General features: G+C 37.5%; 1 protein-coding gene across 1 annotated transcript; it reads right to left on the bottom strand.

Moving 5' to 3' along the window:
- Positions 1-3,013: 3,013 nt before the first annotated feature.
- On the bottom strand, positions 3,014-100,939 carry LOC102226844 (peroxisome proliferator-activated receptor gamma coactivator 1-beta). Its single transcript, XM_005808626.3, has 12 exons — positions 100,842-100,939; positions 36,786-36,971; positions 30,854-31,054; positions 22,182-22,307; positions 18,543-19,593; positions 17,965-18,010; positions 15,392-15,456; positions 12,868-13,513; positions 11,269-11,326; positions 10,939-11,057; positions 10,350-10,477; positions 3,014-9,371 (listed from the first exon to the last, which is right to left on the bottom strand). Exons 1-12 carry the CDS (start codon positions 100,920-100,922, stop codon positions 9,280-9,282), a joined length of 2,799 nt encoding a protein of 932 aa, XP_005808683.1. The 5' UTR covers positions 100,923-100,939; the 3' UTR covers positions 3,014-9,279.
- Between the last annotated feature and the right edge of the window lie 20,957 nt (positions 100,940-121,896).

Genomic DNA, 121,896 nt, shown 5'->3' with positions numbered 1-121,896 from the left:
TATGTTGCGGAACAAAACCCCTCTAACTCATTTATTAGTATTTGGAAAGATATTACTCATGCAGTGGCAGGTGCTGAAGCACCTCTCTAGAGAAATATATGAGTGAAGCATATTATTGCTCAGATGAGCAACAGTGCTGGGTATAGTGTATCTTGATGTTTCTGTTATCAAACATAATGTTGCACATGTCATTAGGGCAAATTTGCACATGATGTACTCAGTTTTTGCCAGATGTAAAGCTAATAACATTAACAATGAATCTGGGAATATAATATAGAAAGAGCAAGAACTGAATTAACCACAGCCTCATGAACGGCAAAGGTAAATACAATGGACACTGAAGAAAACTTAAATAGTCGAGCAATAACTAACTTACATGGCCAAAAATTTATTTGTCCTGAACAGATTTCTTTTTTTTTCCTTTTCAGCTATTGTTAAACCTTCTAGTTCACAAGACAAATAAAAACAAAACGAGTAAATACAAGACAATGTTTTTAAATTATGATTTTGTTTACTAAGGGTAAAAAAAACCCTACTAACTACTCACTATAACCTAATATCTGCTCAACCTATGAAACCATTTAAATAGAACCTTGTCTGACATCTGGAAGTAGGCTAATGGCTCTAAAAAAAAATTTTTCCTCCAGCTAATGAAATTCAAGAACCCTTTCAAATGATCCTTTAGCTCCTTGATCCACACGTTTAAGTTTCACCTTGCCTTCAAATGAAAGGTCCCGACATGTAAGGGGGGATTAAAGTCAATCCATATTAATCTGATGCAAAATATGCTGGCACTCATCACTCTTGCCTTTGTTTAAAGTACTGACTGCATTAAAATCACAGGCCTGTATGAGGATCGTGACACAGCGGTCAAATCAAATCACAACTCAAATCTGATTCAAAAGGTGAGTCATGACCTTAAATGGACTGTTGAAGCTAAAATCGCATTGCTAGTTATTTTACAACATCTTTGTTGATAAAATCGGTTTGATAATCTGAATCACAAAAATGCGACAAAAACATTAATATTCTAAGGTGGCAAGTACTTTTTCACAGCAGTATAAGTCCGACTGCCATTCGATTCTATTTTTAAAGGACTTTCAAATTTGTTTACAAAATAACATGGGAGTCCATGACAGGCAAAATTATGAGGTTTGGATTTCGAGGTAATGTCCTCCTCCTGATGTTTCTGTCCGTTACTTCGAACCTCATGGGGGATAAAGCTGTGTGTCTGATATCTCTGCAGTGCAGAGCTCCTTTTTTTGCTGCAGTCACGACTACCCCACAGTAACAGCTGTACAGAGGATAGCAGGACAGGAAATGGCTGACAGGATGATTTCTAATCTCCTCTGCCTTTGGCTTTACAGTCACCAGATTTAAAGGTTAATACTTCTGCAAATAGCTGTTTTAACACGACTTTTAATATATCATGAATTACTGTTATATTTATGTGAATGCATTAAGAAATTTAAAAGAGATTATAAACAAGTAAGTAAAAGACACACTGCTGAAATTTAGCGGTAGTTTGCCTTGCTGTGACTCAAAAAAGTTGAAAGGGTCACATTTGTTTGGCACCTAAAGTTACAACAAATTTCACATTATAAATCTGTATTCCAGTTTCTGGTAATGTTAGTTGGACAAGAAATAAGAAACCATCCATGCAGCATTGCTGGTGTAGGGATCTTCTGTGCACTCACTTCATTGGTGAGGTCACTGACATGTGAATCACTGTCTATCCAGGCGGAAAATTGCCAGCGGCCTGTTAATAGGGTGTTGTTAACCAAAGGAGGACTGGAATTAGTGAATGTCTGTTAGCGTGCCATTGCGTGTGCTTGAACACCAGAGAATGCAGATTTGTGAAGACAAACCACAGACATTGTGAAGTTGATTCTTCATCAAGTTGTTCTTGCAGTGTGAAGAGCATCTGTAAACAAACAAGCTAAAACTGCTAGCATTTAAACTGTAGAAACTGTTAATGTGACATTTAACCTCTTCAAATTCTATCAGGTTTGCAGTTTAATAAACTTCTTTGCTGCTTATGTGCTGTTATCCATCTATTACCCCTTCTGAGACAGTGTCTTGCCCACAGCTAAAATGAAATGGATTAAAGATTAACCTAAAAAGAGCAAATCATAAAAATCTCACAAAAAATAAGGCTCCAACTGAAGAGGATTACGTTCATAAAAATGGTTCAACTCCTTCTAATTATTTAAATTTTTACATTCCTCGAAGGACTGGGCAAGGAGGCATAGCAATCTTTTTTTCATTCATATTTATTAATTAATCCCTGACCAATTAATAACTACAGTTCTTCTGAATATCTAAGCCTTAGGTTTTCTTATCCAAATTGCAAAGCACATGAGCCACTGCAGGTTTTTGTTTTGCATTACAAGGCCCTCTCAATTTATAGATCAGATCTCAAATTTTTTAACTGACTTAGTGTTAAACAGTGTTAACTGTTTTTTGAAGTGGACGTACTTAGCAAAATCCACATTTTATAAATTTTTGTACTTCCATTTGGGTCTCTAATGCTTCTAAAAACACACAGCCACTTTTTGACAATGAATACATTAATGGATTTTTGTTGTGTGCAAAATGAGCCATTTCAAAAACCTTCAGAATGTAATGTCACAAATCAGCAGGTACTGCCTAACACCTAGCAACCCCAATGAAATACAGCCAATCACATAGCGAGCCAAACTGAGCTTCAGAATGTTTGGTCAGGTGGTTTTATCTCTCTATGTGCTGTAAAATGAGTGCTAGAAAAGACCAGTGTTTCGTTGTTCAATTACCACCCAGAAGCCAATTATTACAGCCTTGATGGTTGTGCAGGAGACTCTACTTCTGCTTTTCAAAGATGTCTGGTTGTATGAATTTGTTTGCAGCAAAGTTGTTTGCAGTCATTTTCATGTGCGAGTGTAAACATTGAGTTGGGGGACCAGCAGCAGTGTATTTAGGCAGAATATATTTATTTATTGTGTTTCTTGATAAATAAACAAAAGCAAAGCCAGAATGTTGTTCATTAGGATTTTATTTTTGGAGGCAAATCAATGAATATATGTACTTTATACAGTATATGAGGAGCACATCTCTACAGTTTCATAATGTAAACAATCTCTGAAGAGAAATGTATTCAGTTTAAAAGGAAGCCATAGTTGTCTGTTTTAAACTATTTACATGAATTAAAATATAATTTATAACATCAGATACTTTAGCTTCTATGAAACTAGATTTTAACAATTCAAAAATACTGAAATGCCTTTGTCTCCACATTCTCAAGAAATATGAAATTACACAACAGAGAGAAAAAAAACACCCTTTGAAGACATCAAAACTAAGTGGCATATAAATAAAAAAGAAAAAGAAAACATGAAATAAAACAAACATATGTAAAAATATAAAATCTCACTAGCAGTATTTACTTTTTTGTTTTACCAAAAAAAAAAAACTAGGTTAAAAAAAAGAAGAAAAAAATCATTTTTGAATTTGATAGTCATTAGATGTAAAGAGACAGTGAAATGAACAGTAATGAAAAACAACATAAACATATGCCCTTTTATATCCACCCCCAAAAAACATAAAGAAAAGAACACTCACTCATATTAAGCAGATTTGACAGTTTGCAGTCCCAAATAAGTATCTGTTTGACATCAGTGTCACCTTTTAATTTGTCAGATTAGCCATTAAGTTCTTTGAACACTTCATTTTAACTCGGCCCATATTGCAAGCACTCCTGTCGTGGTCGGGGATAATTTCATGGCTTAAAACAAACAGTGAGTGACGCAAAGTTTTACTGAGCCATGGCATTAAAAACGTAACATCTAGAACTGAATCTCAGGACGTTTTTATATTTGTTCGCAATCCCTGGTGAATCATTGCTCTTCATTTTAACTTTTTTTTTGGTCAGCTTGCCTAGTAAGAAGTTTTTCTCACCATTTTCCATTTTTTTATGAAATGAAGAGTGGAAAGAAAGATATTGCATTCTTATGAGGGTAATTCCCTTTGGAAGTTTTTTTTTTGTTTAAATAAGTTTTTTTTATTTATTTGGATTCGCTGCCTATTGACCTAGCACCTAGACCAAATAGACAGCAGTTATTAATGTTGAAATGTGTCAACGTGTTCTCAAAACACTGCGAAGAATGACCCACATCAAAGTTTTCTATAAGAAAGTATATAATAATCTAGATATCTACACAAACACACAAATATATATATATATATTCATATATATGTATATACCTTTTTTATAGTATGGCTATTGAAAAAATTACGTCAGTAATTATTTAATAATAAACCACGTTGGATTGGAAAGAAGTTTAAATAGTAATATTAAAAGCTAATGATAGCTTAGTTTCCCCCAAACTGATTTTTAAGGCTTGCCATGTTAGACATGGGATTAATCCGATTCCATTTAACCCTTGAAAAGCCTCACAGGCACAGAGGCAGTCACTGTAGAAACCATAGCAGTACTGCAGGCTCAAGGTTGAACTTTAATTTACATGAAAAGACAGTATATCTCTCCTTTACATTATCGACTGGTCATCTGCAAGGAAAACCTGAACTGGATAATTGCCTGAATGTTTTTTAAGAAGAATGTATCCTCCCATGTCCTCCTTTGTTGATCCAAAGTAAGGTGCAGCAGTGAAACTAGGATTTCTACAGTGCCAACATCGGCTGTTGGAAAATATTCACCAGTTTTTCTTCAGCACCTCCCTGCCACATTCCTTTACCAGAGATATACATGAACTGTATAGTTATTGGCTGTAAAGTAAGCGCTTTAAGCAACTCTGATTAAAACCAAATCTGTGCACCATCAAAAGGTGGTAATAATATAGTTACAACAGCTTACAAGAAGAAAATACAGTGAAGGTAGTTCACCAATTAGGACGATTTGTGCAGTGAGAACGTTAGAACAGCGTGTTCCGTTTATCTGCTTTTCTGACCACATTCTTCCTGTAGATTATTTTTAAAATGGCAGTCTACGTACAGTACAGCAGCCTATTTAATCCGCAGCTTAACAGTTGCCCATGTAATAGCTCAACAATCAACCACACACTGTACATTATTACCTCCGTTTTTCACAAAGGCTGTCTTGAGATTATTACGTATTGCATTGGAAAATTGCTTTTTAAGAAAACAAGAAAAACAAAATCCATATTAAGATACAAAATACAGCCTCCTAGCGTGATTATCTACGGTGACACCTTTTCATTTGTTGTTTTTTTTTCCCTTTTTGCTACAGTGTTGTGTTGGACTTTGTGTGAAGTTGTGATTTTCCCTTCATTTCCTCCCTGTATACTGAACAAAATTAACATACTGAAACAAAATAGACCTGAAATCTCCTGTCTTATTAGTAATCAAGTGTGACCCACCACCAAAAAATAAAATAAGAACACACAATAAATTTCATGTTTACAATGAGGCATAGTGCTATATACACATTATATATTCATATATTATCTTTTTAACATGTAAACCAGCACATTCTCTCACTTTTTAGTAGTATACATACTAAGCACAAAACCTTACTCAGTTCACAAGTTGTTGTTTTTTGTCCTTTTTAACAGACGACACCTTGTTTTCAATCAGTATGTATAGCACTAAAGTGTTAGTTTTGGACATCTGTGAGCCTGGAGAGGAAGGCATCCACTCCAGAATCTTGTCTTGCTGTTATTTCATTTTTAAGCACTGAATAAGGCGCCTTTGTACTTAGTGTGCGTTCCTAATAAAGTCAAAGGAGAAACAAGTGATGTAAACATTCAATTTTTTTGTGTATGTGTGTGTGTTACCAAGATGTGGTTTAGATAGAAAAGACAAGAACCAGGATGGGGAGATTATCGGGTAAAAAGTGGGAACTCTGTGAGGGGAGACCTGGAGAAGATGAGGTCTTGAACCCACAAAGAGAGAGAAGTTAGGGATGGAGAAAGAGTTAGGCTGCGTTTTTACTGGATGTCCTAGGCAAGGAGAGGGTGAGCAGATACAAACAGGGGGAGTGGCACTTCCTTGATGACAACATGAAAACAAGTGCAGTCGGAGAAGATTTTGAATCTTCACCAATGAAGTACACACAAGGAACAACCAGTCCACCAGATTGCTGTTCGACCTCTCACTGACCCGTAAGCTTCAGCAGTGTCCAACTCAAACACGAGACAAAGACAAAACATTCAATTACAGAAGGATACAACGTTGAGACTCCAACAAACGGACACCGTTATGAGGCAAGCGGAGGACAGACTACAAAAAGAGATCATCTCTGTCACAAGAAGCTTAGAAAACTAAACCTATACCCCTTATAGGTTCTGTCCATGAGTCGGGTTTCAATCCTACACCCTCATCAGCTGTGAAAGCTTTAATCTTCAAGAAAACAAACTTTTGATGCTGTGATAATAGAGGAGGAGGGAGAGCGTTCAGGAGAACAGCTAAACAAAAAGACGGTCAGGACCTGGATGAAGGGATGTGAGGTAGAGACGCTCATCTGACCCAGTAGATGACGAGAAATTGAATTCTCAGCCGGTTACTTTCTTTGTTCTTAATCAGCCGATCCCTTGCCAGCTACCTGGCTGCATTATTGGTGGGGAGTTGATGCCACCAGATTGGCAGGATTCAGAGACTCTCTTTAAGTTTTTCAAGGCATGCTGCTGCTGGCTGCTGCTGGAATGTAAGCTAGCTGCTAACCAGATCCAGTCTGAAACTATCAAACAAACCCATCTTTTCAAGCACCACATCGCTCCACAATCGTTGTGTGGGGACAACACGATGATTACATTCAGCTTCTTAAAATACATTCCTACTCCATCTGTGGCCATAGTGTATTAATGGGTAATGCATTTTGTGCTTATAAAACCAAACAGTTCACTAACCCTAAATAAACACAATATATTTAAAGACCACTACTTTATGTTGTATTCAGTATTAACTCAATTGAGTGCGATAGATGATTGGATTGAAATGGACTGGGATAGAGAACAACTTGCATGGCTATAACATGCAAGCAGGCTGTGAGGAAGGAGGTTTTACAGAATTTTATTTGTATTTTTCCTATTTATCTATAAATTTTTGTCAGGTTTATTTGCAAATAGATTTTTTTTATATATTAATATTGACCCAAATTTTCATATTGGTACCTAATTAAAACCTTTTCCTATGTTTGAACTCATTACAAAAATCTCAGAAATGACAAACTACCTTATGTTGCTATAAAATAAATTCCTATTGTGCTTGATGCACTGGTTTCTTTTGCATGTTAAACTACATGTAATTGAAGTGATGCACATTCCAGGGAACAAAACGTTTTACTCACAAATAACACCATTATTTGTCTTTACCTTTAGAAGAAATAACAGACATGTAAGGATATCATTACAGTTGAAAAGATTTATGAAGGATTTGTCAAAATTTTGTCTAATGTAAGCCTATGTAAACAAGCTTAATGTGTCTAAAGGATTTTAAAAAATATCTTTAGACTCATAGTCAAATAAGGGAGTTTTGTTTTACTACCTAAAAATAGATATGTGATCCATAACTCAGCTTTCCTTTAGTTTAGTTCTGTCCATGAGTCAGATTTCAACTTGCGATAAACTCATAACTCCAAATGGGTTATTTTCCAGTAAAAGGTAAGCCAATATCAGCTGTTTCTATAGTGTTAAGTATTATTATTGAGATTCCAGAGAAAGTGCCCACACTGATTGTCAGCTGACGGAAAAAAAAGCTACTACGATTCTCCCATGTACAACAAAGACAAATTTAGCTGTAAAGATTTCCGATCTTGAAAACCAATGACAAGAATGACATGGCAACTAAATGAGTCCAAGCTATCTCTATTATTATAGTAGTTCTGCTTTAAACTAAAGTTGGCACGCTAAGACAGATGGCAACAGATGGCAGGATAGCTACCTCAGCAGACAACCCAACTAATCATTAATCAGCTCATATGAGATTTTTATACTTGGGGTACCCTACGAAGAGCAAAACATTGAAAAGGGATAATATTCTTTACTTTTAATCTAGAGCTAAATTTATTGGGTGTTAAAATTATGTCAAACATTTTGTTTTAATGTTTAGTTAGTACTATGAATGGTGGTCTTTTTACTCACACTGTTCTAAATCCTAAAATTATTTCAGGTTATGAAATTACTTGACATTTAGTTGCAGTCAAATCCAGTTTTTTCACATTTCTGTCTTTAAACATAAATCAGAGAATCCTATTTTTTTCCAAATCAATGGTCATCTTAATCTATTTGTAAATCTATTCAAAGGTAAGGTTTTAACCCAATGTCGTTTTTTTTAGAGAAAACTCCTTCCTCAGTCTAAATTGGTTGTAAAAATATGAACAATGTTTAAATAATAAATAGTTTAAATAGGGTCTTTGTGTGTAAAGCATTCACCAAACAAAGCCTACAGCAGCCAGTAGCAGAAGCTAAATATTTAGCATGGCAGAGATAGACACAGAAGGGGGACAGAGGAGACATTTACCTCTGTTACAGTGCATAGATCAAATCAAGGAAGCACTACAGTTACAAAAAAGAAAACATGACTTTTTTTTTTCATTTTAGGTTTGTAAACTTTTATCAGTCATCCGTTGATTACATTAAATGTGTTTGTTATATACTTTGTCCATGAGACACACACAAACACACGCCCTCACGCCAACACGCACTCACACAGAGTAAGTTTAAAAATTTATAACATACACAATTATTTGCTAAAACAAAACAGACTATTTTTTCACATCCTGGTTATATGACCAGACAAGCAAACACAGCCTGCAGGTTCACCATTTGTGACCAGAAAAAAGGGAGGTTTTCTCTTTTCTTTTTTTTTTTTGCTTACAAAACAAACAGAGTGAAGGACACGCACACACAACGACACACACTACAACGACCAACACAACGCAGGGATAGCAAGGATTTGCTACAGGTTTTTTATGCCTGTTCTTCCAAGGCAGGGCAAAGACGACACCAGTACAGACAGGAAGCAGCTTTGTTGTTACCTTTGTTCAGAGAACTGTATCATTGTTTTTAGCTGTTGTACCATTGCTGTTTAAAGTCCCTTTTTCTCCCTCCTGTCTCTTTACTCCTCGCAGTGACTTCCTTGTTTTTTAGCAGAATGCTCCGGTGAAAGAGACTTACAAAAATCAAGGTCCTTGTTACGTTATTCCAACAGTAAAAATGTAAACATTTTGCGAGGTTGCCTTGCACGGAGGTACTGTGGGCAGACCCTTGTTGTCAGAGGGGTTCTGCTGCAGTTTACTAAGGCTGGCCAGCCAGCAATGCTGGACTGTCAACGGTGCAGGGACTTCTGGGCCTCCTTCAGCAGAGTGTCAAAGTCCAGTGCATCATACTTACTCTTGACAGGGCCAGGGCCAGCCTCATCTGAAACACAGAAACACATTGAGGTCACAAAAGGTCCTTGTAGAAATCAAGCCTGAAACATTTACAGCCTCAATAAGGTCACAGAGCTAATGTAAAAATCTGCATCATCAGTCAAAGTCATTCTGCCAACTTCTGATAAATTAATTATTTGATGAGCAAAATGTACCACACATTACAACAAGTCTATTTTATTGTCTAATTGCTTCATTAGCTGACACAAATATGTTATTAAGGTAGTAGGATGAATGTATAGATGCTTTCTAGTATGAATAGACTGTACGTAAAACTGTATGCAAGAAGAGCAGGAAGCAGTTAGGAGTTCCTGGACACAGGCTTTCCCAGATATTAGCAGTTTGCTAATATACTGCTCAAACTCAGGCATATCAACATTTTTCAGTTTTAGCTGTTTGAAATGGCCAAAAACAGCAGACATGTCATAGCTCTGAAGATTTGTTCACTTTTCCAATAACTCAAGTCAAGCTGCAATGAGACATGAAATTTGTCTGAGTTTTTTTTAAAGCTAAATTTAAAAAAAAAATCAAAGTACTCCTTTGAATTTAGTTTCTATTTAGTTTTTTTCAAAAAAACCTTAAGAAAATATTTTATGCTTTGTACTTGACTTGTGACTATACTCTCTACTCAGTTTACAGTCTTGTTAGCTTTGTGTTCAATTATCATCAATATTCATATTATGAAAATTATTATTTTCCAAATAAAAAAGTGGGTAATGCATTAGGAAAGGGCTTCTTATTGATTCACATACAGTTTTTTTCTTAATATGTAGCTGTTATTCACATACACCACTCAATAGTTCAGTTACTTCAGGACAAATTCTGGTCCAATGGTCCATTTCTCAGTTTAATACAAGTTGAAATAACAACCTCAATGAAAAAAAACATGATGTAAAGAAGATATGTACAAATATCTTCCAGTGCTAGGATTGGTTATAATATATTTGAGTGTTTATATTTTGGTTACCAAGGTCTATGTAGCGTTTCCTTGTTAGCCTCCTAAGGCCTGGAGGTGCATTCTGGAAAACAATCTCTCGTTCTTTGCGATGTCTCTGAGGCCCCGACTGACGCATCTTTATCACTCCACAGCGCTCCCTTCAGCCACACAGAAAAAAATACAGATGAAAGATATTTCAATAAATCCTATTACTAAAGAGTGTGAACATTGTGAACTGAAAGTTCATTGAATTGTAATGTCTAATGGTGTATTAGCTTTAAGTGAGCATTTTATCTTGAATATGTACAAGAACAAATTCTAGACTACAAAAGTTTGGGGTTTTCTTTAGCAGTGTTTTTAAATTTGTGTTTGTATTTAACAAACCCTTAAAGAAAATGCCACACTATGTCGGTTGTTAAGAAGCAGTATCTGACAACCATCTCTAGCTCTGAGGTCCCACTCTGAGTCAAGGACAGCAATGTGAACAGAACCTCTAATATAGACTAAATCAATTGCTTTTTTTATTTTGTGCAGAATCTTCTTCATCTGCCATAACTAGCACCATTGCAAAATCTGTTGTGTCTCTTCAGAAAAAGTTGATCCAGATTGGGACACTTACTCGTTGCAGATGATGACTTTGCAGTCCTCTGCATTGCCAAAAACTTGGAAGCGCCTCCTTAGCATGTTCTCGGTCACCCTGCTTGGTAGGTTATGGATGTAAAACACCTGGCAGTTTTCCTGGCAATAAGGAAACCACAGCAATAATAAGAACAAATGACAGGTTTGCAAGCAGTTTAGATCCACTGACAATATGTTTGTTGTTCTTTTGAGGAAGTAAACCGTTGACTAGCAATAGGCTGGGCCTTCGTCAAACCCAAGCAGACTTTAATTAGACTTTCAAAGGTATTTTTTAGTTTGAATGAGGCTGCAGAATGTGAAGGGTGTGTACCTCGTCAGACTTGTCCTTGTTCTCCTGGTTGTCGTCCGTACAGCTCTCAGAATTCTCACTGAAGGAGAACAAAGAAGACAGGGAGGAAGACAGTGAGTTGGTGGAAAACCGTAATGTGAGACATGTAGGAACAGGTGAACCACATCCAACAAAAGTCTCTAACTGGTGGCAAAAAAGTATCTTTCTGTTTTATGTCTCTTACCGTTACATTCCCTGTCATAATGTATAAGACATAACATGACTGCTGACCTCATTCTGTGAAAGGCCACCTATTCAAACAGTTCTGCCTGAAATCTGAGTGATGCTCCAGCATTTGCCTGGTTATATCTTCACATTCAGCAGAAACAAACATGACTTTTGACCTTATTAACTTGGACAGTACAGCTTCTGTTTGAGTGTTTTTTTTTCTTATATGCTACAAATCACAACGCATTTACCGACTGAATTCCTCTGCTTCACAATGCACAGGGCTAAATGCAGAGACTGAAGGGTAAAAACATCAAATGTCAAGTGGTTATATGTTAAATTATGAATCAGAATGACAGAATGAGGGGCTGGACAATCCAAAAGAAGTTAGTGTGAATATAATTGGAATCATCTGTCAAAGAGCATTTTTACTTATAACAACAGGAAGGCACCACCATATATGGATGATGATTCACAGTCAAACAACATAGTCTGCAGCAGCTTTTTTCCCCCTCTGTGACAGTCAAGTGAAGAACTGGATATTTAGGTGCAAATGATATCTGACTATTTTATCTTCCACTCCATCTGTCATGTATGCAGCATTTATAGTGAAACCCAAATTGTTATGAGAAATTAGTTTATTAGCTTTTTGAAATAACATTGACAGCTACAATATTGTAGTGCAATAAAACATGAAACTTAAACTTGCACACAAAGTGCATGTATTCCAAATTTAAAGCATTCTGGTGACACAGTTGTTGGCAAAAAAAGAAGGGCTGATGTCAGAGTAAAAATGCATGATCAGAACCAGAGCAGAAGTTGTTACCTCTGCCTGAATGTTTTAAAATATATGGTTTGTAATAGTTTTGGATTAAAGTTTTTTCACTTTAAAAGATTTATCACTTTAATCCAACCATTCTGTAGTGAATTACAAGCAGAACTTGTAAGTTCCTCCACTGGTTTGTTAGGTCTCCAAGCTATGGCTTTTAGGTAGAAGTTCTCCTGACTTTATTTTCCTCCATCAATAAATCACATTATAAATGTGCATTCTATGAATTCAAATTGAAGCTGGGGATTATGTTGTCACCACTAGCCATTGTATTTTGCATAGATACACAAGTAACTTCATTAGTCTTTGGCAATTCTCCTCTGTGTTTCCAGGTAATGTGTGGTTGGTTTTTTAAAAAAAGATGAATATAGCTATTGTCCAGAAATAATTGGAAAGGATTATTTAGAAAAAAACAATACATGCCACTTAAAATGTTTGTGTATGTTGGGTTTGGTGATAGTGGTGTACTGCATATAATAATCAAAATACCCTAATAACCTTTGCGTCTGTGCAAAAAAGTGTAGATTTTGTTTTTTGAATCTAGTCCCTTGAAATGTTTCTCTTTATTCTGAAGTCTGTCTCACCTGGAGTCTGTCTTGCTGGAGGGAGAGTCAGGACACATGTGAAGGATGGGTGAGGGAGAGCGAGACGCCGACGAGCGCTCCGCCTCTTCCTCAGAAACTGGAGGCGTTGCAGCAATTGACTGGCAGTCTGATGGCGGTGATGATAATAACACCATTGTCGTCTGCTGCTCCTGTGTTTCTACCACTTCTGTCATCACAAGACGCTCCTCTTCGCACTCTTGGACCTTTTCATCTAAAACCTGATTATCCACCACACTGGATGATTGGGTGCCATCTCCCTCACTGCCCCCCTGGGTCTGGAGTATGGCGCCAAGCATGGCAGCGCTACGCTTGCGGCTCTCCCCGAGACTAAGCGCGCAGTAGTCGTGGTCACCGAAGGTGCGCTGGGTGTCACCCTCTCCCGCCTGACCCATGCGCCGCAGCTGGGCATAAAGCTCTGTCTGCTCTGGAAGCTTCCTCTGGTGGTGGGAGCGACTCAGCCAGGTTGAGCCCTTTGCGGTAACGTTGGTGTTAGTATTTGAAGCTGGGTGGACAGACTCACTGCCACTTCCACCATCACTGCTGCTGCAGCACTTTCCTCCGTCTGTCGGTTTAAAGAGCTCATCCTCCACAGATTTATGAGGCGGAGTGGTTGGAGGGGTGAGACCTGAGTGAAAAGGAAAGATATACAGTTTAAATGTTGGATGGTTCCTCTAAGATATTGACTTGCACATAACGCAAATCGTTTTATATTTACAAAATACTTAATGGCGCATTTGGCAAAAATGCATGAAAAATGTTTAAAATAAATATCTCTGATTGCAACATTATAATGTCATAATGAAACTTTTTTGGAAAAAAATCAACAATTTATTATTTTAATCAATTCAGAAAGTAAAAATCCTACTGGTAACCCTAACAATTTCTAAAAACTAAATGTGTCTGAAGTTTTGTAATTAATATTTATGGGTCGCTAATTCACTGGGCTCTGAATTAGTTCACCCATTATTTGCTGTTTCCATTTGATTTTATAGAGAAGGCCTATTTTTCTTAGCTACTCTTCAACATCGGAAAGAGAAGAGAATATGCCGTTCTCAGCAAGTACTGTAGATATGTGGTGGCTTGTGTTGTTACCACACAGTGAGAAGGGATGTGAAACAACTCTCCAAAGATCACAGTAGATCTGTGCTGGCAGTTTTACTTTTGTTTGGGGAACCTTGTCTCCATAATAATCATTCAAAACCCATTTCACAAAATGCTTCAATGCAGGACTTAGGAAACAATTATCAATGAGAAATGTACGATGGTGAGTTATGCACTTTAAATTCAAAGAACTGACTCAGTCAACAACCATATTGCTGCACTAAGTTACTCTGCTATTACTGTTATTCCCGTATGTTAATAAATAACATACGGGAAGACAGAGATGGAGTGTTGATCTTGATCCCGCATTTTGTTCAGTAGTTCTGTGCTGGTAGTTTTACTTTTTGAAAAACCAACATTATATGTTGCTGCTTGGTCTTGGCTCCAGATTTATGATGGGGATGTTTTCTAACAGAGGTTACTATCTACAGTACATGCCAAGTGAGAAGCATGCCAGCAAACAAATACTTGTTTTTTCTTCCTTTCATCACAAATGATAACTTGTGGAATTTGCTCAATACTACTGAGTGCATTGGTCAGATGAGACTAAGATTATACTTTTATCAGGGCAGATTTAGCCTGAAACATCCCTGAATGATGAACATGTTGTCCACTGTAAAGTATGGTTGATGCTCAGTGGTGCTGTTGGGCTGTTTTTCTTCTCAAAGGCTCCATCAGCTCAGTAGTTCCCAAAATGTTCAGCTTCCACTCCTTCACCCAAATAAAAGTAGGAACGACTAATAACCCTGAATATTGGTTGCTTACACAAGACAATTAAATAAGAGCATAATGAGAATGCAAACACCACAAACAAACACAATACTGGATTTACCTGTCGTGTAATCTCTTCTTACTTCTACAGTAAAAATATGCTTTTTACCATTAGAATTTTTGTGAATTAGTTTAATTATTAAAGAATCTCAAGACCCTAAAATTGCTGATTCATGACCCAACATGGGAGCCTGATCCAACTTTGGGAACCCCTAATATCACATTGAATCTTGGACTCTTATTTTGAGTATTTCAGCAGGTCCTTAGACTTAAATCCTAACTTGTGACTCTGGATGGACAAGAAATTGTTCAAAGAGGAATATGTGGTCCAGTCTTAGAAGAATAAGTGTTGCCTTTTTAGCAAAGGGGGTTGTAGCATTATCAGCCAGGGTGCCAGAAAATACAGTACGTGCATAAGTCACGTGGATTATTTGATCAAGTATATTCAAGTAAATGCTTCATTATTCTCTCAGATCCATTGAAGCATGCAAACCTCTAGAAACAACCCCTCTGTGACTCACAGTCACCTATTAGCTCCATCACAAACCATTTTGTTTTAGATCTGTAACCAGCCGACAGCGACATGAGTAGTTGGACAACAAATAAGCCATTGAGGCTGAGATGAGATTACCTGCTGTTCCACACAGATCCACACTGAGCGTCTGCTCATAAGGCCTGGTGCTGAACTGGGGCTCTCTGGTGAAGAGACAGATCAAAGCAGAGAATTTTCAGCTCGCTCTGTCATGTCGGAATATGTTGCAGGCTTAAAACAGAAAACACCAATCCCTCAATAGGTTCCGAGTCTCAGCTTTTTGCCTCTTTAAATATAACAGAACAGTTTAGGCTGATGTCTGCTGAATTTGAATTATTTGCCTTTGTGTGAACAGTACTGGCACTTTGCTGCGCATCTCATTTCTTATCAACACAGCCATATGTGCTCTACTGTCCCCACTGTTTTTCTTCCTCCTGCTGTTGGTGGCTGTCAGTTTCTGTTGCTCTGGTTGCAATGAAAGGAAGTGGGTGTGAAGACTGGATTGGCTACAGGCAGGGAGATCAATTACCCTCCACAGAAAACACCAAATATAGAAAAAAGTTTTTTTTTCTTCTCTTTTGATGTCCTTTCGAGTGATTTGTTTAGAAGATGGATGGATTCTTGCTGGGGAAAAGGTTCAGGGTTTAAGACCAAAAGTGTAAATAAAATGTATAGTTTCTGATGTAAATTTTGTATCAAATAGCAAATCAGAAAGAACTGCTTAGATCAAAGTGAATGACTATATTAGGGTTGAGGATTTTATTAAATCTGAGCTGAATCTGTGACTTAATTTTCTTTTAGCCCTGTGAGAATAATAGAACGACAAGGACAGAGATAGCAGTGACTTACTGCATATAGATAAATGGCATCACACAAACAAAAATAAGGACATGCCTGCAAACCATGCAAACAGATATTAATGAAAAAAATCCTCATTACTCTAAGTTAGCAACAAGCTTGGAGCTGTCTTTGATTTGAGTCCTGTTTCAACTCAGAACTGATGACGTGAAGCACATCTAAGGACAGTGCTTCCAGTTTTGTTTGTTATGCCCCTAGTCCTGCGTTATGCTAATTACTCATTTATGAAGAGCCTTTCTCAACAATACCCGATAATTAAGCGTTGCATTATATTTCTGAGGCTGTTTAAGGAATGGGATTTAACACTGTAATTTATGTTAGAAAGCTTAATATAATTTCAGGATCAGTGGAACCTGCTCCATATTCCACTAAATATGTGGAATATATTCAGTGGAATATATTCCACTGAATAATAATCTAATAATAGAGTATTCGATTAAATTTACTCCATTCGTTGGTTCCAGTTTTCAGTAAATAAGATATCAGGAAGAAAAACCACATAGGAAAAGATCCTCAAAAGTCTCAAGACTACATGAGACCAGAAAGTGCTTTGATTTTTTTTCCTCCTTTTTGCAAAATTTGAAAAGTCAATCTTTGAAAACCAGTGTAGATAGGTCAGTTTTGTTTGATTTTGTACAAAATTTACCTTTATAGTCAAATCTAGGAAGAAACCCGGAATTTCAACTTGATTATAAAGCAAGCATATTGCTTACCACTCTCATGGGACACCAAGGTTTTAAGAATTGACACTTTCATTACACCATTAAACTTTTGAGTGCTGAAAGAAGTCTTGGTAATGAGATTCTAGTACTGCAACTCCATCAACTGTGGCTGTGCACTGCCAGCCTGCTGAGTGAAACAAGGCTTCCACACTTTTCCCTTGGTTACAAAATAGAAAAATTAGCTGTTCGGAAGTAAAATGGGTTGCAAAAAACAGCCAATATGTGAGAACTAAAATAGCTAGCAAGCTATGTTAGCAAGCTAATAGCGGCAGTACAGCAGCTAATTGTGGGCTGAAGAGTAAATTGAAAACTACTACTAAATTAATATTTGTTTATATTTTTGCTGAAGTGTATATTAGAATTAACAATCAATATCCTATATAACGTTGGCACTTATAGAGAAATTTTCACCTTTAAAAATTCAATGAAGAATACTGGCAGGAATATTAGTCAATATTTCACTAGGTTTGGAAATTATTTGCATCTAATACACAACACAGGTTCCAGTGAATTTTTTTTACTGGAAATCCATATTTTGAAGGGGTGTACTTTTTTTTTACTCTGACTGTATGCTGTGTTTGTGTCTATGCAAGAGAAAGTTCTTATTCTTCCACCAAACTACACATAAAACACCCCTGAAAGATAAAGCTATACAATATATTCTAGAAGTATAATTTTAATATCAATGTGTGTAATATTACAACTGCAAAGGACTGGTTGGATTTTATGTTTCAAGTATCATGCATGCAAATTCTGCATGCATGTTTATTTGGTCTTTAGTCCTTCACTGTTCTTGACGTCTACACTTGACGTGTAAGATGCTTCACAGAGTGAAGACCAACATGATAGTCAAGAATAAGATTTTTTTTTTTACAGAAATTAATATCTTCATCACAATATTCTGCAATAACAAATTAATTACACGTTTTCCTGATAGCTCCAAACTGGGATTTTATCTTTCAACCCAGGTACTTTCTAGAATGTGGACCATTTACTGTTTGTGGACTATTTAGCAAGCCTGTAGCACTGTCTGGACGAAAAGCACCTCAAGTCAAGGATGCGAAACAGCAGGTACTTTTCACAGATACTTACCCTGTGGACTTTGGGTTGAGAGGCAGACAGAGACAGGCTCGCTTTTCTGAAATTAGAATAAGACCTCAGTTAGAACAGGGTGACAGTTACTACTGCTCACCTGTAAATATAAGGAGAAATACTTTTAGTCACTATTTTAAGCGGGAATGACCGAATAAATGGTCCACAGTATAAATAATAGCAAACGACAGCAATTTAGCAACATCAATAAATAGTGAGATACTTTTTAAATTTGTAACAAGTAAAGCAAAATGTTTGTAAAAAAGTTAAAATTCAACAACATAAATTCAATCATTTTTGTAGGGTCACTGCTCTCTGCCTACTATGAAAGTTGACAATAGCTGGTTGACTTCAGCTCAGGTTTTCAATGTTATCATGAATGCACCAAGAGAAGGAAAATCTCATCAGAAAATCTTATTTTATTAATCAAAATATTATTTTTTCATCTCAAAGCATCAAATAAGAAAATATTTTTCCCTTTAAAAAATTATTGCTCCAAATTTAATATTGCTTAGAGTGAACTTGACTATAAAGTGAGTGGTGCAGGCGCAGCCATTGTGTGTGTTTGGTGATCTAACCATGGCAGCAGGATTTGGTCAGCTCAGAGGGATTGCTGCCATCATTAGATGTCAGTTTTTCTGGCTGCGCCTCCGTCGTCGTTCCCCCTCCAGCCTGGGTGGGCAGGAGTCTGTCCATGTGATTCTCATCCTTTTCCTTCCCTTCTTCCTCCTTCGCTCGTGTAGGCCGCAACCTTTTGGCAAAGCGGCTGGGAAAGGACGCCAGGCGTCTGGAGCGGCGAACAGAGAAGGAACCGCTGGTTTCTGCTGGCTCTTCCAGGTTCTGCTGCAGCTCGGAGGAAGAGTTTCTCCTCTCCAGTGAGGAAGAGTCTTTCCAAAACTCTGGGTTAGGGTGAATGGAGCTGAAGGACTGGGCTTGGGGGTATTTATTAGCTGGGGCAGAAGGAGCAGAGGCCGTGCCCCTGCTGGGACTGTGTGAGTGAGCGTAAGGTGGGCTGTGCAGTCTGTAAGGCTTGCTCACATCAAAGGAGCTGCTCTGCTGCAAGAGCTCACGGAGAAGGGAGTTGACCTTCATCTCCCTCCGTCTGGCGAAGGGAAGCCTTCTGGGGGCGCTGCTGCTCGTCCCATTCAAGCTCCCGCTAGTAACTGGAGCACTAACTAGTACAACTCTGCTGTGAGAGTTTGTGTTGGCTGGGCGGGGGACGTCGGGTTTGGTCCGCTGCCTCGAAAGGTCCCTGTCTTTGCGGTCCCAACCCTGCTGCTTGCGCATGGGCAGGCAGTATGTGTGCATGTACGTGATCAGCTCAACAACGGACTGCAGTTCTTTCTCCGAGCTGAACTGAGGTGCAGCAGGCTCTGCAGGGCCAGCGGCCGTTGCCACTGCGCCCTCGACCTCGCTACTGGAAGACTCCTCTTCTTCCTCCTCCCCTTCCTCTTCTTCATCCTCCTCCGACTCACTGTCCTCGTCCTCCTCTTCATCCTCGCCCTCGTCAGTGTCGTGAACCGGAGCGTCCTCAGTGTCCTGCGCCGTGGTGAGGTGGCGGTGGAGTTCGGTGCACAGGCGACTCGTGGGACGCACTGCTCGGGGCTTCCGCTCTAAAGGGATTTCGCTCTGGGGGAGACAAAGAGAATATTAATGAACCAAACATGAAAATGCCTTGGGCAATTATTTAAATATAAAATGACAAGATATTTCTATCTCAAGTAAATAACATTAGATTTGTCATCAAACAGACAATAACCATTGTATGACATTATGCTAAATATATGTGAGTTATATTGTACTGTGGAGTTTGCTTTGAAATACTTAATTTTGACATGAAGTTTGGTTTTTTTTATTTTAAATGTGTTTTGGTTGTATTTTCCCAGGAAGCCTTGGGCTATAGTCCACTTCCTGCTTTGTGAGTAGTCTCTGGTCTACTTGGTTTGCATTTTGATTTATCTTCAACCAAACCGAGACCTAAGTTTTTAGATGGAACATAGTTCACTTTTTCAGTCTGCATCAGAGTCCGATTGCACATTCACATCACCCCAGGCAAACCGAACTTTCTGTGCAAACGCAATGTAGTTCAATTAAAGCAGAACAAAACGCTTAAAGAAAAACAGAAAAAAAGAACTGCATTTTCAATTTCCTGCCTTGGATACATGATCATGGAGCACACAGCAGTAAATTTTCCTTCCGACTTCGGGATGATTCAGTCTGCAGCTGCAATAAAATGGCTGATCTGTATTACTCAGACAGATAAAGAATAGAGTGAGCGAATGTGATTCACTGTTGCCCTTCTGCCCTGTCAGTCAATACTTCCACCATCTGCCATCAACGGTGACTTTAAGAAGACCATGTGACAGACACAGGCCAGGCTCTTCCCGAGCTTCCTCCTACAGCTGTTCTGCATGCTCCTTACTTAGGCAACAACCTGCACGAAGGCTTCCCATTCCCTATGCTTGTACATGATAAATGACCAGTGTTGAAATCAATGACCACTTGAAGCACAATGCTAGCAGCCATCCAATTACTGCTAAGTCATACAGCAGTAGCCATTGTAGATGTCCTCTCATCCCCAACACTACATTTATCACAAGCAGCAGCTGAAGGTCTCTGCAAGCTTGACGGCTCAGGGTTTTTATTCTAAAATGAAATATCTATCACTGGGAAAATAAAAACTGTCACCATACGGGACGTACTGCTGCTGCATTCTGGACAGCTTTGATATTGTTTCCCATTTTTGTAAACATAATGGAGTATCTGAGAGCTGTCAGGAGACGCATTAAAGCCTCCATGTATGCTGACGAGACCGGATTGTCCTGAAGCCTCTTTTTATTTACAGTCTGGCTGGATTTATTTGATCATTTCTTTTTCCATGTTTGTGTTGCTTAAACTCTCCAGTAGAAGCCAATTTAAGAAACGATGTTCGGTTCTGTTGATGTTAAAAAAAAACACACTACTCACCATATTTTTCAAGACAGATACTAAACTGCTAGGAAGTTCTGTAAATACTTCAGGAAAAGTCCGATTTTTCCAGCCTGATTTTAATGATGCTTCTAAAGCTAATTACCAAACTAAAACACTAACTTCTGTTTATACAAAGTGACATACAAACAAGAAACAAACGTAATGAATCCATGGTGGCAAAAACAGAACAGCCACTTTGGACTGAGGTTCTCAAGATTTGCTATAACTGCTCCAAGTCTAAAACACAGCTATGCAGGAAATTTGCGCAGCCTAACAATTATTTTGATACATACATTCCTTTAATATTTATATGTACAAGACAGAGAGAGATACATTGTTATCAGATTGCATGGTTAATAGTAGTTTGCACTTCAGTTGGAAATGGTCAAAGTGGGTGAGGTGTTTTCATTACTGAGTCAAATAGAACGCAGCATGAAAACACTTAAGCAATAAAACGTAACATATAAAGCAGCATCACTAACAAGCATCTGTTTTGTTTGTATGACTCTACACTTCATTGTGAAACTTTTGTTTCAAAGCACAAACAAAAACATTTGCTGGGTCTTTATCCTTACTGACTAACTCATAAAGAAGTGGAGAAAATGTAGTTAAATTCATCAGGCTGCCAGAGATCGTACAATAAAATCTGTTTCTGGATGCTACTCAGCACACAAAATCCTGAAAATTGTTCCATCTGTTTCCGCTGACTGTCATGCACGAGAAACTTTTATTTCTGAAATTTGTGTCTGGTTTTATATCTTAGCAAGTGATGACACAAGTAGTTTTCCATCTCTAACCCTCATTGAGCAATGTTTTTGCTAGAAATATTTAAGCCTCACAAATGACCAAAAACAATCCAATACAGATTTAAGTTCAGAATCATTTCTGTGCATTAAAGACTAGGCAAAACAAATTAATGCAGACACATGTAAAAACACAACTCCTGCAGTTGCAGTGATGCTGACTGCAAACACTACATATAGCTGTAAATTACTTTGGCCTCAACTCGCCACCCTGAGAGGAAGTGATTGGAAAAATCCAATTTCGTTATCTCACCAGCTTTAAGAGAACACAGAATGAGGCATCATGCAGCAAATAGTGAAATGTGCGTCTGTGTTTTTGCTTCTGTTCTACTTCAGACTCCTGGAAAGTGGGCATTTTTACTAAAGTATATACTAATGATAGAGTTTTTTATATGTATGAGATCATATTGTCCTGTCACTTAATCACAGTAATTCGCACCTCACCTTAGTCAGAGGTCTGACTGTCCGTAGGCGCAGACTTCTGTTGCTGTAGCGATGGCTTTGGACTCCATCTTTATGCACATCGATGCCAGTTGGAACATTGGGAGGAGTCAACAACAACTTCTTCAGCTGCATAAAAAAATACATATGGTATCAGGACATTCTCTTGGTATTTAGTAAGTAGAATACCTTTAATAGTTATTAATTTAGTTCATGTGGTAAAACTCAGATGTTATAAAGATTCATTACACACAGGAATATGTACTAGGCATGGTAAATTAGATGATTATGGTTGATGGCTAGAGTCATTGCTTTATCAATATGTGACGTGCCACAACTGCAAAGCACTGCGTAGAAGCAATATTTTGTAGTATGCTATATAATAACAGACTTTGATTTCCCTAGATGCCCACACTAAATGTATATTTTTACTAGGCAAGGTGGTAAAGCTTGCAAAAAATGGATAGGAACCTTTTGAAGAAAGAAAATATGTGGCGTAATCATATTGTCATTGTGATATTCAGCAATAGTGTCACATATACAAAATTTCCCTGATATTGTGAAGCCCTTCTGTCCAGTAGTTTTTTTTTTCCTTTGGCCAAGATGTGCTGCTTTTGCTAATGCTTCATGCCAGTTCAACTGTACAAATATACAGCAAACTCTTAAATCCCACTGCTGCTTGTTCATGCTTTTCTACCAGTTTTTCATTCCTCTCAACTTTCCATGAGATGCAACAAAATGTGAAAAGTAAACTTCCTTAGCATAAACCTTTTGTGACTTGACCTCCATGGGAGGGTGTCAGTGATCATGTCCTGGACGTCTTTCAAGTCCATAGTCTTTACTATGATTGCATAGGGCATAACATTATCATGAAATCACATTTTTGTATATAAATATATATTTTTCTATATTGGTATTATATACTTAATTCCTGAGAAGTTGATGATTTACATGACAGCCCTCTGTGTGTTGTGATGCAATATATTAGTTTACAATAAATATTTTTGAAGACATTCTAATTTATTGAGCTGCACCTGTTTGGATTATCAGATGGAAACACATTAAGGCAAAATCATTAGGATGCAAATATAGTGAATAAATATGTGATAACATACTTTAAATAGTAGGGTTAGGGTTAGTAAATAGAACAGGAGGAGAAAAAACCATTCACACTGACATAAAAGCATTCAACATTCAGTTCTTTTGGCCTTTCACTGCACTTTCTAATCTATATTCTGTCAGTCGTTAATGCTCTGCAGATGGATGTTTGTATAAAGGAATAATGTGTAGAAAAGGTCATGATACTGTACATTTATCATACCACTAAAGCTGACAGCTACATGGCACATTCACGTTTCCTATTAAAGAGCCAGATCCAGCTGTTCTTTTCTACATAATAATACGGCGTGACCAATGCCCCTCTTTCTCCCTCAGCCTCCCTTTCTGAGACTCCTGATCTTCCATCATCCCTCCATCATTTTCTACCTGTTCAACATTTTCTTGTTGGCTTTATATATATAATCTTGTTTTTTTTTTCTCTGATTTCTTTGTGACTCCTTTCTAAATCAACCTGTGTGATCCTTACATATTTTATCTTAACTTCTAAACTGTCACATCAACTCTGCCCTCTATTCTAACATCCTTTCCTCCTGCTCCCATCCTTTTGTTGTTCAAACACAAAGCCCAAGTTAAGGCATAAAGCATAGGAAACCTCTCCTTAGACCTTCCCTGGGTATTACCTTTGAAATGGATATTAACACAACCGCTTCTCTTTCTCCAACTATCTTTTCATTACTTTTTTTCCATCTGTGTACTCATCCGTTCAATCCTGAGCGTAGCTTCATGGCAGCCCTATCAGCTGATATAAATCAGCTTAGGAAGAAAATCCCCCTCTAAGCTTTGCAGCCTTTGCTCTAAAAGATGATGCAGAAAATACAGAAATGATAGGAATGAGGATTCAAAGGGACCCATTATAAAGACGGTCGACCTAAAGTGGGGGGCAATTCAGCAATATTGGGGTTCTGAATCACTTGGGAGATGGTTGTGGCAATTTATATAGATGTATCAAAGCAGTCAAGCATCACTTTTTGATGCTGTTGTTCTCAGAAATTATGGAATAGTGTTACTTGTATGCCTTCCTTAAAGCTAATAATGTTATGAAGGAACATTCTTTACTTTTTTGTTGCAATTTAAGGAATTTGTAAAAACAGGTGAGCTGAGTATATTGTAAAGAACAATAGAAAAATGTTTAGCCTTTAGGTTTATAAAGACAGTAAAGAAAAAAATACAAAATATCTGGCTGTAAATATAGCCAGAGTACTGCATCAGGAGGCAATACATACTACTGTATTTTCAGAATTGTATTTGTTAGAAAGTATGAAGACCTTGGATTTGAACTTCACAATAATAGCTGCTTTTTACACAAAGCCATAACAAATACAACAATTTTGTCATGGCTGAAATGTGACAAAATGACTGCAAGGGACATGGCACTGAATTATTGTTAATACTCTATAATCAAATCATGTCATTGCATTCTGTTTATTTACTAAAACGTTTTTATGATTAAACACTTTACTTTAGTTTGACATGTAGTGTTGATATATTGGTCTATTCCCTATCATTGAAATGTTCTTTAAATGTCCTTTTAAAGGTTTCTGCATGGTCAGAGACCACAATAATTTTCTTAGGTAGGGAAGAGGCATGAATATCTAGAACAAAAGTTTGATATGCTTCATACTTAATAAACAACAATTCATTTGTGAAAAGAAATAAACACAAAAATACTAATAATAGTAACATTTGTTTTTGGGGGGTCTTAATTTACTTATTAAACATTTTTGAATAATGAGCTCCTGTAATTTAGACAGATATCAATAGCATCAGCACTATGTTACAGATTAGCCAGCTATATTTAATAAAATGAGATAGATGATCTGAGAAGAGCTGGTAGTCACGATTCATACTGAGTAAATAGTACGTAAATTTAATTTATCTAGCACCTTTCTCAGACAGCAGTCACTAAAAAAAATTTAATTATAGGCTTTTTATCGTAACATCTTTATGAGAAAGTAATTTGAAACATTATTGGTAGAACTACTTTTAAAGGGATTGGGTTTAAAAGTGCACCAAAATTTGACATATTTATATTAGCAGTTTATGCTGTAAAACTGCTGAGCCATGAGTTAATGTATAAACAACTTTCATCACTGTTATAGTACTATAATGCTTTAATGAATACAACATCACCACCCAACAGCGCTGGCTGCCACCAAAGAATACTATCTGGGTCAATTGACTGAAATGGGACGATTGCCTGCGCCGCTAATGGGGCTACTGTGGCCCTTTGTCTGAGAGCCAACTTGGCTTAGAGTGTGTGATGATGCTCCTCTGAGAGTCCCATTGAGGAAACTGAAGAGTAGACTGAAGGTTTGAGTCTGTGTGAAACGTTGCAAACTCATCGACAGCGTGGGGGCCTCCCTAACAGTATAGCCCACTCTTCTACTCTACTCTGCTTTGGATACTTTCCAGAACTGAGCTGGCATCATCAATAGAGGCCTTGTTTTACGGTGGAACACACACATGCACGAAAAGTGGAAGTGGAATTGCAAACCCAGGTGATGAAAGAAACATACAAAGGGAATCACACACGTATATGAACAGATTGTATGGAATGCAATCTGGCAGAAAACCAACACCAAAGGAAAAAGATAATATGCTTCCTCAGAACAACCTTTTTTAATCAAAATAATCTTTTAATAGCATACAACTTCTTAATCACTTACTCAAATAAGATGGATAGGAATACACACATTTGATAAATAAATGTTTGTCCAAACACAAACTCTGATTAGATGTTTGATCTTTGTAAAAGTAAAAAAAAAAAAAACCCGAAGTAACCATGCAATTTTTAAAAATTTATTTTCATTTATTTGTTGCTAGTCCCTGAAGAATTTCAATAAGAAATGATTCTGGCTTACAATAATGTCTCATTCAACCCATTCAGTGTAGTTTATTCCAAGCCAACAAATATAAGATCCTGGAAAAGCCAAGTCAATTCTTAAAACAAACAAAGTTTTGCATTTTAGGTACATGTCAGTAAATGTACAATGTAAGAAAACATATTCTGTTTATATTGATGATTAAGGCTTATGGCTAACTGTTCTGGATTTGGATTATGGCTAAAACACCCTAGAACTTTGTTCCTTAGAAAACTTAAATATTACATTACAGCAATATACATAATGTTTATTACAAAAAAAATGTTTAAAAATTGTCCACGTACTTTGCAGTGTATTGTGCACTAAATACTTGGTTGGGAATCATTTTAATTTAATCACTGCATCAGTGCAGTGTGGGTGGAGGTGACCAGCTTCTGACTCTGCTGAGATGTTACAGAAGCGTTGTTGGTACAGGTTAATGTCATCCCATTCCTAAATGGGTTTTACATAGGTTGCATGTGCACAATTTTCAACTTTTTCATTCCACTCAACTTTACATTAAAAAGTTGAATACAGTGGACAGTCAGTTTCTTTAACAATAATAATAATTTTTTGCCTTCATTCTATGTTGGGGCTATTGATTGTCAATAGTCTTCCCAATGTTTGTGTAGGCAAAAGTTTGTCCAGAGCATTATATAAATCATGTATTTAATGGTCTTTAAAATATTCAAGCTTTCTAAGAGATGCTTCAGAAACACCAATCTGTGTACAACAATATAGCTGTATTACTTTTTCAATTAAATTACTTAAATAAATTAACTTTCTCAGTGATGTTTTTTTCTCTTTGGAGATACAAAATAGTACAAAATGTTTACTATATTCTTCTTTATCATTTTCAAAGTCCATAAAAACTTTTATGTGCAATTATGAATAAAATGTGTGCAGTTATTCCAGAATAATTACACTTAGAGCATTAAAAGCACAGACAGCGAGCAGACAGGCAAAGAAGCACTAGAAAGTTCAGTGAGGCCATCTGCAGAGCCAGCACTTTACAGTAGAGGGCAGCGCCACACTCGGACCTGAGCACATGAGTGACAATAAACATGTGACAGTAAACCACTCAACTGAAGGAAGGAGGGGATGAATTACACACACACGGATCCACACACATCTGGCAGCTTCAGTTGAGTAAAGGCCTAATGTTATTACAGCAGGCTTTTCTGTGTGAGTGGATGTGAATGTCAGGTTGCTATATTTGCCACTGATAGTGCACTCAGTGGAAACAGAGTCGGGATTCAGGATGATATGATTTATATTTAGTACAGCGAAATATCCTGCTTTTTTCCAGGGGTGCTGAACGTCACTGCTGGATTTGCATCAGGGATTTTTGAGACACTGCACTCTGAACAGACGCACCACAAACCTCTTTGAAGGGTTGAGGAATGATAGGAAAACTTGCCTGAGCAGCTCAAACTAAGTTACGAAAAGTGTGAAGTTTACCAGTCTTTCTGCATGTAAATGATACGATTTCAGGCGAAGAAATTCCTAGAAGCGATGGGTCTTAACTGGCTCGTCACAAAATGCTTGCCTGCAGGTACAAGAAAAAGTTACGCCTGTGGCAAACTGATTCAGAGTCAGGGTAGGAGCAGAAGCTCTGCAGAAGAGTTTGTGGAGAGGACTAAGTGTGTATGAGAGTTATCTGTTACCATGAAAAAGAAACAGAGCCAAGCTGTCTGAGTTGAATCCATAGGGAGAGAATAGGTTTTTACAGATCTGTGTTTGAGTGCATAAGTAGGGCAATGTTGAGGGTTAGGTGCTGGATTAGTTATGGTGAATGAACTTTAAAAGAAAAGGATGTGAAGAAAGTGCAAGATCATAGAGTTCACATCAACATATAAGGTATAAATGGAGAAAACATGTAACGGGATTCCTCTTGGAACCCGAATGAGCTTCTGGTTTGACCCTTGTCTTTCTGTTGCGCCATAAGTCTGGAAACAGAGACATGGGTAACTCAGTAATAGCCTACTTCGACACTCGTTTAGACACACATTAATTGATAACTGATGGATACATCACTGTCTGTGCTTTCTCTAACTGTGGGATTTCAAGGATAAACGAGGACAATTGTGGGGTTTTTTCCATACACAACAGCAAATAAAATGAAAGAAAATGCCATCTGGAAGTGTGACCTCTCTGTACTGCTGACATTTTATTTAGATTAAAACAATACCTTCATGGCATTTATCAGGCTGTTGCAGCAGTCACCTCTGTGCCCTGATGTTTTGCTGAATGTCTTTGCTTTGCCAGCTTAGAAAGTCCACACAGTAATTGTTATTGCTGCCAGGCCTGCCTTTTTGGAAATGTCTTTCACTGACACTATAATGACAGGCAGTTGAGTTCAGATGTTTACATATATACATACATATTTTTAATGGGAATGAATGTTATATTAGGCCTCAATTTAAAAAACTACTTTTTAAATTACAATTTTACATCGTAGACATGCATCAAAATATTTTAAAATAGTTCTGCACAAAACACTTGTGTCCAAGTTTATATTTTAGAGGAAAAAATGTATAGGTAGTGTACTGTGTAAGATTATTATGCCATTCACTCCTTTATTATGTATATACACTTAAGGAGCCTTACTGTTTTGACAGCTTATTAATTGCATTAGGAGAGGAGATGTCACAATGTAAGAGAAAAAAGTTGTTAGAGAAAATAATAGCAGAATTTTGCCTACTTTTAAATTAGTGATAAATATTTGACTGTGTTGGAAATGTGGGATACACCATCTATACAGGCAGCAAAACAGTGCTACAGCATGAAGCTGCCACTACCATGCATTGTAATTGAATACCCTCAAATAAACTGAACACCTTCAAATAAAAGTCATACAAATTGCAGTTAAGCTTAATTGTTTCAGTTTTGGAGCAGGAGCTTCTTCTTTAGTTTCACACTCAGTCCGCAGAGTAAAACTTTACTTTCTGCTTCTCTGTTTTCAGATTTTCCAACAATGTGGCTGCCAATCACAAATTTGTTTGTATATACTGTATTCTCCTCTAGCCCTGTTGAACTTTCACCTACTCTTCCCTATGGTGCTAGTGATTATTTGTAATTATTGGTCCACCACCTTTTAAGTGCACTTTAAGATGGATGGAGGCTAATTAACAAAAACAAGTAGCGCACAGGCTTATTTTCTGCAACAAAAAAACACAACACTGTGGCACAGAACAGGAAAGAATATAAGACCCAAACCGACAAACATTTTTTGCTTTGCTCTTTTGGACTGAATTATAAATGAACCCATTCAATATAAAAGAGGTTCTTGAATCTTTCCTGCAGAGGAAATTTACACTGCAGGTATTCAGCCATCCAACTTGACTCGTGACTACCAAACAATGGCATCTTTGTTGACAGGCACTTACTCAGAGGACCTTAGACGCAGACCGTTATGCTGTGAAATTTAAGTCAAATTAAGGACGCAGGGTGGATTCAACTCGACAAGTGCAATAAGGTCATATTACAGCGCTAATCATAAGTCGTTTGTGGCAGTGAAATAGCTTCCTGCTTTAATTAGGCTTCAGAGCCGGGTACAGAGCTGCATTCTTCTGACAGCTGAGCCAACACAAAAGAAAATGGGCCACAATATTCCCTGTAAAGGGATACAACAATTTGTTGCTCCTGTATGATAGGATGGGGGGAGTGGGGTGCTCAGGTGCAGGCTGATAACAGGGAGAAGCCAGAGCGAAGAGAGGAAAACACGGTTTGTTCCCAGAAATGTGGTTCAGAGAACGATGAAGGGAGGCATGCAGCAACACAGTATGAAAAGAGAAAAGAGGGCTTGAAAATAGGCAATCACACAAGCATTTATATTAGTGTGCTAACAAGCAGGTGTGATTGTTACCCAATCCAAAAATGTTCTGATTGTCAATGGCAATCCTTAATTCCTCAACAGGGATATTTTATCACACTTTTTGCTGAGATATCTTATCCTCTAACATTTCTTATGCTTCTACAGTCTTTACTCAGTAATGTACAGCTGAATCCTAACTTAGAATTAACTTAGAATATCTTTGAAAAAGTTAGTTTATCTCAATTAAATCCAAAACGTTAAACTGGCATGTAAATTCAGTACGTCACCCTGTTGTACTTCAATATTTGTTTCTGTTAATTTTGATGATTAATTAACAGATTAACAAATGCAGTTTCTTTCTCTGAAAACTTTCTCCCTTTTCCTTGAAGAGACACGTGGGTCTTGAAACTACAGCAGCCCACGTTCACTGAACAGGACCGGATGAAAGGTTACTTTGTGCGGCTCTTTCTTTGGGGGAGTTAAAGGCAGACTTTGAACCTCGCAGGCCAACTTGAGGGGAACATCAAGGTGCGGCGCGCGATGAAGATTAGAATGCCGGTGAGAAAGAAAGTGGGGGAGCATGGGAAAGGAGAGGCACGTCGCAGCGCGGTTGAGGAGGGGATAGATGGCGTTTGAAGCCCGAATTAAAGGACCCACTCTGACAGATGTCGCTTTCAGGGCTTCAGGGGACTTTTAATTTTCAGATCTTTGTAAACAGAACCAGGAGGTAGCATTAATGTTCTCAAACAGGCACTCAAAAGTGTGCTGTAAACTCAGGAAGATGAAAGTGGATGTTCATAACTGATGTTTTTGTTCATAACATTGTTATCAAAATGTATCCAAAATGAATATGACTTTAATTTTACAGATGTTCTTACAAGAGATAGGTCCTCTGTCTCGGCCCCCAGTGACTGACTGAAGTCCTCGGCGCTCAGAGGAAGACTCCTCTCGTCTTCTTCCTCTTGACTAGGCTCTTCCTCCAGAGTTGGAAAGACAGAGAGCCCGCCTACCTCAGCATCCACCATGCCATCCAAACTGTCTGTCAGAGCGGCCAGTAGTGCCGCATTCTCCTCTTCTATCTGCGAACACAGAGAAAAAAAAGGTGAGAAAAGAAAATACAACAAAGCAATACAGAAAAAGACTGGAAAGGATTCTTGGAAATGTTTCTTAAATATTTGTGGAGATGCAACAATCAACCAGTCAGTCAGTCAAAAAGCTGGCAAATAGTCCCCTACTTGGTCCTAATGGTGAATTTTATTCCCTCTCCTTTCATTACTCATTTAATGCCTTCTGTTCACAATCACAATGTTCGGCCTTAGTTCGCCCAAAACTCTTTGGGGGAGATTACAGAATTAATGTGTGTGCATTTAAAACTGAGAATATCACTGGAACTTATCTGAGGACTAAAAAGGAATATTTGTTGTGCTTCTCAACTAAACGCCTCCTTTGAGAAGATATTCTTATTATTTATCATGAATGCAGGATGCATCATTTCCTCCAAACTGATACATTTTCTGTCTATAAATTTATCACCACCTCTTATTCTTCGTCAATTAAAGTAATGAATCAAATGTTTCTAATGTTAAAATGAACTGTTTTAAAATCATTTTTACTATGTAAGAGAGCAACAAAATTAGTTGTTGTACTAAAGAGGTTATTTGTAAACATGATTGCCTAAAATATTTTTGAACAATTTGCATTAGACTGTTACTGAAATAATCTTAATGGTCAACTTGGAAGTAATTAGGCTTGGATGACAAACCAGATCTTAATCTGAATTGACCAATTTGGATTTCCGCCTAGAAAAAGAGGCATGCAGCATCTTGTTTTCCTACATTATCCCTATGTGGAGTCACCATGACTAAGCAGATTAGCGTGTATCTCCTCTGGCTTGGTGCAGTAACTTTCAATGACAGTTATACAACGGAAACACTAAAAACAGACAATGCTAGCACTTTTTTCACAGATTTTCTCTATATACGTTGGTGATCTAGAGATCTGACTCCACCACTTTGTCTGATAAACTCAAAATGGTATTTCACTCTCAAGTGCAAAAGGGTAGAAAAGGTTTAAAGCTTGGAGTTTAGTTTCTAAGCAGAACAGAATCAAGTTTCAGCAAGAATTTTCAGCATTTGGATGAAAATTGCTTTCACATCTCACTCCACCCTGCAATCATCACCCATGAAGCATCCACAACATAGCAAACATTTTGACCATGAAGTCATAAAGAGGGACAGAAAATAGCAATCCTTTGAAGGATTTATATACATCAACCACATTTTGAGACTGAAAATGAACTATGTTTTTAACATGCAGACAACATTTAACTGCTGACTAAATCCTGTTTCTTCGGTCAGCCTTCTCTAAGTTCTAATCAGTTTGGGTTAATAGTTTCTCTGATTTCTGACATTTATCCAGAATAATATCAGTCTGGCCATCTTGAGAAAAACACAGTTCTGCTAAAACAGGATTTTTATTCCTTTTAATTCATCATTACTGGTGTGGCTCAGTTTGAACTCTTGCTCATCTGTTTTACGTTTCCTGCGGCAGGGACTATTTTTATTTTTCCTATAGTTTTCAAACATGAAGAAAATAGTGAAAGTAGCAGAAAAGATTTCAGTTTGAACATTTGTTTGCTTTTTAAATCCCAGCACCCCAGCACAAAGAGGCTGTTTACCGATGAGGAGTTGCCATCTTGCTGAGAGCTGCGTCTGGAGGAGAGGTGATAGCACGGCTAGCCTACAGGAAGCCACTAACTTTTATCATCCAGCTTAATATGTCCCTCACTGCCAAAGTATTTATCATAAAATGTATTCATTGTCTCAAGCTGGCTGCCGCTCTACCTCTGTGCCAGAAGCTACTTTTCAGAATTTGGAAAAGGAAGAAATACTTTAAAATGTCATAATAAAGCAAGAAATCAAACAATAATTGTCTTGGGAGTTACTGTACTGTATATCACAATTATTTGTTTGGTTATTTGTTATGGTTAGTAAATTTAATTATACAATGACATTTTTTTTACTTTAATGTGACTAAAAGCTCTTCAAACTTATATAACTCCCAGTGACACACTTACCGCAGCCCCAAAGAGTCCCTATTACTATAAAACTATGAAACTTATACATTAAGTTGATTAAATTGCTTAAAAACATCCAATTATTCAGATATAACTGGGGATATAAAAATGTTGTAAGACATGGCCTACTCTTCAAAAGACAAAAAGACAAGAGGACATGTCAGATGTTTGAGGATCTTTGTAAGTCAAGAAATGACTCATTTCTACAGTCAGAGCAATAATTTAGAAGTTGAAAACAACAGGAACAAGTTTACCGTTCCATCACACACAGTGAGAAAGATGTTAAAGGAAGTGAAAAAAATCTCCATCAGAAACAATAAAAAGTATTTATTCCCTACCACTGCAAATCATAATCATGTGAACAATTGCAAAAAGCTACTGGGACTTTGCATATGGCCAGATAAGGATAAATTATATAGAAAATCACCTCATGCCTGCTAATAAGTACAGTGGAGGATGTGTGATGCTGTGGGTGTGCTTTTCTTCAAAAGGCCCAGAGAACCTTGGCATCATGACAGAAAAAATAGCAAAAATGGTTTTTGGCACTGGTGAGATTTCTTTATTAATATATTTAATCCAAATAAAGGTTTATACAAAAAAACATAGAAAACATCTTATTTATGTATGTGATAAATTAGATGTATAGACAAGCATCTATATTGCTACAGTTTAAAAACAAATGATGAGTTATAATTGCTCTAACCTTTAGAAACAATCTCTTTGATTTAGTCTCCAAGGTTATATTGAGTCTTCCCACGGAAATGCAATCAATAACTTTCAACATGGGATTAAATTCCAATATTCTGCTATAAAGAAATCAACTGACAGGAAGCAGAGGCATAAAAGATACACTGACAATAGCTTCATTTGTGTCCTTATCACTGTATTCAGAGATAATTAAATGATGCCTGACTGTCTACGTTGTATCAGTCTGACATACTATGCTGCCAAAATGTGATGTTGCAAAGGAGGAAAGGTGGAATAAAAGCACAGAGGTACAAAATACTGGGCTTGAACGGTGCAAATTTAAAGTGTAAAAAGACAAAATCAGAGAAATGAGCAAATGAGATATGAAATATAAAAACAAAAGATTAATTAATAAAAGGAAAGCAATGGCAGATAAATAAATAAATAGAAATTCATGTATAAAGACATTTTCATATTAGATTAGGCAAAGTGAAACCAGGAACCTGCGTAATAAAATTATGCATTAAAGAAATCGACACTAAGTTAAAAGTCATATGAAAGGTTATTAACTTCACATTTTTAACAAAAGATTCAACAAACAAAATGAGATGAGGAGAATAAAATATTAATGCAAAATGTGGACTTTTGTTTTTAAAAGGTCAGACTTTACTATGAAAATCTGTTTTGTGTCTGCAATGAATAGGCACTTGCTTGGTGTCAGCTAAAATTAATCAAAGTAGTGATAAAGACTGAGGCACTCAGAGACAAACAGCAAAGACAGACAGTAACTGTTTACTTTACCAGCATTCCCATCATGCCTTGCCTGTCTTCATTTAGGCAACACTCTGCGCTGCATCACAGGATCAGAGCAATTTCCACCTGCAGGGCTGGATTACATGACCCACAATCTGCACCAAAATGCTATGTTATTTCTCAGTTGTTCCTTTTTATTCGCAAAGTGCACTCGATTTATCCTTTGTAATGAGACCACAACACCTCGCCTGGTCAATAATGAAGTATTGGTTTTTAGATATGGGAAAATCAAGATGGGGATTCTCTGAATTCCTGGAGGAAGGGCCCCAGGAAACTGAAGCCTGAAGGTTGTCGCCGGCCCCTTGCAGAAGCACTCGGCCAGTTCAAACTGATGGACTGCCTCCATTATCATGTTACACAGTGTAAATGGGAATCAGTTTTGTTGGCAGTGCCCTCTGAGGCCTGCTGCATGTCTGAATCTCAGAACGAGGATCAAGTGAAAGGCTGGGATCATGCACGTGTCAACAAACCGAAATGCTCTGGCGACTGCACAAGTTGTACTGGAGGTCAAGAACACAGTACGCAATGTTTAAGAGAAGTAACATAATAAAGTGTTTGATTTAGTTCATTAAATTACAGGATTAGCAAGGAATAAAAAGTATAAACCACACCAATTTTCTCAAAAATTCAATTTCTTATAAAGCCATTAACCTGAAATTCACAAGACATGATGGGATTTTTCTATTAGAAAGAAATCCCAACCGCTTCAATGCAAATTAATAGTAACTGATTTGATACTAATTTGTGGCCTATAAAAGCTTTCCTATTACCAGGGTATTGCACAAGAGTCATCTCACAATGGGTAAAAAGAAAGGAAGGGCTCTCTCAACCTTGTTGCTGCAAAACGTAGCAATTGCTTTGGTTGTACACCTTTTTCTAAACTTCTCAATGTTCCTGTGAGAATCTCCTAGGTCATAATGAAGAAAGATATTTCACCATAAAAGTCAAAAGAATAATAATAAGAGTTGGTGAATCATAGAGAGGTTCCAAGAGACATGAAATTAGCAGGGTTTTCTGTGATAACACTGCAATACCACTTCTGAACGATAAGCACACAGACACTAATTTGCTACAGGAAGAATTAACACACCAATGTTATATTGGAAGAATATAGTCCGACCAGGCAATATATAAAATTCAAAAAAGTGAGTTTTGTAGGTGGGAGCATCGTGCTTTGGGGATACCTTTCAGTAAATGGCACTTGATGAAAATGTGAAGATTTAATGAAGGTGGACTTTTAATCAAGATAATGATCCCAAAGACACAGAGAAGCAACTCTAAGTCGGTTTCAAAGAAAATAAAGCTGACAGAGTGGTCCAATCAATCACCTGACATGAATACAATTGAAAATCAATGCAAAGAACTAGAGATCACTATGAAATAGGTCCTGAGACTAGACTGTCGACACAGGGAATCTCTTTCAGTTAAGTATTTAATCTACTTTAGAAAGCATGTTCAATATTTATTCATTGTGCTATAACCTTTATTATATATAACCTCAGTTTAGAATAAATTGCTTTTATTTATTTTTATCCGTGGATTACTTGGATTATTACCAACATTTGGTGTGAATCTTATTTCAATACAACCATTCCAAATTTCTTGAGAAAAGAATTCACTATGTGTTTTACAATTTTTTCCCCTGCTACCTATTTGAAAAAATACAACTTCTAAATGTATTTATTAGGAAACAAAATAAAATGTACGACAGTAGTTTGGATGCAGAATATAAAAGTTTTTACCCTGAACAGGACTGCAAAAATAAAGATGCAGGACTGTTGGGCTTTTCAACATGCCCTCATTTAACAGAAGGAAATTAATTTGGAGAAATTGAACAATTTGTAAACATAATGACTATTGAGGAAAAAATCTGCAGATCATCTGGTAAACAGAAACATAATGGAAAATGTGACCTCACTGTTTTCATACAGAAACAAAGTCTGTCTTTGTGACAGACAAAGATACAAAAAAAATCTGCACTGTTGTACGACTGATATTTATTGACTGACACTGCAACAGCACACATTAGGTAAATGTCACTGTCCCTTAACTATTAACAATAAAATAAACCAAATATTTCATTGTTAATGGAGCAAAATGAAATTGTGCTATTATAAAAGCATTCTATGCTGATGTGCGTAGAATGCACATCAGCATGCATTCTAGTTGAGTTATCTGCAGTCCATGACTCAACTGCAGATTACATGAACTTCACTTCGGTGGTAAAAGCTCACCTCAAAGAGCTCATCTGCCGTACTGTAGTGGATGGAGGCTGGCGACACATCCGCTGGATGATCAGTGCACCACTGCAGCTCACTGAGACAGTTGACACTGTCAAAGTCACTGGTGTCCAGCTGGGAGAGGTCGATGTCAGGGAAGTCTGTGTCCAAGCGGTCCGAACACACCTCCTCCTCCCCATACTAAAGATGGAAACAAAGAGAGAAAGTTCACATCAGTACTGAAATTCACACACAATTCCCAGGCCTTTGGGTCTTCTGAGACACAACAGAGTCGTGCCCCCCCCCCCGCACACACACACACAAACAAAAACAAAAACCAAGTCACTCTCTGAAACATGAACCCAGAATAAATCTGGAGCTGCTGATCACAGCTGGATAGATCTCCTGTGAGATATGAACAAATATGAACCTTTGCAGTTTTGTGTCAAAACAAAGAAATTTATATCCCCCCTGCAACTCTTTGAAACATGCTACCAAGCATGAAAATAACCCTGCTCCACCTTTGATACATGCTGCTGCAGTTGGTGTTTTTTGTGAAGAGTCACATTGTTAGAACTAGAGGTTTAGCTAGTTCCCTTTCTAAAATATGCATGCAGGCGAAGCACAGCAAGGCACTTTGGATAAAAGCCCCCATCATGTGGCCAATACTGTATATTTTTACCCTGTTCACTGTCTGAGTCAGAAGGAGCTCTCATCAACAGCTCTTCATCTTTCAACAGCCACTCATTAGAGATAATGAGACTTCCACGTTTAGAGGTTCAACACAGAAACCGACAGAGGCAGTCAGAAAACGCGACACAGGCATCGACAGTTACCGTAGAGGTTGCATTATGCATTTATTCTGCAAAATCCCCCTGTGGCTCAGAGCAAAGTTACCCAAGAGGTCCTAAGGTGATTAGTTTTCTTTTGTCGGCTGAGGGGATGTTTATCTGTGAAGCAGACTGCATTGTTTCTGTATTTGTTTTTCAGATTGTGAATCTTCCTCTTGTTCCTGTGTTTGATTTATTGTGTAAAATCTGACCAAGTATTGTAAATTTTGTACAGGGATTTGCTTTATGTTCTTAAGACATTTTGAACTGTAAACTGCTGAAAGTGAATGGCCAGCAGAGATAAGGACGAAAGAGTAAGAAGGCAAGAAAAGTCTTGGTTTAAAGTGTAAAATTATACATTTGTGGCATCGCCACAGTCATATTTTGTTTGTATTTTAATAAACTTGAATGCTCATGAAAACCATTAAGACCATTTGAAGTTAACAATGTGGGTCCTATTAGGATTCTTGAAAGTTGCAATGACCTTAAAAGCCTCTCATGAATTAATGAAACCTCTTAGAAAGAACTCTTCAATCTTCATCAATTAAGAATTCAAACAACTTGCTATACAATTTTACTGGAGTAAGTTTAAAGGGTCTACTAGAGAATTTCTGAAAGCTCCAATGACCCTTGAAGGCCTCTTAAATCACATGAGCCAACTGTTCTAGACATCTGGATCCTCCTAACTCCTAACAAACCCCTTCTTTAGCCCTATAACTTAAGAAGCCCCAAACTCCTTAAAAATATATTAAACACATTTACATGACATAAAAAAAAATCTCAAGAACTTTCACAAATAATTGTTTTCTGAAACATTTTAAGAGGCTCTTCAAGAAAACCTGCCAACTAAACTCAAGCCTTGAAAGTTCAAGAACTCCTTGGACATCTCCATTTGTATCAATGATAGTCTCAATGACCCTGGAAGCTGTCGCAGGTCACATTTACTCCCAAGGAAGAACTAAAACTCCTACATTTGGCCAATAAGCACTTTTGCACAAAACTGTCTGTTTCCTGAAAAGATCTTTATGACGCAACTGAAACATGATCCCATGTTTCACTAAAGTACCATTTGCTGAAAGGTATCCCTTTTTAGATACCCTGAGGAACCCCTAAAGTTCTAAACTGTACTGTTGTTACACCCATAGCATCTGCACATCTTCCAAAAGAAAGCAGGTTAGACCCCAGACACTATTATAACACTTGGAAAGAATCATAAAATCTCATCTTCTAAAAAACATCGCCTCATGGCATCAATTGCTCCATTAGAGCCGTTATTATGCAATTTGACTTGTGTGTGCATTTAACTTTAAAGCCTGGGGAGAAAAATGGATTGCATCAACCTTCTTAAAAACATGTGTGATAATGGCGAGCATACATTTTACAGAAAATTCTGAGGTTTTGGAAGTTGTTTTTCCAACTTCCAAAGGTTGTGATTCTCAAATTACAAGTGCTTAAAAACTTGAGATTCTTCTAAAACCATATGCAAACTTGTGGTAAACCCAAACAAACTACGTCATCTATAAAACTATGATAAATGAGGCTAAAACAGCCACATGTTCTGCAGTGAACAGATATTGGTCTCAGATGGAAACTTTTTGCCACGTCACCATGAGAACAGCCTAAAAGACAAGCAGGAAGTGTGTACGTGACTTGCTGTGACGGAAATCAACTGCAGACTCCTGGGGAAGGAGGATGCAGGAGGAGATTTTAGGTGAAGAACTGGGAAAGAGAGAAGGGAACGTTAGAGGCGGGAACATTGACGTAAACAACGGTAGTTCAACCCGTTTTTCACGATCGCAATGATTCAGCTAAATTTATTTACATCCTGAACATGTAACTGCACATCTGAGAGCAACTAGAGCTCAACGATCTATTGTAAGTTTTAAGGGGGAAGTATGCTTTGTTTCCGGAATTCAAAACGCCCACAGAAAAAAAAATGTTTCTTGTCTGTTCTCTCTGTGGTGAGCAAACAGGGCTGATGAGTTAATCTGCTGCTTAAATAAAACTTTTGCTACCTAAAGTACAAATAATCTTTGTTTTTTATATCCCCTGTATTTCTGTAGAATGATCAAATAAAATTTAAGCAAAGAGTTGCACTTTACAGTTTGAAATAAATGCATACAGTGCAACGTCATGCAACAAAACATCTTTTTGTTTTAGAAATATTAATTCTACAAATAAAACAAACCTGAGCATTCAAAGTGCCAAATAGGAGATTAGAGTGAAAACAAGAAAAAGTTCTGTCAAGAATATAAAAGGAAAAAATGGATCAGATTTCACTTAAACATAACACGGAACTTAGAAATCACTTGAATCTATTGAGTGTAAGTTTGTGACACTTAAACATAATTCATTTGGATATATCAACAGCTCAGTTTGATTAATTGAAAAAGCTGATTGTGAATTAAATTAAGCAAATGCATGCAAATTATGTTGATTGCTTGTCCTGGTTGAGCTTATATGTGGTTGAAAATGTTATCAGAGAAGACAAACACATTGATGCAACATTTTCATCCATTCAATCATCACAGATTTCATTAAAAAAAGCCATTGTGTTTATCTATAATGCACAAACAGAGCACCGGCAAAAATCAACAACCACAACAAATTTATAACAAATTACCATTAGGCCATCATAATTAATTGTCTTTTCTTCTGCAAAGCGGTGTTTGATTATCAGGTTTTTCGCTTTTTTTTCTCACTCGCTGCAGCATCATTACTTTGTTTTAACACCGTATTTAAAATTCCTTGATGCTTAGAGGTTTATGATTGCTTTTGCAAACCAATTTAAGGGGCACTTTAAATACCGTTGCTGTATATAATTAACATAAATCATATTACCCCATAATGGGTTATTTTCTCACTAATATATTTCACAATTTCAAGCTATGTTTTTTCCTTTCTCTGCACACAGTAAAATGCACACATAGACAAAACAACCTTCCCAGTTCTCATGAACAAGCAAACCACATTCGGTCAATTTCAGTTTTTTTTTCTCTATCTTAATTATCACGTTGTAAAAATATTTGCTGTGCATAGTGCTTTAAAATCTGCCTTTGAGTTACTTATCGTGCTGCTTTGCAGGGTGGATGAGTGTATTATGTGTTTATTTAGGTCAAGGAATGGATAATGCAGCTGATATCATTTATGGTTTCATAAATTAGAGGGAGTAGAGTCGCAGTAAACCACAGAAGACTTGATCAAAGCGTGGACTGGATGAAAAAGAGATACAGAAGGAGGGAGAGAGAGGAAAAGGAGAAAATAAAGCTGGGAAAAATGATACCGGACACTTGAAAGGTAAGAAAAAGGGAATCCAGGTGCAGGAATGAAGTCAAAAAGGGAGAGAGAAAAAGAAACATTTAGGTCAAAGGAGAAAAAAGATGGTCGCTGGGGATAAGGGAAGAAGAAAAGCGAGGAAGAAGGGAAGGATGTCCTCTATAAGACCCTCCTGCTGCTTCCTTTCTTTCTAGTTGCTGATGCAGGTGTGTTTTCACCTTGCTGTATTTGTATGTTAGTTAGCATGCAGCTCACACACAAAAGTCACATGGTTTCCACTCTTCCCCTCAACCACTTGTTTGCTGCTCGGCTCATATTTCGTATTTTGTGTGCTATTTTGCTTTCCCCTGCATATCTTCCATGTTTTCTAATCTGCCCTTAAGTGTCTTTTTTATTCCTTTTTTGCCTTGTGACTCTGTAGTCATCAATCCCACACCATGTTCAACTTTCTTTCCTACTTACACAAGCCTTCTCCAATGACCTTCCTCTCTGTTCTCCATCTTTCCCTCATCCCTCCATTTCAGTCTTTTCTCCTTATAAACTCAAAGGACTGGCTGATTGATTCCTTTGTTTCCACTCAGCTGCTGGACCTCTTTCATCATCCCTTTATATCTCCCCTCTTCTGTCCATTACAACTAGTCAATCAATAAAAACATCCTTGGGCATGGGACACACATCCACAAGCACACAGATGCATAGAGTGAATGTTTAACCTGAAAACTGGAATAAATGTCATGTTTTGTTATAGGAGACCGATTCACATACCAAAGCAGAGATTCTCTGCCTTATATTGCTAATGCTCTGCTCTCCTGTATCCTGTTCTCTATCACACACACTCACAGACATAAGCACTGCAATGTCACTGATTCATATATGTTAACAAGTGCACACTATATGCCAGAAACACTAAAACCTCCTGAACCTTTTTCAAAATTTGTGAGATTACAACAATAAAACGCAATATATTTTAAGGCGATTTAATGTGATAAACACACAATAATGTCTTTCTGTGAAGTATTAAGATTTTCCACAAACAAAAATCTCATGAAGTTGCTTGATAAATTTCTGCCACTTTCTTTGGTGATAGGAACCATAAAGCCCGCCACTATTTCTTGTCTTCCTGCCATAGCAGTGGTTTCCATGCATTGTTTTTTTAGGTACACCTGGGTCAACTCCCCCGCCGAACCAAAACTTTATAGAACCACCGTCCACTACAATTGCAGCTATATTGTGAAGTTTTATATAAGGGTATCTGAATAAAGAAGAATGAATACAAAATGCACAACAGATTACTCAGGTCTTTGATGCGTCCTTTATCCCAATGAAATCAGTAAAAAACTATGGTTATGATATGAAAAAATGTAAAGACAGACAGTAGAACTACTTGAAGAATAATGTCTAGAACACGTGACGCTTCTTCTTATGTCTTTACTGCTGCAGAAGTAGGCTAAATGTGGCCGACAGTTGTGGCTGCAGCATGTTTGCCATGCTGTGTGCTATGGAGTTCTGATGAAGCCGCTGACAACTTCACATCATGACTCACAGGCACCAGGAGGAAGAATCAGAGGACTGAGCAGTTATTCCTCTGCATGCAGCTCTTCTTTCATTTTTCCATCTGGGTTCATTGTGGAAGATCTCTAAAGTTCACCATGATTAAGAGCAAAGGCTTTTAAGGAGGTGGAAACTCCTAAAGTGTCATTTTAAATATTTATGTTACCTTATTTTAATGTTACGAAAGGACAGATTATACACTGTTGAGATTCTTACCAAACTTGTTCAGCAAGTTTGCGAGATATTTATCTCAATCTCATCTCAATTACACACCTCTGAAAAACATAAAGCATTCTTTGTATCTAAGCTGAGTGTTTGTTTTTTCATTCCATTATCTTATCCCGTTGACATTTACAAAAAAATAAGAAAACTCCTTTTAGGACGATTCTGTGCTGCCATTGGCATCTAAAACTGTGAAGTTAAATGCATGGAAACATTGTTACTGAAGCCCAAAAGCTTTGAACATTGGCAAGTGAAATTTTAAGTAATCAATTTCACCTTTTAAAAAGTACAACAAAAATATGGTTTCACAAAACATGCTGGCTGTGAAGTCAAACTCTATTTGTGTTTTAATGTATGTAATGTGTCTCAAAATATTGTGTCACAAAATGTGTTCAACTGGGAAGCAAATCTAGCAAACTATCATGTAGATCAATAAAGACTCAATGCAGACTTTGAACAAGATAAATCTTTTTACTGAAAAACACCACTGTTAAGTCAGCAGTTGAATTAGACAGTGGGATCCTCAGAAATGAAAACATCAGTCAGAGTGTCTCTGTCAATATCGCTAAATCTACCAAAAGCTTAAATGAGGCATTAGAACTGGTAGATTAGGCCAATTAGTATGAAGTCAATATGTAATAAAGACTTCATATTAGTTACAAAAAGGGCATTCATTGATAATCCCAGTAAATTTGGAGATAGTTTCAAGGACTTTAAAGCATTTATATGCCTCAAATGCTTGATTCTTGTAGCAATGCTTGTCCATGTTTTGTGAACTCACTTTCCACTTTATTAGATACACTTGTGGATTGATGTTAACACAAACAGTGTATGAGTCAATCTGAAAGGAGCAACTCAATGCACTTAAGCGGTAAAGATGATTTGTTAAAGTTTAAACCAAGCATCAACACGAGGAAGGAAAGGAGACGTATGTGACTTTGAATGTGGGATGGTTGTTGATGCCAGGCTTGAGTATTTAAGAAACTACTGATCTACTGGGATTTCACACACATCCATCTCTCCAAACCAGGTATCACTCATGTCAGCTAATAACAGGAAACTGAAACCTGAATTTACACAATAGCTTAACAAACAGCAACGTAGTGGAAAAACATGACCTAGTCTGATGAGCCATAATTTCAGCTGACAAATTCAGTTGGAAGGATCATAATTTTGTGCAAACATCATGGAAGCAGACCCATCCATTCTAGTTTTAATGGTTCAGGCTGGTAGTGGGAAATTATTTGGGCAATATGGTCTTTATTCACTTTTGGGCCTTTTAGGAGCCACTTTCAAAGAGCACAGCCTACCTGACTATTCTTGCTCATCGTATCCAACCCCTTATGGGCACAAAGATCTCATCTTCTAGTGGCTACACCCAGCAGAAAAATGTACTATTTTAAAAAGCTAAAATCATCTCAAAATGATTGGACTGTAATTGAATGGCCATTCAACAGAGCACTATAGTGATGTGGTGAAACGGGAGAGTCAGGTCCTGGATGTGCTGTGGAAAAATGCAGAGTAACAGCAATTATATCATGTCAATATGCAACAAAATCTCAGAGGCATGTTTTGAACATCTTATTGAATCTATGACACAAAGAATTTAGGCAGTTTTCAAGAGAAAAAGGGGATCCAACCCCGTAACAGCAAGGGGTACTAAATAAAGTAACGATTGAGTGCTTGCTCCAACACAACCACTTTGAGCCAAAATTGACAACACAGTGCGTTAAAAAGCAATTGAACTCTGCTTGATTTGTGCATCATTTTGACGGCTCAATATTGCTGCAGGCAGAAAAATGAAACTAGGTGAAAACAATCAATGGCTGCTTGGCTCCCAATTAAACATACAAACATTTCTATAGCTTAAAAAAAACCCAGATATAAAATATCTTTAGAATATCATCTTTAGAGCTGTGGAACCCTTAATAATATCATCTATAAAGCCTAATAGCTACATTGGCAGAATTGAGTGTAAGGAGAAAAAATCAAGTGCAGTGACTTCCTCTTGTGGTTAATCTCTGCCTTAGCAACAACGCAGAGGACCTACTGTCCCATTCAGTTGTAAAAAGCCTGCTGGGATGATCGCACATTAGACCCTCCTATTAATAGAAAGCTTCCACATGGGAAAGCTATATGGAGTAAAATGAACAAATGGATGTGGGAAAACCAGACAGAATCTGTGCTGATGCCCCCGCATGTGGATGTACATAATTGAAAACTTATCTTCTATAAACATACATCAATGCAGGGCTCATACTTGAAGTTGCAACTTCCTCTGTGAGTTTTGACCATGGTACTGGGCATTAAGTGGAAGTGTTTCCATGCTTGAATGAGCAATAGATGCAAGTGCAGCTCAAATGGTCTCATTAGAGGAAAACCTTTTCAGATAACCAACTTTTGCACAGGTTTGGAAACCAAAAGTGAGTTTAGGTAACATAACCTTTTATTAAATTTTTCACAAGAGAGTAACAGAACCAACCATTCTTGCAGAAACATTCCATAGACTCAGAATACAAGGGTAATCTGCAGGGCTGTATTTGTGTAAGCACATTTTATTGTTTAACTTATGACAGCCACAGTCTGATGTATCCAGGTGTTCGACTGTTTAAAATAAACCATTGAGCTGTAACAGAGCTGTAATAATGATGTGACACTTTATTGATCCACAAAAAAAAAAATCAAAGCCCTGGCTGTTGCTTTCCTGGCAGCTAGACAGCGGGGGCTATTGTAATGTTACGTAAGGTCAGTCACAAGCCCAGTCATGTGACATTGGTCTGGACTGTCCAAACTTCCCTTTAGGAACAAACTGAGGCACAGGCATGCTTGTTCAGAAGCAACACCATACAAGGCCTCACTCCCTCAACTCTGTAGTGCAGCTCTAAGGATGGTGGAAGTAAAAAAAAAAATCTTTAAGTCTTAATTAAAAGTGCAAATCAGTTTCTCAGGTAATGCTAACACCTTGAAAACACCTACTGAACAATCTAACAATCCAGAAGGTTTAGGATTGCAAAACATTTACTAAAATCAATGTATTGATGAAAGAAATGCACTCAATAGTACATTTTAGTTTGAGAGTTTCATGGTTCATTATCCCAATTGAATTTAGAGTTACCTTAACTTCTGAATAACACATTTCATTGGATCAAAACAAAATTGGAGGAAAACAATGTTAATCTCCAAAGCAAACAACTTTCTCGTTACTATTAGCTTAAGTGGAAAAGTGGTTTCTCACCTTCTGAGTTTATGTTTTCCATAAATATGTGAAATATCCAAGAGGCAAAACAAACCAAAGTGGCTTTCCAAACCAAATTTGAAAGAATAGTTCAGTTGTGCTCGTATAATTTGCTTTCAAACTTCATGTTACATCTACACCTGAGTCTCCATTAGTCAAGGGGCGAGATGTCCCAGCTGGTTTAGAGATATTTCAAACTTCAAGACAGCACAGAAGTAGAAAGGCCTGTTCAATGCCAGTTGGGATAGACCTAACTCCAGCAGGACAATTTAACAATTTGAATATATGTAAGCACAGATTTGGCTGATCAAAGAATAAAGACTAAGGTCAGCTTAATTTGTTCTACTCTGAGAATTAACATTTAATTAGGAATTTTAAATAATCTAAACAGTTGCCACACCCTGCCTCACAGAGATGCCATAATATAAAAAATGGAGAGGGGAAGGAATATGTGAAGGTTAAGTGACAAGAGCACAGACCATATAGCTGAAGGATGGTTATGAGGGGAGCTGGAAGGAGAATCGTAATCACCTTCAAGCCTCGAACATTGAAGAGACATGGAAGATATAAGGCAGAGTGCCAAGCTGGGGACTCCGCTAAGTGTGCCACTCCTTTAAGTCCCACTTTCTTGTAGGTCACTTTGACAGGGAGTGGATAATAAATGACAATTCAGAAAGTTCCAGTCAAAGATTGAGGGTACTGAGCAACATAAAATCCTTTCGTTTTATTAAATTTGGAATATCTGGAGCCGTCTGTATCCGTCATTTCTGCGGCATTTCCAAGCCACAATCCAAAGATATTCCCCTTTTAATCGTGAAGCTTGTAACTTTGGCATATCAAGTTCTAACCCTAGAAAATTTCTACTGTGACCTCCTGCATTGCTTTATCCTTTAACAAATAAAGCTTAAGTTTTATGAGGGGGACTATGGGATTGTGAATAAATTACTAACAGCTAATGGGGAGGGAATGCTGAACAATTTATACTTCAAAACTCAATTTCCCTTTACACAGCCAATACGAAGGAGATGTGCTTAATTAAAGTGAATAAAAAGGATGCCCCCGTCCATCCATCGTCCCCCTTGCTGTTTAATAAGGGCCACAAAAAGCCAATTATGTGCCGTTTGATTATTGAGGCACAAAGTCCGACAATAAAATCTCACCAGGGATACCGAAAGAAGCTAAATCAGGGTACAGATCAATGCACATCATTATCTTGTAGCTTTTAATCTCTTTTTTTCTTTGGAAAGCTTAACATAGTATTTAAATGCTTCTTTAGCTTCAGCTTTTACATTTACAGGTTTAACGTCAATTAATGGCAAATGCAAATGGCCAGAATGTTTAAATAGCTACTCTAATACTCATTTGCAATTTCCATCAGTTTAGGTGCTACTGTTCCAATAATTGCACTTAAAATCAATGACACCCAATGGTGCCGTTATCTTTGTGTTCTCTTTATGTTATTATTCTCTTCTGTGAGTTGCTCTTTTCTCTGTCAACTCAGTCTTCTCAACACCCAGCTTGTGAAGGCAGATGGTTGCTACTACTGAGCGTACTTCTGCTGGAGGTTACTTCCTGTTGACAGGGAATCCTCTCTACTGTAGCCTCATGCTATACTTTTCTAATTAACATTACATTATGTAATGAATTTGACTGTTAAGCTGATGACTGGATTGCATTGAAAATGATTAAAATTAATTTTATATAACTAAACATAAATTAGGCTTGTTTATCTTGTACAGAGGTTTGGGATTGCATTTGTTGTGAAATATCAAATTAACATAATTTAATTTCTGAAGAAAACATGTAATAGTCAGTGTGTAGTGTACATTTTTCCAGTAAGACTTGGGAGATGAGTTGTAAAGAAAGATCTACCACTTAACATTGTGATTTACTGTTTTTCTCTGCCTGTTGATGGGGTTATACAAAACTGTAATGACAGGAATGTTTGACAGTTTAAAAATGTAACAGCGTCTCTATAAATAGGACTCAAAATGGGATTGAAGAAACTTAATGGCATCTGCATAGCTAAAGTCTAATGGACAATGTCAGTGTTTAAAGAGCTAGGAAGGGATTTATTTTTGTTTTTATCAAACATCACTTGTCAGGATTGTTGATGTCCAATAATTTTTTTTTTTCACAATGAATACCCAACTTGCAAATAGCTATGAGAAAAAGGTATTTAGAAGAAAGTGTCTAATTTCAGTTTTTTACAAATGCACAATTAGTAAAGTGTTGCACAATAAATCAGAAAATTTTCATTATTGCATCATTAAAGAGGAACTGCTTGGACCACAAAAGATGTTTAGCTTATTATTTAGGAACCATGCAGTCTCTCCATACCTGCAATATATTTGGTGACACTATTTGTTTAATGCAACATAGATATTTTCTGGAGGTAAAGAGGTCATATGGTGGTAAGGTCATTAAGAAAATACTAGACAGGAGCAACTTTTGCAACAAAACCTTGTTGAGGTGAATATATGTATTTACAGTTGAATAAACTACTCAGAATGAATTAATACAGTTCACTGATTTATTAATTGCAAGTCATATTGTTATTGCAACAAGCTCTTTGCGGCTCTTAATGCCATTTCTAAATGAACGGTTTATAGTTGGTTGGTTTGAGATTGTTTGACATTTATAGCCAGTGATGCAACAATCACATTTGGGCAGTAATGGATATCAGAGGATTTTTCTTGATTGCTGACAGTGGTCAGCAGCTCAAACATTTCAAAAGCATAATTACCCAGACTGATAAATCAAAACTGAAAATGACTAGTTCATTCATGAACTGTGTCTTGAGTTTAATAAAACTTTGATCTATCAAAACATAAAGGAAGAGCAGAAATTGGTATCAAATGCTAAACATTTGATTGATGTCTTCTTGTAGAACTAAACCTTCTCAACCTTTAACTGAACATCCTGTTCACATCAAAAGAACAATTAATGCAATGACAATAAAGCTAAAAAATGTTAACATGCATTTCAGACAAAAAGGCCATCTCTCTGATGTTGTGACACGTCAATATCTCTATTACTTCAGGAGATACTATTCAAGTTGGAATAAAAGAGGAACAGGACAGGAGAATTAAATTAAATAAAGGGAGACACTGACCAGAATGTTAATCTATCTTTGATAAGCTAATAGTTCACGCAGACACTAACAAACAGATCGAGTCCACTGTATCTGTGCCTCTATATTTAGCTGTTATCCTGGTCTCATGACCAGTTCTTCCACTGGCTGCCAATGAGCTGAGGAACAGTGCCAGACACCGCTGACCCTCACACACATGCACACACACCTTAAAGCTCGATGATGCAAGTGAACAGGGATTATTGTGGAATCAATAAAGTCTAATCGGACAAGCTCTGGTGGTAACCGCCGGCGTGGCTGAGTGCGTGAGTGTGTGCGTGGCCTCGACCTCGCACAACGCTGCAACCACATGCCACATTAAGTGATTTACTTGAATGAGAGCCTCTTTCTGTCACATGTGCACATAAAGCAGCTATAATGAATGGATGAAAGGCTAAACTGGCAGCTAGTGTTGCTTATTACATGCCTGAGCAGCGGTCAGAGCATGCGCTTGAAAGAGAGACAGCTTGGAGAAGCAGACAGCTACATTGAAAGTTTTGTAACTAGAAGCATGAAAACGTCTTTTTAAGTTCATTTCCTTGTATTTAGAATACAGTGTGGAGGTGACCAGTTAGTGAGTTACATGATCGCGGTTTGTTTTTGTGTGTTAAAACTGTGATAACTGCAAGCGAAATGTAAGTATGATGCTCCTGAATACAGCATTTTAACTGCTGGCTATTGTTCTCTTGGGTGCATTTATGTGATAATGTTCTAGTGGTTTGATGCAACAGAGCATATCTCTGTGTGCAGACATTCTAAGAGACTCCCAGTTCTTACCACCTAGAGCAAGATCATAACGTTTCATTGTACTGCAACTGTGATCAGTTGAAGTCCTGATCATAGTACTGCAACTTTAAAGCTACATGAAAGCTACATTGAAGCTTTAAAGATTTATTAAATATTTTAACATTTCAGTTATGATCAGAAAGGCTGAATGAAACATAATCATTCAGCCTTTCTAATCTGTAAACATATCAGACAGAAGTGCTGTCAGAGCATTTATCTGTGTTGATGTTGCTACTGAATGAAGTAGGTTCAGTTAATATATTCAGTATCTGTCAGGTGTTTACACTGAAAGTAGAAGAAGGGACATTTGCACACATTCCTGTGGTTTATCCAGGTTGCAAGAGAAAGTTATATTTTCAGGAGATAACAGGAAGAGTCTAATGTATGACTAAAACTCACAATTATTAGTGACATGCTAACACTGTACGTAGAAAAATGGATGCCAAAAATCTAAGACACATTTCCACTAAATTCTGCTTCATTTCAATCTAATGGCATCAATCTGCATTTAATTTCATTGAATTAATAGTAAACAAAATCATGCTTGATTAAATTCTGGGTTGTTCTTTAGCTTTGTGGAGGTTTAACTGACTCAACCAAAGAAGTGGCAATACAGGGAAAGATTCCATTCATTGCAAGTGAACCGGTTTATAACATCCATCCATCCATTTCCAGGGTTTTTTAGGAGGTGCTGTGAGGCAGGCGTACCATGGATAAAGCTACACACAGAAACAGACTAATAACCATTCTCATAAACTCACTGGAAGCAGCAATTTAGTGTAGCTAATGAACCTAAAAAAAACAAGCATGGGTTTTGGACTGTGGTAGGAAGTCTGAGTTCCCACAGAGAACCCAGGAATGAACACAGAAAGCATTCTTTCTGTGTTCAAGCATTATTTCAGATCATCACTGAGTAATTACTCAGCTCTGTCCAGATGGCTTGATGTTAATCACATCTAGTATCATAAATCTGCTTGAACATATACAGCACTCCTGCTATGATCACGGTGTGATTTCAAAGTGCTACAGTTCAGTTTAATAACCAGCTGTTCGTAAATAACGTTGGAAACTTTGTTTGTTTTGTTTTTTTGTTTTTTTCTTCAAATCAAAGTTATTCGAGTTCAAACTCCACAGGGTTTAATGTATACTGTACTGATGAATTGCACCAACTTAAATAAAAATGTTTGGTCCTAAGATTAACTGGTATTTTCTTTTCTTTCTGGAGCTGATGGTACTATGACTGTGAACATTTTACCTTTCTCATTACTGGCAGATTTGAAAAATTGGGAACAAGCCAGCAGGAGAGCAGGAGTGAAAAAAAGTCCCTAATAGATGATGAGGGTTAAGATGTAAGGAAGTACTCAACCTCAGTCACTTGCATTTTGACTCAAAGTCAAAAACCCAAATTTCTCCATGTGGATTTACTTTCATCTCTGTTTCACAAAAAAGCACATGATCAAACACTCCCTTCCTCTGTCATCTTTTATCTCAGGAACAAATTTTCTTTCACTTCCTTGGTGTAGCTGTCTCTCACCCACACACACACACACACACACGCACACACACACACACCCTCACGCATACAGAGTTTCTGAACTCAATGATCTGAGTCAATACCACAAATGATATTGAGTGCTGCTGATGCCACTTCCAGTCTCACCTGAAAGAAATGCTCAAAGAGTTCAATCTAATGCTCATTTTCTCACTCCTGAATTCGATGGGCAATCCATCTCTTCCCATAAAGGATGAAACCCTTAAAGGGATGTACTAAAAAGGGGAGGTGTGATAAAAAACCTTTTGGAGCAAGAAAAGTACGTCAGCATCCACAGACAAGTCTTGTTTTTTAACACTTCTCATTTCAGTCCATTTTATGAAAAAGTACAAATTTGTAAAAATCATGGCTTTTTTTGCGTGTTCAAACATAAGGTTTCCCAGAAGAGAAAAGGATCCTGCTAAAATATCCTCACAGCATCATCAATTTACATTCATATAGATAATTAATTATTAATTGTGATGTTCTAAAATTGGAAAAAAGGAAAAAATACTTTCCACAGAGTTGCTTCTCAACTCTGCGTGTCTAAGGTTACTGACGACAGGGAATCAAGGCTGTCTGCTTGCCTTTCTTCCTGCTGGCAGATCCGTTACACTGATCTCACCTCCAGCCAACCTCTGCCACTCTGCAACCTAATCTGGCTTTATCCCTCCCCTCTTTCACCATCTCCCACTCCCCCATAGGGTGACGGAGTTATCGTGGCAAAATCTGGAGCAGTCCTGGTGAACCCTCCCCTGCATCCTGAATTAAGAGGCTGGCCGGATGGAAATAAACTCAGAGCGACAGACTTTATTCAGCTTGAGAGGCGCATTAAAACATAGGCAGGGTGTGGTGTATTTATTTCTGTTGTTGAAGATGTTTTTCTTTTTCATCCAGCACATGTGGCACGATAGCAGCTGTTCTTTCAGTTTTTGATTGAGCCTCATCCCCATCAACATCACTTCATCACTACGCTAAGCACTTGCTTACTGTCAGATTAACACTGACAGCTAATAACATCAGTCTGACACACTGGTCGATGATAAGTCAACAGCCAATCAAGCGTGAGGGAAGTGGAAGGCAAGAGTTCTGATTGGACGAAAAGGGAAAACATGGAGCAGAGTACATAAAGGAAATAGAAAAATCCACTAAAATAAAGGGAACCAACATCGAAACATTCTGTATTAACTTCCATGACAATTAAATTGTAGTGAAATGTTTAAACATGAAAGACTATTTTCCAGTTTTTCAAAGAACCACTAAGCACAATTAAGTTACACAGTGAGAAAAAAGTCTTTGGTGTGGGTGTTGTTACTGAATAAAAAAAAAAAAATCTAATTTAACTATTTTATATAATGGAAGGAGTTATTTAGAAGGAAAATGTGCATTCTATCTCCTGGAAATAAATATCTGTAGTTCACTGAGGGTCCAAGAGAGCAACACTTTCAGCAGATAACAATAAGGCTAAATCAAGTAAAGTTGTTTCATTCCATCCTTTTGAGCTTTTAACCTCTTAGAGGAATCTGTAGATCTTAAAGATTAATGAAAAGCTAAAGCAAAGACCTACAGTAGATGTCATCGGCTCTTACAGTTTATGTAATGATAAGCAAGGTAATTGCTTACATGAGATTCTTAAATCAATATTGTAGTGTCAACTCCTATACAGTTTTCCATTGAAATAATAGATAAGCATTGTTTTTCATTGGTTGGTATCTAACTCCTGTGACATGAAGTGCCTTCTGCTCCTATTATAAATAATTAACAAATGGTCACAGTATTAAATCTGGCAAAAATACACTTGGAGTGATTATTTCATCCTATATCACAGTTTCTAAGGAGTCAAAATTCTAATCTGTGCATGTCTAGTTATGATCCTAAAAAAACTACTGATCTAGCTGAGACTAAAGTTAATTATTCATAAAGATTTTAAAATATAGGCTCCATATTGAACCCTGCTTTAAGTCAATATTGTAAAGATCTACACAGGGTCTCAAAGAACAGTTTGGAGGGTGGAGAGCTGCCATCTTGACCCGCAGGTTGAGGGCCAACCCAGTAATGGGATCGAAGAGGGAAAAGCCGATTCAAAGCTCAGAAATAAGAGCGTTGGTGGCAGCTAAGTCGACATGGTGGCCCTGCCAGCCAGGTTTATGCAGGGCACAAGCTTCAGTGTGATAGGAGAATGGTGAAGGAAGAAAAAGGAAAAATGTTGGGGCGTTGAAAGGAAATAAGAAAAGAAAAACTGAGAATAGAAGCTCGGGGGTTCAAGAGAATTGGTTTGGAGTGACTGACCCTCGAGCCGAAAAAGACAGAGGACAGGAGATGTAGGCGAACAGCCAAGTGTTGATACAAAAATGGATTTTTAAAAAATCGAATAGTAAAGATTCTGTTTGGATCACATTTGAACCCTTTGTGTTCTGTTTTACACTGTTGTGTCAGCGCCTTCCAACAAATAAAAGCTCTTTGTCTCCAAATTCCTTCGCCAGCTTGCTTAGTTGTAGTTTGATGAATTTGCAGCTGAACTGGTTTCAACTTAAGGTCAGTCTCAGATATCCTGCTATTCCAGTATCTAATTCCAGAGCAGTTGGAACCAGCTTTCAGCTCCACCAGAACCCCTAAACTTACTTTTTCATTATATTAAAGTTTATTTTGCAGGGATGTTCATTTCAGATTTAATCCAGGAATTCACAGCCATGCATGTGCCTTTTATTTTACTGTTATCACAGGTGAGCCTGCAAGAGCTTTTGAGGTTTAAACATCTGATGCAGCATTGCAGTAATAATACAAAAAAACAACATTCCTTCTGAGTCTTTTCAAATTATGATGTCAAATATTACTTTAGAGGCTAAATTATGGACACTAAACTTTAAAACACTCAGCTTTATCCAGACACAGGTCAGCAACAATTGCTGCAGAGCAATCATATAATTCACCCAAACAATTGTGGTGAGTTAACTAAAAGAAACGGTCCAAACTGCCTATTCTGTTCCTGAAAGCCACTTCCTTTTATCATTGGTGACAAATCAAATTGGGAGCCAATAAAGCTGAAAGCGGCAGTTGTTCTTTTTGTTTTTTTCTTTTTCCTCAGTTTTTCTCCGGGTTGTAGAGTTTGAGGAATCCATCACCTTGAGATCCGTGCATCTGATGGTATCCCAAACAACTCCAGAGGCAAAAAATGCTGGGTTTGATCTGGGATAATAACTGGATTGAAATAACAGCAGCAAGTTCAGGCACTGCAAAGTCTAACAGAGCATCATTTTCACTCTGAATCCCTCTTTCAAAACCATTTTTATCTACACGTCTATGTGCAGTAATGCATGTCTTGTCAACCACTCTCATGTTCTGTCGATCTCTCCATTGGATTTAAAAAAGCAATGCCATCCACTGTCCCTCACATGTTGACAGAACACACATGCATGTTTCAACACAAGAGGAACAGAGGTCAAACCAACAGATTTCTCACAATAAGTTACTCATTAAATTTAGTCTTGTTACTAATTTGTCTTCAGTTATTTCCTCCTCTGAGCTCCTCTGAGGCCTGAACATTGTTACCAATAGGAACAGATTCTGGATTGGCCTAAATATCATGGGATGGACATGTAAAAATTTAATTAACAACTAAAATAAACACAAATAAAAACTCAAATGGAATAAGGGGCTGATAGATGAAATTAAGTAAAAATTAGAAATAATGCAAGGAAAATGTAAAAATATGTTTAAATCATAAAAAAGGAGAAAAATAAATGAAAGCTCAAAGAAAAATAAAATTTTCCACTAATATCACAAACTGTCACTTGGGGTGACGAATCTATAATTAACCCAAATTCAACAACCTTTAACTATAAAGGCTATGTCCATCATTCTTGTTGTCTACGCATCCAATAAACTCTTCCTTTGGCTGGGAATCAGGAAGTTTTTAAAGCTTTTAAGAGGATTGAGCAGAGCTGATATTGCATTAGGTGGGGTCAACTATTTACAGCAACATACTGACAGTGTGCAAGTTTTTGTTAATTATTCTGCAATTCTGTCAGCAGAAATAAAGAGCCATGTTGCAAATTCAATTTAGGTATCCAAGGTATCCAGGCAGATCAATTAAAATAGAACTAAACTGTGCAAATTTAATTTAAAAGTTTTCTATGAAAATTGAAGGCATCCTTTGGCCCTAATGCAGCCTGCTTATGATTCTCTTCCCGCATCTCCTTCGCCATCCTGACTCTAGACTAGCGACACTGTCTGCTGACGCCGTGTTTTCCATCTGCTGCCGACAAAGGACGTTGCTGCATACGTTTTCTGCTTATTCTGACTGAGGAGCAGCTAAGGCAGCATGTAACGTCAGACGAACAGAGAGAGAGGGTGGGGAGTGCAAGGAGGAGGAAGAAGAGGGGGCAGCCGGAACAGAGAAAGGACACCGAAGGGAAATGCGATCCTGCAGTCTGAAATATGATATCACGGAGTAACGATGGAGCTTCATCAATTATCAAGAGTCCAATCAGATAATGCCACAGCATACTGAGTGACCTGAACATTCTCAGCATTTTTGGGAACTTTTAGTTGCAAACTGTAATTCTGAAAAAGGTGGGAAACATGATTCAGCTCTTTAAAATCAGATTCAGACCTAAACAGGTAACAGGTGGCGTTCCTGCATGGAAGGAAGAATACTGTAAAGTTAATGAGGCATGATGTTGTAATATCATTAAAGTCTGAACTGAGATGCACTGAGTTTGCAGCAATAACAGTTAAGTGCTAAAAACGGTAATAGATTTGTTTTTGCAAGTGTGTAAAATGTTGAAATCCTGACTAAACAGCAGGATTCTCACACTTAAAAATAATTCTACAAATGATACCCAACTCTTTAAGCAGACAAGCAAACCAATCAGTCGATCAGTGAGTCAATTAATCTCCTAGATCTCTCACGGAGCAAAGTCTACCAAGCAACTGTCTTTCTGTGCGAAAGCATTTTCATCCTGCAGCCTGAACAGAAGCATAAACTTGATGAAAACCTGAGTGCACACAGCTAATTACACAGCCAATCACATCCTATTTGCTCCGCCACGAAAACATAAACAAACTTGTGGCTTGCTTCACGGATGCGTGTGCATAAGACAGAAAGACAAATAGCAGCTGATTGTGTTTTCTCTGCTGGCTGCAGCCCACTGAATATTGGTAAGTTGCTGCACTTTGAAGACTAACGACCAGACCAAACTGACTTCTCATGGTAAGGTGACGTCAGATGTATTAACAGACACACACACACACATGCACACGCATAAAGAGTCAATTTTACATAATCATGCTTATATCTAATAAATTACCAGCAAACTGTGGTCATTTTTATTTTTCCAATTTGGTTTAGTTAAAACAATTTTGCAAAATATAAAAAGCAAAACTATTTACATATTATTTCATAAGCAGAGAAACAACTGGTTTTAATCAAACCATAACCATTTCCAGAAAATGTTTTCTATTTCAAGTACATATTTTCAGTTCAACCTTTGTTTTACCTGGACAACTAACTGCGATAAACATCAACCATAAAAGAAAATAAATACCCTGCAGTTTTCTTGATAGTGGTAGTGGTTTTAAATGCAGCAAAGGTATATGGTGTGATTAGGTGAGGTATATGATTATGCACCAAAGCGTATCTTATTGATGTGTTTACAGACTGGAAAATAGTGGGAATTCCTAAATACCATGTATTTATGAATATAAAATCAAGACAAAATTGGTCCATTTAAATCAGTAGTTGATGGATTGGTGTGAGTTATGAAAAGAGGCAGGTTTTATTGAAATGTTCAGCTTTTCTGCTTCCTATGACACTCATAGATTCCATATAATTTTGAGAAGCCTATAAATCTATGAAAACACATTATCAGGAATTACATTATCTGTGAGTAAATTGGACACTTTTCTTTTCAGCTCCACCAGTAAGTGTCTCCCCTACACCATCCTGGATGTCCCTATCAGTGCCTAACAGAGGAAAAAAAAAGCTTATCACAGCTTGGAAACACAAACCAACACACATCGGTGGTTTCTCATGGATGAGATAGCTGGGAAATGTGCAGGTAGGCACAACTCAGCATGTGAGCTGTGAGGTCAGAGGGTTTGAAGAGAATAGGTGGGAAAAGAAAAGAAAGGTGGCAGAGCACAAAACGATAAAAAAACTGATGATGAAGAACCTAAATTAAGTGTGATGTCTGTGTGGTCTTTGCAGCTAGCAAAAGAAATCCAGCCAAGGATAAAAGTGTTCTGGTTATCATGGTTATAAAAATTATTTTAAAAAGCTGACATTAATGCAGCTGTACCCCATCCCCACCTAAAAGGCTACTGGAAAGATACAATTGAATTCATCAGCTCAACCGGTGCCTGCATTTTTACCTAATTAAGAATAAGAAATGTTATAGGAAACATTACTATGCACTACAAAATCTTACCAAGTATTTTTTACGACTGATGAAAAAATACTCGTTACTGGCAGATTATTTCCCCTACAACAAGATATTTTTTCATGTTATAAGTGAAATAATCTGCCACTAGGGGTTGGGATTTAATGTATTGTTTATAATTTATTCATTTTTCTGATAAATTACTTAACATTATAATAACTTTTATTATTGCAACAAAAAAATTCAAATTAATGGTGTTTGAAACCCCCCAAATTGACTTCACTAAAAGCATCAACAAATAGCAATAACTTTGAAAATAAAGTTACGGTGTGTAGGCTAGTGATACAAATTGCACTTCTTAACACGACTGATGTCCTAAAGAAGCGTATTACAAATGGAAATATTTTGTTAAGACCATTAATTGTGTTTGTGGGGTTATAATATGGTCATGCAGTTACCTATAAAAGCTGTAATAAATACTTCCTATCATCACTTTTATAGTTGTCACAACAGTACCACAAAATATCATGATAAAACTTTAATTCCGTATCGCCCACCCATTTTTCAGCAATATTAAATAATTATGGACTTAAACCCAACGCCTATAACTTGCTGAAAAGTTACTTGTAAGTTAGTTTATCTCAAGTGTATTACGATATTTGCTCTAGAAAAGTGCTACCCATTGTAATTTTACTTATCTCATCTTCATATATCTCACTGATAATTACCAACTGTTGTGAAACACCCTCTCCTCTTATTCATGGCTGCTAGTTAACTCTGAAGGAAGTTGCCACAAACGCATTGAAAATATCCACTCACATGTACGACACGCTAGAGGGGATACCCTATCTATCGCCCCGTCGGTGTCCTTTACAAAAAGACAATGACAGCAGGTGTCTACTGTTACAGCAGGCTGCATAATGACACACCTGTTCCGACACATACAGATACTACTCTGCAGGTGGTGCAGCCTTGTCGTGAGGTCGAGGTAAATTCAGGGTTTCATTCGTTTCCTGTCCTTGGACCACAGTCTGCACTCAGTTCTTGCATGTGTGGTTCAGGTACTGTATCTGGGCAGATTAAGCAATGAAACCAAATGGACTGGACACACACAGACACACTCAGACTGATTTATGGTCTTTTTGTAGTGCAGTGGCTCTATTAGCGAGAACAGCAGCAAGTTTCATTAGTGAAGACCCCAACGAAGGAAGCTAAGCTGAAAGAAATAAGAAATGAATGAGGTCATGTTATGAGAAAAAGGAGAGAATGAGGTGATAAAATTAAAGGACACAGAGAATGAAAGAGGAGAAGCAGGTAAAAAGTAATGGACCAGACCTGGTCACCTGATCGAATGCCTCATCTAGCAGATGCATCACGACTTTCTCTATGCGTGTGTGTGTGCATTTGTGTGTGCACCCCATCTTGTCTCATTCTCATTCAACGCTCGGTGTGTCTGCAAACTTACCCTCCTATCCTAACCCCTCCCTGTCACTCTTTATTTCTTCATCCCTTCCCTCCTCTATTCCATCCCTTCATTACATATTTAAGAAATCGCTTCCCTTTTTTTCTTCCCTCTTAAAAGCATTGCATCATTTCTGTGCTCTTTAACCTTTGCTCATGGACCCTTTTTCTGTCCGTCTTTCAGCCCCCAGTTTTAATCCACCCATCTCCATCCCTGCAGAAAACAGGGGTGAAACTGTAGATCATGGCACACCCGTTTTCCCCTCTTCCACCACTCCTTCTTCTTCCCTTCATCCTTCCTGCACCCATTCAGTCACGACTCCATAATTGCGCAAAGACATCAACAGACAGGGCAGAAAAACAGCCAGGGAGGTACAAAGAATTATAGAAAGAAACAAACATAGCAATGTAAGCAAATCTAAGCTGTTGCCTTGTCCTTTATGTGGATTTATGTTTATTTCAAAAGCTGATTTTCCAGCTTGGCATAACACTACACAAAAAATAACCTCAAATAACAGATGACATGTTGGTATATGTGATGGATTACCTTTTCTTCAATCCTAACAAGCTGGTTTCTTTTCTACGCAGCACAAAACAAATAAGAAAATCTGAAAGATTAATGAACTAAACTTTAGTCTTTTTTTTCTACAAACTGACACAATGAACTGTAAAAGTTTCAAAAGACGTTCCAACTTACATTAAGAGAAAATATTTTTTAAAATTTCTACTACTCATCTAAAGTTACTTTACTGCTTTACTGCTGATTTAGAGGCAACATTATTGTGGAATTAGTGGTAGGCTGTACTATGTTGAACAATGTTGTATGACTTCCTATATGAAAATGAAATATTTGAAATGCTTAAGGTATCTCAGTGATATTATTCTAAGAAAAGCTCCTTTATGGGTTGCTGTAACTGCTTAGCTCCCAGAGCAGATAGTGGCTTTTTAGATTTGAATGTCTGGAAGATCACTTGTAAGGCTCCAGCATTATAGTGAAAGTGATCCAACATTTATTTATGTCGTTAAAATAAGAGAAAACTGAGCTTAATCTCGTTACCGATTCTGTTCAGAGCATTTATGGACAGAATTTCAAGACTAAAGGCGTTGAGGGATCCATTATGGTGATCTCAGGATTGCATCTCTGCTTTTTACAGATAATGTGGTCATTTTGGCTTCATTAGATTGGGATCTCCTGGGATTGCCTTATGATTCTCCCAGAGAAGCTGGCTCAAGTGACTGGGGAAGTCTGGGTCCCATTGCCTAAAGCTTAAGTATGTAACTTTTCCAAAATGTTTTTTTTCGATATTTGCTAAAACTGTCCCCAGGCTGCAATGTGGTGACAATATGATATAGTGATCTGTGAAAAGATCAATCTCCTACAATTCCTCCCTGGGCTACCATTGCCATCTGAAGAAATGCACCGCTCTGCTCAAAAACAACCAATTAGAGACAAGATGAAGTTCTTTCAATCATGCTTGTGTTTGTGCTGCTAAATGTGCTAATGGTGGAGAAGCAACTTAACATGCCAGGAAAACCTGTTTATCTATTTATTTGCCTTAGCATTTTTGGAAAACTATAGTGTGGTGAACCAGCTGTAGCATATTAGAGACCAAAGGGGAGTGTGTGAGCGGCAGATACATGAGGTTGATTGACAGTGCTAAGACCCACCTCCTGGCTCTTATTGGTTATTGATGCAAGAGCATTGTATTTCTGTATATAACTGGGGGAAGGCAGGACCTCATTATTTTTTGAACAAATATGTAAAAAATATATGAATAAATATTTTTTGTGAAAGTTAATACTGTATTGGATAACCAGAAGACAATTGATGGATGAAATGGCAAACCACAAGTGACAATAAAACATTAAACAAGTGTAATTATATCATATGTTTTAGTTTCACACTGTTGTGGAAATACTTTGGTATTTTTATGGTTATCATATTGTGAGAATCTCATTTTGGCCTAAGCCTAGAAGATGTACGTATATAACAGAGACATCTGTGAATGTGTGTCTACATACAAAGTAAAATGCCAAAACAGGATAAAGGGGGAAATTTTACTGTGATTATGGTGTGGACCATTTATGCTTTTGAACTTTAGATGGCGAGTGATAATACCTATTTGAAAGGTCATTTTGCAGCAAATAAAAAAAATGAAATTCAGAAGAGAAACACAGCGAAGCTTCTAAACAAGGTCTGACAAGTATTCATTACCAAACCTCTATACCCAACAGAGCAGCAGTGACACAGAGACAGAAAAAGGAGAATTTCTTCTCCTTTCATTGATGCCTCATTTTAATTAATTTGGTTGCACTTTGCTGATAGCTCTGAAACACAACACCTTAGCAACATCACATGTTCGCTGTTGGCTGTTTTTAGCCTTCAGTGCTCCATTTCAGTTGCTGATGGACAGGTCTTGCAGGGTGATTTAGGACCAACAATTTAGTTCACAATTCCCCCTGAAGCGCACAGCAGAAAAGCCTAACAATCAGTACTGCTCCTTTCTTAATCGGTCTCTCAGAGGATCTCCCCTCTGTTAGCCTCTCTTCCTTTTCATCTAAATAAGGAAGTTGTTTTGCTGCTATAGTCATCATCAGTCTTTCTTTCTTTCCGTCTCTTCTCCTCGGGGAGAGTGAGAGTCGCAGACAGACTTCTGAAAAAAATCCCTTTGACAAACACTTTCCTGCTCAAATCATTGCCGCTTTTTCATGACAGTCACACGGGGGTGAAAAGGTAAGAGAAGGCAGTGAGCTGCTTTGATACCGGAGAATTACTGGATCACAGTTCGTGGCAAACAGGTCATCACTCGTCTAAATCCGCATCATTCCATCTCGTCTTCAAAACAACCAGCCAGACTGTGTGTGTATAAACGTGGGAGGGTGTCTGGTGATAAGTGTTACTGTACACAACATGTCTCCTTCCTCCAATCTTTAATAAGGGGGTGGATTTTGTTTTAGCAGAGGAGAGATGGGTGGAGATCTGACCTTTACATGAGACTGTCGGGGGTCTCTATGTGTGTGAGAGTGTGTTCAGGTGACAAACAGCCCAACCAAGCAGCCTTCTCTCGCTTTTCCAGGGCTGAAAATATTTTAGGCTCGCAAACATAAGCATGCATACCAAAGAGGTGGCTGTGGACTCTCACACTCACTCACGCAGAAAAAACTAGGCCTCAGGGCTGCAATGCTTGTCTCCCATTGACTCCTCTTTGTTTTCATGTAACAGCCGGCCTGTTTAATATCAGAAAGGTCACCCGTTCGATCCCAAACAGTCGACACATAGCCAAGCAAATTTAAAGCTCTCCTCCAGTTGATCACAAAATAGAGACATAAACAGGTTTTACATTGCAATGTGAATCTACGTATTTATAAGCGATGATGTTATTTTGAAAGATTTTCCAAATTCCACACACATTATATTATACTTGTACTGGAGCTCCCCACTAGTATTTCCCTCTTGCATATTTCTTTTACTTTCATAGTTTTGTCAAACAACCAAAATTCAGTTTTCAAATTATAAATTTGTGTATTAAGCGGAAAAATCTGTCAACTGGGCCTATGTAATGATGTAAATGGTCCCTTAATTTATTTCTGCTGTGGCAACCGCTGTCAAATATTTCTGACATGTTTATAGTCTTCCCACAGCAACCAATCAGTCCTAGACTTTGACTAGGCCAGTTTAAAAAAATCTAATAGTTTTAGGGTTTTTTTTGTTTGTTTTGTTTTGTTGTTTTGCACAGTGTGTTGCTACATAAAAATGAGTGTTTGAACCTAAACTCATAATCTGCTGGCTCCTTCAATTAAAGAAAGTCTTCTAGGTATTGAAACAGCAAATAAATCCCATAACATCACACTACCACCACTAATAACTGTGATTCTTTTTTTGTTTTGTATCTGTCTGTTATTAAAATTGTTTGATTATCTAAAACATTTTGTGTGACATAAAAGCAAAACCAACAGACATCTTTGAGGGAAACATACTTCAAAACAGCATGGCACACCTGGCCGATGCTGCATATTTGGAGATATTAAACAGCCCCATTGTGCTTTTTTTTATACTGTTATGATAACAAAGCACCTTCTTAATGGGTACAAATGTTCTCTGATCCACATTAGTAACATTGCACAAAGCAGAGTCCAAAACTGTAATTCAGGAAGGTTTTATTCCAGGAAAACCAGATCATTGAACAGGAAATAATGAGGCTCATCTTTAAGGAAGGAATAGTTTTCTCTCTTTCTGGACAAAAAGCCTTTTGTCTCTAAAAACAAAGAAAAACTCTACCTTGCTAAGGCAGGTAGATTTCTGCTGCCTTGCACTGAACTTTATTCAAACTGTCGTGTTGTCGTGTTGAACAACAACTTACCCCCCACCTCCCTGCAAACACCATCCAACTTGAGAATAACAGTGTGATCTGAGCTGGTCCCTGGGTGAGTATATCTGCTGAGCAGCCAGTTAAAGTAGGATCAAAGCAAGCACACCACCATGTGCCCCTTGTTGCACCACACTCTGACACCAACTCATATTCACCACGTGCCTCCTTTTGCACACCAAATTGTATTTTGAAGCCAAATATATTTTGGGTTGGTTGACCTGGAAGCAATGTGTCTTTGAAAACAAGAAGGGCAATGGTCATGGTAAGAAAGAGGCTTTAGGTGAACAGCTCTCTTTAACATACTTAGTGAAGTTTTGTAACTTTTAATATTTATTAACACAAAAACATGGTGAGTTGCTGGTGGACTGCTCTGGCGACCCAAAGAATCAGCTTAGCAGATTGTTTTGTGGGGGAAACGTTCTAAATTTCAACTAAACCTCGATGTTGATGAAGACACATTATTCCACTCAAAACATAAGAGTTCCTCATCAGTTGTTTCTATTTGCGCTACCTTTACAGCATGTTGCTTAGCTTTTGTCCAAGAGCATAACTTTTTCCCATCAATACTGATATCACACAAGCTGTGATTTTATTAAATAAACAATACGACGCTCAAAAGCCCAACACACCTCATAGATTCACTCTGCACCAACTCAACTATGTGCTAAGCAGCTGGTAAGAAGTCTTCTTGTTGACAGCATTGGTCGCTGCTTTTCTCCACATATGCACATCAGCATTACTTCCAAACTCCCAAATGATCCATGGAGCTGTGTAATCACTTCTGCATTAAAATACACAGCAACAGAAGAAACAGCAACGGCATTTTCCAGGGACAGAGCGAGCACAGTCTAACACACACACACACACGCCTTCCTGAACACTAACTGCAACAACATAAAACATTAAAGGCAGTCAGCAGCTACTTCACATCTCACCTCTGACATTTCTGCACTTACATCTTTTCAGATGTACTTCTATGGAGAACCAGCTGAGCAGAGAATTTTTCTGTCCCATCACACTGAGAGTCATTTTGGGTGAAAGTACTACCAATCCAAGTTACATAAATCTAATTAAAAGCCTCATCCAACTTTATTAAAATGTAATGTGCCATTACAAGCTACACTTTGTAGCTGTTAACAAGATTTTAGACATTTCAAAGATAATATTACTTGTAAATTAGATTGGAGAACCACTTTGATTATAGCCTTTAACCTTTGGTAAGAGAAACTATATGCCACTTAACATGATTGTCCCTAATCTTGTTCCACAGATTAGGAACAGCCTTAAGTTAGAGGTTAATAAAACGGGTTGAGAGGATTAATTTGTTTATATTAATTCTAAAAAAGTCAAGGATGCACTTCATCTGCATTCATTGCCTGAAGAAAATTGTAAAAAAAAAAAACATGAATCGAATGATGGAAAACAAAAACTCAAGTTTACAAATCTTCAACTGTTAAACATTAGGTTTGGCAAAATGCACAAGAAGGGTTAATTAAAGATTTATTCAACAAATTTTTCTTGCTGTGAGGGATCATTAGTTATTTTCCTAAACAGTAGAGCCACTGTCAAAGTGTGTGTGGGGGTTAGAGAAAGCAGTAACTGGTAAACATTAGCATTTCTAAAACAGTCTCTATGCTTTTGCTTGAAAATGTAGTTCATTCCCTTCACTCAAATTCATCAGAAATTGAGATACAAAATTTGAAAGTTTCAAAGAACACAACAGAGCAATTTTACTGTTCCTGATTTAGCCTTCCTGTTATCTGAAGAGTCTTGCTCTCGCTCACTGTCTCACAGCCTGAACAAATTGCCGACACGTCTCAACATATGACTGAAAATGATGTTTGCTTTTAAGTATTTTCTTTTGTGCTCACTCTGACTTAATTTTAATCACCACACTGAAACAAAAAAAACATATTTTGTGTGTTCTTAACTCAGTAACAATGTCCACTGAAGGGCATTCTTAGCACAACCTGATAGCACTTATTTGTGACTGTTTGGACAACGACTTGATTTTTGGGTTTCAGACCCAATCGAGCTTAGAAATTCAATCCAATCTCTTCATCCATCTTAAGGTCAAAGATTAGATACCAGACAAATTCAACCCTCTTATCAAAATGCAGCTTTATCATCTAATGTGGCATCTAGTAAATACATAATGAGAGCAGAGGATGCATTCAAGTGGAAGGAGCTGACTGCAGAATCCCACCATGCCATCAAATCTATATGCTGAGGGCTTATCCTCTCAGCATATAGACACAACCACACACAAGTGATGTTTTTCACACCTGTGCTTATCTTTGACTCAATGTTCAAAAAACACAGCATTCAATCAAAAGTGGAGGATCTTCTATCAGAAAAAGCTATTGCCTTTTTGACAGCCCATGTATTTCACTTGTTCTCATTGCTGTTGTGTGTGTGTGGGGGGGGTGCATGTGTGTGTTGCAGTGGACATTGTGAGTCAGCGATGTTCCCTGATGTCTCAGAGGAAGCAGAACAGAGGAGACTTGGAGCAATGACCCACACACACACACACACACACCAACAAATAGGTATATGTTTAAAACAAAAAAAGGGATATTGAACAGATATGCAGCTTCTTCATCTGCTCAGTGAAATACAGGCACAGACACAGCAGGGAAAGTGTGTGTGCTAACTGACTCATCTCATCAGTATCTTATTAATGTGGAGACAGACGGCAGGGCCATCTGTTGTCAAGCCAATTGCACAGCAGTAACTTTTTACATCAATGCTTGTCTGCAACATTGAGACCAGCAATTGGTTGACTGGAGATCCAACTATCAAACCAAATTTTGATGTTAACCTGCATTTTTTTTCTTAATCATTCTGACACTATTTAGCAGGTGTGACATTCCAGTCTAAATGAGGGTTATCAACTGGCTTGGTTTCAGTTAAAACCAAGCCATGGAACACAACCTGCAGACTGCTAATCTTTAACCTGATTTTGATGCCATGGCTTCTAAGGGCTTTACCTCCAATGAGGCCAGACAGTTCAGCCGAAGCTACATTTAGAGCTACATGCTTCATGGAGACGTGATTTAAATTACATAAGAATAAAGAGCTCAGGTATCTGGAAGTTCAATGCGTCACTGAGGGTTTTTTGCTAATTTTGACATTTTTAATTATAAATACAGCTCAAGATAAAGGAATCCTTATTTGCAACCTGCCTCTAATGCTATACAAAGTCACCTTTGTGCAGGGCATGTTTTGAATTTCTGAGAACACACCCTCCTGTCAGTGGAAAGAGATTAAAATGAAACCTTGTTTGGGTGAGATGGGAGATTTACAGCTTTAAAAGGAAGCTGTAAATGAAAGAACAAAATTATTTTAGGCCACATAGTATTAAAAACTCAAAAGTAAGCAGAAAACAGGGTAAATGTGACAAACAGAAAAAAAAATCTCGAGGTATAGGAATACAGCTTAGTGATGAGTTTCTTTTTAACTGCATCAAAACACTCAGTACAGATCCAGACGGGAGGGTTAATTGTGGTCCAGTCTCAACTCTGGCTTTATGCAAAATGCCTCTAATAGTCATACTGAAGATACTTGTGAATTAATTAACTCAATGGTTTGGAACAATTATGCAAATTCTTTATATAAAATTTCTCTTTTGATAGTTGTTAAAACAGAAAATGAATTTCTTACTGACCAAGATTGTATTAAACCCTAAACATGATTTGTCCAGTGATTATTAAGTAGGGCCCTTGTGTAGCACCTTAATTTGCTTATGGCCTAGGAAGGTTCTGTGTCTACTTGTTGCTAGATGCATATTAGCACTAAAAATACAATTAAATTCCTTTTAGTAGCTGTCTATAAACGTTCTACATTTGAAAACTTTCAGATTACAACAAAAAAAAATGTTCTCCTGGCAGTGTTTTGCTAAACTGACACAAACATATAATTTACAAAACTGCAAAAACTACTATTCAACTTTGGAGCTTCACATACTCAGTGGGTCTACAAACAGGAATTATTATGGTGAACTACGTATAATTCCCACCACTGGCTGCTTGCCAATTCAAACCTTTAACAGTCTTCATCCGCACACAAACACTCAGTTTGTACACACTGTTAATTACAGCACTCCAGACAGCTACAGCAGAAACACCAATTTGATTACTAATTTGTCTCTGTCATTAGGATGATAAACAACCTGCAAAGCAATAAGCAAGCAAAGAAAATATGAGATGCTCCCTTATATCCATGTTATGCTTTTGTTAAATAACTACAAATAAAAAGCCAAGTGGGAAAAAAAATTCTCCCACTGAACCTTCAAGCTCAAAGGAAATCTTTTAAATCTGATTTTAAGCACTATGTTTGCTTCAAAGAGTAGGTTTTTGCAACATGTGCTTGTGTTGACACATTCATATAACAATATAACAGCCTTGTCAAATATAGAGGAGAAAAAAGAGTATAAAAATAAGTGTTGGAATTGTGTTCAACTTTTCATTAACCTCTGCAGGAGAAGCGTAATCGCTGCAACTTACACAGCAAGCTTTTTGAGACGACTCTGACAGTCTGATTGGCTCAGTTCACCTGGTCACTCTATGCGTAGCTGTGAGGTCACGTTGGACTAAATACAGAGTGACACCAAAAAGATTAGTCCCAACACAGACATCAGAGTGTCTCTAAGTCTGGGAAGCTGAATCCTACCCGACGCAGGACACAAATGGTATTAGACACCAAGTTATAACTGCTGCTTCTAGGTTAAACATACACTTGGTAAAATTTGTTCTGCAAACTATGCTACTAGACAGTCTGAGAAAACAGCCAATTTTAGAATATTGTTTATTAGCTTTGTGTCTGAATCCATTTTGATTAGGTATTACTTATTTTTACTTTTCAGATTAAAATGCAAGTTTTGTTTGGACTAAAAATATCCCTAAGCTTCATAAGTATTTTGCTGGTTAAAAAAAATTAATTAACAGAAGAAGAGCAGTTAGGATTGAGGTTCAAGCCCTCCTTAGCAACTCCTTCCTGCTGCTCCCATTTTTGGACTCAGCAAATAATAAATATGAAGACAAGTTTAATGCCAATGAAAGTGGATTTAAAAATAATCCTTCAAAAGCAAGTTTCTTGGCTTAGAAATTTCAAATTGCCTAAATATCTTGCATTTCACAATTTTCTTCACTTATTGACACCCCCTAATATATAACTGGCAGTAACCTATGTAAATGATAAAATTATATACAATGTTCATTTATAAGACAACATTGTCTTATAAACAATGCTGTCTTATAACAACATGGCTGAGGAAATAGCCATAACACAAGCACTGATCCAAACACACCTGGGATGCCATTGTGATTAAACAAGTATGAAGGTTTTATAAATGGCGAATGTACAGGGTTTCTTGGCAGCAGAAACACTGGTAAGGACTCAATTCAGCCACATTCCTCCAAACGCAAATCAGACTTGGACAGAGTGACATTTTTTGGGTTACAACTCCTTGCTGGCTTGTCCTCTCGGCTCCTGCATCTCCTTGGAGATGATGAGAGCAGCGGTCCTGCATGTGCAGAACACCCATATGCATAAACACCACTGATTACCCGCAAGCTCTCCTTCAAAGCTGTGAATCGTCTCAAGCAACATGGCGAAGAAAATGAGGAAGACACAGCCTTCAAGCGTCGTCCTCAAGTGACCCACGGCAACACAAACACATGCGGGGATGCACACTCGCGTGATAGCGTCCCCATGTGGGCGCACACATGGAGTCTGGACGTGCGAAAAGGAAAAAGAGACAGAAAGTGCGAGAGAGGGGAGGCCAACTGCTTGACAAAAAGGGAGCTGGCTCTGCATTCTAATGCACCGGAGCAGGCCTTCCAGCCACTGCACTCTAAAGAAAAAGGAGAAAACGCATTAAGTGATGAATGGAGTCTACTTCCCTCTATCTTTCTCTCGACTCTTCTCTCTTACCTAATGCTCTTCCTCTCATTTCAATGCTCTTCTCGTTCCCTTTCTCATCTATTGCATCTCAGTTAACCATCTGTGTTCTTTCTCGCCTCCGCTGCAGTCTTCATTTCCTCTAATGCACTCTATTTTTTCTCTTTTCTTTCTCTTTGCGCCTGTTAACTACTCCCTAATTTCTCCTACCACACATTTTTATTTCTTTTGATTCTCATAATCTGGTAAGATTCAATTTTAGGTTAGACCCATGTTCTTACTTCTTTCCCTGCCTGTAAGTCCCTGTAAAGACTTTACGTTCATGTGTGCATTTATGGCAAACTATGTCATCAGCTTTAAGTTTTACATGCCAGTCCAAAATGTGTCGATAATGAGCTGGTTTTCAACTACCTTTATAAATGTGAAGAGTGTTGACAATTTTCACAGTCTTTTGATATTTCTTAGAACCAACCTAAAAAAAACATTCTAGTTATTTGCCTTCTTGCTAAGCTTGTGGTTATCTTCTAGTGTCACTTTTCAGAAGTAGTAACTTAACATGTTCTGTCAGCTTATTCATTCGGTCCAGTCAAAACTTCTGATGAGTTTATAACACTCAGACTTGGACTGATTACCAAGGTTTTTTAAAAGTTTCGAAACTCCAAATAGTAGATGGGTACTGGGATCAAGGATGTGGAATTCTGTGATCTGCCACTTGTAATCGTATTAAGTTTGTCAAACCTGCTTTATATAGGTTTTGTTCAACAAGTTAACTTCATAAATATAATATATTTACTTGGGTAAACCTAATTTGATTACTTGTAACAAATTATTCAATTAGTTTAAGTTGGATCACCTGTTTTCTTTTTGGTATCTAACAAGCCAAGAAAATACTCAGAAAATAGAAATAGCCATCAATTTCAAGCTTCCAGCATGTTGAGGTTAGAGAATCTTCATCAGTGCAGACAGCAAACAGCAGCACCACCTGTTGCTGCATACTGCCAGTCTGTTAGCAGCAAGTCTGCTAAACAGCTGATAGCCCAATTAGTGAACCAATTAAAGTCAGTATTACACTATAAAAAAGCATCAAAACAGTATAAAATGAGGTGCAAAAAGAATATTCACTAAGGGTAGCAAGTATTTTAACATTTCCCCCTTATGCTCACTTTAAGGCCAAGCAAACCAAGGCAAAATTATTTGTGTAGCAAATATCCTCAAAAAGGCAATTCAAAGAACTGCGTAAAACAACAAATTTACAGTATAAATAAAATCAGTAATAATGTACAGTTTTTTTAGCAGTAGATTTTTTTATTTCATTTTTTATTTAAAATGAAATAAGTCAGATCATATAGACTTTTATTATAAATAGAAATCCTTTTATTGCCCAATTTGATCAAACTCTTAGGATCTCCTACTGGCTCATGCCTGATCTTCATCTTTCTTTACATATCATTGTCCTTCTTCTCTCAGATTTTTCATCTTCTTCTTGACTTTGCCTTCTTCAACTTTGCTCTACTTTTCTGTCTCCCTCCCATCACCCCTTACCACTTTGCTCTGGTCTGTGTCACCCCATCATCTCCTTTCATTTCACCGTCCCTCCCTCCCTTGTTGTCCATATCTGCTGATATGCAGCAGTCATGAAGGGCACTGAGCTCCTTGTCTGAAGGACACACGGTGAATGGCGGTGAATGCCGCATATGCCGCTATGCAGCAGAACATGTGAGAGCTTAGCATGGAAACAGAGCGGCTATAAATATAGCAGTGCAACCTGCCTCTCCTCTCTGAAGAGCTGCTCGCTTTACCTGCAAGTGTAATGGACTAAAGAAGCAGGAATACAATGAGATTTATTAAATTCAGTTTTAAGCTATGTAATCTGTTCCCTGTGTCTGTTTATTTATAGACCTGAAAGGCCGTCAGTATTATACATATAAAGGTTCTGAAGGTCAGCCTTTACATTACAAATATTAAATGTGTCAGGCTGCAAAAAGAGGCGTTTTCCCATAACAGACTGTACATTGCAATGAAAAATGCTTTATTCACAAATAGATTATTGAAATACATCAAACTTTTAGTATGTAGTTTGGTCATTTATCTATCTGCAGAAAGACACACATTGAATAATGACCATACCCTGCAATCTCATTCTGCTCTTCAGATTCTTGTAGCAAGAAATAAACGGATAAATCTAAATTTCCATACTTAATTCAACTACAAATTTTAGGCTAAACACAAATCTGCTGATAGTGAACTGAGTTTGTCATGCTCTATTTACCTGAATATTGGCTATAATTACATTTATTTGTTCCTAACAGTTTGATTTATTAAAGTGACAGTTACTTACTGTATATTGCCCAAGATTGGCTGAATGAAATTACTTTCACCATTCTGTCTGAAACCCTCAAACACCAGATCTTATCTTGTTGCACAAAACATCACCCTACAGAGATATTTTTATTAGCAGTGTTTCCTCACTTCAACTGAGCTATTCAAGGAAATATGGTCAGGAGAGATCTGAGTTACATGAACATTATTGCAGTCATTGGCCTCATTGGGAAACATTTGATTGATTTTGGTTTGATGCATTTCATCATGTCTGAGCTGGTGTCAGCACAAAAGTTGAAAAACGCTCAAAGGGATTCGGTTTATGCAGCTCAGCATTTCACAAAAGCATCTAAGACAATACTTAGATGTTTTCAGATTGATGAGGCCAAGTATTAAGTGCATTACAACCTTTATCTGAAACCCTTTTCCTGAAACTCTATTTTTGCAAAGGTCTGATGGCTAGGAAACTGTTTCTCTTCCCCAGGGCTCAGCACTGAGCTTGGCCCAGATAGACACAAGGCTAACCAACAGTAACAGCCCAGTGTGGTGCAATATGATACCAGCACTGCAGTCTGGTAATACAAACCAGCAGAAGTAGTTCATGATGAAAAGAAATCTTAAATATCCAAAGTTTGTTTCCTAAGGCAAGTATTTATTTACAAAATCATCAAAATTGGTCATAATCCACATTAGTGATAGATACACAAACCTGAACTAAGGTTTAAACGCAAAAGGTTGATGTTGCACATGTACCAATCCCAATGAAAAAACTTAAAAATAAAAAACTGCCAATGAAAAAACTGGCAGAATAATCCTGTGGGGATGCTATTTTTAGGGGCATGGAAACAGGTCAAGGTTGATTTGGGGAAATATTAAGAAACCCTGTTATGTTATTCTACCTTCCAGTAAGACATCAGCGTACAGCCAGAGCTAAATAAGAATGGTTTAAATCAAATCATATTTGTGTTTTAGAATGGCCCAGTCAAAGTTAATTCTAAACCAAATGAAAATGCGTGGAAAAAAATGAAAACGAATGGTGTGTATTCAACCTGACTGAGCTCAATCTATTTAGCAAATAAGAATGCAAAGAATTTCAGTCTCCAGTAGTGCAAATCTGGTAGAAAAAAAATACACCAAAAGACTTCCAGTGATATAATTAATTGAGTAGAGGGGACATAATTTCAGAAGATGGAAGACAGGAATGTTGAAGGAAGCTTGTGATAAAATATTAGAAAAAGAAAATCCAAAATCATTAATGCCACAGATAAGATCAGGCAATATGGGGGCAAACTGGGTTGAAAACAGTCATGGACCTGGCAAGGAAATTGCTAAACAAAGAGGCATAAATTCTGGGAAGGCCGGTTACTGAAATGTGAATCAGGTGGCAGAATAAATCACGCACAGCAGCTGTTGAGGAGCAGGAATCTAAGAGTAACGGAAGAAGCATGATGAAAGGAAACACAGAGAAACACTTAGAGGGGATACATGATCTAAAGAGAGCTTTACAAAGAATACTACTGACTCAAACAATAAACTGAAGATTACAATTTAAACAAAAAAGTGAAATAATACAAACTTAAGAGACAGAATGATGTCACAAAATAAAGAAACAATGTCACTGACTCAAAGGGCTGAATGCAAGGGCATGCCACACTTTTCAGATTGTTATTCAAGAAAAAAAAAATGTTTTTGAATGACTATGTTGACCTACTGCATAAATTCACAATTAAATAAATTGAGTTCTGGTTGTGACACATCAAAGTTTAATGTTTTGGTTTTTTGCAAGACACTTTATATAAGGTAGTTAGTATGTAATTAGCACATTATGACAGACTACATCAGATTGCTTCTAAAACGCCTCGAAAGAACAAACTTGTCAGGAAACTGAGCAACGGCAGCTGTCACATGTTGTCATCAAACAAAGTTAAAATCAAATAGATCCAATTACATAGCGCCCGCACACTATAATGACCAAACAAAATGTTAACTAGATGTTGAGAGAATGAAATGGGCTGTAACTCTAAATGACGACAGTTTTCTCATTTAAGAGCCAATTTAAGCTGAGCCAATTCTAATCATCTGGCCGCCGCTATTATGCACAACATGGCAGCGACTTGAGGCTCGGCGGAGAAATCAACAACATTAAGATGTGTGCAGCGTTAAGTGTCCTGGCAGCTTCTAATGTATTTGCCTCTGAACCTAAAAACACCTTGTGAAAGGTTCATGATGGGAAACCAGAAGAGGCCAGTGGAGCAGCATTTGTGTAATCTGGACTTGACTAGCATTCTAGATAGTTGCCTCCCCTCCTGCAACATGCACCACAGAGTTACTCAATTCTGGATTAGGGTCCAGGGTTAGTGGACGCTGTGGAGAAATCAGGTTGACTTTGAGCAAAACACAAGCAAGTGATGACCTTTGAGCAGAAAGTCATCGTCTGTATGCTTTCGCTTTTCGCCTTCCACCTTTGATCAGGTTTCATCACATGATGTGTGTCCCCTGGCGACACACACAAAGCTGGTCAGACTCTGACCTCATGAGCATGCAAACAGAAGCTTTTGAGGCACATCTTCGAGGTCTACTAAGAACTCGCCCCATGCCAAAATAGAAAGCTGATATAATATCCCTCCTCACATGCGTGCACTCATACGGCTATAAATAGGCAACGCAAGTGCGCATGTGCGAAAGGATGTCGGCAGATGAGGCTCTCGTTCTGAAGCCCGATCCATCCGTCACTGTCAGGACGGCCAGGTGAACGGAAACACACGGGAAGAAAATAAAAGCCTTTCTCTGCATAACACATCGACTTACAGTGTGGCTTAAATTGCTGACACAGATGCACATGATACAAAGCGGGCTTGCATTAACACAACACAAAGAACATTCAGAGCCTTGACTGCTGACCTCTTTAGCCCTTCTCTGATGCAGCTAAGGCAACAAGAAATCCTTTTCATTCGGACTGCGCAACTCAGATACCCGCAGCAAAAGCTCTGCAGGGACAAACAAAGCTGTTCTAGTCCTGCTGCAGGTATGAAGCAGTTGTTAAGAAAGCATGCCACTAAAGGGCACGTCAGTCAGACTCAAGAACACAAGGTCTATGACTTATAAAGCACTTCCTCTGACCGCTTGTACATGACTGAGATGGCTGGGATGGTTCCAGTGGCTATTTTAGAAGAACACCAGCACCTCCAGCTAAAGGCTTTTGTCAGGACATAGCTAAGGTTATCTCTGTTAGGACCAAAACAAACTCCATCACTCAATCTGTACCATTGAAAAAACAAAAAAAAGCTAATTCTCTGCCTTTAACTATGTTCTGAGGGTGCCAGAAAAATAAAAAAACATCCTTCAGGATGTAACATGAAGAAATGCACTGATCAGATTTTTTTTTAAGCACCCATCCCAATTTTCACATATTCAGAGTTTTATTTCGAATATGTAACTATCATGTGAGATATAAGCACAACATGAAATATGTTGTTTCTAGATTTCCTGCAGTAAACTTAGATGACAGTAGAAAGCTAAAAGCCTAGAGGACAAAGCAGAATAACGTTGCTGTACTCCATGACTTCATCCGCTTTACCTCTTGCTCTCTCTCATAGCCTAAATAAACTGCCTACTTGTCTGTACATGTCCTAGAAAAAGATATATTATTTCAATAGATTATTAAATGAATGTGCTTCCTATGACTTTACCTTAAACACAGCTCTGATACTAAATAATAATAGCTATGTAACTTTGAGTCTCCTGTGAAAGGTTTAGGAGACACAGGAGTGTTGATGTCAGCCCGACTGGGTAGCACACAAGTATAGTGCATTCACTGATCAGAAAAAGATCGTGTGGTGCCTTTAATGGCTGATCAAGCAGAAAATCATCTTTTTTTTTTTCATTATCCAAATTCTTGGTACATTTCCACTCATGTGACGAATGTCCTGCAGAGTCCTTTAAAAATAAACAGGCTTAATGTCTCACACCTCACTTAAGAAACCTAATGCCTAAAATTATTTACAACTGGTTTCAAATTATGTATATAATTTCAAAACATATTTTTCACGAGCGCTGCAAAAGGTTGTGCCACATGCTTATCTTTTTTATAGCACAACTATTGCTATTTTTGCTGTTTTGCAAAAAAAAAAAAAAAATCTCTTTTAGAAATGTCTGTAAAGGAAGGAAGCACTACCAAGTTGGAATAATAAATGTGATAATTTTGTGCTCATTTTACTCTGGTTATGTGTAGAGAGCTTCAATGAAAAGAAATAATACAGTTGTAATTTTTGTATAGTTTTTTTATGCATTTCTATGATTGTTTAAAAGCAAAAGACAACGTGTGTTGTATATGATTTCAAAATAAATGTCAAAAACATGAACATGAACTCCTGGAAAATTAATCATGTACATGGCATTTAGATCATTGTAATGCCTCAGTTGTGTGCAAGTCACAACCCAGTGAGCTATGAAAGACTTAAACCAGCATCCTCCATCTTAAATCACTGAATGTGTCTTTCAGCAACATCCTTAAAGAGTTGCATGCATGGTTACATGCAATCTGTAAAAGTCACCCCTCCTCCTTCTACCTGCAACCTGTCACTGCTGAACACACTCTAACCCATTGCATAAGTACACAAAAAAACAATAAATACAAGAAAGCAGAGAACAGGATCAGCAGGCATGCACTCATATTTACTTACACACACTTTCCCACACATGAACACAGTGAGTGAGGCAGTGGAGGATGACCGGTGCAATCAGAGACTCCGTCCTTGCGCTGAGGGAGGAATGCCAGGAGTGACACATCATCAAGCAGACATGACACAAACACACACACAATCACACACATGGTTCTGTTGCTCATGCATTACACACATACATGCACACCATGCAGGAGTATGTTATAAAGTCTGAAGAGTTCTGATATGATTAAAGTACAAATGTATTCAACGTCCTTAACATTTTCCTCTAATCCTCTGACATTTTCTCTTGTTTCATCACAGAGAAGGAATCTTGCAGACTCATCTCTCCTTTTTGCCATTTTCCCCCTGATATCTTTTTTACACGCTCTCAGTTTTCAATTAAACTCACGACATGCTTCATCATCCACCATCTTTTACTAACTTTTTTATTTTCTCTCCTACTTTACTTTGGCTAACATTCTTTTGTGCTGCTGCTTTTAGCAGCTTCTAAAGGTGTGTGGGGGACAATCTTATGCCTTTTCAGAAGCTGCTTTTAGATTCAAATTCAGAAGTCTTTAAAGTAGCATTTTTGATTTGAAAATTAATGCATGCCTTTCTATCTGACAGGGAGGCAATTTTCATTTCATTGTCATTTTTCTCTAATTTATTGGCATTATTAGACTCCAGTTTCAGTCTGAAAAGGAAGGAAATGAGTGAAAAGAGTTTAAAAAGAGGTTTGAGCAGAGCATTAGCATAAGAAGTATTACCCCTGCAGGTACAAGCTCCTGCCACCTCTCACATAATGACCAGAGAGGGCAGGTGCATCTGAATTCAGTCCAGACGTTGCCTGGCTAGGCTGCTTAGCCAAATGTGAGCAGATAACCATGGCTTAGTGGCTTAACACATACAGAATTAGTCCAGCACAACCAGTTGCAACGCCCTGCAAACTCCAGTCAAGCGCACACATTTGCTTTATGTGGATTCTGAAAAGTCACAGAACATTTTGAGTGTTCTGGGAGTATTTTAATGTCGACTTTAACATTTATATGAATAATTTTTAGATAGCACAACAATCAGACTTCACAGGGTGGTTTTTGTAAAGGTTTGACGGATTTTAGCTAACCTGCCCATTAAGTGGCAGGGAGGTGAACACACTGCTGTGTGAGACAGCGTTCACTGGAAATCATGGCTTTACTATTTTGAAACAGAGAAAATTATTTCAGAGATGACATTTTAAAGCCTCTTTTAGAAGTTAGCACAATTGGCATTAAAAAAGGTTCACTCCAAGCATCTTCCTTAAAGAAAGAAGACCTTAAGTCAAACTGAGGTTTTAAAAAGGCTGCCAACATTTCCAAATCTAGAATACACCATGACAAACTAGAACTTTTCTGTGCTCCACTTAACCTTCCTGTTATCAGCCTGACTCAACTGCAGACATCTTGCTATATTGTAGAGAATGCATTACCCTTCAAAGTTTAGTTGATCTCTGCACCCAATTTTGAATCTTCTTTATTTACGAAAAGTGTTCACCCAGAAGTCCCTTAGCACTGTACACTAGCAGCACTTAGTGTGGTCACTTATGAGAAAATCAATGGATTTTTAAGTTTCTGACCAACCAGTCAATGTTCAAGGTAGATTAATGTTGCTACTTCTCTTTTTTTGTTTGTAAAAGATTAAACAAAGCTGCAGAGGTAATTTATCATCCAATGCTCTGGAAATACAGGTAATTACAAGTTTAAAATGGCATTCTAATAGCAAATGATTCTTTTTGTTATTTTTCATTAAGGGAGCACAGGACAAAATTAAAAGAAAGGTTTACTGGCTGTCACATTTTGCAAAGGAAGTCTGAAGAAGAGTACTTATTTGCATGCGAAAGATCATTCTACATATTGTCAAAATAATGACTGCCTAAAACAGACCTGAAAATGAGGTTGCAGAAGATAAGGAATAAAATCTGTAAAAATAAATAAATAAATAAAAAGATGATAGTTGGATATGAGCAGAAAGAAGAAAACAGAAATAAGAGAAAAAAAGGAGTCAAGGAACGAAGAAACTAGTATTAAACAGGAGTCCTTAACATTTACAGAGCGACATTAATGTTTCTGAACTACACCAAGAAAGAACCCCAGCATGTGAAATGCTCCGTTTTTAACTGTATTTCTATGTGTGTCTGTGTGCATGTGTGTGTGGTCTTGCAGCTGGATGACACACGTGACTGCAAGGCTCATGAGGCAGTAGATCCATATTAGGCAGGGAAGACAGGGAGGGAAACAAAGACATGGACTTTGTACTGCAACCTTTGACCTCCTGGTTTATCTCTAAATACAGCTCTGCAGAAAGTGAACCTGCTCTGAGAGGCTGACGAAACAAGTGCGCGCGTGTGTATTGGTGTGTGGGTGGTTGTGTGTTGCTGCAGCTGTGAACTATACACCAGAATATGTATATTTGCATGCGTGTGTTTTTATAGGAGCATGTGTGTTCATCATCAGACGCAAAGCCTTGCGGGCTTTGAACTTCCCAGCTGTCCCATCAAAAGATCTGCTTCCTCTTAACATCTTTCTCACACACTGCACCACACACAACATCCTTTTTTATTTAGGCCATTATGTCCAGCCTGGTCCGCAGGATCATAGTGTAACAGACGCACGCTGCATCTACAAAATCACATGAACACACAAATGTCAGGTGGTGTCCTCTTTCATTTTTCCATTACGACTCAGTTTGGCTGCACAAACATAATGCTGTTTCGTTCATGTGGCTTTTTTCTGTTTCCTCAGAATAATTCCTGAATCTTCTGTCTAAACTGACCACTTGAAACTAAATTTGTATGAATGATTTTGATTTTATGATATTGCAATAATACGCCCATCGATGTACTGCTGCTCACAAATAATTTATAAGATATTGACAAAAATGTACATACATACATTTTTGCAACATGATCTGCAAGAGTTTTGTTTTTCTATCTTATGCACTAATAACATCTCGAAAGGTGACGTGAAAGTGTTGCTTTCAACAAGTGATCAATCGTTATTAAAAATTATGATGCAACACATTAAAAGTTAAAGCACATGTTTAGTGACAAGAGAGAACTTCAGCTGTGTTTTAACAGGCGACAAAAAAATAGCTCTTAAATCTGTCAAAACATTTTTACACAGCTTTTAAAAAAAGTGAAAATGCAAATGTCTAAGAGTGGGAAGATGGAAGAAGAACTACTTATTAGTGGCAGGTTGAAACTACTCAGTTAAATGTACAAGAATTTTTTATTTTTTTCTCTCCAGTTGCTGCTGCTTTGGTCCATCCATGACAACATACCTGCAGCAAATCTTTCACCTTGCAGACTGAAACTGGCCTTCACACACTCCACCACACACTCGGACAGAGCTCGGTCCATGGGCCCGTTCTGAAAATGTGGCAGTAAATAACAGGCAGGCAGAGTGGGAGAGGCGGCTGATGGGAGGGGGTGTGTCAGGGTGTGCATGTGGGTGTGTGTGTGTGTGTGTATCATATCATGTTTATGGTGGCAGAATGACCTTCACACCACCACCTCATTCTATTACTATACTACCGTCATTCCTTCAATACACACACATGCACACAGGTGTGTATGCAGTTTTTGTGTCTATTAAGCTTCACAAATCAAATGCAACCAACTTAAAAATGTTTTAAATAGTCTGTGGAATATTTTGGAAATATTCCCGGTAGTATGGTGTGTTGTCCTTGTCTCAACTGTTCTTAAGGCCAAAACACAATTTAATATAAAATGAAAGTTTCATAAATCTCAAACTTTGTTTTAAAAACAATATCTGTTTAGTGTAGAATAACTCAGTTGAGGCTAAATCAGCCTAGTTATTCCAGATTTTGAACATGAGATGATGCCTAACATCCTAGCTACTAGGTACCAGCTAATGTTAAGCCAGAAGAACCACTTCCTATACAACATAGTGCCAAATTTTAAACAATCACCTTCATATCCTGCAGATTGACTTCCCTTTTTGACAAGAAATGTTATGGTTTTTTATTGGGAAATCTTAAGACACACAACGAGCTGTGCATAAAAGTCTTAGTGGTCAATATGGCTGATGTGAAGCACCACATTTATTGAAATGGCTCTAGTCAAATCCTGCTGAAACTGGGCTTTTGTTATTAGACCATCAGAATTAGTAGAGAGGCTACAAACTAAAATGTGAGGTGCAGCAATGCAACTACAAAAAAAGATGTTTAACTGAACAGACTTTTATGGCACGTACAATAAAATTTACTAGTCTCTAGTCCCAACGTGATAAAATAGAACAATTTTAGCTTTAGCAGTAAGAGAATTACAGATGGCCATAAAAAGACAGTGACAGCAGAATTTCGGTAATATCAGTTTTGCAAACTCAAACTGCACTTAGAGCGCACATCTTTTGAGAAAAATGGTACACAATGTGAGCGTAGATTCTGTCACTCAGCAACTTTGCAAAAAATGTGATTGCTTGATGAATCATAAAGTGTGTAAGTATGTGTTGTGTCAGTGAGATGAAGTGTGTGTAGGAAGTTCTTATGCAAGTGTTAGTCATGACAGCAATTTTCAGGATTTCTATACATGCAAAGAAAATTACGGCAGGTTTTCTTCCAATTAATCACAGAGAGCTCGTATCCACATACTTTACAGTACTTCACTAGTGTGCACTGCTAAACTGTTCCTCGTGTCAATAATGAGACTTCTTCATGGCAAACCAGAACACCTCAGGAGGATGCTCATTTGTTTAAGAGTTGCTAAATTTTGATAAGATGTACTATTGCACTTTTGATTTGACTTCCACAGAAAAACATGTTTTTTCTTGTGAGTACCACCCTCTGTTAATTTATCTTCTAAAAGAGCTACAGAAGTTTGAGTCACTAATCTCTTGACAGTCGTGTCAGACTCCATCATCAGATCCAGATGGGAATGGCTGTTTGGAGATCCTGCCAGACCACTGTCAGAACATTTAACATCTCACACTTTAAAGGGTTTTGACACCTTCACATTAAGCTGGAACAGCTTGAAATCTGGCCTGCAACAGAAAGCATTCATTAAAGAAGAAAAAATATCTTGCTTCATATCATGTTATTCATTTCATTTGTCTCCCTTCACTTTTCCCATGCGGTGGTTTTAATAGCCTTCCTCAGGCTGGGGGACATGAATCAATTTAAGACTTCTCAGATGATTAATTAGGCAATGTAATGAATAAGAAACCACACTATCCAACCAAAGTTGATCTCTCTCTTTTATATTGTTCTATAAAACAATAGAACCTGTTTTATTCAGGTTCTCTCCTCCGGGGGTTATTTCCCCTCAGTAAACAGCACAATTCTTCACTTCGGCTGAACGGCTCAAATTAAGATCCACAATCAGACTCAATCAGCTCTTCAATGCCACTTTTTAGGACTTAAAAACCTCCAACATGGCTGCCTGAGAGAAGCTTTCCACCACTTAATCACTTCTCTTTGCTTTGCTGCTGAACACTTTTTAAAGTGGCTTTATCTGGTGACTGCAATGCTCAGCCATCTATTCATGCATATACACTCAAATGTAAGCAACACAAACAATACATAAACAGTGGAGTTTGCTATTTGCTTTAAATGATGGAATTATTTGTAGACAATCCACTAATTATTGTTATTATTTTTGTATTTATCTAAAATATTCAAAAGAATGTTAGTCTTTTACTGTTGATTTCCAAGATGTCCGACGGGTCCACATTCAGGTCCTGGCAATAATGCTGATGAACTAAACCAAGATTGCCATTCTGATGGGACAAGAACACAGAAGTGTATACACTGGGTGATCATTCAGTCTTCTTCGTGGGCAGTCTACAACAATATCAAACAATGTGGCAGTACTGCTACCCAAACACACAGCCCCAGGGGGAAGAAAGAAGACCTGAATATTAAACAGCACTGTTCAGTACTCTGAAATACAACCAGACCAGGAGAAACGTGAATATCTAACTAGTGTGATTTCTGATGAGGAAACCAAAAGGAGCTCATTCATGTAAATAGCAGAAATGTAGAGCAAACATACAAGCTGGGGTGTAGAATTTGGTCTGGCTGATGTGTTCACATGCCCTTCAAAAAGGGATTGCGTCAATTTTTCCAGAGCAAATAAAGCACACCTACTTTGTAGCATAAATATCAACTGAAGAGGTACTGCCAAACATTCACACCCCATCCAAGGCACAACCAGGCTTAGGGGAGTACCTCATCAGCCTGCTTCACTCCTAAATAGCTGGAAAGAGCTGTTTAGGGCTTAACTAATTAACCTAGTTAAAACTGCAGCAGAAATCACAACCATAAATGGCTACCTCTGAGTCTAAGCATGTGCTATGGCTAAAATGTGACTTTTCTTAGACTGATTACAGATTAGCTTTGTTTCCTGTTGAGAACAGAATGAAGTCATGCAAACCTTTTCTATTTATAATATATTTATACCTCGGAATATTGATTGCAGCTGTCTTTTATATAAAGAGTCAGTACCAAAAGTGATAGACTATGATCTCTCTCACCAATACATGTTTCTTAAGAGTTCAGAGTTGAATAAGTGAGTGAGTTCTCAGAAGGATCGTGTCCCTTGACTAAAATAATATGAGTCTATCTCTGCTTCACTATCTGCCTCACCTGCTCTGACTCTTTTGTCTACTTCCTCCTTCCCCCGCATTCCCCGGTCGTCTTCTTCCTAAAATCACCTGCAGAGGAATCGATAAGCTATCAGACCACGACAACTCGTAGACTCACTCCCGTCTCTTCGGCCTGTATTTCACGCTGTGTAAATTGGCTATCAGCCTGCCTGAGCCGGTATTTGTGCTCTTCTCTGACCAGGTGTGTGTGTGTGTGTGTTCACACGCAAGTGTGTGCTGTCAATTCAAATCCTACATTTGATTGACAAAATCTCTATCACTCACTCATGACTGCTTACCGGTCACAGTGAGGGGGCGGGCATGTGTGTGTGTGTGTGTTGCCCCAGTATCTGAAACATGACTAACTGTTAATAGAGCAATATTCAAGCTGAGTGATAAAAAAAGATAGAGCAGGCTGCAGTGACATCAAAGCCAATAGGAATAAAAAACGCATTGAAAAGAGTAAAATGGGAAGGAAATAAAAGGAGGAAGGCAGTTGAAAAAAAGGTCACAGACTCCAGCAAGGAGTTCAGAACAGAGGAGCGATGATGGAGAGCCAAGATGCACACAGAAAGAACACAAGTGAGGTGAACAAAAAATGGTGTGAAAGGTCTGTAATGACCGGAAATGCAGCTGTATTTGTCCATAGTCCAACTTTACATTAGGTGTAAGAAAATTTGCATAACCCTGCCAACTACCAAACAAGCAAATCACATGGATCTCTTCTACTGTGTGCTTGGGAAACCAAAACGCAGCACTGACCTTCAAGATGCATCACTTTAGAAATCATATTGTGGTTAGTCCCCCAACCTGAATTAATAACATGGGTTCATGGCACATTTTCAATCCCAATTTTACCATTTTCCAGATTCTCGTTTTGTAAAATAATCAGTACTTTTATGGCTAACTTTTAAAGGTCAAATATAAAATGGTTGCAATGGGATAATGGTAGCCATTTCGACCTTTGCCCGGCTTTAGATATGGAACCTGCAAAAAATATAGACTGGATGGACCAACGGAAATTCATTGGTGTATGTTCTTAAAAAATTTTATGTTTTGGAAAGTCAGAGCATCAATGAGACCTACAAAATATAGAAGAGTGACAGCGCATCAAAAAGTCAACGAGTATAGATAAAAGTACACAACACCCAAAGGAGACATTTAGTCTACTAATGTGTGTCCATCCATCACCTCCACACAATTACCTGGTGCTGAAAGGTCCAAAGTTTGGAAGGATCAGGGTTGGTTTCACTCTTTCCAGGCTGCTAGTTTATCCATATAAGCCTCCAATTTAGCTAACCTTTACTTCTTTGTACTGTGATGGTAACAAGCCTTAAAAGAGCAGGGCATTTTCATCCCAGGGAAAAAAAACAGACAGTTGTGGATGTGAACAGCATGAATCTAGAAAATATATAATAAAAGCCTGTTTGTAAATATATTTTTTACAATATGCAACTGTAAATTATTAAATAAACATACATAAAAAGTTTACTTTAAGATAAATAAAACCTCAGTCAGACAAATATACCAATACCAAGAACAAAAATAAATCTAAAGCTGGAAAACTTTGGGATTATGTCAGTTTGTGAGATAAAGTTTGTTGGTTTTACAATGCTGAATGTAGACAAGTATGATGAATTTGTAGACGTAACTATTTATATATATATAATAGTAGTTAAGTGTTTACACCTAACATTACTGTGAAGAACCACCAGCCAAAATTGAAAGAGGACGAATTTCAGTTAATGTGACAATAAAATCAGCACAAACTGGTTTAATGTGCAGCTTGTCACTAAACTATTGAACTTTTTAAGATTAATTTATAACTAATTAGCACAAAGAATAAATTCACCAAAAACATTTCCATCCAGATACAAAGACACACTCATCAATAAAGTATGTGACTTACTACTCAACTGCCATTATAATAGTAATGTTCTTTATGTCAACAGCGCCCCCGCATTGCAGCAAAACTGGGAGCCACTGATAGAGAGCAAAAAAGAAAACAAAGGTGCTGAACTCCACAGTGTTGGATGTGCCCATATTTTCAGAGCGCAATCAACAAGATGCTTCTCATTTTTCTAATCTGTTGATGGAGATCGGATACTCTCCCAACTACTGACAGACTGAAGAGGTGAGAGAGGAGGTCTGGGCACATTAATATGTCAGAGTTGATTAGAAATCATTTCCTCATTAACTCAAACCTGATGCTCCCCAGATGCTCGTCTCAATTTTCTGATAAATGTGATTAATACAAAAGTTAGAAGAAAGTTGCTTAATCTATCCGCGCTGCATCAACAGAGCAACAACGGATTTTCAAACTTTAAATTTGATTCATCTCACTTTCTTGTGTTAGCTGCATTGATTTTCAAAGTAAAGTTAAATCACAAAAGAAAATGTTTTCCTCTCTGGCTCAAAAAAGTCAGACCAACCTAAACATTTGCACAAAGTAAGATGCTGAGTGTTTGCATGCTATTGTTGCAATATGGCTTTTATGCAGACAGGACAAAGAACGCAGGTAAAACACTTATCATGTATTTATTTATTTTCAAGCTATTTATGGGGCATACATATACTGTGCAGGAGAGGAATAACAGTATATGTACTTGCTTAGGCGATGTTCACATGAAGTCCAAAAAGAATAAGTCAGTCAATAAGAGTCACGCAGAACAGGACTGGCATTGTAAGTATCAAAACAGATGACAGACTAGGCTGCTATCTAAAGCATTGTACCCCAAAGCATTTTAAGAATAGCTGGTGAGATGCAGAAGGTTGAATATCCACCACTTGTTTTTATTTAGCAGTGCTCAAGATGTGATACACCATGTGTCATGTAGTGGAAGCAGTGGTGTATTGTAAAGCCTTATAATTTAAATCTAATCTAAATCATTTATATTGGGCATCAATCCACCAAACTGTTTGCAGTAAAGTGTGGCAAAGTTTAACAAAGACAAAAAACACCAAAAAGGAATCATTGTTCCTGATGCACATCATCTGCTATTCAACCAATGTCCAACCAGTTGTGAATGTGCTTTATAATTTATTGCCTGTTGTAACAGATAAAGGCAATAAAATGTAATAACAGATAATGGCTTTCAGTAGTTTATTACTTTATGTTTATTGACTTTGAATAAAAGTAATATACACCTTTCTGATTTCAATCTGAACAATTTCACACTGGGCTCACTTGAGTATATTTAAGAATTACATTTTATTATTGAATATAACAACAATCATTTTATTAATTTTAGTTACAATGTTTTGTCCAAACTGTGACTGAAAGTTTCTGGATTTTATTAATGATACAGCATCCAGAAGCAGATCTGTACCTCCCAGCAGCAAATTTGGTTGTAGACACAATACTGTATGTGTGTAATGCCATATCACCATGGCACTGAACTGTGGTCACGCAATCCTAAGCGGCCTTTGGGATGTAGGTCAATGAGCAGCAGGCTGGTGAATGGCAGGAGGTGGAAATAAGTCATGCTCAAGACAAATATAAAATCATAATAAAGGAGTACGATTGCACAAAAAGGCGGGAAAAGGATGGAAATTTCCAGAAGCAGGATGTCTGTTTAGCGGCAAACATGTACTCACATGTTAGACTTGGTATGAATGCTGACATGTGTGTGCCAATGAGGAAGTAAGCACAGCTATTAACAACCTCACCCACCTCTATCAGTGCCTCCATCCAGTGCAGGTAGACGCCTGCTTGCTTACAGCACACTCACACACACACACCTCTAAACTTTCCATCACTAAGCCCCAGAGAGCCTCCTGAGCCTATTACTGAAACTCCGCTCTAATGTATTCATCATTAGAAATTATCAGAGATATTACATTAGATTATCATCAGAATGCATCACAAAATCATAGTGATTCAATTTTGAATTTCTGCTGTGGTAATTTAATACATTCTGATGAGTTACAGCATTAGTCTGCAATTTTTCTGTTATTCTTTTAACAAGCCCACATGGAGCTCTTTTAGTAATTACGTCTGAACGCGTGATCGTCCACAAGTCTAAGTGTGTATGATGTGACAGAAAGGTGTGCACTTCGAAGCCAACAGATCTATTTATAACAGTCACTCCCTGCTGGATCACACACACTGAGGTAAAGAGAGACAATAATGTGCCTTTTATCTGAGGAAGCAACAAAGTTAAATCTAAAAATAAAACATCTTTTAAAATGGAGTAAAGCACAGGGAGAAACACTAAGCTATAAGTGCAGGAGTGTGTGTGAAATACTGCACTGAACCATATCCAATAATGTTGCGCTGCTTGTAATAGGCTGTATTTAAAGCAAACCATGGTTACCTGTGTTTGCAGAGGTGCATGATCATACCAGTCTATGCTTGCCTTCCCCTGGCTCACTGTTGCCACAGATATATGTCATGCTGGCACTCTTGCATGTGACTGTGTGTCCTTTTGTCCCTAAGGTCTGTTTCGCCATTCCATGGAAATTTCCTTTAACCTTTTCCCTCATTTACACCATTGCCCTTGAGAGATCTCTAAGTGCAACAAAAACTTTTTCTATCTCCCCTGTCTCTTTGTTGGGGGCAGTAAACGGTTCAGTAGAGATAAAACCAACTGCCATGGAGACCGTTTAGGTGTCCAAACTCCTAAAACATTGAGTAACATGACGAATATTATCGCTGCTTCGACTACTCTATTAGCCTAGCCAAGACTACTTCTAAAAGTCTGTAATAATCTGTGAAATTACTAAAAGTCTCATCCCTGCTTTCCTTTCACAACACAAATGCTGTAAAATTCCAAATCAAGTTTTAAGTCATGTTGTGGCTTGCACAAAATAGTCTTTGCAGTAGTTAGGCACACTAGAGTAATGTGTTCTTTGACAATAGACTGCACTGGTAAACAAAGCTACCAAACTGGTTTCAATGTTTGAACTGGGACCAGTAACATTTTAACTTCTGTTTTTACTGTTTCCCATGACAAAGGTACCTCAGCAAAGCCGCAGGAAAGGCAAACTTTCAGTAGGAGCATAACTCATTAATGAAGACCAACAACCAATCAAAAATGTTCTTAAACATGTGTTCAGGGAACCAAAAGATGTCTTCTGGTGGAGTCGTGGTATAGTTTTTAGTGTCAGACATACTGGTCTGAGTACTTCAAAAATACATACAAACATTTCTCAGGTTTATAGAGAATGGTATGAAAAAGAGAAAACAGCAAATATGTTGACCAAACCCCTTGTTGATATCAGAGTCAAAGAAATTGAGCAAGCCATTTTTAAAAGTTGAAGAAAGACAGCATTAGCTTAAACAGTTACTCTTTACAACCAAAGTATAAGGAATCCTATCTCTGACCACAACAATCAGGAAGCTAGTTGCAGCAACAGAAGACCTGAGCAGGTGCCACTTATTGATTTAATCACAGTCAAAACCGGACTGCTGAAAATTAGCAGAAAATGTTGCTTGGCCGATGAGTCTAAATTTCAAATGAGTCAGACAGTAAGGTCACAAATTTGCATAAGCTATATAAAGTCATGAGTTCATCAAGGTTCAGTTTAAAAGTGGTTGTGTTGTGGTGTGTTTTAATTTAAGGAATCTCTTTTAATCTTTGATTTTGAGAGACCCTCTGCAAGAAAGACTTACAGTATGTACTCTCTGCAAATAATCTTGTAATCCACAGTTAATGTTGCAATACATTTTATAGCTTTAAATGTTTCCTTCCACAAGCACACAACATTTCTGCATTTTTGAGCAATGCTATTTCTAGCATTGTGTCGGTGCGACCACAAGCAGAGTAAAGGAAATACTACAGGGAGTGCAACATATGCACTGATGTTGCATCACTGCCTCCTCAGCTCTGGGTGGCATTACCCCAGGAAGCACCATGTAATCCCTGAAGTTGTGGAGCATGGGTCATAATCTTACACATTAATCCAGGAGGACGAGTGGATTATTTGGAGGGAAGAGACGCAGTGGTTTATCAGTTTTGTCTGCAAGTATGTTCCGTTATTTGCTTGTTACGTTTCCTACGCAGCAAGATTAAACCTTCTTTTTTATATTCCACTCATCTCAGGTTTTGAAGAGATATAACATTGGGTGTGGGTCTTTCTCCCTTAAAATAAGACATTTCCTATGTGGCTGACCCCATGACAAATCAGGCAGCGGTGGAAGAGAGCTTTAAAGAATTAGGGCATCCAGCGAGCTCTTGCCTCACTACAAAGCCCTGAGCAGCAGGGTGAGATTGAATTCCCCCTGTACCAACCCCTTCACACCTCCATCAGGTGATGTGGACATTTACTGTGTGTCTATCTGAGTGTACAAGGGATGACAGCTGCACTTCTTATGTTGACACTATCAATATAGCCACCATGGCAGTTGTGATGAATACAAATTACCAACAAAGGTTAGGAAAGGACACGTAGAACACAAGTGAATATCATTGAAAAGTTTGTTTTATTCATTGCAAACAGAGGAATCCATTTTATTCTTGGGTGATTTTAATTGTTATGGTGTAGAGCTACGGAAGGCCAAAAGCCAACTTCTCATAACTTCAAATATTACACCAGTCCAATCATTTTTTAAAGATAATCTTAGTTCATTGGGCCACTTAGGACCTTTTCTGGACACCTTAAAAGATTGACTTACAGACTTTAGTCAGCTTAAGAATATGTTTACTGGCTAATTAAGTACAGTGGCCATGGCCAGTATAGCAGGAATTGGTCTATTTGGCAGTGTGAGCAGAAGCCAAGTCCTGCAGGCATATGAAATTAGTATCTCTATAAACCTTATTTATAGAGATGCTAAAGTCAATTTCTTGACTGTAGACTGCAAAGTCATCTGAAAAAAGAATATTGCACCACTGAGCATCAATCTAATTCTTTTTCTCATTGGCTCAGGCAAGATTCTTTTGGCATTACCTCTGATTTGACAGTGATACGGATATGGTAGAGTTATCCCAGAGTGGGCTATGCTTCACAATCCTTTGCAACTTTTCCTACCACAGTTTTTCCTTCTACTCAACTTTCCACCAAAACACATTGAACAACCAGCTTCTTTAGTAATGACCTCTTGTGGCTTACCCTCCTCATGAAAGTGTCAGTTATTGACTATCGGATAACTGTCCAGTCAGCAGTCTTTCCAAAAATTGTGTAGTTCGAAAAATGCGTAAAATCCATTTTTTGGTGAGCTAATGTTAAAAATTTAAGAGAAACTACATTTTCAGCTGCAGTTATCAAATTACCAATTATTTCCAATTTGTGGTCCTAAGTATGAATACGAATATAGATTCAAATAAAAATATCAGAAAGGAGTTGATTGAAGGGAAGGCAGCTTCTGAGGTTGTGGCAAAGCTTGCAGAAAGTGGACATGTCGATATACCATGAGTCAGAGAGCGTCTACCTTCCTCCAAAGCCTTCAAACCATATGTAAGCTGAATAATTATTTAATTAATATATGGAAATGCATGTAATGCATATAAACATATATTTTTAGTAAATGTTTAGCTTTGCGAGATGGCAAAGTGTTATAAATGTAATACAATGTAAGATATTGAGTGGGTAAAAAGTGAGGTTCTATAGTCAGGGTTTTGTCTAATAAATGTCTAATTAGCCATTTATGAGCCAATTCAGCATCAAATACTAGTACAAAATACCTGATGACTGCCTGGGGCCTACAGTGACAGGAGAAAGCAGCAAAAAGATTTATTCAAAGAAGTTTCTCAATGACTTTAGCGACTGATAAATTACTCAAATTGTTGTAATTTGACTCACTGATGAATCAGGGTCTTTGCAGGGGAAAAGCTCTATCAGATCAGACTGAGAGGCTTAACCAGCTCACCAGTGTTAAACGGTGTGTAAAAGACGATTTAACAATAAAACACTGAATATGTTTAAACCCTCGGAGGTGGATTTCAATGTGCCATAAAGATAAAAAGCATAAATTTGAAGAATAATCAGCAGCATGAGGAAATGGAGAGAGGGGATACCAGTGAATCACAACACTAACTGAAAAGCTTGGACTGAGTGCAAAAGATGAGATGGAGGAGAAATTTACATCTTCACATCCCACTCCGGTTTGAGTCACAGCGGCAACAACCTGCAACACAGCGACAGTCTGAATAGATTTTCATATAAATTAAGGTGGAAAAATGCAATAAGGAATTCCTAATAGGATCTGAATTCCCCTTGAGTCTCAGTCATGTTAGATTTTTTTTTCTGCTTACCTGATTTCTCCAGCATCTTTCCTTTTGCTGCTTACTGCAATACCTAACAGAAAGCCACTGTGTGAAATTCTGCTGCATGGAAATTGGATTTCAGAGATTCATCCATAGATCCACGTTTCTTACAGATTGCAAAATAAGAAATGCAACCTGTTATACTCCACTTCCCTTCTACAAATAGCATTTATTGGATCATGAGAAAGCTCAGTGCTCAAACTATCAATTGAAATAGGCAGTTCCACTAACACAAGGTCCTTCAAATGAAAGTGAACCTTGTGGTGATGGGGGGCGCAGCTTGACATGCATTCAAGGGAAGCAGGAACAAAACTCATGTTGATTTGATTAAACCTAAAGCAATAATGTACAGCTTCACTTTGCCCTGAACCATGCAGGCCTGTAAGCCTTTGCTAGCACCGTTTATCCCTGTTTGGAAACTGGACTAAAGGTTAACACTGACCAAGAGCCTTGCTGTGTTCTGTTATGGGATACCAAAGACAAAGCCACATGATTAGAAGAAGAAGCTGCATCTGATCTTGACAGATGGGTAGACCATATCAGTCTTCCAGGACTGCCAGCAAAGACTTAATGAGTCTGGCTCTTTAGCAATAATCATACCACTTCTGCACATTAAAACTGTATCCATCAAGGCTTAATGAAATCTACTTTGCTATGTTTTAATTAGCATGGGTGATTTGTTGCATCTAACCAACACCTTCTGATTACTCCCCTGCAAAATTAGGATCACATGAGATTATGTTATAGGTAAAACTTTCCAAAACCATTGTGGGCAAAAATTGAAGGCAATCATACAACAAAATTGACAAGCAACATTTAATTTTCCATTGTTGTGTTTAAAAAAAGTCACAAACACAGTTATGGAAACAGAAAGAACAAGATCTAATGATTCTATAGCTATATTTTGTAGCATTCACTTGAAGTAGGTTGTAGTAAATCGTTTTCACGATATGACTCAATATGACAAAGTCTAGAGTTTGGACTTTGACTGAGCTATTGCAACACCTGGAGTCACGTCATTTGGGCTGTGCTGATGCAGACATGCGGCTGTGTTTGAAATCACTGTCCTACCAAAACCGCTGGCTATTTAGTGGTGAACGGACTGGTGGTCACTTAATCAAATGCATTTGATTTGGACCACCTGGCTGATGTATACTTCATGAAATCCTTTGGACGAAGAAAATCTGTACTGGATCTTTACTCAACGACTAATGTATCCTGACTAAAATTGTAAGAAAAATCAATTGCTAATCATGTTTCTTGATGTCCAGTGCAGTTATTAGAAAATACTCTGCAGTTTTTGTCACATATTTACAAGAACACTATCCATGGCGTAAAACAGTGTACACAATGGTGCAAAGTTGAGACATGCCAAGATGTCATGTTACAAAACAACTTGGTTAATGCATTGCTGAAAAGTTAATAAACAGTTAGCTAGCTGCTTTCCCTAATAAGGTAAAATCAGTTATTAAAACTCTAAGTTAAACAATTCTGAGTTGGATCAATTTACTGTAGCAATACATTTTCAGTGATACTCAAATCTGAGTGGTGACCTAAGTTACCAGAAAAACTGACAATGCAAATCATGACAAAAAAGTATCTTAGATGAATGAGAAAAAGAACAAAGAGCTACTGCGATTATAGAGACGACACAATTATAATCTGAATTCAGAGACAGAAGTCCAGATTTAATCAGAGATTGCATGATCTAACTGAGAGTATGCCTGCATGAATTTTTGCTGTGGTGCCAAGAAAGTCTGAGTGAGCAGCTGATGAATCACCACCTAATTAATTATTGAACACCCCCTCCACCAACCTGCCTCTGCTAGCATGGTAGCTAGCAACAGTCAAACACGTGATGGCCTGAGAGATCCCTTCAACACACACACAGGGTTTAGTAGAGTGGTTAACGGGAGAATGGGCCCCTGGTGTCTCAGCAGGATGCCTGATGAACCTCAGAGGGATTTCAGAGGAAACAAACATATTCCCCAACGCCATCACAGACTAACACAGACCCAAAGGGAATTAGAAAAACATCAACACACTTTCATCCCTGACAAAAACTAGGTGATTCTTATCAGGTGCAAAGCACCATAATGGGGTACTTTAAAAAGACCAGTGACTATTTTAATACTACTAAGCTGTGAATCTGACACCTGGGCAACAATTCACCTAAACTTTCTTACTTTCTTTCGTACTTTATGTCAGGCAGACATATTGTTCTGTCTCCAACAAGGTGGATACTCCACCAGCTGCAGCCTTAATTGCATCATCCCCAGCTATATTAAAATATTTAAAAGACAAAACAAGTCAGCTTATGTCATATTGGACACTGTTTCCACACAATTGTGTGATTATATCCAAGTGCTGCTCGTGATGCGAGCAGCACATAGTGACAGAAGGGACAGGTGAGTCACCGCGGGGCTGCAGGCTGAACACATTGCACTGCAGCACTGCACATCACGACTCGCACAGACAAGAGAGGAACAGCAAGAGAGCTAATGGCACGGAATTGGGAATAAAACACAGGATGGTGGACACAAACACACCAAAAGTAAATGCAGCGGAGACACAGCAAAAAGTCTAAATCATTGAAAAGTAAAGAAACAACTCAGGATAGAATATATATTGAACACTGTCAGTAACGTCTGTATCAAAGACATCCATCACACCTGGGAGGATCCTTAAAGCCTCGATATCTATACTCGTCTGTCTGCTGTCTGTGCTGAGCCTTCACTCCTCAGTCACCAACTAGTTTAAGGCATATTTATCAGTCTACACAAAGAAGGTGATGTGCCAGCTGGCTTTCTGCCCCCATTCAGCTGTAAGTAACAAATCAAATAGAATTTTATATCCAAATTAAATCACAACAATCTTATATAAATCTTTCATCGAATTGTTTTGTGTATTAGTATCATCTTGTTCCTATAATCATACAGAAGCATAGAAAAACAAAGAATGAACACATTAGAAGCTTGTTTTTAATTGGCTGGAATTAGAAGTAAAGTCTGCTTGAGCTCAAGACAACATTTACATCACAGATGCTCCATGGTTGTTGAATGAGGTTGGTGGCTGATTTCAAGATTAATAAAATTTCTTACATTGGCAGACTGAAATATATGTCCAATAATATTTTCCAACATTTCAAAAGAAACCATTTGCCTGTCTAGACCTTCCATAAATTATGAAAAATCAGAATGTTGAATTTCCAATTGGGCAATGAGGTAAAGGACAATTATGTTTTGAGGGGGGATCTTACCAAACCTAGATTCACTCCAATTTAAAATATAATTTGATGCAATTTTAGAACTCAGTAATCCTACTTTATATAAATTTTTTCAATTCACAATTGGTGAATTTATTTTGTTTGTTAAAAAAAACATTCTCAATGAACAACAAGTCAGAGTGCTTTGCTTGGCATCTACAAAGCACTCCTACTTCGGTTAAGATCCACATAAGTAAGACTGGTTTAACTGGTTTCAGAACATATTTTGGTGGAACCCAGAAGGCAAAACCACTGAATAGGTGCTTTAAGTATCTTAAATTAGAATGGATTTACCAAAAATAATAAACGTGTTCAATAAGAACTCAGGTTTTGCTGTGGCAAATCAAAAATAAAGGGCATCTTATAAATGTAAGTTACTATTAAAGGAACTGTATTTTTTAGATGTTTACTACAAAATACATAATCAAGAATGACTTATTGACAACATTCCAAAGATTTCTTTGTCTGAAGTTTAATTTTTGCATTGCAACTTTAAGCCATCACAATTACAAAACAAGGCAAGTTTGTCACTATTCATAGAAAGGTCAACTGAAAGTGCTTTAAAAGCACACAAAGCCTCATTAAAATTCAATTTTGTAAGTATGCAGGAAAGTATTTTAAAAGTCCACAATGTCTATAGATATAAATGTGACTATGGTTTTCAAATATCCAAAGAACATCAAAATACTTTGACAAAAAATGCTTCTCACAACTTTATGGTGCTGTTTAATGAATGATGGTTGGCCTACTGTATGGTGATCAAAGAGGCAGCAAGTGCTTCTGAGTTCACCTTCTTTTTACTGGAAAATAACACGTGTGCGCTGAACGCGCATGTGATTTTCTCAGTAGTGAAGCGAGTTTGCCCAACCGGCGGTTTGAACATCAGAGTGAACTGGACGTGACAAGGCTAATATTTTACCAGCATGTATCCCGTAGCCGGTTGTGTCCTGTCAAAGCAAGATGTGTTGCTGATGGTAAGTCGGACTGATCTCCGCCAAAATCCCCCTCTACTCCTGTTGAGAGGGCTGAGAGCGACCCTCGACACCCGGTCAGTTATAAGCCCTGAGAGAGGTCTGAAAAGCTTTCTGTGATCTAAAGCGACTTCTCTGTGGGTCCGGTCAGGTCAACGGAAACAGAAAAGTTTTAAATACATCATGTTGTCTTTGCATTAAACCTCCAGAGAAGCAGCCGGTTTGCAAGTCCAAAAACATACTGTTATCCTGTAAAACCATAACACATTTAAAACTTAGATTACACAGTAGTTCTTCCAATAACTTTTGTCATAGGATAATAATGTTAATGTTTTGATGTTGTTAAGTTTACATGAGCATTAGCATAATTATCCTGTAGTGTGCTGGCGCTATGAACTACAGTTGTTAAGCTATGAATGTGTCTGTTACGCAGTTGAGTGCAGGCTTGCTAATCAAACAAACAAACTGTGCATTAAACACATAAATACAATAACAAAATATAGTGGGGGGTTGTTTATGCTGTTACTATATATAAATTCAATGATGTTACGAATTTTTCTAGAATTTTGCCAAAATTGTTACACAAATGCAGCAATACTTTACTAAAGATTTGTATGAAGTGGCAATTTAACACTGTCTGATGCTTGTAGGTAACTGTGTTTATATGTAATAACAAATGGGGATGATCTGGTCATTTCAAAGTAGCTTGGGATGAAAATAGAATAGAATAGAAATATACTTTCTTGTCCCACAGTGAGGAAATTCAGCAAAATACATAAAGGAAAAATCATAACTTTTAGTTATCCTGTAGTTGAGTGCAGTCACTACATTTGTCATGGACTTATTCATCATTAAAAGAAGAGGAAGAGATTTTGCAAAAAAGATTTCAAACCAACACTTCCAGAATCATCTTGGAAATTCCATAATCTTAACAGGCTGCAAGGTATAACTGTGAACTTGGGCCTGTTGCTGCCTTTACTTTAATATATGCAGTGTTACTAAGAATCTACTTGTTCTCTCTGTGATAAGAAGCAAAACACGTTGACATCAGCAGAAGCATCTGCAGGAACATGTCATCATAGACATTGTGATTTTGCAAGACAAATGTTTGAAATGCCAATGTTGTAGCAACTTTAAGAAACTATTCCTTTCACCCGGAGGCAACAGCATATTTTGTGTAAGACTAATCTCTAATTGTCATATCATGACAGAGAAATAAGCAAATACTCCAAACTTGACTATATGGTGATATAGTAAACAGATATAGGCAGCAGTTTGTGTCATTTAGGAGACAACTCAAGAAAAATAACTTTGGGGAGTTTGAATTCTGCAAATATTGCCAGAGAAAATCCTGAAATAAAAAGCAAAAACCTAAGTTTGTTGGAAAGCCAATTCCTGTCAACGTTTGTAGAAATGGAATCTAAGCCCAAACAGCAATTTATTTTGATATAGTATGTGAAGGTGCATGTGCGAAACAGACAGGAAGAGAAAAAATGAGGCAAACTGTGCCATGCTTTTTTATGTGTGTATGTGTGAAAGAAAACTAAAGAGACAGCGAGACAAGGAAGCAGTCACATGTTAGGAGGAAGTAGAGAAGAGGAGGGAGGCGAGACAGCCCATCCCTCCTCTACGTCACGGTGACGCCTCCGTCCGCCCCTCCCTCCACTACAACTCACATGACTGCAGCAGGGCAGTTCTGTAACACCAGTCACGAGGATAGAGTACTACAATAACCAGCCGGCAGGGGCAAGTGTGTCTTTTACAAGCACAACCCAAATACACACACACAGCAACGGGGAGTAAAAGAAAGCCATAAGTCCGCCTTAATAACCAGTAGTAAATATTAACATATAATGTGCCGTTTGCACTACAAATAACCTTATCAGACTGCACATAGAGAAAGGACTTCACACTGCGATACAGTGCACAGTTTGATTCTGTTTCTGAGTCAAGTTTATCTTCCCTCTTCCGTGCCAGTCAAGGACTTAGCAGCAATCCAGCATTAAAAGCCTCAGAGCAAAGCGTCGGTTAGACGTAACAGCATGCCTATTTCCATCTGAGCACTTTTCTCCCTCGCAGTTGTCCCATTTACATTCCACATCCACATCTTTATTGGATCTGCGCAGCATGGATATACTTTTGTTTTATAGTCACATTTTCCAAATCGAAATGTGTATTAGGTGTCTTGTGCATTATTTTTCCCCCTTGTGCTCAGCATGATATGCATTGCCAACTCCCTTCTGCTGGTTGACTGATGTTTGGTTGTGTGGGTTTGTAAGGCAGAGGTGATTTTTGAACAGAAATGATTTGGTACACCACTTTTTGACTGTTTCTGGGAATTTTATTCACAACTGTGGTAACCTGATACACAATGGTGTTTTGTCATTTGGCCGTTAAGGCTCATCGCCAAGGGAGTCACTTCAATTTGGGGAGGGACAAGGACAAAGACAACAAAACTTGTATCATATATACCGTGAATATGTCTTCTATTCCAATTTTACATAACCAGTCAGATAAAATAATTATATCAGAATATTGTTGATTAATGCAGCATCAGTAATAGTGACTGCTAGTAATAGAGGTATAATTTTGTACTGCTCTTTTTCCATGGTCATGATATCCCCACTATGGTCCCTGAGCTTTAGACTTTTGGTCAATAAAATCTAGATTTGGTACAGATATAAGCTATCAGTTCATTGAGTCAAATACCCACCCATCAGGGCAAAACATTATGACCAGCAAGGCCCCTCTTGATGTAATCTCTTCCAGATTTGCACTTGTAGAGATTTAAATTATTTCCAGTTTTTCATTGCAATCTATCTCAACCTGTTGTTTATTTATTTCAAAAAGGGACAATGAATATTATATAATATATAAGAGTTAGCTATAGTCTCTCAGGGTACAATCATTAGAAATACAATACATGACAGAGCAATACAGACAAGTTAACAAGCTTCTTCTATCAAAACAGAAAATAATAATGATGTACAAAAAGCATTTTTTAACTAAAAAAAAACATATCAAATTACAAATTTAACAAGAATAAAAAGCGACTGGATGGAGAACATATGTGAACATCAATTTTAAATTATTTCCACAATTTTTAATTTCGATTTAGGTCTTATCTTTGACTGGGCCATTCTAGTCCATGAGTATATTCAAGCCATTCCATTTTAGCTAAGATGTGTTTATGTGTTTAGAGTAATGTTCCATCTGGAAGATGAACCTTAATTCCTGTTTTCAGCTTTTTGCATAAAAAGCACAACTGCCTAATTTTAGCTCCTTCCATTGTCCCATCAACTTTGCTTTTCTCTCCCTGCTATACAAAAGCATGATGCTGCCGTCACCGTGTTTCATAGCTCACTACTATTCAGTCCTTGGACCACTTCTTATATTTACAGATCCATGCAAAGCAGGAAGGCTGCTGTTTCTGACACAATTTGACTGTCACACACTTGCCCTCACTCAAATTCTTACGCTTGTCCATTTTTTTTACTTTGAGGAGAAACCTTTCAACCACTTATTGGCAACATGATGAGGAAAAAATCTGAATAATTTACAATGCTAATTGGTGTTTGTACTTCATAAGGATTATTGGAAAGCAGTTTGGATGCATAAAACATGAAATATGATAGGCTACAAAATATTGCAGTGCTTTGGAATAGGGATATTGCATACGCTGATAATGCGTAATGACTTTGATTCAATTTATTGTTGCAAAACCAATTTAAAGAGCTAAATATGTGATCAATTCCATTGAGAATACATGAATAGTATAGCTCAGTTATGTGTAACATAATGTTCTGCAAATATAACAGACATTGTTTTGCATCTCCCTTTAATATGCATAACATTGAGATGGCTCACATCCACAGTATGTGTTATGTGTAGGCACATGTCACTGCTGCGGCTTATAAATAGTCCACAGTCTCCCTACATCCCTCCACGCACTGATTTCAACCTGCTAGGGCTGCCAATCAGCTGTGACAGACCTCCCTTCTTCCCCCACTTCACCACCAGCAACACCGATACCTCCAACCCACACACACAGCGCATCAGATGCCGCGATGACCCTGCATCATCCAGAGCAAAAACAATCACCGCAATGCAATTATGTCACGCTGCGCTGCGGATCCTGGATTGACAATGACAGACCCCTGAGGGGGTCTTTTACTGCAGACTACCTGCTAGGAGATTAATCTTCGTGTGTTGCGACTTTAAATTAAGAATCAGCAAATCTTCGCTGATTTCCTGACATAACTGACCCCTTTATAGCGCAGCCCCCCGCGACCCTCCTCATCCATGCACAAAATCGGTTAACGATAATCACACTTTCAGGTAAACTGTCCAAGAATCGCTCAGATTTCAGTCAGTTTTACAGCCAGACGCGTTTTGTAATCGTTTCGATTACGGAAACCATTACGAAAACGTAAAACCGCATCAACTTTCCCAGCTGACTCGGAACTCTGCTCTTCTTCGTCCACGTTTTGGAGATACAAAGTCTAATAACCATAATAATGAGATGTCCATGAACGCATCGTGGGAAAGGTGTTGCTCAACTTTGGAGCGCTCCGACCAGCATGCATAGATCCGCTGGAGATCCAAAGATCCTCCAGCGCTCTAAGCCCGCCGTGTCGAGGCAATCAGCTTAATAATGAAGTGGATAAATACCATTACACAGCATTGATGTGTTGCAATGCCACAATAAGGGACCTCTTCAAAACATTTCATTAGTGTTAAAAAGAAAACAAGGAACGCAAACACGTGGTCTAAGCACACACAAGTTCGACTTTCTTCACACACATTAAAAAAATAAACTGTCCAGAACCCAATTAATACGTCAATATATCACAATAATCCACCGGCTTCGTCCACGCATGAAGAGGCGCACCACGTGTTCCGAGTCCCCGGCACTGAAATTAAAACTTCCCTCAAGAATGCGTCTAAAGTTTCCAAAGCGCCCCTCTGCATACCAAATAATCCCGGCCGAGCAGCAGCACACCGGCTGCTTTCCGCCTCCAGGTCTAACACCAAAACATTTATCCATTTTCATTCATTGAATTCCCCTATTGCCGATGGCTGATGACATTTCCTCCAAGACACGTGAAAGCCAGACATCAAGTCATTGTAGTCCACACACACACAGACGCTCACGCATGCACGCATGCAGACCGAGAAGCCGGCTTGCACTGTGCCGGGGAGATGCTGCTGAACAGCCCAGAGAGAGGCTCTCATCAGCCGGGCACAGCGTGCACCAGAGCCGGCGACGTGCAGAGACGCGCCCTGCTCTGCAAAGCCCGGCGTCCCGTGTGTCCTCCAAGGCTGGGGTCTTACCTGGCTGCCGGAGTTTTCTGTCAGGTAACTGAAGACAAAGGACGAGAGTTCCTCATCTAATAGTGGAGCGCAGTCCGCCATCTTCTAGTGAATGAGGAGCTGCGGAGTCAGAGAGTGGAGTATAGGAGGAGGAGGAGTGAGAGCGGGCCGTCTGTAGGGGGCGCATCTATTTACTCGTGGAGACAAACATACACATTAAAAGACATGCGGCTCTTCAAAAGCGGTCTCCGGGGAGCACCAGGGGGTCGATGCTTGGATTCCCGCAGCTAAATCAGGACTGCTTCACTGCAGTGTCACTGCCCTATAAGCTTAATAAAGATCTGTTTATAGAAATAGATAGACATATTCTCAGAAGAAAGCACATTTTCTGCAACATAACCAACAGTTTACAGCAGTTCAAATGTGTTGATATATTTTTGATGTAGCTGAGAAAAACTCAGAGAAATTAGAAACACGCCATGCAATCCTTTCATATATTTTTGTTGAACTAGTAGATGAATTATATTTCAAACATGCAAATGCATCTCATCCATAGTTTCAGTTTTGGGGCTTCGCTTTTAAAGTTTATTGTTGTTATTGTAGAATGACCTGTTCTGTTTTTTCCTTGCATATTTATAGAGTTTCAGCAATGTCCAGCATCACCACACATGAATTAGACCTAACATTATGACCGGCTGCTTAATAGTGGGTTGGTTTCTCCTTTGCTGCTAAAATACCCTTGACTAGGGCAGCTGTGGCTACTATCCAGTAGATTGCCACCATTAGCATGTGAATGTGTGTGTGTGTGAATCGGGTCTTCTGGATTGAAAAAGTGCTATACAAGTACAAGCCATTTAGCATTAACTTCTTGAGCAATTCAGCGCACTACACAAGCCAGCCTTTGCTCCCAATGTGCATTATGACCAAGACATCAGTCCTCTATGCTATTTTGACTGATGTTTTCCACTGCAGTATCACCCTATAAGGGCTGCAGTTTTGTAGATACTCTGACCAAGTCGTTCAGGCCTGGTCAAATTCACTCAAATCTTCACACTTATCAATTTTTACTCCTTATAACAAATCAACATTTAGGACAAAGTGTTCCATTGCAGTACCATAAGGAAAATGTGATCAGTTTCATTCACTTCAACTCTTAGTGGTCATAATGTTATGCCTGATCATTGAATACATGACATCAAACACAAGTGTAATCTTGGCATTAAAACTAAGAATAAAAATGAACGCCAAACTAATATGCATTCATTAAGGACATTGTTTTGTAACCACAGAAAAGAAAAACACAAAATGTGGGGACATGCATTGTACAGTTAAAAACTCTTGAAACATTCTGCTTTTGTCTCAGATCCACAGCTATAAGTGGCAAAATCCTCTTGCTGTTGCTGGGAAACAGCAACATCGACGCCTGTCAGTTGTCTATTCCAACACAGCTGATGTTCTGCGAAACCATTCTAACCGGGTACCGTTTTCTTCCACACACACGGTTCTGAATATATTTATATATTTGTATTGATTCATATAGCGACAGCCCCTTTTTCCACATATTTACTGTGTCCCGTCCTGCATGAGCGCATTGGTTTCCTGCTAACAATAGCTTTTTTCCCATCACAGATCTCTACAATGTTCTCAGACGAGCAATATTAATGCTAACATTAAATTACACTTACATTGAGTCTATTTATTAATCAGGTGGCCTCTGAAAGCAGTTGGTAACACTGGCTTTTATTTCATACTACACTTTCAGAATTCTGTCTGTGAAATAAATTGAAAAACAATTGAAGCAATCCTTCTGCTTCATAATTATGTGCTGATTTGTGTTGACCTACCAGATAAAATCCATATGAAAACACTGTACATTGTTGTTGATGGTGGTTGTAACATAACAAAAGGTGAATGAGTTCAAGGGGTATGAATACTTTTGCAAGGGACTATGCTAAACTGTTTGAAACGCAATTTAATACTTTGTTCTGCAATAATGTTTTATTTTTATGAGCCATTTGTTTATAATCTGATAATAAAAGGAATGTTATTCAACCTTGTTTTTTGAAAGTCAGCATGACTTTGTTTTATTGGCCTGAATTAACCGGCTTTACCTAGCTTTCAACCTGACACCTAGCCTGAAGCAAAATAGCACGCTTGAGTAAATCTCGTCTTTACTGCACACAGTCAGTGGTAATTGGATGACTTAATTCTTTACAGTTTCCTCTGGCAGTTTGTTGACAGGCTTCTGCACACAGAGACACTTCTAAACAATATAGTTTAGACACAATTCTCTTCCTTGCAATTAGAGGCAAACTTACATCTTAATTCTTTATGGTTGTATCATCAGTGGATGAGCACAATATTTTTTAAGTTCATTCCAGCACATGCCTTAACTTAATCTAAAGACTTTTCACTTGATAATGGACAGTCAGATCCAGGTAATGTTGAACCTGCTCTGTCAGTAGATTTCCAGAGTTTCTGAACTCATAACAGTCTTTCTATTTTCCATATGAATGCATCTGACAGTGCACATTCTTAACCCGAGCAGATGCAAATATGTTAATTATACCACAAAAACACAAAGTTTTCTTCATACAGATGAAGAAACTAGAAACAAATCTGTTGCCTTATTAGTACTAGTAAAAGCAATTATCTAAACTAGGCCAGCTCCTTGGATGCAGTAAGAATGAATCCAGTTGTACATTCCCACTACACACTCGTTACTGTTACATTTTTACTATGCGTTTCTGAAATTGCGTCAGATCCAGATGCAGAGCAAAACAGAATGGAAAATACACCTCAGCATTTGTTTGTTGTTGTTTGCTGGCACCAGTAGCTATGTATTATTGCAGTAAGTAGCTTTGCTGGAAGGCAAGTTTGTGTTTTGTTGTTGGTCAGGGGAAAAAAAGTAGCTATGTAATGCAGTTTTCCTTAAAATGTTCAAGGAAAAATTATTGCATTGGGCAGATTCCCAATTATCCAAACCATCATGAAGCACATAAATCTCTTTGTAGAAAGGTGTTGCAGAATTAGATCTTAAAAAAGAAAATGAGGATCAGCTCAGGTAAAGGTAGCAGGCATTGCTTTCTGTAAAATCAATCAAACTCATTTTAGACATAATTTGTCAGCTGTAGGATATCATGTCTTAGTTGATTTATTTATTTAGCTATTTTATTGTCTAATCCAAACAATCTTCGACATACATGCCTTTGATGACATCACACAATATATAAGACAAAGGATGAGACCTCTTCTATGGAAGTGTCAATTTGTATCTTGTTTTTTTTCTCTCTCCTTGCTCAAAGACAGAAAAAAAATGGTACAATTTCTGGCCGCACCAACATGTTGGAGCTGTAGATGAGAACATTTACTAGTATTACAATAAAACATTTATTTAAATAGACAAAAAAAAAGAGACTATGAACAAATTTCTTATTTACAAATGTGGCCTGGCAGAAGGAAAGTTCTTCTTAGTGCGTCTAAGAGGGACTGTAAAGCAAGACAAAATTTAAAATGACACAAATTACACAATAAAAAAAGACAAAAACAATAAATGAAATACAACATTCACAAAAACATGACACAAAAAGGCGATTAAATAGTGGAGCAGACAAGGAGTCTAAGAATGGATAAAGACAGCTTGGTGAAGAGGACAAGGGTTGACTGGAATGATCAGATTTAATTATTAAATACCATCAATGATTATTCTGAGTCAAACTGTTAGAATAACTCCATGAAGGGTAATGAGTTTTATCAACAGGACCTTTTAAGTCCCAAAAATGTTTCCTGCATGTTTGCTGGATCAACAACTACTTCTGTAGAAAATGATTACCTGGCAGACAGATTTACTGAGCCTGGTACCACCAGTTAGCACCTCCACACATGCATCTGAGAGAGAAAGAGAGAAGCACAATTTGACAAGTACTCATTTTGGAAGCTGTGAATATATGCTGAAGTACAAGTTGATAGACAGTTTCAAATAGAGTATATTTGGGGGCAATAGACTGTTACTTGCAAGAGACAGATGGGTTTCATACATACACTATATATTATGGCAACTTGTCAGAACTTATTCCCAAACAACATATCAACTAACAGTGTCAGTTTTGAAAACAAAGGAAACAAGCTTAAGCATAATATTTGTCATGTTGCTTCACACAATATTAATCAAATCAGTGCCGAGACTTTATAAGTTGAGTCAAGTGGCAGATTAAAAAAACTTATCAAATTTCATTTTGCTTCAACACAAGAGTAAAAATAACTCTTTATGAAATTGATTTTGATGTTTTCTCCTTAGCAGAAACCAACTGAAAGGTTTTAGTAGCTAAAGGTTAATTTGGCAGGTACAGTATTTAGGTCATAACACCAAAGCATGAGTCACTGCGAGTGAATGGCTGGAAAGACTTATCAACTTACATGAAAGTGGCACGAGGATCATGTTTTACAACCATGGGAGCAGGAAATACTACCTTCTCCTTATGCACAGGGAATTACAAATGATTTTTTTGGGTTTTTTTTACCAAAGGCATTGCTATACAAGTATCTTTTGGGTGTGATGTAGTAATGCTGCCTCATTAACATCCTCATCATGAAGGAGAAACTCATTAACTTGCAGTTAAGGTTGTCTGAATACCAGTTCATCTCAAGAAATGAGAATATCATATAGAAGATAATTATTTTCAGTAAATTTTATTTTAATATGTTTATTTCAGAATAAAATTAGTTTTACACATAGTGATATAGTAAATACAAAAAAATGCTTAATACTGTTGGTGATTATGACTCACACCTGATGAAAACTCAAAATTCAGTTTCTGAAAAAGTAGAATGCTGCAGAAGACCAAGAGAAACTTGATACTAATATAGAAATGTTATGTACTTTACAATGCATGTAGATGTGGCCGCGTTTCACCCAATTTCCTCTGGCTGAAGCACACCTGAGAGACACAGCAGGACAATGATCTGAAAAACACAAGCAGGTCCACCAAAGTTAAAGATTTGTAGTGGCCTGGTCAAAGTCTGACTGAAATGCTGTGCCAGATTAGGTTGAGTTGCTTTTTCACCAGGATAAATTAAATTTGAAAACTTCATCTGATTTACTTGGTGTTAGTGTTTGATGTTCAACTCGTTTCATAGTGTGAAACATTTAAATGTGACAAGAAGGAATGCACATATTTTTCTCTAGAATATCTCAAAAAGGTGTCTGTTGTCAAAAAGGGCTACATGAACTAAAATAATCTTTGCTGATTTTGACGCATATTAAGATCAAAACTTGAGAAATAGAAATTTTGTGCAGTACAGGTCTGTTCAGCTTTGTAAGCATAGAAGTCCTTTTGGGTCTTTGGAGTAGAGGGGCTTGCATGGTTCAAGTATTGCCAGTAAAGGTGAAATAAACAGGAATTTTTGTTGATGTAAAGCTTTTTTCTCAACTCATAACTTACACAGAATGCATTTTCAGTGCTTTACTGAAATAATGAGGCCTTTAAACATACAAGTCTAATGGCACCATAGTTAGGCTTAACACCTGGAAGTTTTAACAAAGTGAAGGTATGACAGACAGTGAGAATCAGAGGCATTTAGTGGTAGGTTTTATTCATGGTTACATATTTTAATCTTATATTGTTGTGTAACTGCAGTAAAGGACCCAAAGCCAACAGCAATTTTATTTTAATGTACAGCATTACTCATTCCTCATCTGATTTCAACACCCACCAGCTTACGCATTACACCACATACTCTTCCTTTTTCTTTTGGGCCTGAAAAAGAGAAGTAGCAAGACTTTAAGAATTGATTACTCCAATGACAGAAACAATGTAAATATGAAAACACAAATAGTAAGGGAGTCACATTAGACATAATGTGTTAGGTTTGCTTCAGGAGAACTAAACTAATGATATAAGTCATAACAACTGGTTAAAATAGCAACAACTGTAATTTCTTCTTCAGGGTGTTTTGTCGGTAGTGTTTTAAAGAAGCCACCATAGCTGAAATGCCAACAAAGTACTCTAAATCAAGTTCTGGTGATCCCTGGTTCTAATATTACTGCATTTTGGTGTCATTAAAGAGCATGCCTCCAGTCAACTCCTGGACCCTGAAACACAGCCAAGGAGCTCAAAGACAAAGTAACCTTCAGCTTCAAAACATCTAGAGCATGTACAGCAGCATAACTAAATTTGTATTCTTAAAGATGGAGAGGAAGAGAGAGGAACTAAACTGCAATGAGATCTCTTTTACTTAAAGGGGATGTATTATGCAAAATTCACATTTTGCATGTTTTTGTACTTTCATTTGGGTATGCACTGCTCCTAAAAACAGCCCAAGTGCTTAAAAAACCCACCCAGCTGGTTTTTAGTTATAAGTTAATGTTTCTCTTGTCTAGACCAGTTTCCAGTTTCAATGAGGAGTTTCATAAACCTCTGGAATGTAACGTCACAAATCAGTAAGCACTGCCTGTCACCTAGAAACCCAGCACAGCCCAGCCTGTTACCTAGCAACCCAAGTTGAGCTCCAGTACATTTGGTCAGCTGGTTTACCACTGTACGCACTGTACACTGGCTGCTGGAAAAGACAAGTGTTTGTTGTTGGACTGCCATAGATAAACCACTTACTGGATTCTTGTTGGTTGTGCAGGAAGCTCCACGTCTGCTTTTCAAAGATGTACAGATTTATAATTGGATCTGTTTATAGCCATTTTTGTGTAAACATTGAGTTGGGGGGGACAGCAGCAGCTTATTTAAATTTAAAGTGACAAGAGGCACTAAAAGACAGCTCATTCTGAAAGGAGGTCAAAACAGGCAGAACTGAGCAGATTAAAATCTCATTATCTAAGGATCTTTTTGGTGCAAAAAATGTAGTGAACATGCTTCGTCCATATCTATTCAAATCAGGTCAAGGAAGCATGGGTCACTTTTAAGAGCATACCACAAATAACTCAGAACTACGTCTTTAAGTTTTCTGTGTACAAAATGACTAAACGGGAACTAGAATGGGCAGTGAGACCCTAACGCCTACAGGAGTTTTACACAACAAATGTCATGCTGTCTCAATCAAAGCTCATGATCTGAGGTCAGGCTGTCATTGAGCTGGGCTGGCAATGTGAGGTGGTTCTTTAGATAACTGCTGTATTTTATTGAAGTGGGCTTTCTAGCTGCACTCAAGCCTATGTTGTTAGCTGCTCCTGTGCCTTAATGTGCAAATGAGAAGATAACAGTGAACTCCTGAACTTTTTAATGTCACTGAAACAGTCAGACTGACCTCAGATAGCTTTAGGGGTAATTGGACATTCCAGAGGCTACACCTTCATATTAAGAAGGTATAGCATGATAAAGGATTTTATTAAAATTAGCTATTTATTTCTTTTAAATAATGCATGCATGCACAATTTCAAATGTTTCACAATGTTGTGCTCTACTAAACAATGTATGCTTGTACACCCTTTTACTATTTGTTCATGCAAATGGTCAGTGTACACTTACAATTAATAGATGTAAAAAGCCAGCAAGTAGAGAAATGTTAGGAGCTAGTTAGCAATAGTCTTAACCACCTAGAGTCACAGAACGCAATGAGGATGTCTGTGCACGGCTCAAAAAAGTTCCACAAGAAATATTAACTGCATAGAATACATGAGATAAAATTTAAAACTAAAGACCTGTGATTATGTACGGCCAAAAAAAGATGTTTTTTAAAATGGATTTAAGACATTTTAAATCCTTAATTTTAGATACATTCATTTAATACTCTAATGATACCCAGACACTGGAGGGCTTTTCACATGTAGCTGTTCCTCTTTCCAAGGGAGAGTTCTGCTGCCATTACCTATGTGCATTGTATTTGCCTTTCCTCTCCTGAAGAAGCCTATTACTCTGTACTTCTTTGTGTACGTAAACATTTGTAAATTTTAGATTACTAAGTGTTATAATCTGTAGGACTTTCAATATGTTTATTTTGAAGTTTGGTTTCATCCTTTTACTCTTTGAAATTTATAAAGTCGTATTCATTGTTTCTGATTGAAGCAGTCCCCATTCTCCTGTATGTGCTCTGTTTAATTACTTCCTGTTTTCCTTTTCCCACATATACATAAAGAGTTGTCCTTTTGTATATGTGAGATTTTGGACTTCTGCTAAGTCCTGTTATATTTATTATGTCCCTATGTTTTATTTTTCTGTTAATATATGTTGTAGTTTCCTCTAGTTCTCTTCAGCTCCTTGCATTCAGTAGTTTCTCCAAATGTGAGTCCAAGCTGCAGTAAAGTTAAATCCAATCTACAGAAGAGCCAATAATTATTGTAACTTAGCAAAAAAGGTAAATGGCTTTTAAACTTCCTATTTGTGGTGTTGATTTATGATTACAAATGATCACTTCTGATCATTGCTGGAAAAGAGCTAAGGCTGGAGACAGTAGCAATGAATGTATGAAATTTTAGTCTATCAATATTGTCTAACAGATTTTTTAAATTTATATGTAAAATAAAAATCTATGAGTCTACAAAGAGTTCTGACAACTGTTAATATTATGTCTAAATTTCATGGCACAATGATCAATAGTCACATTGTGTCCTGGGGACATGTTGTAATTTCATCATGTACTACAGACTTGATGGATAAAAGAAAATGTGGAGCTGTCAACATAAATCACCAAACTAATTATGATTTGTTATTATATACTTACAGAAATATATACAGCTGTTCCATCTGAACTTTTTCAAAGGTTCAAAAATAGAACAATTTATTAGTAAAATGACACCATTACATTTCTGTAGCGACATATTTGGTTCAGTAGAAGGGGGAATTGTAAATGACATCTTGACAGAATCAATTAAGATCCTTCAAAGGTTTTCTCTTTTTTAATCTTCTTATCTGATGCAACAAGTGAGTCTGGAAGCAAAAGTCAGGGATGACTGCAGGTTTTTCCCAAAGTGTCCAATGGTTCAAAACAGTCTAAAAATTAGAGTACTGTGTAAAACCCCTGCCCTACACAACTCTTCCACATACTCAGCATCCCAATGTCATTGTGAACAGTGATTTCGCTCTGTAAGCACACCCCAAAAACAATAGTAAACTTCTGTCTGTTCTCAAATTAGATTCACATGCAGAAAACAAGTTGTTATGGACTTTTATGAAATTACAAAAACCCACATCAGAAAAGTCCAGAAAGTTCAGAAAAAGAAAAAGTCCAACTGATTGTTTGACTGTTGACTGTTTTATGATGTTGAGATCAAACGCAGTCAGTGAGGAGCTGGAAAGTATCTCGTCATGTAAGAAGGATGTTCCAAATATAACCGTCCAATATATGGGAATAGGCTGGAACATTGTAAACCAGGCAGTGCATGAGGCAGCCACTTAGCCAGAATATCACACTCTGCTACGCTGCCTTCTCACTTCAGACACACAGGTTTAGTTTCCACAGGAATCAAGTTGAACGCTATTTGCAGGATTAAGAGCCAAGGATGTTAATATGTCAGTTCCATTATCATGTTCATGTGGATTATTGAGATTAAAAGAAACTTCCAAACTCACAAAGCTGAGTTCTTCAAAATCCTCAAGCTGATGTTAGACGAATCTAAAAAAAAGCTCAAACAGGCACATTGTGTTGCTTTGTTCTTTTGCTGCTCTGTAATTGAAGTTTGGAGCGAATAAAGAATTCAAACTCTAGTAAACTTTAAATAGAAAAGCAGTTTTCCAGATGAACTGCAGTCAGTCTTTGAACTGCTGACCTTGTTGTAGGCCACAGAAACTCAGATATTTACAGTAGATATTTACAGTTTGAGTGATAACAATGTAAAAAAGAACTATTAATTATTTATCACACATTTTTAGGGTCATTATTGAGCATTGATCAATCAGAGCTTTCCTGTACATTTGGTATATAACCTCATGACAGATGTCTAATGTTGCAGAGTTTAAAACAGAGCTGTGCTGGATTTAGGAAACTTGTATCTGGTAAATTAATTGCATAGATTTATTATTTGTCTTATTTTGCAGATCAATGCAGCTGTTTCTCCGATTGAATAGCTGCATTAAAACCCTCTTGCACGGGTTAATGTTAGCTTGTAAGATTTTATATTTGTTTATTGAGAATGAAAACGCTATTAAATTTGATTTGATTCTTCAAGCATTGAAAAATCTAAAGATAAAAAATTATTTTACATTTAAATTTTGGATTTAAAGAAATTTCCAAACATATTTTGTGAAAGCACAGAAAATAATCTACTGCTGTGTTAACATAGTTACAAGTTGAAGCTTCGAGTTTAGTCTCTCTTTGTGTTTGAGTTCAATTGGTCCATAAATATACTTCCCTCAATTAAACGCGGCCCCTGGAATCCACCAACCACTGTGTACAGCAGTGGTGTTTCTAACAGGAAGAAGAGTCTCAAATAAAATTCTGCTTAAGGCTCATATAACCTTAGGCCAGCTCAATTAACACTACTGACTCTACAGTTATTAGCAGTACCTTATAATCAGTCAAGGATTGCATAAAATATCATCATCATATTGTCAATTTGCGGATTAATAATATTTCAGACAACTATTTGGAATGCATTATTTATTTGTTGTGATTTTAAGAAAACAGTTGCATGCCAATAATATATGCAACCTGTCGGATGCATTACTCCAGTAGATGCACACATGTGACACAAATAATGGTTTCCACGATTGTAAAGGTCGCAGAGGGTGCTGAAGGCAATAGTTTAACAAATCAGTTATATAACAGTGTGAATCCCTCTGCTAACTGAAGTCATGGTGGTTCTGAACAGATTCACCTGGGTTGCCTCTTCAATGATCATTACCAGGCTAAGCATACACTGAAATACTCAAAGTTGGGCATCTCCTCTTTCTTTGACCGTTATTTATTCTACAAGATAATTATTTTCAGTAAGATAATTGAACGTTTCAGTTGTCAGTATGATTTAGTGATTTATTTTTGCAGCAGATGAAAACGTATTCAGAGTTTATTACTAAGTATATTTTTGGAATAATTAAGTTCAGCTAATGAAAAAAGGCTTTGTAAAAATGTAAGTTATTTATGTGGCCTTTTGGGAAAACCACCCACATCCTGTTTTAATCTTGGGACTCAAACACATCAACACACTACAGACAGGCACAGAAAATTGGTAAAGTTATTTAATGTGATCTTAATAAGCTGTTTCTTCAAAGATACCCATATACACCACCAGCATCCTAAATGCGAATGGTCTTAAAATTAGCAAAGCTCCTGGGAAACAACCATGATTGAATAAATTATCTGATTATTGAGTTTAACTTGTGGGCAAGTGATTACTGAAGCTCACTGATCTACAGCTGGTGTTGTTAAAGAGAAAGGAGAATGGTGATAAGGAGTAAATACAATTTTTAGTTTTTGCAAATTGATAATGGTTGCATTACCACAACAATAGATGGGAATCCTATTGGTCCTCCTATACTGTGGCTTAGTGTATCAAGGACTTACAGGTGGGTAAGCCGCACAGCAGGAACATGACTGGAACATAGGATGACAACTGCTGGACCAAGATGAACAATGAGAACAGGCCAGCTTCTGCTTGTCCCCCTATGCTAATTATTTTGCAGGTATATTTCCTTATGGATGCATGGTCAGTGTAAAGCCATTTCCATTCCTCATCCTAAATGTACATCACTGAATGACAAGCATCTTGGTTTACAGGATATAATATGTTATTCAAGGCAGCCGGCATCATTCATTTCTAACCTGGGAATTTCATTACTTGCTTGGTCAATCTGGTGAAGAGCTGCTGGAAAAATTGTGTGTGGTGTGAATCTGAGCGATGTAGGTTTTAATTTATCCTGTGCTATGCATTATTCTCCTCTGCAAATGCTTCTCCACGCTTTAGCTCACTCACTTATGTTCCTCATTGGTCCCTCTCTTTTTCAAGCTGACCTTGACTTTTGCACTACATATCGCAGTGGGGCTGACAGATCATGTGTGTGTCCAGCTAAATGCCAGTGCATCCAAATACGTACAATTACTCTACAGCTGTTGACCAGGACACAACCTTGCTTCCCTTACATCCCTCTCAACATCTTTTAAATATCACCAAAGAATCTTCATGTTTAAAACAAAAAACTTAATTGCTCTTACTTATTTTTATTTTGCATTTATTGTCTTTTCTCGTCTGGTAGTATTTTCAGAAATCCATGTTATTTAATATTTCAATCTCAACTGACCCATAAAGATTTACAAAATCCCACAAGACACATGAAATTATATAACAAATCAAATATTGCTTTCCAGCAGTCATCCATTGATTGCATTACTGCTGATAATGTGATAATATTAGGATTAAATTTTGTGACCTATATATAGCAAATTTATGCCTGGTTGACATTGAAATGTCTCGAAAGAACACATTTCTGTTCACACCTGCAAAAAGAAGTGTGTCAAACAACCAATTCTGCAAAACAAAATAGTAAAAAAGTGAATTTTTTAACAATGGCTTTTCTTTATTTTGTATTAAACAGCTAGTGGTTGGCCACAGATGACACATATACATTTTATATTGTTTGAGGATTTAAAATAATTAATTTAAACTGTACATATTAATTATTATACAACCATGATAACTCTTTACAAAACAGCATGTGTGGGCATGCTGTAAATAGTCTTCCTTTGCAAATGTCCTCCCAGTGACCTATAACACGCTGTCGCTGTATTAATGACTCCTCATGTAATGTTTGCTACTTATGTCACTGTGTGTGCACCCCAACACTCCCGTCTGCCCCCTCTTGGGGAGGCGGGGGGAGTTGGGTGTGTTACACATTGGGATTAACACACCCTACTCCGTGTGTGATTTTGTTGACACTATGTAATGTCTAAGTACGTTACGTTTTAAGGAGTGTCTTGTGCCAGGTGTTGCAAAAGCACATCCAACAAATTACCGTGGCTTGGCTACATTTCCTGAGCATGTATCAGCTATTACCGTGCAAGACGTCCAAATGTTGCACTATTCATTTCTTCTCACTGGGGATGCAGTAAAAATGGAAAATATAAAAGCTATAACTGAAAAATATGCACATTTTAGACATATTCCTGCTTTCAGCACATCTGATGTAGAATAACAGGTATCCACACAACCTGACAACATGCTGAGGAAGAAATTTTTCTTTTAAGAAGGTTTGTAGGAACTGACACATTTAAAACATGTGAAAAAGTGGCACATGAGGACTGGTGTTTGGTACCAGTGCAAGCTATACAAGTGAGTGAATTTCACTCTTGTTTTTTTTAGGATTGGTTTTAAATGGGTATGTTCTAATATATGGTGGTTGGCTACTTCTACTTATTTGTCATATTTCATTTCTTAGTCATCCTAACCAGATACTTGTAGTGGCTAAAAAACTCAAGGGATCACACAATTTCAATTGTTGCACCTAAGCCTTCAACTGGATTAATCCCTTAAATCAGATCTGCCAGAACACTGTCCAAATTTAAATCCTTTCTGGGGACTCTGACCTGTGAATAACCCTGCTTAAGTATGGAGTTACAAATTGTTTCATCCATTTACAGAATTGTCTTGTACCAAAAGGTTCTGGTTTCAAATTTCAACTGGAGTTGTACCGCTACAGAATGCAGTATTAAAGTAAGTTGTGAATAAAATGACAGGCTCTGTTACTCTGCCAAACCGTATTATATAAGAATGAATTAACCGGAATAACTTTTAATTTTACTCATCTGCACAAATATTTTACAAAGCGAGTCCTCATTTGAGCATTAGATTTGACTTTTCCCAATGACTGTTTTGAGACTGAACAGAACTTCCATGGTGAGTTTATGGTGGTTCATTGTTGTGTTGGCAGCATATCTGGGTCCTGGACAGAGTATAAAGGAGCTTCAGGGAGTGTGTTGGCAGTAGAGGCATTGTATCTATTCTGTAGAACACATTGGCACAGAGAATTTAAAGCAGAAATGGCCACATTGGCCTGATGCCAAGGCTACAACCTGACAACTATTCTGGAATCTAGTGTGACTCCAAGTTGTTGCTGTTTTTGCTTCAACCAAACAAATCTCAACAGACAGCTGCAACAAACAATCCCCTTTCTAGGCCAAAGAGCCAAATACAACACATTAAATGTGTCATATCCCTACATTTAATCAGTATGCTCTTAGTTTCCCAAATGCACAGTGGGGCGCACACCTCCAAATTGTATGTAAACCTGGCTGTGCTAGTTGCCAGGAGACCAAAGGAAGTTGTGAACTTTTCAGGATGCAGTGCAGCAAGTAGCAAGAGTAGCTCTGGTATTAAGTTTGCTACCAGTGAGAATGAAGAGGAAAATGCATCAGCAAGCTGAAGCATGACCAGGAAACAAAAATGTTCAGCTCCAAAGAATTATCATGATTGGTGCACAGACAAACTTATTAGATTCCATGTGCATGATTCCTTCGAACCGCACCCTGCGAGTTATGTGTACAGAGTGATGAGCCCAGTTTAAAATGGTTTGAACAATTAACTCGGGTGCAGCATTAACAGAAGCCTCTTGAATTGCATTCTCTCATGTTGGAAAGCCTGAAACTTATTGTGGAGGTTCAGACACCTTTCACTGATTTAAGGAAATTCTGCAGATTATAGCAAGGTTGTAAAAATTTAAATCTAGCATTGCTTGATGTTCTTGTCGTGAGGGTGAATCATGTTAGTTCACGGCATTTGATGCAATAATGAATGTCTGCTCTGGAGATCATCTGGTCCAAAATTTTGGGGTTCTGATTTGGTCCTGACATCTATATTTAAATATTTTTACCATATATGTTGCCTTCCAACAAAATGTCAATATTTCCAAATTTTACATGCTTTATGGCAGAAAGAGGGTTAAAGCTCAAGGAATAATGTAAATTAGTGCTCTGCATTGCAAGTAGCCTTCCTGTTGCTTCTCAAGTACCTTGTTTCTCCTATAGCTGTGTGGCATAACTTCTTTCTCTAATAAACTTCTATTTTTGCTTTTTCCAACACTAATATATCTCAGGTTCCACTAACTGTAGGTTTCTACACAATATCATTGTGTTTTACTTTTTACCTTAAATTAACCTGTCATATCCCAAAACATACCAATGATATAAACACTGGTCAGGTATAATATTTTAACAATTGACAAGTGGATTACATATAATAGTACCAAAGGAAAGAGGATAAAGTTTTTAACAACTGATGAGTAAAGATGTGGCAATTAGAGGATTAAATGTCATGTTTTACCAGATTAGTGGTGGATTGAATTGCGGAAGAGAGTGGCAATTGAATGATGGTTTATTAAGAGAATTCAAAAAACACTTACAGGACAACTTGAGGATACAACAGAGGAAACAAAGGAGCACTGGAGTATATGAATGGGGTTGAGCATGATAGGACACAAGAATCCAGCAACAGGAAATGGGAACTAGTGGGGATACACACACACACACACCCACACACACACCACACAGGGGTAATCAGGAGAATGAGGAACACCTGGGGCAATTACTGGGGAAGGAACAAAGGAGTAAACCTAGAGGAGAAATAACATGATCCAAAACACTTCACAAAGAATAAAATATCACAGTCAAAGAGGCTAAATACAAAAGAGATGAACAGGAGAGTCAAAACCTAAGCTGAAATAAACTAGGAAATAATCAAAATGCAAACACAAATGCAACCCAAACCCCCCAGGTTTGGGATTTGGACCAGAACCAGGACAGTAAAATGACATAGTTTAGAGTCTTCTACTGTTATTGCACATTAAAGGTATGCTCAGCAGATATGTAAATCATGTTAACAAGTTTGCAAATTTGTTTCCACCGGCATAACTAATTGGCCCTGATATGTACTGTATTTGCACCAGGGACATGTGTGTATGTGTGTGTGTGTACATATTTGTCCTCTTTGTATCTGTGGTGTAAGATGGACCATTGTCCAGAATCTACCCTCAACCCTCCAAGAATAAGCGGCTATAGACAATGAATGGACTGACATACAATAGTAATTTTGCTGTTTTCTTTTATCAACTTGAATTGTTTCAATTGCTACCTTATGTGAACATGATTTAATGATAGTTTACATAAAGAATTATGAAATGACAGCAAAAAGTCACTGAGTGCAAAAACAGTTTGAAAAAGTTAATTAGAAAAGGCTAAACCAGCTATAAATTACACTTGCACAATAAACAAAGTGATATTTTTTTAAAACAGAAGCTAGGATAGTTTTCTTTATAGCACCTTAGGGTGGCATGAAAAGAAACAACAGTCTGACCTTCACTCCCATTCTCTCTGGCCACTCCTCTGTCATTGTTTACTTCCCAGCAGTTCATAATTTACTTCAGCTGCAGACTGCCCAGAGCTATTCACACATGTAGTTTCCCTTATAAAATCTACTTTCCCAGCTACTTCAGTTTAAACTACAATGTAACAATGTAACTTGTTGTTTTATCAAAGCCAAACAAAGTATATTGATTTAAATTGTTTTCTGTCATTGGATTGGTTAGTAAAAGGTACAGACTAGGTAGCTTATGTTGCTCACTCCTCATTATGATCACATATGAATAATTTCTACATTTGTGTTGTGAAATGAAGCCTGAACACACTGACACATTGAGACAAGGCCCCAGAATGGGATCGTAAATGTGCTGACTTGACAGAAAATGTACATTTTCGCAGACGGTGCCTGAACAGCTTTGAGGAGCATATCATATGATGCGTTTCACAACACAACATGGAGGTCTGTGGTGTGCTAAGACGTTAGGAAAGGGTTTGCTTTACCTCCTTTTGCAACTCAAAGAAATGTGAATTTGTACAGTTAAGACATAAAACCTTTTCATCATGCTTTTGGAGATGACCTTTATTCCACAGGAAAAGGCAAATATTGAGTTCACACTGATTTTTTGCATGAAATCAATACTTGTTAAATATTTGTGCAAAATTCTACAATTCTAGAAAAAATACGTATCAAAAATCTATGTTTTTATGTACGCCTGTTCTGGGAGACCTTTAAATTACACATTTTCTCACTAATTTAATCAGAGATCATCTTTGATAACCACAGGAATAGTGGCCTGATTGGATCTGTGTCAAAGAACTTGACATCATGGTATCATGCCACTTCAGCAAGTGTTGTGCCAGATTCTAAGGTCATTGTCCTGGTGGCTTTGTAGTCCTCTTTATTGATATCTTTACAGTGATTACATTTTTATTTAATCTGTCCCTGACATGTTGCTTCATAATTTCTTAGTTGAAATATATTTTAGGGAGTGTAATCTCCTACAACTTATCGAATGAGGGTATTTATGAGGTTAAGCAAGTCTTGCACTATTTCTCATCATGCCACATATATTGGGTCATATAAAAAAATGTTTTTGTTGTTCTAAAAGTGGCCACACGAAGCACATTTTGTGAAACATTAAGTACTGTCATATATAAGAAATCTGTGTGAGTGGGTGTTACTTGTGCAGTTTTCTACTGTGTGTGTATTCAGATGATTGGCACAAATGAGTAGAAACAATTAAGCGTCAGTAAAACCCTTAATGCCATAGAAATATGGGACAGAAACATGGATTTTATACAGATCAGTTTAGTGATCTACAGATAAATAGTTTTATTGTACAGAAGTTACAAAGAACCAAAGCACAAAATCAAATCCACATGATCCAAATTCAAAGTGCCATAGAGCCACTTTTATGGTCTCACTAGATGTTTATTTCATTATTTACTTTTAATCTGTTGGCATACTTTTAGATATTATTTTCCTCCAACAGATGTAAAAAATATTTTATGCTATTAAAATGCTTGTAAATGTTATTTAATAATTTCAGTGTTGTGTAATTTTGTCAAATAATTTCCTTTATCTGAATGTAGAAATTCACACTTTTTTCCTTTTACCTGATACAGCAATTCCAAATCCTCTCAGTCTATCACAGTTTTCCTCTTCATCTCATTTAATGTTTCATTTATGCTCTCCTTCTTCCCATTTCATCTCAGAAATCTCTCTCTGCTCCCACAGGGTGTTGTTTCCTCACTCTACACAGCTGTGATAACAATGCAATTAAATTTGCACCAAAACAACATTATTCTCATTCCGACTAAGTCCAGTGATGCAGTTTTGCTTACAAGCTCCCGCTGCTTGTGATGTCTAGTTTTTATATCTGCGTATAAAACAAAAAATGTTGCTTGTTTTAGAAACAAATCCAGAGAAAAGCAAAACCGTAGCACAAAATTCTGCTAAATACATTATATGTTAATTTAACTGATATAGTCTCTATAAACAGCTGGAGTTTTCTTGGTCGCATTCAATTTCAGTCAAAGTTATTAGAGAAAATTACAGTAGAGTAAGAAAGAAGAATCTATTGGCTGTTTGTTTGATTTGTAGTTATCAGTCTTTTTGGAAGACCTGTTGACCAATTACTGAGTCTAGTGGAAAATGTTCTTTACTTGTGTTGCCATCAATTTTGCAAAGTGTACCAGTCCCTCTTGCAGCAAACAACAACACATCTTGAAGTTGCCATGCCCATATGATATAATTACTCAGGGTTGCAAATTTACTCCTTTGTCCTCTAAATGAAAAAGTGGTCATTAAAGCCGAACAGTTCAATGTTTGTTTTTAATCAGATTACTTGATTAAAATGCTAGTTTTTGTCCCTACATGCATTTGAAAACTTTGATCCTACATTTTTATGTTGATTTTGGACTAACAACTTAACATCACTTCTCATCATGTTGCCACTGTATTGTTTATATTTTCATTATGTTGTGTTTTTATCATATAAAGCACTTCAAACTGTGTCCCATAATATTATACAAGATGACAATGAACTTAAGGTGTGTCTCTATTTAACTCATAAATTGTGAATTAACCTACATGAAGCTTATTAAGCCATAACACCATTATCCAGGCTTTCACCAATTCCTTAAAAGCATAACAATTTATATAAATAAACCTAAGGTAAAACAAAAAACTCCAAAAATTCCCTTTCTTAGTACTTTTTAACAAATAATTAAAAATAATCATTTTGGTAATCCTAGTTAACCTAAAAAGGAAAAGTTTGGATTTCTTTAATGTAAAACATTTAGAAAATTAACTTATACATCTTTTTATACAGCATAAATACTGTATGTGGTTCCAACTGTATAGAGATGTGTAATTTAGTAGTGTTGTGTGGTTGCACATCTCATTCATTTTAGGGAGTGTTTATTTTAAGTTTAAAACATTAACCAGAACTGCGGGTTAGGATGTCACTCACTTCAGGCAATGAAACATCCAACTGTATCTACTTATTCTGACATTGTTTCTTGTTTTAGGCCAAATATTTCAAGCTTCCATGAGCAAAGAAGCGACTGTTGGATTACAAGACAAACCTCTTCTGACAATCGTCTTCAGCAATGGAGAACTAAACGATAACTGGATCATTTTAGCCTTTGTGAGATGTATCTCTAGATGTCATCATAAAAAGTGATACCTGATGTCCACTGAGAGGAGTCGCATTCCTAGTTTCAGATGGAAAATGAGAGTTGGTGGATTTCTGTCAGTCTGGCTCAGAAGAAGGCAATGCATGAAAACTTTTTACGCATCTTTATGAAACATTTTACAATATATGTTTGTGTCTTCAGTTCTTTCATGTGTAGCTTTAATTAAATTTCTTTTTAAATGTCACCTTTTTCATTGCCTATATGAAGGGCCTTGAATAACTTCAGCTCCAGACACTCTTTAGTTTGCCATTTGATGCCTAAAAACAGGACAGATGGGACTGCTTTGATGTTTAATTAAGGTGAGATGTTCTGTTGCCTTTACTCGATCAGCTATTCACCATGAAAGGCAGTTCCAGTTTAATGGACTGTGAAACAATAACCCCTGCAGAGAGTAATACAAATGAACAGAACGGTGGGACCTGAACCTTGTCCCCATTTGGAAACCACATGTCCAATTAGTCAAAATTGATTAACTTTGGATTTGTTCCCTTAGACTGCTTAGCTATATTAAAGAAAGTGTTGTTAGTGTCATCACTGGGATACAAACCAGTATAATCCAGACCTCTAAGTTTTGATGGTTAGGCCTCAGTTGTTGTTTATTATTGGTGCTGCTGTGTATGAATATACTGAATGGAAATGGTTATTCTTTAAGTCTACCTGGTGTCATTAAACATGCTCTTTGCTTTGCAGTCAATATTTTGAGCTAATAAAACGTTTTAAAATATGAGTATTTGTTGGACAATGATTCCTTTTCAATATATTAGTAACTGCATTTTCCCTCCAACGTGAGTTTGGTGAATGATGTGTGTTTCTATTTCTGTCTATATGTTTTTAAGCAACACCAAAGCTAATATTGATCTTTATGAGATCTTTATGACCCATTCCAAGTCATTTAAAATAAAACTTTTAATTATTTGAGGAAATAACAACAGTGTATTGACAAGGATTCTAATAAAGTGGAAAATCAATTATTGTGGTGCTTTATGAGTGGCCTCTGTTAACATTTTTAATGGGAAAAATGCACACACAATAAAATATGTGGATGAGAAAAAGTAATCTCAAGTATAAAATAGAACCAACACATGCACATATAACCTTACTGCTTCTATTAGATTTAAGAGGGAATTAGGTTTCCCACCAATCTGGAAAAAGTTATGAGGCCATTTCCCATTGGACAATCATCATTCTCAGATATAAAAGATAAATAAACATTTTGAGACAGCTGTCAGTTATCCCACCAATACTTGGTCAAGCAACTTCCCTCTGTGGGAGACCAGGATGGAAAAATACTTTTCTCTATAAAAAGAATATGGTAACATGGCTTAAGTTTGTATAGTTACACTAAACAGAATAGGTTTAGTAGGTTTTAGGTTTTCTTTATTGTGTCTTGAAAAAGACACAATAAGTAGTTAATTGTTGATGTACTTAAACTAACTTGGTGTGTGTGACACCAGAACACATACTGCAAATACCATCACTGATAATTTAATCTTAGAAGATATCAGGGCATATTTATATATTTGCTTCATGTCGAGTTTTAAATGTACATTTTCTTTCATCTCACAGTCAAATCTGTATGTTTCTAAAAGTTGAAATAATCCAAATGACTCATTGCGTAGCAATGTATTAGCTGAGCCACTAAATCGTG

This window comes from Xiphophorus maculatus, chromosome 23 (genome assembly GCF_002775205.1).
Source record: "Xiphophorus maculatus strain JP 163 A chromosome 23, X_maculatus-5.0-male, whole genome shotgun sequence".
NCBI classification, from domain to species: Eukaryota; Metazoa; Chordata; class Actinopteri; order Cyprinodontiformes; family Poeciliidae; genus Xiphophorus; species Xiphophorus maculatus.
Note: the sequence above shows the minus strand (reverse complement) of the source record. Positions and strands in the feature narration are given on the sequence as shown.

Bases quoted from the DNA above. Each gene is read 5' to 3' on its own strand.
- LOC102226844 (XM_005808626.3), bottom strand. From the start codon at position 100,922: ATGGCGGACTGCGCTCCACTATTAGATGAGGAACTCTCGTCCTTTGTC. The intron at 19,594-22,181 runs GTGAGGTGCGAA...TGTCTCCCCCAG, and splicing joins CAGTCAGACCTCTGACTAAG to AGCGAAATCCCTTTAGAGCG. The intron at 9,372-10,349 runs GTAACCAAAATA...TCTGTGTTTCAG, and splicing joins GAAACGCTACATAGACCTTG to ATGAGGCTGGCCCTGGCCCT.